The sequence below is a fragment of the Diabrotica virgifera genome, chromosome 1 (assembly GCF_917563875.1).
Source record: "Diabrotica virgifera virgifera chromosome 1, PGI_DIABVI_V3a".
Classification (NCBI taxonomy): Eukaryota; Metazoa; Arthropoda; class Insecta; order Coleoptera; family Chrysomelidae; genus Diabrotica; species Diabrotica virgifera.
In genome coordinates, this window is record NC_065443.1 from 23319570 (window position 1) to 23463748 (window position 144179).

The window sequence follows — 144179 nt, forward strand, 5'->3', positions numbered from 1 at the left end:
TACCTATGACACGATTTTGATAGGCAACCCATGCTCGAGATTTTTGTCTATGTATGAAATTTATTAAAAAAAAGTTTCATCCGGCAAACAGATGGGTACAGATCAACCTATATTAGGATCCCGTACTATAAAGGAACACGCAAAGTCTGTGGTCCAAGTATGTATAGTGAAACAAAGACAATTTCACACTACGAAACTACAATTTCACACTAAATACGAAAGCTGTGATCTACACCTTTAAAACGCAGTTTGATTTTTGTCGATAGGACAATCTGGTCAAATAATATTAAATATTTACTGTCGAGTTGATACAAATTTAATTTAGAAAAATTAATTTCTCATAAGTTCCCATTCTCAATCGCTTCAAGCGTTGATTCTGATAGAACGGTTTGTTCTACACAAAAAGTGCTAACAAACATTTTTGTTCAAAATTTTACCTCAGCTACATTTCTTATTGAAACATTTACTTCTACGGCGTACAGATTCTAGATAAATCAATACATATTTTGTTTTCCCCCTCTTCCCACGAGGTTGGGTTTTAGGGAAACCCCTGGGGTAGGCGTCTTTTTTGTGGACCCAAAAGTGACAACCTTGCCAAGTGTGTGTTCGTATAATTTTTAGAGATTCAGTAGCATTTTTGTCTCTGACAACTGGACTATATCGTTTTTACTAAAAAACTTGTCCCAGAAGACTGCTTCTGTTGAGCATTATATTTACTTTAATTTAAGTTTAAAGACGTAAATGCTTACCGCTTGATTAAACAGCAAGTACTAAAACATTTATGGACCAAGTTTAACAATAAAAACAATAATTCCTATTCTCTCGTGCATTTATATTTTTAATATGTTCATAAACATGAGCTGAAAATTTATTAAATAGATAAAATGCAGGAAGTAAAACTTGTGCATGTTATTAAAAACTTGGCAATAACTCCAAACTAATTTGAATAAATTTTAACAAAAAACTTCCACATTAAAATTCCATTCCGTTTGTCATGCCATTCAAGAGAAAAGCCCTTATACAGTCTAATAATACGGTACCATTTGAGTCAGAGACACTAGTTGTAAGCAAGCGACAAAAAAGTTGGGTTATGCTTTGCGCTGTTTCACCGTTCGGAAACCGGAAGTGCATTTAGTCGGCGTTGGATTTGTTGGATGAGTTCAAACATGGAAAGAAAAAAAAAGCGTCTAAGAGGTCAAAGCGGTTAATTAGTTGGTAATGGGAGAAAAGTTCATCTGTATTATTTGTTCTTGCATAAAGGAATTAGTTGGTGTGTTGTTGTGGAGAAAAAATACGGATAAAACTTAAAAAAATATATGAAAAAAATATTTTTATCTACTCTATGTCATATTATGTATAAGTTTTTAGTTTGTGAAAACTGTCATTATAGATAGCAGTGCGTGAAGAATTTAAAGTGTGCGGGAAGTAACAATGTATTTTAAATGGGATTTACTTTTTCGCACTGTTTTAACCTTCGCGTTGTCATGGTGACAATCCTTAACATTCGCGTAGTCATGGTGATGACAATATGAGCAATGAATTACAACAAAAGTTTTGACAGTTTTGTGGTTTCAAAGTAGTTAGAATTTTTAAATGTCAAAGTTCTAAAAGTTGTAGTATAGAAATGAATTCCAGTGACGAAGAGTTACAGCTTTTTTTATTTGTTTATCGTAGATAAAATATTGTATGAAACTGTGCGTGAAGTACTTTTTGCGAACTTACGCGATTTATAGCGCTCGCTCCGTTGTCGCTCGTGCTCTAAAAATCGCGTGCGTTCGCAAAAAGCATACTTCACGAACTGTTTCATAAATAACTACTATAAAACGCTTTTCTTTAGTTACGAGTGACTAAAATTAAACATATAAAAAAATCAGCTAAATAGTTAAAAATAAAAAAAATTGAAAAAATCTAACACATTCGTCAAAGAAAAGCGTGGCGCATCTTCATCGAATAAACGGTTTTCGCACCACGCTTTTATTTAACGAATGTGTTAGATTTTCTAAATTTTTCTTATTTTTCTTTTTGGTTGATTTTTTTATATGTTTAATTTTAGTCACTCGTAACTGAAGAAAAGCGTTTCTTAAAAATATTTTTTTCATATTTTTTATTTTTTACTTTTTAGTCTTACACTTTTCAAACATTAAAATATATCGTCATGCTTATTAAAATATGATTAATTATTTATATGGGAAATAAGCCTCAATTAAAATGAAAAAAATAATTTTATTAACGTTTCGACGCCCAAATCGGGTGCCGTTGTCAAAATACAAAATATTACTAGAATAAACAAAAGAGTTGTTGCTAAGCAAAAAAATTCTTCTAATAATTTATTTAATCTCACTCATTTATATTGGCAATTCAGACATATATTATACATTTTAAAGTAGAAGACTTTAAAATGATATTGCCAATATTTATGAGTTGCGTTCCTGGGACGACTTACTGAAAGATAGTTCATTCGATTACATGAAATCAACCCCAACTCAAGAATATCCGTCATAAAAAATTATAGCATGTGATCTGTCTTTAAAAAGACAACCAAATGCAACGACAGTAAAATTCTCGCGTTAGAGACTTCATAGTAAATCACAAGGGAAAACCAGGAAAAACCCTTTGATACTATACCGACATCGGAAGTATTTAGTCTTACATTAATTTACTCTCAAAAAATAATACCAAATTCTGACTTGTAACATGTTCAAGTTATAAATAATATTAATAATACTAGATATATAAGTAATACTAAAATATAAAATATGTACTAGCTCGATATTATTGACTTACTAATCTTGGTATTTTCTTTCTATTGACTTCCTCTTTCAGTATGGGTAACCACATTCTACTGCATTCTACCGAGGAATTTGCGACACAATTGGTTTCATTTAGCATCATTAGAGCCGCTTCTTTGATTTTTCTCTTTTTACTATCTGATTCTTTCAGGACTATACTTGAATCTCTCCACTGAACTCTGTGTTCATTATCCCATGCGTGTTGACATATTTGAGATCTCTCAAATTCTCTATTTTTAATATAAGATTGATGTTCACTTATTCTAACGTCTAATGGTCTTGATGTCTCACCTAAATAAAATTGTTCGCATTCACAAGGTATTTTATAAATGCAATTTTTTGTTCTTTCTTGATCATTGTTAGGTTTAGTTTTAGATAGAATATACCTCAATGTGTTTGTTGTTTTGAATGTTGTTGATATGTTGAATTTATTTCCTATTGTTTTAAGTTTCTCGGATAGTCCTTTTATATATGGTATTGATATGTTCCTCGTATTATTTCTGGTGAATGTTGTAGGATCCCGTTCTAAGTTGTTCTGTTCCATTCGATCCAATCTGGACAATTCCTTATTTATAAACGATAAAGGATAATCATTTTTTAATAAAACAGATGTTAACAATTGTTTTTCTGCTAAAAAGGAATTTTCGTTAGAACAAGTAATTTTGGCTCTATCATATAAGGATTTAATGATTCCCTTTTTAATTTAATTTAATTTAATAGGAAATAAATTCAACATTTCAACAACATTCAAAACAACAAACACATTGAGATCTATTCTATCTAAAACTAAACCTAACAATGATCAAGAAAGAACAAAGAATTGCATTTATAAAATACCTTGTGAATGCGAACAATTTTATTTAGGTGAGACATTAAGACCATTAGACGTTAGAATAAGTGAACATCAATCTTATATTAAAAATAGAGAATTTGAGAGACCTCAAATATGTCAACACGCGTGGGATAATGAACATAGAGTTCAGTGGAGAGATTCAAGTATAGTCCTGAAAGAATCAGATAGTAAAAAGAGAAAAATCAAAGAAGCGGCTCTAATTATGCTAAATGAAACCAATTGTGTCGCAAATTCCTCGGTAGAATGCAGTAGAATGTGGTTACCCATACTGAAAGAGGAAGTCAATAGAAAGAAAATACCAAGATTAGTAAGTCAATAATATCGAGCTAGTACATATTTTATATTTTAGTATTACTTATATATCAGTATTATAAATATTATTTATAATTTAAACATGTTAAAAGTCAGAATTTGGTATTATTTTTTGAGAGTAAATTAATGTAAGACTAAATACTTACGATGTCGGGATAGTATCACAGGGTTTTTCCTGGTTTTCCCTTGTGATTTACTATGAAGTCTCTAACGCGAGAATTTTACTGTCGTTGCATTTGGTTGTCTTTTTAAAGACAGATCACATGCTATAAGTTTTTATGACGGATATTCTTGAGTTGGGGTTGATTTCATGTAATCGAATGAACTATCTTTCAGTAAGTCGTCCCAGGAACGCAACTCATAAATATTGGCAATATCATTTTAAAGTCTTCTACTTTAAAATGTATAATATATGTCTGAATTGCCAATATAAATGAGTGAGATTAAATAAATTATTAGAAGAATTTTTTTGCTTAGCAACAACTCTTTTGTTTATTTTAGTAATATTTTGTATTTTGACAACGGCACCCGATTTGGGCGTCGAAACGTTAATAGAATTATTTTTTTCATTTTAATTGTGGCTTATTTACCATATATATAATTAATCATAAAAATGCCACAAGGAAATAGCTTCAGAACAACATTATTAAAATATGTATAAAACATATGATGTACAAACATGAAAAGTAGTCGGAATCGGCAAAAAATTTGAAACTTTATTTTTTATTTATGAAGCATAATGTAAACACGTAAAAAGTGAAATTATGTATAGTTCATATAATTAGCTACAATGTGTAAAAGTTTCAAGTTTCTTCATTGTAAAAAACCAGAGAATTTAAGCATTTTCCGTTAAAATCGTTTTTTTATTTAAACAATTAATAAACAAAAAAATGTTTATTGACTATTCGTGTATTGTTCCCGCGAATGCATATATCTGCAAATTTTTAGTCATTTGTATTGAAGAAGAGGCAGTCAAATTAACGTCTAAAGATTTGACCCAAACGATTGAACTAAAAGAAAAGCGTTTAATAAGCGCCGATGTTTATATAAACAAATATATGAACGTTCAAAATTTGAATTTTTTTTTGTTTATTTATGAAGCGTAACGTAAGCAATTAACGTAAAAAGTGAAATTATGTATAGTTCATATCATTAGCTACAATTCGTAAAAGTTTCAAGTTTCTACATTGTAAAAAAACAAGAGGATATAAGCATTTTCCAATAAAACCGTTTTTTTATTTAAACAATTAATAAACATAAAAACAATTTTTATTTACTATTCGTGTATTGTTCCCGCGAATGCATATGTCTGCAAATTTTCATTCATTTGTATTGAAGAAAAGGTAGTCAAATTAACGTCCAAAGATTTGACCCAAACGATTGAACTAAAGAAAAGCGTTTAATTAATTAATACGAAAAAACGAATTCTAATGTTAAATGTAGAAGAAAACGTCTCTACCGGTGATTTTTCTAAGACTACAATAAAAACACGAATTTTTTGAATTATTTTGTAATAATCTTATCTAATATTTTCGCACTAAATGTGAAATCACTATTTGAACCAAATAATGTACAAACGTAGTAAATTAAAACTATGTCCATAATAAAAGTTGTTTTTTCGAATAATTTTCAATAAACCTGAGCTGTCAGTTGTCATTTTTAAGGAAAAATGTTTTACCAAACAAATCGCACCCAACTTAAATCTTGTATTCATTTTTTGATATAGTATCGATTTTATCTGTTATTAAAGAATTAAAGTAGAAAGCAAATAAGGAAGTAATATATTTTCATTATTTATATATCTCAGAACCAAGCAAAAATATTTAATAAATGTCCGTAAATTACCCATACCTCGCCTAAAATCAAAAATCCGTGCATATTTGTGAGAGAGCGCAATACTCTCGGTGAGTGGTCCTTAAATCATCTCCGAAAAAATCTCCAGTTAATAAAAATGTGTTTACTGAACCGATAGCGATACCAAAAGCCCTACTCGGAGATTGGCGTGTTTACATGCCCGAGATAAATTGAAGGAATTACTTCCAAAACTTACCTCGGGATTTGTATGAAAAACCGGATGCTTCACTTTAGACCTTTTAAATATGATTAAAACTAATGGTTGCTTAACAGAGATGGAAATGATTGCGTAAACAGTTAATTTTTCGGGAATTCAATAAGAAATTCGTTGAGGTATCTGTCTCAGAAGTTGTGAATGGATATTTTCCAGAGACCCATAATGTATACATTATTATATGGAAAATAAATTTTGCGATTTTAAGGACCAGGAAAAAACAAAGAATCAGCAGTATTCTGTAATTTTGGACAAATTGAATAGAAATCGTAATTAGGTACCCGAAATCGTAATGTTGGATAATCTATTCGTCGTGGATTTGCATTCCCCGCAACTCACATAGTAATCCGTGGAACGAAAACTCCAACTCTATTTGACACGCTCAGGAGGATGTGACAACACCGCACTGCAAAGTGGATTGAGTGTTCTATGCGAATAATTCATCAAAAAAGAAGAAATTTTGGTTTGTTTTGGATGGCTTTGGTTAAGTTTGACAAATTCAACACAACAAAAATGAAACATGCCTAGTGGAACACCGATTGGTAACACGAACAACATAGAAGAAAACATCTGAACATTTAAATTACATGGTAGATTTTATCTCTGAACATAAAGTATTATTGCACGGTAAATAGTATATTGTACAACAAGTGAGAAAAAAGACATATTTCTCACGAGCGCAGAAGTTTGTTGGCTCGAGCCTAGGCACGAGACAAGTGCAGCAAATCAAGCGAGGGAGAAATATGTAATTTTCTCATGTGTTGTACACTGTACTTTTCCCATGGATGCGATTTTGACAAAAGTTCAAACATCAAAATTAAATAATTTAGGTGCTTTTAGGTATAGTATATGCATAAATTGTAATAAAATAAATATACATGTAGTCCAAGTAATGAAGCTTAAAATAGGACAAAACCTCGCAATTTTTACAGAATGGATCGATTTGCTTGAAAATTTGAAAATAAGTAGTGGATAGTTTAAGGATCAAAATCTATATGATGCCGAAAGGTGCTTTTATTATGGGGGTGGTTGCCACCCCATCTAGGGGGTGGAAATTTTTTATTATATTTTGACCGCAAAAGTTGGTAAAAACATTCATTCTAAGCAAAAAACGTTTTATACATTTTTTTCATCAAATTAATAGTTTTCGATTTATTCGCTATCGAAAGTGTTAGTTTTATATAAAAAAATCAATGTTTTTAATAAGTTTTCTGCTAATAACTCCAAAAGATTTCGTTTTATCAAAACAACTTTACTTAACAAAAATGTACCTTTTAAAAAATAAACAAAACCATTTTTTTTTATTTTCTTTAAGACCAACAGTAATCGAGATATACTTTATTATTGTTAGCTCTTCTTCGACAAATGCTAAACATTATAGTTTCAAAGTCAAAAGACGGGAAACTATGCATTTTTCGAAAATAACTTGTTGCAACTAATTTAAAGTGTTTAAAAATATTTATCTCAAGAAATAAAAAAAAGTCTCTAGCTCAAAAATTAAGTGACTTATAATGAAAGGGATGTCAGTCCCTATTTTTTTCAGCGAAAATATGATCGGAAGCAACCTCCTAATCACCAACCTAATTCAAATTAGTCATTGACCTTATTTGGTCTTCTTTATTTATGTATTAGTAATAGGTTCTAGAAGATTGATTAGCTTAGAATAATTAGTTTAAAAAAATGGAGTTAAAAGTGAATAACGAATTTTTGTAGTTTGGCAAAAAATGGCCTTTTCTTCAGAATAGAAAGATTAGTATCAGATATACAAAAAAAAATGTTTAAATATGAAATTATATCTTATTTAATTCCCAAGAACCTGGTTTGCAATAGCTATTTGTATAACAAGGGAGGAAAGTGTAACCTTTCCTCCCGAGAATGAAGTTTACTGCCCGACGCGTAGCGGAGGGCAGTAATCATTCAAGGGAGGAAAAGACACTTTACTCCCATGTTATACATATGGTTTTTCCACCTTCCTCAAATAACAAGTCATTTTTTCATTTTTACTTAATTTATTTATGTAACTAACCAACAAAATTTATTAGAACTAAAACTAACAAGTATGTACAATATAACTGTCAACTGTCAAATATAAGTCAAATTATTAATGTAAACATTGTTAAATCAAAATAACAATTTACTGTTTTTTACCATTCTGCAAAATACAGGGAGTTTTATAAATAAACGGTAAAATGTATAGATACTTCGTAATAGAAAATAGATATTGTACAGGGCGTCAATAAGTTATATTTCATGAATGAAATACCATGACGTCACTTTTACTTTTCCTCCCTAGGAGGAAAAAAAGGAGGAAAAATATTTTCCTCCCTAGGGAGGAAAAGTACAACTTTGCTCCCTATAATCAGGTCTGGAAAAGTATACTTTCGGTAGAGGTAGGTGGAAAACATTTTTTCTAGGGGAAAAATTGAGTAAGCTATTGACAATTAAAACTGGTAATGACATGCAAGAGCCACCTTTACCAACCCTTTTAAAGTCACCATTTTTGCGACTAATGATTTTAAAAAGATCTCATATTAATAGGTTTATAGATCTTATAAAAACCTACAAAATTATTTTTTACCAAACTTTCTAAGATAAAAAATAAAAAAGTTACGGTTAAAAAATCAATATATTATTTAAAAAAAAAAGGAGAAATCCAATTGGAAGTATAATAGTGTAAGTTAGCGGTGTTTTTAGTCATTGGTCTTATTCATTCTTCTTTATTTATGTATTATTAATAGATTCTAGAAGTTTGACTGGCTCAGAATGATTAGTTTTTAAAAAACTGGAGTTAAAAGCGAATAACGAATTTTTGTAGTTTGGTAAAAAATGCCATTTTCTTCAGAATAGAAAGATTATCATCAGAGATACGAAAAAATGTTTAAATATGAAATTGTAGGTTATTTAATTCCAAAGAACTTGGTTTGAAAACAATTTTTCTACGGCAAAAATTGATTGAATCGTAAATGAGTATTATCGAAAAACATTGATTTTGTCGATATAAAACTAACACTTTCGATAGCGAATAAGTCGAAAACTATTAATTTTATAAAAAAAATGTATAGAACATTTTTGACATAGAATGAATGTTTTTATCAACTTTTGTGGTCAAAATATAATAAAAAATTTCCACCCACGAGATGGGGCGGCAACCACCCCCATGGTGAAAACGCCTTTCGGCTTCATATAGATTTTAATCTTTGGGCTATCCACTACTTAATCTCAAATTTTCAAGCAAATCGATCCATTCTATAAAAATTGCGAGGTAAAAAGCTTCGGTTCCTGGACTAATGTAGGTATTTAATATTCTTAAAATTTATATACGTTATTTATTTAAAATTCTAACTACAGTTGAGTCCGCGAGTCTTTACCCGTGCGTCATTAATACCTGGCGAGATAAAACTCATACTTTTTATCTAGCATCATTCTCTTCCATGCATGAAACTCATGACAAACCAACTGCCGTTTGTTATAGGACTTTTCATCGATTGTTATTTGTTTCGAGCTTCTGTCATATTGTTGTATAATCTGTGTATTATATTAATATACACGGATTATACGAGATATGACAGAAGCTCGAAACAAATGACTGTGAATGAAAAGCCCTATTAAGTAACAACACATGTTATTTTTATGAACCATCTAGAAATCTAGACTCAGTGCATTGAAAAGAGATAGGTACAAAAAAAGACGATTCGGTATGTTTTCATATTTTAAGCACAATTTGTTTGACGTTTCTGATTTGTTTAATTTTGTGGCTGTCAGTCAGTTGAACTTTTTGCGGTTTTTGTCGAATTTTTGCGTTTTGAAGTTTCTTTATATTACACAAACAGTTGTTTTCACAACTAATTTTATATTGGGCTTTGAAATTTTAAGGTAAATAATTATATTTAGGCAATTAATATTTAAAACATACAAAGCTAACGTCATTCACACAGTAAAGAAATGACTGTGTTTAGATTTCCGTCAAAGTGAATAAAATAACAAAAATAAAATATGTTATTGGATTTTTTTATAAATTGTTTATTTATTTATTAATCAATAATAATAAAATAATTTATTAAGCTACTTCAAATGTAGCTGTAATTCTGCGCAAAAATTTTGAAGCAAAACTTACATTTGACATTCTATATATTTGATAACGTCAAATTTTATAATAAAACCCGTAATCGGAACAGTAGCCACTTTCTGTCAGTTGTTGTTGCGTGAAATAGATTTCCGACTTATTTCGTATGCTTTAAGTGATGACGCACGGGTAAAGACTCGCGGACTCAACTGTATGTAACAATTATTTTTGAACAGTTTTGAAAGGTAATTCCTGGTAAGTTTTGCTTTAACACATTTTGTTTGACAACGTTAATTGTGTTTGTATTGTGCACGTTACCATGTAAACGACGATCATATGTATGGAAAACCGTAGGACAACCCGTGAGAAAAAATATTTCTCACTGCAATGGCCGACTTTTTTCACTGCGTGAGAAATTGGTCGTTTTGAATGTATGTAAGTAGTAAGAGAAGTTGCACATTGTATAGCATCCATAGAAAAAGTATATTTTTCACTATGAAAAATTTTGGCTTTTCATTTGAAACACACTAAATACGTTCAAATCTACACATTCTACCAGTAAATTAATTAGAGTAGCTATTATTAAAATGTCTAAAGATTTCTATTAACCTTGTTGCTTTATAATTATTGGTATATAAAGTTAAATATACAATTATCTAAATAAATAACAATACTGGCTAAAATCGCTAATTCATTTATAGTGGAGCCAATGAAGGTTTTCACCTCCGATTTCGTTGAACCTCTATCGATTTTCATGAAAATTGGTAAGTATGTAGAGGATACCTCAAGAAACAAAGGTGACATGGTGCCAACTTGCGCTTTTACCCTGGGGGGGGGGGATGCCACCCCTTCTCGGGGGTGGAAATTATTTTATTAAAAATAATACCACTAATCAATAGAGGGACAAATTATAAGTAAAATTTGTTATATAAAGTTATTTCAATAAATCAATAGTTTTTGAGTTATTAAAGATCAAAAGTTTTGATTTTTCCTGAAAAAAATCCATGTTCTAAAGCAGTTTTTCATAAATAACTCAAACACCATAAGGTTCTTCAAAAAAGTTGTTATTACCAAAATCGAAGATAATATAAAAAGAAATAAGCTCCTTATTCGAAAAATCCTTTATTACATATACAAAGTGAGTTATATGCAATTGAATGTATATTTTTTTTCCGCGAGTACTCAAATCTTAGTATTCAAGCTTAAATAACAGGAAAACGATGCACTTTGTTAAATATAGATATTAAACATTTTAATAAACTACTTATAGGTAACTATCAAAAAGCTATATAAGTAGTCGAGAGCATCAAAATTAAGCAAGTTATGATGGAAATAAGAGGACCCTTTCAGATTTTTTAGGGAAGAATGAAAAATGAAACATACGTCATTTCCACAAAAATTAAAATTTATAGTAACCCATTTAAAACTTTATTTATTTTAACATGAGCAATAACTTCAACAATTTTGACGGGTTTAGAACGCATATTTTTGAAAAAAAATACGATTAAAAAAAATTAGAATTTTTCAAATTTTCGTGAATTTCATTTTCTTTTGATAATAACTCCAAAAATTCTCGATATACTTAAAAAATGGTAGAGAACAAAATTTTAGTTTTAACTTTATTTAAGCTTTTTCTTTTTTTAATATTTTTTTACGACAAAAAATAACCGAGATAAAAACATTTAAAACATAAATTTTACTGCGAGAACCATGTAACCGGGGCCCTTTCACCTTGTATTTAAAAAAAAAATAAAGGATTTAGAAAATTATGTTTAATACAGTGTTATAGAACCTTTACTTAGCTTTGTAATGGTTTTTGGATAAATCTCATATTTCAAGATTTAACGGAGTTATTTAAAAAAAAACCAATAACATTTTCTTTGAAAAAATTTTATAGCGGAGATTTTGTATGTATACAGGTTGTGGGAAGTCCAATTAGTCGTTTGTTGTAGGAGATACGAAAAAAGTTTATTTAGGTGAGATTGGGGCATAGATAATATCAGAATTTAAATACGTTTCCAAATATACAGGGCCACCCATATTGACAGGGTGAAACAAAATTATCTTTTGTTTAATGGAACACCCTGTATATTTTTACATTTTTGGATTCTCCTCTATGTTTTATTTCTTAAAATATCAGGTTTTGTGATGTTATACGAAGTAGTTTAAAAGATAATTACGTTTTTATTTTCAAATTTCATAGCAATATTCACCCCCTGTATAATTGTAGTGATTTGACATCAGAAAATCAATTTATGTTCAAGTGATTTTTAATATAATCTATTATTGTTAAAAATTATTAATCTAGCGAAACGTTTAATTTTAGCTAATACAGGGTTGGTCGAAACTGAATGAGTGTTTTCTTAAAGTTTGAGAGTATGAGTTTTCTCAAACGGAGCAGCCTGTAATGCCTGTAATGAGCATTATAATGAAATGCTATTGTATGGCACTTTATTATTTCCCACCCTGCCAGTGAGAACTGAATTTATTTTTGAAATCCCTAACTTTATTTAATTATTAATTATTTTAAATATTGTAAACGATTAAAAAACAATCAAATTAAATTGAACTGAATAACCGGTGTATATCTTCCACATTTACTTCATATTTAACGTAGCCTGTACCATAACATTGCACAGATTATTATCCCTGTATAGCAACGATATACCATGAATGTGAATTCATACTTGAGAAATGTCCTATATCCAGTCTCACAAAAAAAGGGATTCCTCAAAAATATATGCAGACAAAATCAGCCAAAGTGATTTGCGATATCTAATTAAAGGCCCTACCAAGTTGGTTTTGTTGAATATAGCATGGAAGCACGACGATACTTTAGTGATAAGCGTATTTTTCGTAGTAGCTATAGTATGTTGTTTTATATTATGTATTACCTATATTAAATTAGTTTTAGTATGTTTCGTTTATCTAAAAAAATGTAAAACAAACAAAAATTCTGTTTTTCTTGTAGTTGTTTTTTCGTATAGATATTGTTTTATATTGTAGTAAATTGAATTTAGTTTTAGTATGTTCCGTTTGTTTGTAGAATTATATTTAATTAGATTTGCTTTAATTACTAAAATAAATAAATTTTCAATTATATTTTATGTATTTGTGGAAAAGGAAACCTAGCATTAGCGGCCACATTTCTATAACGGCCAATTATTTTCTATTTTTAGTGGCCGTTATTGTCAGGTTTTACTGTACCAATAATATTTTATTAAATTATGAAATATTATTTAAATAAAAAATTTATAAACTTGATAAAAGAAAGTTTGCTTAGAATGTACTCCTCTATCTAATTATGGGGTTATTTTTAATAAAATAGTGTTCACCAATGAGAAGGGGTAACATCCACCCCCAGGATAAAAGCGCAAGTTGGTACCACATAATTTTTGTTTCTTGAGGTATCCTCTAACTACTTACCAATTTTCATGAAAATTGATGGATGTTCAACGAAATCAGGGGTGAAAACCTTCAGTGACTGCCTTTTTGGAAATATAAAAGATTAATTTTTTTCGTGATTGTCGATTTGTTAATTTTCTGACTTTTGGTTGCTATAAGGTTTAAAAAATTAATAAAAATTATAAATCATTCACATAAATGTAAAAAAATATTTATTTTACTTGATTAAACAAGATTGCTTGAGCCAGAATGCTGAAATCTGCATTTTTATCATTAAAAAAAAAAGTGGATTTCACCCCTAAAATGCAGATAGCGCAACTTGGTGCCATGTCACTTTTGTTTTTTGAAGTATCCTCTAACTCAGCGGTTCTCAATCTCTGGTACATGTACCACTGGTGGTACATTTCATTATTTGAGGTGGTACGCAAAACTCAAAACAGCCAAAATCAGCACCACCACTGGCACAATTATAGTTAATTAGATCACCTAGCTAGACAGGTGTTTTAGTTAGGTGGTACCAAAAATAATAAAAAGTATTTGGTGGTACCTGACTCAAAAAGATTGAGAACCTCTGCTCTAACTAATCAACAAATTTCATGATAATCGATGAAGGTTCAAAGAAATCGTGGGTGAAAACATTCAGTGACTACACTTTCAGAAATATAGAAGAATAAGGTTTTCGTGATTTTCGACTTGTTAATTTTCGGATTTTTGGTTGCTATAAGGTTTGAAATTTAAAAAAAAAAATGTAATTCATGCACATATATATAAAAAATATTTATTTTTCTTAATTAAACGAGATTACTTGCGCCATAATGCGGAAATCTGCATTTTTTACAATTTAAAAAGTAGGGGTGTATTACATCCCTAAAATGCAAAAGCGCAAGTTGATGCTATATATCTTTTATTACTTGAGATATCCTCTAACTACTTACCGATTTTCATGAAAATCAATGAAGATTTAACAAAATAGGAAGTGAAAACTTAAAGTGACTGCACTTTCAGGAATCTAAAAAATAATTTTTAAAAAAGGGGTGTATTTCACCCCTAAAATGCAAAAAGCGCAAGTTGGCACTATGTCACCTTTGTTCCTTGAGGTATCCTTTAATCACTCACCAATTTTTATAAAAATCGATGGAGGTTCAACGAAATCTGAGGTAATAACTCATATCCACCTTCATTGACTCCACTATTAACAAATAAACGTCAAAACAGCAATACTAATGCAAATGCGCAAGCGTCAAGGCAAATTACGATGCTGAAGTGTGATCTCAACAGAGCTTGTCTACTCGAACTCGAACTCGAAATCAATTTCTACACAACGTTCCGATAGTAGAGATCGAGATAAGTTACAGAATATCAATTCCTACAAATTCCGATCCGGCTTGTCGACATCTATTCGATTTGACTCAATTTGTACTTACAGAATAGGCCTGAATAATGGCCAAATTTTATGTAACTAGAAGCCAGTGCCAATTGTAACACCAGGTGCTAACACAAAATGAACTAAAGCCGCGTTGCCCAGAATCGGAAGAGATTTGGGTTTTTTTTTTATATTGGGATCATTCTTACTAGCTTAGAAATAGAAATAGAATTGGGGAAAACGAACAATAAGAGATAATAGCTACTAGAGCTAAACTAGAAATCGCACACCTAGTTCAATTGGACCGCGTTATGTAATAGCGGATTAAGCGCCAAAATACAGTTTTGAGATAAATCGGTTTAAAGATTTTAAATTTGTTTTTGATACCATTTCTAAAATATAGTACTGACATCTTTCATATTTAATATATTAATGCAAATGTAAATAGACTTTTACATGTGTTTAAAATTTTTTAAAAATAATTTATATTTTAAAAGTTATTCGATCAAATGTCGCTTAATTCGTTAATGATTTTTTAAGATATGCATGAGTTAAGATCCGAATACCGGATTAAGAGACATATTTGGCGCTTAATCTGATGTTACCTGACAAAGGATGTCTTTTAATTGGATATCTTAAACGTTAGTAAATATGTTATGTTTTGTAATAAAGAATTAACCGACTATTCATGGCGCTTGATTCGTTATTACAGTTACAAAGATGCGGATTTTTGTTTATGACAATGGATTGTGTACCATTATTGGCGTTTAGTTCGATATTACAAATCCTAGTGTGAGATTTGTTTTAATAAAATAAAAAATGTCGCTTAATACAGGCATTTAAAAACAGGTTTTTTTAAATTTTTTTACAAAAACATAGTTTTATACATAGATTTGTACCCTAGCTGCAAGATGGCACTATTATCTCGATTTTGGACTTTTGGCGGTTAATCCGTTATTACATAACGCGGTCCAATTGTGCCACAACTGCAAAAAATTCGAATTTTGGGTTAAGGCTGTAAAATATTGCCTATATAATGGCCCATCTAATTCAATACAGCCTGAACTAAAATATTGTTTTGGATAAGTATAAAGTAAGTTACTTCGGTTTTTCACTGTAGGGTTTTTGGAGGTTTTGAAAATGCAATATGGCCATAACTGGGAGATGTGGCGATAATATACACTGCCACAATACAACCGATGTAATTCAATACGTTCAATATGGCCACAACTGCAAAAATCAAGAGAGATGTGGCGATAATATACACTGCCACAATACAACCGATGTAATTCAATACAGCCACAACTGCAAAAATCAATTGCTTTTTTCATTATATTTCCGCCGTATCTCATAGGTATCGTTTTATAAATGACTTTCTTCACAATGCAATATCGCCATAACTATTAAAATCATAATAACGTTTTATTTTTAATAAATTGTAATAAGATCCAGCGAATAACTGTATAATATGCTACCTAAATTGCAATTTCGAAGCCACTCATTCTCAAAATAAATTATTTACAGGGCATAACGCGTTTGCTACAGAACGTTTTGCTCATTTCTCGAGAATATTGTGTTTTGCACTTGTGGCACTATTGAACTAGGTGTGTGAAATATTGGATAAACCAAACGAAGAAAACAAGTGTTTTCAAAACACAAGCGTCTTGTTTTTGTCAAAACTTCGTAAATTCTAAAATCACTATTTATTCGGCATGTGTACTATAACTGTATTTTGAAGGATAACTGGCCAATCGACTGCTTTACTATCCAAACCATTACTACTGCCAAAGGAAATTTGGCAAAGGTGAACTCAAACAATTAAACTTTACTTGTGCAGGACATCCGGCTCCACCAAAATTGCAACGGACCCATAATCGGAATTCGACTTCATTTCAGACTATAGGTGGAAAACTGGAATAAATTCATATCTCCTCCAAACATAACTCTTTTCTTCAAAACAAAACATTTCATCTCTATTACTATTGAATTCATCCAATAGAAGAAAAAATACAAGACGCAAATACAATAGAATATTTAAATAAACAAACTTCTCGATACCATTAGAAACGAATAAACAGAAGATTGACTTTTGCCTATAGTCCATTCTTTCACGGTTTTTGCTCTAAATTTTAAAGAACCGCTTGGATTGACATGAAATTTGGCATACGTATAGCTTACATGTCAAAGAAAAAAAATGATATTATGCCGATGTGTGCTTTTGCCCTGGGGGTGACTTTCACCCCCTCTTGATGGTAAAAAAATATATGTCCAAAATAAGTCCGGAAATGGGTAAACTGACTAATTTTAAGTAACTTTTGTTCTATAGAGCTTTTTCGCCAAGTCAACACTTTTCGAGTTATTTGCGAGTGAATATGGTCATTTTTCAACAAAATACCCACATTTTTAGACGGTTTTTCGCAAATAACTCAAAAAGTAAGTATTTTTTCGAAAAACGTTCCTAGTGAAAATATAGATTATAAAAAAGTAAAAAAAATGATGTACGCGTTAGGTCTCTGGATCTCGTAGAACCAGAGTTATAGCCAATGAAAAATAGATTCATATTCACCAAATTTCAAATAGAATATTTCGACGTGAAATATCCAAAAAATTAAGCACTTTTTGGGGAAAACCCATCATAACTTTTTTAAAGTGTTTAAAAAATATTTATTTCTGTTTTTACAAAAAGTTTCTAGCAATAAATTTAAGCAAGTTACGCTCAAAATAAAGTTGGTCCCTTTTGTTTTTGCAAAAAAAAATCGGGAAAACCAACCCCTAATTAGCAACTTAAATGAAATTAATCGTTACCGCTCCACAAATTATTTTACTTATGTTGTGTTTATATGATCTATAAGTTTCATCGATTCAAAGTGCTTATTTTTGAAAAAATTTGGTTTCAAAGTAAAATTTTTAAAAATTTAAATTTTGAAAAATATGCTTTTTTTCAAACTAACTTAAAAATTGTTAGAGATACCTAAAATCTCAAAAAACAAAAAAAAGTCAGATTTGCTTTTCTGAATATCATGTATGTTTTTGTTTTTGTGTTAGACAAAAATTGATTAAGATTTGGTGTTTCTAAATTTGCATACATTCGTGATCAGTGACTCGTTCAACCCCTTTTAGCTACAGTACTTTCAATAATAAGGACTTTGAACCGATGAAACTAACAGATCATATAAACAATATATACACGAGTCAAGAAACTTGTGAAGTCGTAACGATTAAGTTCATTTAAGATACTAATTAGGGAGTGATTTTCTCGATTTTTTTACCAAAACCAAAAGGGACTAACTTTATTTTGAGCGTAACTTTTTTAATTTTGATGCTAGAAATTTTTTTTATAAAACAAAAATGAAGCTTTTTTTAAACACTTTAAATAAGTTGTAATGAGTTTTCCCCGAAATGTGCTTCATTTTTGGTTATTTCACGGTAAAGTATTCCATTCGGAATTTGACGAATATGAACCTATTTTTCATTAGCTATAACTCTGCTTTTACTAGGTGTAGAGACGTGATATATACACCATTTTTTAAAAAATTTTACAGGCTATATTTTTGCTAAAAATGTTTTTTCGACAAAATATTTACTATTTGAGTTATTTGCGAAAAACTGTCTAAAAGCGTGTTTATTTTGTTGAAAAAATGAACATATTCACTGCCAAATAACCCGAAAAGTATTGACTTTTCGTCTGAGTATTGAGTGAAAAAACTCTATAGAACAAAAGTGACCTAAAATTAGCCAGTTTATGCATTTCCTGACTGTCTTTGGACGAATATTTTTTCACTCCCAAGATGGGGTGAAAACCACCCCCAGGGCAAAAGCACATATCGGCACAATATCACTTTTTTCTTTGACTTGTTAGCTATATGTATGCCAAATTTCATGTCAATCCAAGCAGTTCTTTAAAATTTTGAGATTTTGCAATATTTTACCGTTAAAGAACGGACTACTATATTCATGGAAGTAAGTATTTGCAACTGTTTTTTTGTTCGAAGTCTTTCTAAGATGTTTATAGGACAAACCTTCGTTGGAATAAATAAATCTAAGCTAATTAAAAAACTTTCCGTCAAATATTTCAATATTGAACGACTAAAGGTTTAGATTTTATAAAACAATTTACAGTCTGTAAATTGTAAAATTTTTCTAAAATAAGCTCAAACAATTTTGAGCATTCCTGCTTTCTTCTAAGGCAGTTTTCAGGTAGTTGGTGTCGTTGTATTTCCTTTTTAATTTACATTGTTAAGGTTTCTCTATTCCACCTCTTTAATATGTTTACAGAAGGTTTTATACTCTTATCTGTGAGCATTATTAGATCTGCTTCTTAAGCACGTAGTGCAATAAAATAAAATAATAGATTCATTCAGAGCTTCATACAGCTACATGAAGGAGCCACCATGTATGCCATGTCGGCATGGCCTCAGTTTTCTCTAGTGTATCATTTATTAAACGCACTTGGATAGTGTTCATTAAATGTATCACTCTGTGTGCACTTAAAGCTTAACAACTTTCGGAGAACTTCACCTGCGGGAGTTGTAAAAAAGTAAGTTTTGCCAAAGTAATGGAGTTATTACAGAAAATAAGTTCTAAGAGGATTGAAATTAGGCTACGGCATCGAGAAACGGTATTACGAATAACTTGGAACTTGTTAGTCCGTTAAGACTTTTCTATCTAGTTGTTGTCACTCGTAAGTTTTCATTGCGAGCAAAACTGACATGGAGGTGTTAAAAGTTGGAAGGATTTTACTTCTCTCAAAAACGAAATACTTTGATGTTTTATTCAATAGTATCTATGAAGATACATAGAATATCGTTAAAAATATTACAAAACATAATAAACTGCTTAACAGAATTAGAAAAACAGGTTAATGTTGTTCTGAAGCTATTTCTTTGTGGCATTTTTCTAATCAACTATTTTAATGGGAAATAAGCCACAATTTTATCTACAAAATGATTTTATTAACGTTTCGACGCCCAAATCGAGTGTCGTCAAAATACAAAATAATACTAAATTAAACAAAAATGTTGTTGCTTAGTAAAAAATTCTTCTAATAATTTATTTAATCTGACTCATTTATATTGGCAATTCAGAAATGTATTATACATTTTAAAGTAGAAGACTTTAAATTGATATTGCCAATATTGATGAGTTGCGTTCCTGGGACGACTTTACTAAAAGATAGTTCATTTGATTACATGAAATCAACCCAACTCAAGAATATCCGCCACAAAAAATCATAGCATGTGATCTGTCTTTAAAAAGACAACCAACTGCAACGGTGGAAGTAAAATTCTCGCGCTAGAGACTCCATAGTAAATCACGAGGGAAAACCAGGAAAAAACCTCGTGATATTATATATTAAATATCATACAGAACAAGTAAAAACCTCGTTTGTATAATGGTATAAAAAGTTTATTGAAAGACTATTAAAAAGTCATCCAAAAGGATTCGCAAAACGTTTTCGATCTAGATCAGATCATCTTCAGTGCCTAGAACGAAGTATTTCCACGTTAGAATGAATGCAAAAGGTTAAAATTATGACTAGTTAAAGAAAAAATGTGGATAATACTTACGTTCTGCTTAGTACATGAAACTAGCAACCTTATAGAATAGGTGACATCGAGAAATATGATTTACATTTTTAAAAGCTGATGTTAGTAGCGACTCTAAGTCGATGTTAAACGATAAATTTAAGAGTGCTCAAAGAGCAACACGATTCACTGCTCGATGGTAACGTGTGGTACTTGCCAGTTCGATGGACACAGACCAACAAGAGTATAGGAGATGACAATCTATTTATCAGACTGAAGTGACATGACAAGACAGGTAGTCAATTTTTGGTTATGAATTTAAATTTAAGTTATAAGTTAAGCTGAATGGATGTTAATAACTGTATTAAAGTGGAATTTAAATTATAATAAAATTAGATTCTATTGTAAAAGTCTAAAAGGCAACTCTCTGTTACAGAGAGAACTGTTGTTATTGTTGTGTTAATAAAAATGATATTAATAGTAAAGTCAATGACATCATTGATGACAGTTTAAAAAAGAAGAAGAAAGTTTAATTTAGTTTTGAAATAAAAAAAGAACTGAAAAAACTTGAATGTAAACAACTAATAGACGGAAAATATAATATACCTAGTAATATTGTAAAAAACTGAAAAGAGTAATGTTGGTTGCCTATGATTACGGTTGTAATGGGTAACAAAGAAAGAGAAAATTAATAAATAAATTAGTACTAGGCATAGAGTTATATATTAGCATAGAGAGAGTGTCATTCAGAGCGAAGTGACGACACCATCTTTTTTATTTGGATTAGTGCTGTTTCACTCTTACGCATAGTAAAGCTGCTACAGTTGTCCTCCTCTTCCGTGCCTATATTCACACTGAATGTCATCATAGATTTTCGATACAATGTGTTAGAAAGAGATGCTGCAAACCAGTCCATGAGATCTTGTCGTCAGGAAGCGCGGAAGGTAGGCTCCCTCTATGTTAATATATACCTCTATGGTACTAGGCACTGAATATGATTTGATCTAGATTGAAAACGTTTTGCGAATCCTTTTGGATGACTTTTTAATAGTTTTTCAATAAACTTTTTATAGCATTATACAAACGAAGTTTTTACTTGTTCTGTATGATTTTTAACATGGTGAGGCAAAATAAAGGGCCTATTAGAAATATCTCGAGAATTAAAGGCAACAGAATCATGAAAATTGGAATAAAGGGGTTTTGAAGGATGATCTATTAAATGAAAATATTTTCATCTCTTTGCAACTTCCGGTTATACCGGAAGTTGCTTATAACTTCGTTTTTTTTAATGGGACACCCTGTATATTTTTACATTTTTGGATTCTCCTCGATGTCTTCTTTCTTAAAATATAAGGTTTTGTAATATTATACAGGGTATTTTAAAAGATAATTACGTTTTTTTATTAATTTCGTAGCAAAATGAACACCCTGTAGAATTGTAGTAGTTTGACATCTAAAACTCTACTTACGTTCAAATGATTTTTAATATAATCTACTATTGTTAAGAATCATTAGTATAGCTAAATTCTTAATTTTAGTATACAGGGTTTTGGTCGAAACTCGGAATGAGTATTTTCTGAGTTTTCTTAAATGGAACACCCTGTATTTTAGTATTGTAATGAAATGATATTTTATGGTACTTTTTTATTTTTAAGCATTTCCTATACCTAACTGCTTTAATTTGTGCTTAATTGTTAATCGCACCAACAATCTTAACTACGTAGGTATTTTGATAGCTAAACCATTATTGGTAATTTTAAGGACCAGTCTGGATTAATATGTATTTATTTCTGAAAAATTATTTGGGATTGAGTATTTTCACGGCCAACCTAATAAAATTTTACGAATTTTTTGTTGCAATTAATGTTTAGCTTGAATCACCAATAACTCACAGATTAAAGCAGTTAGGTATAGGGAATGCTTAAGAAATAAAAAAGTACTATAAAATATCATTTCACTACAATACAAAAATACAGGGTATTCTATTTAAGAAAACTCAGAAAATACTCATTCCGAGTTTCGACCAACCCTGTATACTAAAATTAAAAATTTAGCTATACTAATGATTCTTAACAATAGTAGAGTATATTAAAAATCGTTTGAACCTAGGTAGAGTTTTAGATGTCAAACTACTACAATTCTACAGGGTGTGAATATTGCTACGAAATTAATAAAAAAACGTAATTATCTTTTACGTAATATTAAATTATTATTAAATTATCTGTATAATATTACAAAACCTTATATTTTTAGAAAGAAGACATCGAGGAGAATCCAAAAATGTAAAAATATACAGGGTGTCCCATTTAAAAAAACGAAGTTATAAGCAACTTCCGGTATAACCGGAAGTTGCAAAGAGATGAAAATATTTTCATTTAATAGATCATCCTTCAAACTTCAAACTTCAAACCCCTTTATTCCAATTTTCATGATTCTGTTGCCTTTAGTTCTCGAGATATTTCTAATAGGCCAGTTATCTGCCTCACCCTATATAGCCAGCTACTGGGACTTTCCCATTGATTTTATTTTATATATTATATACTAATATATACTATATAATAGTATTAGTATATATTATATACTAATGATATACTGGCCATATCATTTTAAAGTCTTCTACTTTAAAATGTATAATACTTGTCTGAATTGCCGATATAAATGAGTCAGATTAAATAAATTATTAGAATTTTTTACTAAGCAACAACATTTTTGTTTAATTTAGTATTATTTTGTATTTTGACAACGACACTCGACTTGGGCGTCGAAACGTTAATAAAATCCTTTTTTTGGTAAAATTTTGGCTTATTTCCCATTGAAAATAGTTGATTATAAAAACAGTTTACTTTAATAGAACTTAATAGAACTGAAAAAGTAGGTTTTCATCTTACATGTCTCGTTATTATACGAAGACGGCTATTCATGAATCCAGGTGATATATACTTATATTGAAACGTAGAAAAGAATTGAGGAGAAAACGTTGCTTTCTCACTTTAAACTAGTTGTATTAACTATAAAAAGATTCAACAATATTAAAATTTTACGTGTATGATGTATCTTAATGATCAATTTTAAACTGTCTTATAATTTATTTTTCACTCTAAGGCATCTTTCTAAATATCTCCAAATAGTATTTAACTGCCAAAAAAATTAAGCAATGACAGAGAGTTAATTTATAAACATTTTTTACACTCTTCTAGACATATTTTGGATACTGGACTAACATATAATATTAAAAAAATACTTGCATTTGAAAAAAAAATTATGCTTAGGAAATATTTTTAAAATTCAATTTGAAGTAATATTATCGTCCTGATGAGGTTGTACTTTGTAGCAGGGGATTTTGTCATACTTGTTTTTGCATCATGAAGAAAAGGACAAATTGCTGAGCTGAATTGAATATGAAATTGAATCTTTTGATTTTAAGTTTCTTTTCTTTTGAGAATCTTTTGACATCACATGACCAGAAGTAGCAGTCGTCAGTATGTTTTCTTTGGTTACCCTATGCCAGAGGTACAATTGATTGTAATGAAAATTACATTTTACATTAGTTTTGATGTTTCGACCACTAATGTTTTGACGTTTCGACCCTTAATAAACATAAAAAAAATTTTATTGACTATTCGTGTATTGTTCCCGCGAATTCATATGTCTGCAAATTTTCAAAATCTTCAAAATTGAAGAAAAGATAGTCAAATTAACGTCTAAAGATTTGACCCAAACGATTGAACTAAAGAAAAGCGTTTAATAATAATAAACGATAAAACTCTATTAATTAAATGCCATACAATAAAACATGTTCATTGCAGGTTCGCAAAAAAGGCTTACATTCCCTTTTCTATGAGCAATTTATCTAATGTATGTAAATTATATTATCAAACCCGATTCTGGAGATATCCAATGGGCTTAGAAATTTATTTCCGTTAGAGCTTCTAGTGAAGTGAAGTTATTAAAAATTTCATGCGACACGTCTAGTTCTGAGCGTGTCTATGAATATATTAATTTTTACAAGCTGTGGACTTCCTTAGCATCCTTTGTTTTATAGAGAAAAGAAAAGATATTAAATTGTTCACTGTGAATCGATTTTATTTCCATAATGTGACTTTTTTAATTATCTAATTATCTTGTGGGAGAATTTAGAAACAAATTTTAAAAATACATTGTTTTTTCATATAATAAAAAATAGAAGTAGCAATTAAAAAATTGAGAAAGCATAATACGATTAAAGTTCCTTGGGAAATTATGTAGTGGGCGCTCTATAAAAAAAATTCAGGGCGAAAGGGATTTGGAGTAAACACTAGAATAGTAGAGACAAGATCTTGGAAAAAAGGTGTAACAAAATCAGAAGCGTGCTGTTTTGATCTAAATAATGCCAAGTCCACAAAAACTCTTCTAGTCTGGGCTGATTATCGGAGAATAGGCCATTTTTGGGAAAAGTTATTTACCAGCAATTTTATTGCTGGAATCGAATTATTAGATCCTATATATTAATAATATAGGTATGCAAAGTCCTCAGATAGTGTGCTACTTTTCTTATAAGCAAAATGGCGTCCGAAAATCGTGTTTTTTTCAATTATTGCTCTAGAACTCCGAAGATTTTAACTTTACAACAAAAACAATCAAATAAAAATTCACCGTGATTAAATTCTACATAGAGACGTGTTTTTCACGATCTGCTCCGACGAAAATTTTCCTCGAAAAATGCGGGTTTTCCCAACAAAATCTTTAATTTTCAAATAAAGTTTTAGATAAGTAATTATTTACCAATAATTAAATAATTTGGTGACTTAAAAGCCTTCTTGGTTTAGATTATAGTTCCAGAAGCTGGTGAAAATTAAACGAATATTTTAGCAACAATTCAATTGTTAATTAATAATTTACGGTCGCAATAATAACCAAAATAATTATGATACACTGATCAAACTTTGAAATCTTATAAAGATGAGATGCCTATTTAACATTTTGTCGACAAAATATAAATTTTTTATTTTTTTGCATAATCTTTAAATGTTAAAAAAAAATAGTTATAAACAAATTAACGTTTCTCAGAAAGTTTTTATTATATTATAATTTAAAAAATAGCTAAAACGCGCATTTCAAATATCTTGAAAATGAATGCTTTAAAACTTTTTTGCAACGATTTGCAAAAAAGTTATGAAACAGCAAAATAAACATACGATTACTACGGTGTTAATAATTTTTTTTAATTCTTTCAAAGCGTAGAAGTGAGTTTAAAGTACAAGCTAATTATTTATAAACCAATATCGATTATCAGCTTAATGGTTGTATTTTAATTAAAGATTATAAATATATTTTTTTGTAATTTACACGCGCGAAAGTAGAATAATACAGTACCGTAGCTACCCGCCCACATACACAACTTGCGCGAGTTTAAGCGTGTCAGTCGCTTCGAGTGAACATTTTATCTCCCGCTCTGTATCAAGCCTACTTTCGCGCTAAAAATTACAAAAAAAAGTATTTTTAATCTTTGATTAAAATATAACCATTGCACTAATTTTTGACGTTCTTTGTGAGTAATTAGATTGTACCATAGACTTACTTTTAAGCTTTGAAACAATTAAAACAAATTATAAACAATGGAGATATCGTATATTTATTTTGCTGTTTCCTAACTTTTTTGCAAATGGTTGGAAAATTTTTTTAAAGCATTCATTTTCAAGACCTACGAAATACATTTTAAGTATTTTTTAAAATTAGAATATAATAAACAATTTCTAAGAAATGTTAATTTGTTTATAACAATTTTTTTTAAACATTTAAAGATTATGGAAAAAAATGAAAAATTTATATTTTGTTGACAAAATATTAAATAGGCATCACACCTTTATAATCTTTCTAAGTTTGATCAATGTCTCATGATTATTTTGGTTGTTATTGCGACTGTAAATTGTTAATTAACAATTGAATTGGTGCTAAAATATTCGTTTCATTTTAACCGGCTTCTGAATTTATAATCTATACCAAGAAAGCTTTTATTTCACCAAGCTATATAATTATTGATAAATAATTACTGGCCCAAAAAATTTATTTGAAAATTCGAGGTTTTGTTGGGAAAACCCACATTTTCCGAGGAAAATTTTCGTCGGAGCAAATCGGGAAAAACATGCCTCTATGTAGAATTAAATTGAGGTGAATTCTTATTTGAGTATTTTTGGTGTAAAGTTAAAATCTTCGGAGTTATAGAGCAATAATTGAAAAAAATACGATTTGTCGGCGCCATTTTGTTTATAAAAAAAGTAGCACACTATCTGTGGACTTTGTATACCTATATTAATAATATATAGGATCTTATAGTTCGATTAAAGCAATAAAATTGTTGGTAAATAACCTTTCTTTGTACTTTACTAATTAGACTACGTATTATAACTATTTTTTTTTTCAAAATTTAAAGATTATACAAAAAAAAGAAAAATTTATATTTTGTCGATAAAATATTAAACAAGCATCTCATCTTTATAATCTTTATAAGTTTTATCAATGTATCATGATTATTTTAGTTATTATTGCGATCGTAAATTGTTAATTAACAATTGAATTGTTGCTAAAATATTCGTTTAATTTTCACCGGCTTCTGGAATTACAATCTATACCAAGAAATCTTTGATGTCACTAAGTTATTTAATTATTGATTAATAATTACTACCTAAAACTTTATTTGAAAATCATAGTTTTTGTTAGGAAAACCCGCATTTTCCGAGGAAAATTTTCGTCGGAGCAAATCGTGAAAAACATATCTCCATGCAGAATTTAATTGCGGTGAATTTTTATTTGGGTGTTTTTGTTGTAAAGTTAAAATCTTCGCAGTTATAGAGCAATAATTGAAAAAAATACGATTTGTCGGCGCCATTTTGTTTATAAAAAAAGTAGCACACTATCTGCGGACTTTGCATACCTATATTATTAATATATAGGATCTTATAATTCGATTCCAGCAATAAAATTGCTGGTAAATAACTTTTCCATGAATTTTGCTAATTAGCCCAAAGTATTCGTTCACTTTGAAAACAGACTCATTCTTCTTCTTTGTCTTATATTAGGCCTTTAACTTGTTCTTAACCGATTTTGTTCTTTAACCGATTCATAGCTGTGATGTTGACTGCTAGCTATCTCGCGACCTTAAAAGGCCTTCCTATTGGTCTCTTGCCTGTTAGCTTTGAATCTCTGGCTATACGGACTATTCTCTCGCTGTCCATTCTCATCAAATGTTGATTCCACTCTCGTCTTCTCTGTCTTCCCCACCGTACGATGTCTTGTATGTTACGGAGATCTCTTATTCTGTCGTTCACATAATTGGCTTTATTTGCTTGCTTTCGGACTCTCTCTTTAACGTCTCCATAACTACATATTTCGACTCCCAGATATTCTAATCTCGAGACTTTTTCAATTAGTTCGTTGTTAATTACTATTTTGCATCTTATGGGTTCCCTTGACACTACCAGGGATTTGGTCTTAGCTGTTGATATTTTCATGCTGTAGTTCTTCGCCACTGTATTGAAAGTCTGTATCAAATCTTGAATGGGTTGCATGTGAGAGTTCATTTTAAATGAAGTAAAAGTCAGACTTACTCTCAATCTTTATTATAACTTCCGACGACCGGTTTCGCTCTTTAAACTTTGTAGAGCATCTTCAGGTCAAAGGTAACAAGTTACAAAATGCTACAAATAAAAACCAGAATTAGAACATTGTCTGGTTGTAAAAGATGCTAAAGATCGATATGATCAAGCCAATGTTGAATAACATACATAAAAGTAGCGAAATAGCATACCAATGCACATGCAAGCATTCTTGGGGGTGGTGATACAAAACTTCCCTCAAACGCGACAACATGCGCAGAAGTATGCTATACATAATCATGCAATCATAACGTGTCGTACTTACATTCGGATACAAGGTGCCATCAACTCAGTTTTCATTATCATGATGTTTCTTTTAAAGTTATGTTAACGGGATATGGTGGAATAGACGGGCGATGCAGCAAAGGTAAACAAATCTATGGGAATTAGGAGTTCTTGAGGGTGATGAGATAGTTGGTGCAAGTTAACCAGCAAATCTATGTCTGTTGTTATGTTTGTGTAAATCAAATTAGTGAATGACTTTTTACAATTTTTAATGTGTGTTGATTTTAAAGGTTTTATTTTATTTTATTTTATTTTAATTTTATCTATATTTATATGTATATTAAAGAATTCTATTTACTAGAATATATTTACTAATTCTTACATTAATAATAAACCGGTCGTCGGAAGTTATAATAAAGATTGAGAGTAAGTCTGACTTTTACTTCATTTAAAGTCTGTATCATTCGCTGTAGGTCATCCTCGTTATCGGATATTAAGATTGCGTCGTTAGCAGAACAGAGGATTTTTATTTGTCCTTCTGCCATTTTATATCATTTTCCTGTACTTTTAATGTCTTCTATGATTTTGTCCATACCTTGATTGATTTTGTTCTTTGTATTAATGTCTTAAATTATTCTTATCAGGGCTGATTTTTTCCTTTAGCAATCTGAGTAAATCTTCTACTCTTACACAATCAAAGGCTTTAATCAGATCTATAAAGCACATAAATGCAGGTATATTATATTCCAGTGCTTTCTAAGCAATTTGTCTGGCTATGAATATGGCGTCTATTGTGGACCTATTTTTCCGAAAGTTTTGTTGTTCCTCACTAATTGTGTATTCTTTATTTATTTTATTGGCAAGTATTTATGTTAAAAGTTTACGAGCTGGATTCAGCAAAGTAAACAAGGTCTGAAAACAGACTACTGAGTCTTAACTCAACTCTAAATATTTTGGAGTAGCTCTTGACAGAACTTTTGGTTTTAAAGAACACCTAAACGGAACGTCATCAAAATTAAAAACTAGAAATAATAGGTTTGTTCTAGCATCAGTTTCAAACGGTTTGAAACCATCAGCGAATAGTGGACCAGTGCGAGTAGAGGGGATAGCACTGGTGACTGTTTTATGTTCTTTCAATGACCAACTGTTTTCTGACAATTTCTGACTAGTTTGACTGTTTGCTAGAACAAACCAAGTATAATCCAGAAGCTATGTGTCACTATATATCTATACGGGGTCCCTTAATCATCCCCGTACTCAAATCATCCGCTTTCAGACTTGTATACTCGCCAGCTGAATACGTTTCCCCAGTATGGCTCAATTGCAAACACACCCAATTAAATATCTCTATACAAATATCTCTAATTAAATATCTTATACAATGAAAGTAATCTCAGGCACAATTATTCCAAAACTGAACTGTTGGATTCTCATTCTGAATTACATCTTACCGCCAAAGCTACGCCAAACCTAAATTGAGATAGCGAGTCAATCGTTTGTCAAAATGAAAAAGTTCCTATGCAGCCGGGACATAAAGATAAACTTAAGAACGAGAATATTAAGGTGCTATGTTTTCTCCCTTCTGCTGTACGGCATGGAAGCTTGGACACTGAAAAAGATAAACATCAAAAACATTGAGGCATTCGAGATGTGGTGTTACAGGAGAATGTGGAAAATACCATGGACAGAAAGAGTAACAAATCAAGATGTTTTGCTGAAGATGGGGAAGGAATGCGAAGTCATAAAAACCATACAAACGAAAAAACTGGAGTATCTAGGTCACACAATGAGACGAGAAAGGTACTCTCTGCTAAGACTCATAATCCAAGGAAAAATCTCGGGAAAGAGAAATGTGGGACGAAGGAGGATTTTCTGGTTGCGAAATTTAAGAGAGTGGTATGGGTGCAGTTCAATACAGTTGTTCAGAGCTGCAGCCAACAAAGTTAAGATTGCTGTGATGGTAGCCAACTTCCGATAGGAGACGGTACTGCAAGAAGAAGAAGCCAAACCTACGAAGAACTCATTCTCTTCTCAGAAAATATAGAAAAATTCAAGCTATCTATCAACTACCCATCCACCATGACAAGCTTGATATAGAAAGAAATAGACTACCCAGATATTTTCCATTGTTAAAAGCCAGCTTCTTGCATCACCAATGCTTGGAAAAGACAATGTGAGAGTGAGTCATCACAGAAAGTACACCAAATGACCTGTATCGATCAAAAACCGCTAGGCTTTGAACTGCCCCAATTTATGGACAACGTTGAACTGAAGACCAAGCAGCAGTATATTTGCAAGCATAGGGGAACTACGGTGGGACGTAGGCCAGTAGGAAGACCAAGGAAGGGGTGGATAGACGAAGTGAGAACCGATGCTAAAGAAATATTGAGGGTGGACAACTGGAGGAGAACAGCCAGGGACAGAAATACTAGGCAGCGATTGCTGGGAAGGGTGGGGGAGGCTAGGGCCCGACAGGTGTACCGCCATAGTAGAGAGAGAACCGTAGATTTGCTGATAGCTTACATAGATGGGAAAAGCCCTTACTTCTGAGTGTGACTGTGGTTCGAAACAACAGGCTGTCCGTCATATTGTTGAAGAATTGATGAGATTCTGAATACGTCCAAAAATGTTTTAGATTTAAAATATAGTGACACTGTATCATTAGCGTCATGGATGGACGCTATTTTGTAACATTTACACGTTAAATGCCAAAGCCTCGACGGTGGAAGCCATTTTTGTATAACAGCCCCAGCGTGGATAACAGAGGCAAAAAAAAAATAATATGAACTCGACAAATTAAACAAACATGAAAATATACTTGGTGGTACGTAACTTTACGAGTACCTCGGTAGCTCTAAGTCTTCAGAGATCTAGGGGTGTGGATTCTTAATAGATTTTAAATAAATATAATATAAACTCAAATGCTCGGGGGGCGCCATAATCAAAAGAAAATAAAAGACGAAACATACTTAAAACTTAAAAAAAAAGAATTAAAGTAACAAGTTAATAAAAATATATAGTCATTATAAAATACAAACACATTTACATAAACATAAATATATCATGACCTTACCTTAGTGTTCTCAGTTGAATATCATTTAGGAACAAGAGAAAGGGATCAAGTAATAATATTATCAAGCAAGAAACATTATTTCAAAATGAAATAAGTTTTATTAAAATTTAAAAATAAAAAAAAATGAAATGATGGATCTCTTGTAGACAATAAAAGAGATTCTGTTTACAAAAACATTAAAAAGGATTACAAACAATACCTTGTCATATAGTCCTGTCCTTATCTTCACGTTGTGGATGTCCAAAGCACGCACTTTTCACTGAATTTAGATAAAGGATAGTACAAAAATGTTTATTATTTATCAAAAGTTTCAGCAAAATTAAATAAACTTCCAAATAATTGTTCCAAAATAAACAAAATTCGAAATGAGTCTGCTCATATTGACTTTTTAAAATATGTAAATAACTTCTATTTAACTTCTTGAAGTATTGATTATTCATATTGACTGCTTTTAAAAAGAAACTTAGGTAGTGTAGTATACACTAAAATAAACTGGCTCTTTGCCTAACAGCGGCATTTGCTTCCTACACTTTTTATCGACCAATAGAAAAAAACAAAACATGTTCTAAACCCAACCTACTGGGTATGGAGTCACCCAAAATTAGTTTGCAAAGTCAGCAAAACTCACTCCGTCCTACAGTTCTAAGTAAAGATATTGCTGAGTCCACAATTAACACATGTTCTCTCTAATAATGATATGAGCACGTTTTGTGTATCCAAATTCCAAAGACTTTTGGCGCCAAAGACCATTATCTACAATGTAATTATTTTTTTACATCACAAACTGAACGGTAAAAGTTCAATTTTCGAGCGATAATATAAACACAGAAAACCGAAATTAGACATGACTGCAAAATAATATAACGTCTTTCTTTTAACCAGAGGGATAAACTCAAATTCTCATGTATTTTTTTGAAACAGAGATAAATTCAATGAATTTACTTAGCATATGAAGCAATATTTTTATGTCTACAGGGTAAGACAAAAATATGTTACGATAAATTTACAATTTGTGGTTTCTGCATAAGGCAAAATAATTGCGTTCTTTTAAACCGTTTCAACAATTAGACATTCATTTGAATATCCATTTTTCTCTATTGTTTTTAATTATGTGTACTTATCGCAATAGCCTAAATAAAATATATAAATATAATATATCTTCCAGTACGTAATAACAATGTAAATGCAATATCATTATTTTGTCAAATCATATTAATGAGACTTTTAGAATTAACGGGTACAAAAGAGCGGTGAGTGGACGAATCACAGATACAATTAAAACAAATAACTCGTATGTGTAATGTTTTAAACGATAATGAATGTTAACTTTTACAATCACGGGAAAGTTTGGAGCCGATCTGTTAATTAACCTAATTGGTTATAGTGGATCATGAATTTTATCTAAAGCTGTTGCGAGCGTATACTGTGATGTTATAAACAAAAATACAAAAATTAAAGCGAGAATAATGGTATTCACAACAGATATTGTATATTTGATATATAAAAGTTCATATAATCTAGTTATAAAAATAATTAATACGTAACAAATGACAATTGAATGTACTCTCGCTTCGTGGATTTTGACAAATACTCGGTAGGATGAAAATAATTTTCATTTATTTATTTGAGTTTGTATTTTTAATGATTAAACGTAAAAACTCGTAATTTATGATTACACTATAACATATATCATGCTTTTTAATTTGCATTTTTGCGTCAATGACAATAGTAAAGCCTGAGTTTTCTCGAAAGCGGCACCGACAAACAGCGACCGTAGCACTGCGATGAATTACGTCAGATTACGGTGAAAATTTCAAGGTTCTTCACTGGGGCAATGGAATGTGCAAGCTCAGCAAGCGGTGGCTTCCAACGCATCCTTGGAAACCAACGCTATTATTTTGCATGGTACAGTTTTTTATGATGTCATTCATCGCAGTGTTACGATCGCAGGTTTTCGGCACCGCTTTCGAGGAAACCAGCGCTTAACACAACCAGCCATGGAACGTGCAATGCTGAAGGTGAACCTTCGAGACCACATTGTCATAACAGACCAACAAATCAGACAAAGATCAGGAGTTCAAAACGTCATCGAAAGAGCTACGACGCGACGCTTAAGTGGAACTAGGCAGGTCAATTAGCTAAAACACAATATGGACGGTGGACAAGACGAATCATGGCATGAAGGCCCAGAAACTATAAAAGAAGCCGAGGACGACCACCCACTAGATGAACCGACGCACGACATAAAAATGGTAGCGAGAAACTGGCTACAAGCGTCCCAGTGTACAGAACATTGGAAAGAACTGAGGAAGCTCTATGTCCAGCAGTGGACGCGATTGGCTGACTGGTAATGATGACCAGAACACCCCACATGAAATGTTGAAAATGACACAACGCTCTCCCGGTGGAACAATGACGCAACTACAAAAGTGTAACTTTTCAGAAGAGCCAAAAATATAAAATAATTTTACTTAATACCTCATGCAATGAAGCATAATGGAGATACTGGATTAGTATTACAGTTATACTTGGCCACCGTGATATCAGGTGATATTATACTGTAAATCTACTACATATTCGAAATGAATTCTTAATTTTTCATCCCTAAATTTGGTCCCCAATTGAAATTAGGTCATTGTTGCCACAGTAATTTTGTGGCAATAACGTAATTGCAATTGGGGATCAAAAGGGATGAAAAATTAAGAATTTAGTTTTAGAAAGAAAAATTTAGAATTTAGTTTTAAAGATTATTTCATTCATAGGAGATTCTGACCAATAGAAAGCTACACAAATTTGAATTAAATCGATAATTTTTGATAATCTCCCGTCGTTAAGTATATTATGTCAGATGCCCTTCGTTGCTACGTAAAAAAACATTCAGTGACATTAATGACAATTAATGTTTAAAAAATTATAAAAGTGATGACTTTTAATCGTCAAATATTTATAAAAACTGTGTGTTTAATGGTACTTACATAAATAAATTACAATAAAATTTTGGTTTTGAACAGTTTTATTCATGAAATAATCGCAACAAATTGCACGCAACCTCTGAAATTAATATAGAATGTTTGCTCTCGTGACACTTTGACATAATTTCACTTGCCTTCGGCTCGTGAAATTAAAACTGCCAAAGTGTGACTCGGGAAAAATTCAATAATTTCAGAGCTCTTGTGCAATTACTACTGATAATATCTTTAAAAATAAATTCTAAATTTTTATATAATATTCTAAATAATTTCCACAGACATACTCATTTTGTAAAATTTTTGGTTATCTAGCTATTTTTGAAAGGTGGCGTGGAAATAAGGACAAAAAGTCATTAAAAAAGTTTATTAAAAACAAACATTTTTAATAAAAAGGAACTTAAAAATAAAATTGAAATTACTAAAAAAGTATCAACGAAAAATTGAATCGTAAAAGGCTTTACAATATCCAGGAATTTTTGAAGAGTAAGCCCTACGCAGCTGGCATTTAGTGAAAACTATTCGGACGAACTCCGACTCTTTCTTTTTAGACAAACATCAACTTTCGTCCACGTTGGTTGTTTATAACTTTCCTTATACAGGATCTTTCCTTTTATCTTTCCCTTTTAAGATTTAAAGTAACATTACTTCAGTTATCATTAAGTTAACATCAAGTTCATTTCATTGTACAGCGCTTTTACATCGTAAAACTCTGTGAAATCCATTTCTTTAACCGTTAAAGGAGCTCCTGTTTTTTTAGCATTCCTAATTAATTCCTTCTTGACTAAGAGAGCATTACCAAGTATTGGTGTTTGGGGATCTTGCTGTATATTTATGTCTGCTTCTTCTTCTGATGATGATAATATCTCAGTAGTGGAAGGATGATAGTGTTCACTGGAACATTTATCATGCATTTAAATCTAATAATATCATAAAAATAGTACTTACATAAAATGCACTTACGTCAATGTTGCCCCACAATAAGGCGAAATCCAGATAAAAAATGACACAGAATACAGTTACGTCAAGGTTTCAATAACATAAAATACAGTTGCGTCAATGTAGCATCGTAGGTACAAGCACACACGCGACTTATCGAAGCACAACTGTACATTATGTCATTGTTTCTCAGAGGTCGGCTGATTTTTCAACTATGGCGCATCTGCTTCCTGGTGGCTAAAAGCTGAACAACACGTCTGACAGTGATCTGCCGAATGGGGTAACCAAGTTTGGAGCCGGCTCAGTGACGACATAAACTCATTTTCTATAAATATGCAGTTACGTCAATGTTCCACCGGGACAGCGACAAGAAGACCACGAAGTGCTCTAAGTTATGATTTTTTTATGTGTCTTTAAAAGTTTGCCATCGTTGGCTTATTTTTTAATATTTATCCATGAGTTTTTTTTAAGATTTTTTTAATTGTACTGAATATGATTGTTTAATTGTTTAATTTGAAACAAAATAATTGTACCATAATTAAATAAAAATTCACACAAATGTGCTTGAAATTTTAATTTCAAACTATACCCACTCTTAAGCTAACAGCGAACCCTAATTTACCGTTTCGGTGCTTTATTTGGGCCAAAACTGAATAAGCATAATGGGGTCATCATCATCACTGGCTCGACAACCCTTTCTGGGTCTTGGCCTGTTCCAGGATTCTTCTCCATTCTGATCTGTTTCGTGTTTTTTTTCTCCAGTTTTTTATTTTTAAGGTTATATAATTTTCTATTTGTTCTAAATATCTCAGCTTCGGTCTTCCTCTTGTTCTTTTTCCTACTGGCATCTGTTTAAATATTTTGTTTGGTATTTCGCCTGCTTCCATTCTTTCTACATGTCCCATCCAACGCAGCCGTCCTATTTTAATGAATATTATGATATCCGGATCATGGTATATTTTGTATAGTTCAAAGTTGTACCTTCTTCGCCAAATTCAGTTTAATTTTGTGCCATTATATAGGATGTCCAGAACTCTACCGACAAACGAAGACAGGAGATTCCTCATATAATTTTAAGACAATTTAATCCAATTCACCTAGTCCGAAAATGCTTCCTAAGGGATCTAGAGCTCTTTGAAGATGGCGTCATGTAATTAGTTTTTCTTAAATACCTCCAGAACGCTTCTATTTAGAAAAACGAAAATTGGTATGCATATTTACTTTCCAAAAATGAAACGATTCCATACATTGCGAATTTATAGTACCGGTCATAGGCGTCCGTTTTGGGTAGGGCAACGGTTATTTTATCGCCTAACTTTTTTGTCTTTAATTTTTAAGTATTTTTGACACTAGATTATTCAATTATGAGATATTCGAGTACTAAGTTACATCGTTGTTTTTCAATTTTTTAAAATTTTTTTTCAAATTCCCAAAACTAAAAATTTTCAAATTGATTTTTCTAGAAAACGGTTGTCCTACCAACTTAAAGTAAGAGTACCTTTTAGTACTAGAATACCTCACAATTTAATAATCCAGTATCAAAAATGCCTAAAAGTTGAAGACAAAAAGTTATGCGATAAAACAACCGTTGCCCTACCCAAAACGGACGCCTATGACCGGTACTAGAAATTCGCCATGGATGGAATCGATTCATTTCTGGAAAGTAAATATGTACACAAATTTTCCTTTGTCTAAACAGAAGCGTTGTGGAGGTATTTAAGAAAAACTAATTACGTGGCGCAATCTTCAAAGAGCTCTAGCTCCCTGAGGAAGCATTTTCTGACTGGGTGAATTGGGTTAAATTGTCTTAAAATTATCTGAGGAATCTCCAGTCTTCGTTTGTCGATAGAGTTTCTGGACACCCTGTATATGTGTCGCAAGATTTTTCTTTCAAAGGTGGCTAGCAATGTTTCCTCTCTTTTAGTGAGTGTCCAGGTTTCTGAGCCGTATGTGAGTACCGGTCTTATTAAGGTTTTGTATATTTGGCATTTTGTTTTTCTTGCTACGTTATCTGATCTTAGTTGCCGAATTAAGCCATAGTAACTTTTATTGGCAATAAATATTCGCCTCTTCACTTCCTCCGCTACGTTATTATCAAACGTGACTAGGGATCCCAAGTATGTAAAGTTTTTTACCCCCTCAATGTTGTATTCTCCTATTGTTATATTTTGTGGCTGCCTTATTTCTGTGTTTTTACTTACCTGCATATGTTTTGTTTTGTTCTGGTTGATTTTCAGGCCACTATTTTGTGCAGCTCGTTCTATTTGATTGAATGCCTCTATCATTTCTCTTCTTGATCTTGCGATTATGTCAACATCATCTGCAAATGCTAGTATTTGCACGCTTTTATTAATGATTGTTCCAAGCATAATGGGGTACTTATGTGCTTACTTTAACGTCTATATCTAAATAGCTTTGAATATAAAGTACTAATGAAATAAAAAACAAAAAATTTCATTTTAGTTGTTTACAAATGTCACTCAAATTAAAAAAACAGTCAACAAAGCTCGCCATTGTCATTTTTCCCTTGGCAACGTTATTTATCTTATCAGTTACATTAGATAATGGCACTGAAAAAAGTATTTCGACTGTAAATAAAATAATCAGCGAAAGAGAAAAGAAAAACAAAACTTCATTATTATTTTTTCCAACTTGGCTGGAATTTAATTTACATCGTCAACATTTGGATGGTCCGCAAAAAACGAAAACGGTTGAAAAATTTTTAATACGTTTCGCTGTTGAAACAAAGATACTGCAACCTTGTTTTAATTAATAAAGTTTTTGATCAAGATTAGGGTGAGCTTATCAAAACTTTATGATTTGCATTATGTACTCTATCAAATAAGATAAAAATTCAAGCTGTAGGCAAAAATAATATTCTGTAAAAAACAAAATAAAACTGTAAAGCTTCAATGCCAGCTGATGATCCCAAACGCTTTTTTTCAGTGCGTCATTAATTCTGACGTCATATAGGATTTTAAGGATGTCGCAAATCATTACGTCAAGATATTTTAGTGAAATCTGACATTTGTGACAATATTTTTACTTATATTCATATAAATATCAATATTTATACACATATTTCACAGAATATTAATATTTAAAATATTTTAATGTAAAAATAAATAAATATAAAATAAAATTTCACTATACAATGTCCGAATATACCACATATATATCACATAAAATATTGATATTTACGCCGTTGGAAAAATACTGTCACATTTGTGAAAATACTGTCACTTTTGTGTCAAATTATCTTTATTCGCATCATTGATTGGTTTATTATACATCTTTAAGTATCAATCTTATTAATATGCAAATACCCGTAAAGGAATACATAATTTTTTAAGTTCAATGTAAAATAATCATAGAGGTACGTTTTTTTCTGCCACTTCCAACTGTAATGAGTTCGTGAGAATTCGATAATCTGTGACGAACTTAAAGAAGGATTTGAGATGATTAGTATTTCTTAGTATAGTATTCTTAGTATTAGTATTTGTTGTGTTTTGTTTCTTGTTTGCTTTTATAACCTTTTGTAAAATGTCTTATTGCTGAAACATTTCACTAATAAGTCGTTTATCAAATTTAAAAACTACAAAGTATATCCTACTATCTATCCAGAAAATTACAAAAGAAAATATTACACCGTCAAGAGAAGGGTTACCAAGCGGAAGAAAAAGAAGCTACATATGATAAAATGAACGAATGCCTGTGAAGAGACAATCACAGCTTTATGTAGCCAACCTAGACATGATAATATAGACAAATAACAAAGTGCAGTGAATACAGGAAAACACTATTATATTTTTGGTAATTTTCCTGGTCAAGGAGACGGCTTTTGACCTATTCCACTGCGACCTTTTCAGATCTATTATTCAGGGTGATTGATTAGTAGGGTAAAGCTCAATAGCTCTGCTATAGTAATAGATAGCAATAAAAGTTAATAACAAAAATTTTAGCCACCTTTGAGCTTCATATTACAAAATTAGTTAGAATGTTACAGGGTGTTCGATAATACAGTGGCAGACCTAACTTACGTTTTTTTTTTAAATGGAACACCGTATATTTTATTTTAAATTCGAAATCCTGTTAATTTCTCTATCACAAAAATATAAACGTTTGTTATGTTATACAGGGTATTTACAAAGCTATAACCAATTTTATATGAAAATCGTAACAAGTTCAACTCCCTGTATAAATTAAAATAAGCACAACAGCAATGGTTTATTAATGTCATATTTTTTTATTTATTGTCAAAATTTTTGAGAATTATTGATATTGCTAATTTTCTGTACATCAAATACAGGGTGAGTCAAAACGCAAGTACATTATTTTCTCAGTAATGTTAAATGGAACACCCTGTATTTTATATCATTATTGAAAAGTAAGATTAACGTACTTTAATTTTTATATAACATTCCCTATATTAATAATAATATGTAAGCACTACGAGCCTAGTAGGCCCATGGCTTGATGTACTATTCTTTTACACTCCCTTTTGTCGGTCGCTTTTCTTTCCCAGTTCCTTACGTTAATTCTTCTCATATCTTCTCTAACTCCATTACTCCATCGTGACCTCGGTCTTCCTCTTCGTCTTTTCCCTGCCAATGCACTAGATAATACCATTCTGGGAATTCTAGATGGAATCATCCTCTGCACATGACCCAACCATCTAAGTCTTTGTGCCTTAATTACTGCTAGTATGTTAGGATCTTGATAGAGCTCAGTTAGTTCCTTATTTTTTCTTCTTACCCATTGTCCATTTAAGTTTTTCTCACCAAAGATTTTGCGCAGTATTTTCCTCTCCCAAACTAATAACAACTCTTTATATTTTTTTTGTTGTGACCCATGTTTCAGAAGCATACGTTACTATCTGCCTTGTAAGTTCTTAGTTTTGCTCTTCGTGATATATTTTTACTTCTAAACAACCCATTAAGAGCGCGGTTGCCCGACATAATTCTCTTTTGTATTTCTTCTTCACAGTTAGGATCTCTTGTGAAGACAGTTCCTAAGTACTCAAATCTCTCAACTTCTTCGAATTTATACTGTGTTCCCTTCGCTGTTGTCATTGTTTTGTATTGCCCCCGAACGAATTGCTTATTTGTCCATTCCATATACTTTGTTTTTGCTTCATTTATATACAATTCTTTGGTTGCTGCCCTCTCCTCTAGTTTCATGACTGTTTCTATAAGTTCTATTTTGCTCCTAGCCAAGATTACCAAATCGTCTGCGAATGCCAAGCACTGATGTTTTTTGTGGTAGATCAGACCTGTTCTATTAATTTTTGCTTCCTGTATAACCTTTTCTAGTAATATGCTAAACATTATAAACGATAATGGATCACCCTGTCGCACTCCTTGTTTGACCTCAAAGTTAACATTCCCTATGCCCAAGTTTATTAGTTTTCGAGATATTTTCATTTTTCAGAGCAAATTATTTTAGGTGTTTATATTTATCTAAATTTTAAGTAAGCCATGACTGAATTGACAATTGAAGATTACCGATTATCAATCCGGTAATCAATGTAACACTGTAGCAAATAAAGAAATAAAAATAATTTATTAGTAATATAGACTGGCAAAGTAGAAGGGATTGGCAAAACATAAAGAACTAAAGAGAGCGGTGGAGTAAAGGAATACAGTGAAAACTGTGGAAATCCTTTGTATATATACAAACATAGTGATCGTATGAATTATATTTACGATCACAATACTTAATTTGTAAGTAGGTAATACTGGAAATTCTCACAAAACAGATTGAATGTATGTCGTATCAATTGTTTAACTGACACTGATTGAATACTAAGTATCAGCAACGTTATCAATTCGTATTCCTCTGGGACATCTCCGATTTTTTACGGCGGTTTTATTAGTTAAGGACGGATTCAAAACGAAACGGTTTTTTACGAGCTTTGAATGTGGTTCAAAGTAGGTTTAAAGGTTTTAGTAATAAAATTGCTGAGCGCATAAAGTGCTCGATTGATCTGGAGGTTTTTATGATAAGGATGAGGAAGTAACAAGAAGATTTGAGATTTATGAGGCGAAGGTAGTTGAAATTTTTATTGTTAAAAAACGTAAATAAGGGAAATCTTATCCCGAGTTGTAAAATGAAGGCGTCGTTGGAAAATTTATATGATAGAAATGTAAGTGGAATACTTTTTAAACCAAATTATATGACCTTTAGATTTGATTGAAGAGAACAATGAGAAAATTATTTCTTCTTCTTCTTCTTCTTATTCTTCTTCTTCTTCTTCTTTTATATAGGCAGTACTGCCTGTTTATCTTCAACGGTGCCTTTTATTCTGCCCCTAAGTTGTTATTCCATCTTTTCCTTGGGCGTCCTATACTTCTCCTGCCTAACGGTGACTTGTCCCTGACTATTCTTACTATCCTTGATTCAGACATCCTGCTTATGTGCTCATTCCACTCATCTTTTCTGTTCTTTACCCAGGTATTTATATTGTCTACTCCACATATGCGTCTAATTTCCTCACTTCTTACCCTATCCTGTAGTCCTTTTCCAGCAATCCTTCTTAAGATCTTCATTTCGTTGGTTTCCAGATGTCTTCGTGTTTTGCTTGTATCTGGCCCCTGATTCTGATTCATTTCGACAGTTGCAATTTCATTTCGACACCGCCATGACAGCCGCAGAGTATAGCGATTCTTATTCATTTCGATATTAGTTACAACTGGGGATATTAACCTTATCATGTTGACACTGCTCAGAATTTGGGTTGGCGCTCCGGTTTATTGGAATTTGTTGATAGTCTGGGAAAATTATCGAAAAAATGCCATTTTTGGGAAAAATTATTTACCAGCTATTTTATTGCTAAAATCGAATCTTAAGATTGCATATATTAGTAATATGGGGTATGACAAGTCCGCAGAAAGTGTGTTATTTTATTTATAAACAAATTAGCACTCCTAAATCTTCTTTTTTTTTCAATTAGTGCATGCTCTGTAGCTCCTAAGATTTTTCTTTTGAGCCAAAAACACTCAAATAAAAATTCACCGTAAGTTAGTTCTGCACAAAGTTATTTTTTTTTCCGATTTCCTTCAACAAAAATTTTACTCAGAAAATCCGAGGTTTCCCAAAAAATTTGCAATTTTTAATTAAAATTTTAGGGAAGTACCTAATTATTTATCATTAATTAAATAATTGATGACATGAAAGATTTATTATAGTAGATTATACAGAGGGGCTTAATTATGGAATAAATTCATTTCTTTAAAACGGACGATTTTGGAGCAAAATCCCGATAGAGGTCGATTTTTATTTTTAAATTACAATTTTTTGGCATATATTTCATACTAGTGACGTCATCCATCTGAGCGTGATGACGTAATCGATAATTTTGTTAATGGGAATAGGGGTCGTGTGGTAGGTCATTTGAAAGGGCGTTCAATTCTCTATTCAGTAATATAAACATTAATATCATTAGGTATTTATACAGGGTTGCCAAAAAATAATTTTTGAATTAAATTAATTGGCGCAAAAAGAAGAATGTATGTAATTTATTTAACTCAAAATACATTGTATTGCTGTTAGAAAATAGAAAAAAAGGTTTATTTCACAAATAAACATTTCTTTTCGCTTAAATTAAATCACAAACAGCCTCCCTCCTACCTATTGGCAGTTTGAACATTTAATTTAAGCTAAAAGCAATGTTTATTTGCAAAATAAACATTTTTTTCTATTTTCTGACAGCAATAGAATGTATTTTGAGTTAAATAAATTACATGCATTGTTCTTCTTGCGTCAATTAATTTAATTCAGAAATTTTTTTGGCCTCCCTGTATAAATAATGATATTAATGTTTATAATAGGGCTTTTCATCGATTGTCATTTGTTTCGAGCTCCTGTCATATGTTGAATAATCTGTGTATAATATTAATATTTACGGTTTATACGAAATATGACAGAAGCTCGAAATAAATGACTGTGAATGAAAAGCCCTATACTGAATAGAGAATTGAACGCCTTTGTAAATAAGCTACAACACGAACCCCTATTCCTATTTAAAAAATAATCGATTACGTCATCAGGCTCGGATGGATGACGTCACTAGTTTGAAATATATGCCCAAAAATTTTAATTTAAAAATAAAAATCGACCTGTTTCGGGATTTTTCTCTAAAATCGTCCATTTTAGAGAAAATGAATTTATTCCATAATTTAGCCCCTCTCTGTATATCAGGAGACCGGCGACAATCTAACCAATAGTTTAGCAATAATTAAAATGTTAATTAAAAAATTTCGGTCGAAATAATAACCAGAAAGATTATGATACATCAGAATAACTATGATGTATAAAAAATGACGTATAAAAAATGATGACGTATAAAAAAGCACTATACCTTACAGGATTGAAATTGGACCATTTGAGCGGTCTCAGGAATGTTATAAAGAAACATTTTTTTGGCTTATAAACAAATAGGACCCCTCAGAAAATATTAGATTAAATTAAATTAAGTTAAGGCTGTTGAAAAGGGCACGAAGAAAAAAGCACCTTTTCGAAGAAAAAAAAATTGAATTGCGAGGAGTGATTCCACGTATAACCGGTCAAATTTGACCGGCATTTGCGACAGAGTTATAAACAACAGGATTTTAATCTTTGAACCATTAGATACCTTTTAATTCCGGTCCTCTTTGTACATACAAATTTTCATATCTTCAAGACACTCATAACAAAAAAGATTTATGTCACTGTCACCAAATTATTTAATTATTGATAAATAATTACTTCTCTCAAATTTTAGTTGAAAATTAAAGATTTTGTTTGGAAAACCCGAATTTTCCGAGGAAAATTTCCGTCGAAGGAAATTGGAATAAATTATCAATGTGCAGAATTAAATTACTGTCAATTTTTATGCGAGTGTTTTGGTTTAAAGATAAAATTTTCGGAGTTATAGAGCAATAATTAAAAAAAAGATTTCGGAGCGCTAATTTGTTTATAAACAAAATAGCACACTTTCTGTGGACTTTGCACAGCTATATTACTAATATAGGAAATCTTAAGATTTGATTTCAGCATGTCCAGCAATAAAATAGCTGGTAATTAATTTTCCTTGTTTTTTACTAATTTTCCCAGATTATTACCTTACATCTTTCATTGAGTTGATGATTCGTGTTGTGGACATTCTCAATTATTATATTTCTAATTTAATACTATTCTATCTAATTCCTCAAAACAAGCAAATTTCAATTAAACCCAGCCATATTAATACCTTTTGCTTTAGTTTTCCTTGCAAGAAATAAACCAAACACATCTAAACTAAACCCAACCTCGATTTTGGCCATTCATTCATCTCCGTGTCAAATAATTTCGACATCGAAATTATAATATCAACCACTTTTTTGGAGTCGCTATTAATTTCGATAGTCGCTATTTCGTGACGTCATTTCGTTAGTTCAACTAAAATCCACAAGGCTCGCACAGTCGCATTTCGACGTCGCCATATTGAAAGCGACTTGTTTACTGTTGAAATTTGATTTAGAATCAGGGCCCTGGTCTTGCTTCGGCCGTGTAAGTCATAACTGGCCTAATAACTGACTTATATATTCGGGCCTTTGTTTCCAATCTTAGGTGTTTGTTTTTCCAAATTGTGTCGTTTAGGCATGCGGCCGTTCTACTGGCTTTAATTATTTGGTTTTTTACCTCTTCTTCGATATTGTTGTCGGCTGATAGATTAATTCCCAGATATTTGAAAGTCATTACTTGTTGTATAATTTGATTGTCTAACTCCAATTATTGGTTCTTTGGCAATTACTAAGCTTTTTGTTTTTTGGGCTGATATTTTCATATTCATTTCTTTTGCGTTAATGTTGAACTCGTGCAATAATCTTTGTAGGTCGTCTTCGCACTCTGCTACTAACACGGTGTCATCAGCCTAACAGAGTATTTTTATCTCTCTATTGCCCATTTTGTACCCTATTTTTTTCTTCACTTGTTTTATTATTGCATCCAATATTATGTTAAACAGTAGAGGGCTTAGTCAATCTCCTTGCCTGATTCCTGTGTTTGTTTCTATGGGTTCTGTTATTATTCGATTGACTTTCATTTCTATTTTATTTCTTACATATATGTTTTCTATCAGTTTTATGATATCCAGTGGTAAATTTTTCTCATATAGAAGGTGTATCACATCTTTTAATTGGATTCTATCAAACGCTTTCTCTAGGTCTATGAAACAGAAAAAGGCTGGTTTGTTATATTCTAATGATTTCTCCGCTATTTGCCTTATCACAAAAACTGCATCGTTACATGATCTTCCACTTCTAAATCCTTGTTGTTCATCCGATATATTTATGCACGCCATTATTTTCTCCATAAGTATTTTTGTTGTGAGTTTCAGTATAGTGCTCAGTAAATTTATCCCTCTATAGTTACTGGGGTCTGCCCTATCACCTTTCTTAAATAACGCTATCATTTGAGTGGTTCTCCATTCTTCTGGAATTCTTCCTGTATTTATTATTAGAGAAAATTACTTATGCAAGAAAATAAGAAATCTATGAAAATGCTTATGGGACCATATATTTTTTCAGTCATTTGCCAGTTAAAATTGTTTTTAAAAAATTATAAGACTGTCTGAAAAAACTTCTCGAAACCAAAACTCCTGCTTTAACTTTAAAACCCTTTAATGTGGTTTATTTCATAATATGTGATGATTGTAATGCTTGTTATATTGGCCAAACTTGTCCAGCTCTTAAAGATCGTCTTACTTCTCATAGAAGTGACATTAATAAGTTAAAATAGTCATATTGTCATAACGTGCTAGTGACATACGTGCTACCAACCACAAAATGGGGTTTTCTGGTATTAAGATGTTAAGTAGAAAAAACACTTCTAGGGATAATTAATTTGAGATAAAAAAAAATGAGAGAAAAAGGTAAGGTAGAAAAGGAAAAAAAAGTAAGGTAGGTTGGAGTTGGCCTTATGCGCACGACGATAGATTAACTTTTTGACAAGAATAAAAAATAGATATGCTGGGAAATCTCATTCTGAGCTTCGAGTAGTTAGGTAGTTTTATTTTATCTGCATTGTAATGTAAAGAAAATTAATTTGTGCATAACAGTTTGAATATTTTGATCAGTACATATATAGAATTTTATGCTAAGTGGCGTTTTTGGTATTTGTTTTATTATTTACTAATTTTCGACTAAATTCAGTAGCTTGGATTTGCACATTTTGTTTTGTTCGTCAATATTACTGATTATATTCAGACTTAATAAACATGTGCCTTGCTTGGTCAAATAGAGAAAGTAAAACAAGTTAATGTATACTAAGCAATAAATACTGAAACACATATCAATAGCATATCATTTTAAAAACTTCAATAGAAAATACCTACAGGGACGGGCATAAGTCAGCTGGAGTCCTCGAAAACAATGCATACGCGAATTTCACCGCTCTACCTGGTGGTCAGTGTTCGATATCTAGCAACACGGCCGGCTGGACATAAGTGGTTATGCTAGTCGACATCAAGACTAAAGCGGTAGTTTCACATAGCAGTTCACTCTTATCGCAGCGGCTTTTAGCGGTGGGGATATATCTACTGCGATGGGTTTTACTGCTACCTACTGATTCACTACCCTTATGTCAAATTGAAATAGTCAGTTTTTAAAGATGGCGCCGAATAAAAAAGGTGTAGATGGTGTAACAACTTATATATTACTATTGAAGAAAAAAATATTATGGAAAAAAGTACCCTCGGTGACGAAACGAACATACAGTAAAGAAAGATATTGGGTGAATACACCCTTATTAAACAGACCTGGCTTGACATGGAAAATAATTTATTAACAGAACCATTAAAACTATGGCACTGTTGGACAGTAAATAATCATCTGTGCGCATTCCTGTTGGTTGGCTATCATGAATTTTCTTTTTTTCTAGTAGATACGTTGCTCTTATGGATGCTATCTTCTTTTTTATGGCTTCTTTATCTATAATCTATACCCACCTTTTCCAAAATTTTTGCAATTGCATCCTTTCTCTTAAATGAATAAAAACATTTTTTTTCGTCCGAGAATGTAATGTATTTTCGCCAGATTTCGCCATTTTTATTTTATAAATAAGTTACTGCGATAGCAAACTAGAATTATTTCTACTTATCGCAGTAATTCTTATAACAATCTACTGCGATCGAAGTGGTATGATTCACAACGAAGAAAAGGTGACAGTCAAACCACGCCTACCTAACAGTCGCTGTGATAACAGTGAACTGCTATGTGAAACTGCCGCTGAAACCGAATACCAGTTTCTTCTAACGAATATCAGTTCGCGTTAAGCGTAGAGCAATGTGTAGGTTTTTTAAAACAGTTTTACTATAGTCCAGGGCTCATCTGTTTTGAGATGGACGTTGAGAGGTGACTCAAATCTTTTTGCAGAAATTGTTTAAAAATAACTCAAATAATAATATTTGAGTTATCCTCCCACTCAAAATGGTCCGGAACATTGTTTAAATAATCAAAATGTCAAAATATGAAGGAAAAATTCGATTTTTCTATTGATTTTTTCAATATAACTTTAAAACTGTTTATTTCTGAGAAAAGTTGTATCGACATAAACGTTGCATAATTAAATTTACTATAATATAGAATTGTTTAAAAATTTAAAAAATAGTCACCCTTGTTGCAAAATAGCAATACTTGCGAAAAAACCATACAAAAACAAATATTCGCATTTTACGTTTTTCAACCATTTATGCTACACTTAGGACCTTCATATTTTACCCAGAAAAACTTTATGATATAGTAAAATAACACTGTAAATTTCATTAGGATCGGTTTAATAGATTTTGCAAAATATATTTTGCAATCCAACTTTCGCAAAAAAAATTCATTTTTTAAAAATGTTGCAGGACTGTACTGTGTTTTTTTGCTTATCGAAGTGTACTGTACCTTTCATTTGCAATTTGCAAAATTAAAATCGAATAATTACCACGGCATCAGGAAATTTTTTTAATAAACATTAATTTTTGGTGCTGCGTGCAGGACAGCGGTGTTCGATTCACACAAGTTGATTTCCATCAAAATTTCTTCTAATCTTTATTTAATATATTATTTTCTTACTCTATATTTTGTTGTATTTTAATATTTTAATTCCACAAAAATCAAACTTATTTTATTATTGTTTGTAAAATATTGTTTAAACAATTGCATATGTTTAAAAATAATAAACTTTTATTCTCTAAGTTAAAATATATGAACAAAGAAATTTTTTGCTAAAAAAAGTGTTATTTCAAAGGATAGAGTATGTGTTTTTATTTTGCAATAAACAAATTTATTTATTTATATCGAAATGTAATAAAAATTAAAATGTATCAATCATTATCATAGGTCATTGAAATGCCCAATCAGAGCAAACTATCCGCTGTCCTGCGCGTAGCACCAATAATTAATGTTTATTTAAAAAAATTCCTGACGCCGTGGCAGTTAATCGATTTTAATTTTGCAAATTGCATATAAAAGGTACAGTACACTTCTATACACAAAAATAATTTCAACATGCCATCTGCTTTATTTTCAGTCCTGTAACAATTTAAAAAACGAATTTTTTTTGCGAAAGCTGGATTTCAAAATTTATTTTGCAAAATCTATTGAACCGATCTTAATGAAATTTACACTATTGTTTTACTGTATCATAAAGTTTTTCTGGGTGAAACATGAAGGTCCTAAGTGTAGCATAAATGGCCGAAAAAACGTAAAATGCGAATACTTGTTTTTGTATAGTTTTTTCGCAATTATTGCTATTTTGAAACAAGGGTGACCATTTTTTAAATTTGTAACCAATTTTATATTATAGGAAATTTAATTATGCAACTTTTATGTCAGTACAACTTTTCTGGGAAATGAATACTTTTAAAGTTATAATCAAAAAACGAAGAAAAAAATCGAATTTTTCCTTCATTTTTTGACATTTTGATTATTTAAACAATGTTCCGGACCTTTTTGAGAGGGAGGATAACTCAAATATTATTATTTGAGTTATTTTCAAGCAATTTCTGCAAAAAAATTTGAGTCACCTCTCAACGTCCAAATGTACTAATATTTTTACAGATCCGCCCTGGTCTACTATCAGAATCGCGATTATGAAGCCATCGTAGATCTTCTGAAGCATAACTCTAGGTTAATAGCAGGGCTAATAAGCACAATTGCATTTATTGCGCCAATGCTCATCCTCACGAAATCAGCGAAAAGGAAGTAAATTTTTCTAGAGTTATGGTTTGAACCGAAATTAATTATTAAGGAATTGTTAGGCCCGTTTTTTAAATTTCTATTAACTCAGAAAGGTACTTTGAGTTTATATAAGAATTTCGTGTAACTTTGGATGAATATGACATATTATTCGAAGGATCAAACATCATTTGACAGCAGGACGGCGCCGCTGCCTACTGGAAGTACGCGCTTTCCTAAACAAGCATTTTTCTGGATGGATCGCTAGAGATGAAAACAAATCACGGCCTCCAAAGTCACTAGACATTACTCCTATTAATTTTTCAATCTGGGGCATTCTTAAGAGCAGAATTTTTGTCGAATATCTCAAACATTGGATAATATTCGAGCTAGATATCATCAATGAAAATATTGAGATGCTCGCTTGCAATATTAATTCGATTGAAAAACTTTATCTGAATTATATTGAAATGACTGGTGAATAATTTGAACACTTTTGTAAATCCAGGTTTTTGTATTATAAGAAATTAAAACGAAAGTTTCGTAAATATCTTTTTCATTTTTTTTGCAAATGTAACCCCTGTATTATAATTTAGTTGTAACTTATTATCTGACGAAGCTACAGCATGGTAAGACATGGCATAATAAATACTAAAATCTATTTTTTCTACGAGCGTACAAAAATGTCTACTTTCGCGCACGCATTTTAGTTTAGAAAGTTTTACTTTTCTGCACGGGTGTTAGTTTAGATATGTTAATATGGCCTTAAAGTAATTATAATACATGCAATAAACTAATATTTAGATATTATCTACTAATTTATTTCAAATATATCTTATTGTGTTCATGTTTTAATGAAATTAACGCGAGAATTTGATGAAATAAAATAATTTTGACATAATATTCGATTCGAAGTCAAATCAGTAGACAATAACAGTGGTTTTGAATCATCGTCATGGAAACCAATATCGTCGTCATGCTAACCAATTATGCTGAAACTTTGGTTTTGACAACCTTGTCAAAGAATTAATTTGTGTATGTATTTTCATATTAATTAAATTAATTATTGATTAAGATTTGGTCATTTTTTTAAAGACTCGTAGAAAAAATATTGTTCCTAACGCTTGCAGAATGTCTCTTTTCCGCACTCGACTGCTTGCCGAACTCCCGCTTCGCGTCGTTTGGCAAACTGCAGTCGCGTGCGGAAAAGCATGACTTTCTGCACTTGTTAGGAAAATAACTATTTTCTACGAGCGTGTAAAAATGTCTACTGTCGCGCACGCATTTTAGTTTAGAAAGTTTCACTTTTCCGCACGCGTGTTACTTTTCAGCACGCGGTTTTTACTTTTCCGCACGCGTGTTAATTTAGATATGTTAATATGGCCTTAAAGTAATTATAATACATGCAATAAACTAATATTTAGATATTATTTACTAATTTATTTCAAATATATCTTATTGTGTTCCTGTTTTAATGAAATTAACGCGACAATTCGATGAAATAAAATTATTTTGACATAATATTCGAAAGTCAAATCAGTAGACAATAAGAGTCGTTTTGAATCATCGTCATGGAAACCAAGATCGTCGTCATCCTAACTAATTATATTGAAAGTTTGGTTTTAACAACCTTGTCAAAGAATTAATTTGTGTATGTATTTTCATATTAATTAAACTAATCGATTAAGATTTGGTATTTTTTTAAAGGCTCTTAGAAAAAATATTGTTCCCAGCTCTTGCAGAAAGTCTCTTTTCCGCACTCGACTGCTTGCCGAACTCCCGCTTCGCGTCGTTCGGCAAACTGCAGTCGCGTGCGGAAAAGAATGACTTTCTGCACTTGTTAGGAAAATAACTATTTTAAGTATATTGAGTTTAATTTTATTATCAATTATAATACGTCAATTGAAGATTTCCTAAATTCTATATTTTTATAACAAATATAACAGAGCTAATTATCTTCAAAACCTTCCTAAAAGAAGTTTTCAATTGACTTAAATGCACCGACGGCAACAACTTCATTTTCTAGAGACAATGGTTGAAAATTTCTTCCTTCTCCATTTATAATTTTAACGAATGGCTTGAATAAGTTATGACAGCCCTCACAGAAGAGGTCTGTAATGTTTAATACTGTACTCGGCGCTTCAAAGGCTTTACTTTCAATGAGCTGGCCTGAAAACTAATGGATGTTTTTAGTGAAAACTCAAACTAGAGGCGACAGTTTATGCACTATAATTAGCACGATATAGCGGTCATAACTAAATATTTGGAGGGACATTTAAATAGAGACAGTGTGTTCAACGTTGTTCTTAAAGAGTTTTGTTAATTATTCTTAATAGCTTTTGAAACAATATTGTTCTGTAGCTATTTTCTTGTAGCGTCTTAATGCAATTTATTATTTTAGTCGACAATAAGCCACAATTTTACTTTGAGTTTATTTGACTTTTCGATTTCCACTTTGGAAATCGTTGTCAAAATACAAAACATTAATAAATTGTGTTTTGTTACTTGGTAAAAAATTCTTCTGATAATTTAATTTTATCTAACTCATTCATATTGACAATTCAGGTATATATTATAAATTTTACTGGATCTATAAAGTACCCTGTGAATTTAATAAATTCTATGTGGGACAAACCGCAAGACCAATAAGTGTTAAGATAAACGAGCATGAAACATACATCAAAAATAGAGACTTCGATAAATCACACATATACAAACATTACTGGTACAACGAACACAGATCACAATCAAAAGATTATACTCTCTGCATCTGCATCAATAATCATGAAAATAACAGTCATGAGAAAGAGAAAAATCCAGTAAAAGAATGTAAAATTCAGTAATATTGTTTTTTTTGTCAAAGAGCGACTTACGATGTTTTGTCACATAAAATCTTACTTACGAGGTTTTTGTAGATGTCGCTAGGACCATTAAATTTAAATATTGACTTACAAGCTTTCGTAGTTTAAAAGATATGTAAAAGTATAAACCAACAACGTATTAAAGTAATAATGGGCCAAAAATAGACTTACGAGGTTTTGCAGTTTAAACGTCGATTAGCCGATTAAACATACATAATACATATATAACAGACAATTCTTCTTCTTGTGGTGCTTTCTCCTTTAGTGGAGGTTAGCGACTACACTGGCAAATCTATTGTATCCAATTCGGCTCTAAACAAAGATGTTGAATCAAGGTCGGTACAGTCTCTGATATTTCTAAGCCATGAAATCTGGTGCATACCGGGACCGCGTTTTCATTCAATCTTACCCTGTATGATCAGTTGCGCGAGGCGGTACTTTTTCCGTTTCTCATTATGTGTCCCAGGTAGCTAACTTTTCTGACTTTACTGATTTTTAGCAGTTCCCTATCTGTACCTATTCTCCTCAGAACATTTTCGTTGTTGGTGTGGGTTGACCAAGGTATTTCAAGATTCCTCTATAAAGCCAGAGTTAAAAGGCTTCTAACTTGTTCATCAGTGTTATGTTGAGTATTCAGGCCTCCGTTCCATACAAAAGTATTGACCACACATAGCAATGAGGCAAACGACATTTGAGGCTGATATTAACGCTACTGTACAAAATAAGCTTTTCATTTTGATAAACTTTTGTCGGGCTACCTCTATTCTCGCTCTTAGTTCTTGTTTATAATCAAGTTGATACAACAGATAATACATAAAGGTATAATACATAAGCACATAATAGATAAATACAATAAAATATTACATTTACACAAAATAGTCAGAATTCGGTATCTTCGGACCATTCCTTACATTTAAGGCCATGGGTACATAATTCGCAAATATTTTACGGCTATCCCTACCTTTTCATACATGGCAAATTACGTGTAGTAAAATTCACACTGGTGTGAATATGTAAATATTACTAGAATGTCATTCTATTTGACAATGTCATAACTAACTTAAAGAGGTGGCTTTTGAATGTTCTTGGATAACTGTTATTTGTTGTATAATTGCAAATTATTAATTCATTTAATAAATGTGATTATTTTTTCACTAACTATGTATTCAGTGATTGTAATAATTTATATGTACCTACAACAAAAACCTATATGTACCTTCAATCGAGAAAAGAGGAAAAGTGTTAAAGTGATTTTTTAATAATATATTGTTACTATGGAACGCTTACAATTTTTAACGTCTTTAACAACAAAATACTTGGATCACAGAATATATCTTGAGGTATTCTCTGCTTCTATCTTCCATAAATAATACACAATAAATAACTTTTTATAGAGTTCACGTCTTAAATCAATTATTTATCAAATACACTATATATCAATATTATTTAATCAACAACTCAAAATATTCCCGAGTAATGTCAAATATTTAAAATTGTCACTGATTGTCAGTGTCTGAATGACAATATGCTGACAATATTCTATTCGACGGAGTGCGTTGTATGACAAAGATAGATTTGGAAAATAGTACCACCGACATTGTGTTCATTTTTTTCGAATGCTGAAAAAACCAATAAATATTTTTGAAAAATCTAAACGCAGAATGAAAGATTAAATTATTACCGAGGGCCGAAAGTCCCTTAGAATAAATAAAAAGTTTATTTTGAATGAGATATTTGAAATTAAAAATAACACTAAATTTTTTCTTAGTTTTTCACCCCTGTAACTTATTAAAATAAACATTATAGAAGTTATCGGGGACTTTCGGCCCTCGCTAATAACGTAATCTTTCATTCTGCGTTTAAATTTTTCAAAAATACTTATTAGTTTTCTCAGGATTCGAAAAAAAGTGAATCCCCATTTGAATAGCATTGCAGCCGAAAATACGTACCGATCCTCTTAAGACGAATTTTAGTCGAAATTTGTTTTTTAATGCCAATATTACAACGACACTGAACTGCTACACAAATCTATGTTTCGAAGCTAGTCGACAAAAATGATGGCATAACAGGAATTCTCCCATTCTGGTGGAGGCATATCCACAGGCTACCCTATCCATCACAAAATTAACTTAGAAATGCCACAAGAAAACAGTTTTAGAACAGTTATAAAAATATTTATAAAGGCATCGTAGAAGTGAAATATAATTTGTGCTGCAACATCGTGAAATTTCTACGAAAATCGTCCTACAAATTTTGAAAACATAATTTAAAGGAATTGATGTAAAGTAACTAAAATTATTCGAGTTTGGTGACACTTGGTCCATAAAACGAAATGTATTATTACAGTCTATGAACACAGCCGAAAAAAAAGAGACAATGAACATCCACATTTCTGGTGCGTTGCCAGGAAGAGAAAAAACCGGGCAAGAAATTCCCAAGCTCCCGTTTACCGCTTGGGAGATTTATTTCATTTTATTAGATGTTCGGAACATCTCGGTCATTATTTTTATTGTTTCGCAAATAAAATGAAATAGAAAAATATGAATTATGAGTCATGCGATAAACGTTGTGTGTCCCGAATGAAAATTTTGTATAGATCAATATTTCCAGATCATTTGTTTTTAAAGACCTCAAAAACGGAAGCAATCGAGCGTTGTGAGCATTTCCCGATTGAAAATTGTTCGGAACAGATGGAAGTTAAATAAAAAGTTCGGTAACTATTCTAAGCTTATACATTCTATTGGATTTAAGTTCTGCGTTTTGTTTTAGAAGTATATTGTTCTTTCTTTGATAGATTCTCAAATATTGATTTTGTCATTATCTAAAAAAACGCAGTAAAAATATAATTTCAATGTTTTTCTTTCAAAGGAAAATTTGTGCAGCGGTTTATATTGAAAATTTAATATTTTGCTATATTTCAGAACGGTTGATATTCAACTCTCAATATGTGAGCATCATCTTCACATTACATCCACGTGGGTTAGAGTCCTGTGTTGCCCTGGGTAATCTCCAGGAATATTTACCACATCCATTATTGATGGATTCGACCGTTACTTGATGGAAGTTCATTTTATCTAACAATAAAACACTGAAAACGTTTGTTTTCTATACTTCCACAAAATTTATTATAACTATGTGACTACGGCTGTTTCGGCAGAGTGCTTTTCTCAAGTGATTTAGTTTACTATGGGTTTGCCTTTTTAAAGTCTTTAACTGAAGAGGTTGAGGAGTGGGGAGCTGTTTGTCTCGAGTTGGTCATTCAGAATTATATCTGTATTATTTTATTTATTAATTTCCATAGATTCTCATAAAGATAGCTTAAGGCCTTTATTTTGAATATGCAGAATTTGAAACTCTTCATTAAAAGACTGATTATGATCTAGAAGGTGAAGTGCGTATGCAGAAGTGTCTGCTTTTCTATTGTTGAAAGTCCTTTTGTGTTCTGCTATCCGTTTGTCAAAGGTTCTGCCAGTTTGACCGATGTAAGTTTTCGGACAGTCACCACAAGTTAGTTTGTAGACACCGCTCTGTAGTTGTTTTCTCTTTCGGCTCTTATTGTTCTTAATATATTTGCTTAAGTTGTTAGTTCTGAAAGCTGGTGTTATTCCTTTCTTTTTGAAGTTATACTTCTTTACGGGCGTAATGACGGTGAAATTTTATATGGGAAAACCTAGCGACCGGGCGCATGCGCATTATAACTTTGTTCTGATTGGATGTTCAAATGACATGACAAAAATTATCCAATATGGCAGCTGTGGGACTGTGGTTTGGTTATAATGTATGCTTGCTGCGTTTTAAAATTTGTAGGAAGAGAAACAACAAACAAAAAGTTAGTTAATGGTTATACTGCCTTTTTAAATAGTTTTCATATTATATTTTTGGACTTATTTACATAGAAGAGATGATTGTTGCATGCCAATGTGAAAGCTCATCAAACTGTGCCTAGTATGAGTGCCGCAGATCTCGCTTATTCAAAGCTAAAGAATCTTTCACTGGTAAGTGTTTTATAAATAGTTGATCAAATTTTGTTATGATATTTGAACATAGCCACTTTGCACGACGCAAGTGATTGCGAAATTTATTAGTCGTTATACGGGCTCCGATACCTACCTTGAACCTACCAAAATACATAAGTAGTATGTAATACTTTTTTTTACATAATTTGATTACCATCAAAATTTCTATCAATATTCACCTAATATATTGTCTTCTTACCCTATGTTTTGTTGTATTTTTTCAATTCTAAATCATTTCAATTCAAAATCAAAATAATTTGATTTACACAAGTTAAAAATGTCAAAAGGTTAATCTGTTTAGTTAGACGATCTTCGCACATAATGACAAGCTGTCTCTGTGGCGCAGTTTTAATGCGGGTGAATCCCAATACAACGCAAATACCAGCCGCGTGGTAAGTTGGTTCGAATCCCAATAGAAACTTTTATTTTTTTATTTTTTTTATACATTTTATGATTGTAAGTATATTTATTATATAATTTTATTTTCAGAAAATACGTATTTAGTTAAAAATTTTTCCGACAATTAATGTTCAGAAATCATTTGTGGCATTTTTAATGTGTTTGTGTGTGTTTTATTTTTTTATTATTTTAATTTTTGGCACTGTTTTAATAAAAATGTTTGAGAAGTATTAAGTATAAATTAATTTAATATTTAAATAAAATATAAATAAAAAGTATATTAATTTCGTTTATAATCATATAATCATATAATAGAAGTATAACTTCTTACGTGCGTACAAAGTACACACACATTCTTTTTGTTTATGTATCTGGCTATTTTTGTTGTTATCTTGCCAGTATATGTGATAGAGCAAAAGGTACTGGGTTCTTTCTGTGGTGGTGGATAGACCAATTTCAGGGCTTTCTTATGGAGTTTTTGGTTTAAAATTTTATTAATTGTTTTTTCGTTATAGCCATTGTTTACTGCTATTTGTTTAATGATGTTCAGTTCTATTTCGAAGTTATTTTTTGACATGGGAATTTCTGACAGTCTATGTATCATGCTATGGTAGGCTGTTAATTTGTGTTGTGTAGGATGGGATGATGAATTGTGTATAGTTGTGTCAGTATGGGTAGGTTTATATTATACGGAGAACTCATATTTGTTGTGTAGTCTGGTAATTGTTACATCTAGAAAGTTTATGGACTTATTCTGTTCTGTTTCTATTGTAAACTCAATATTACTATGAAGTGAATTAATGCATGATACAAATTGGTTAAGTTGCCTGTTAGTTCCAGTAAAGCATACTGGCATAGTGGTGACTGTCCGAAAACTTACATCGGTTAAACTGGCAGAACCTTTGACAAACGGATAGCAGAACACAAAAGGGCTTTCAACAATAGAAAAACAGGCACTTCTACATACGCACTTCACCTTCTACATCATAACCATTCTTTTAATGAAGAGTTTCAAATTCTGCATATTCAAAATAAAGGCATTAAGCTATCTTTATTAGAATCTATATAAATTAATAAATTAAAAAATACAGATGTAATTCTGAATGACCAACTCAAGACAAACAGCTCCCCATTCCTCAACCTCTTCAGTTAAAGACTTTAAAAAGGCAAACCCATAGTAAACTAAATCACTTGAGAAAATCACTCTGCTGAAACAGCTGTAGTCACATAGTTATAATAAATTTTGTGGAAGTATAGAAAACAAACGTTTTCAGTGTTTTATTGCTAGACATCCATTATTATTATTAACATTATGTAGTACCATTTAAGACTTTATAACATTTAAAGGTGGCTCATGTATGCATGCTTTTGGCTTTTAACACTGATGATGGATTATTTTTTAATCAGAAAACGGTTTGTTAATGTGATGTAACCCTTATTGGGGTCTTTTAAATACAGAGTGGGCTAAAGAAAACAGTCCACCTCGATATTTGGCGGTATTTATTAGATTTTAAAGAAATGACGAAACAGGTCGATTTTTGATCTAATAGGTCTGGATCCGGCGTATGAAAAAAAAGTTGATTAATAGCAAGCTGAAAATTTGTTAATAGCTTAAGGGTGTCTAGTCGGAGAAATTTTGATATATGGGAACACTGGAACAGGGGAAGTTTTAATTGTGGAACAGGTTAAAAATTTGGAACGGTCAGACCACGAAAACGGCACATGTATTTTGTCCGACAGAACAGACTTAAACTCTTCGAACAGAGATTAAACTCTCATGCAAAAATCAGACTGCTATTTATCACCAAATGGGCGTTTTAATGAGTGGAACATGTAGAATATGTCAAATGACAGGAATTATGACAGGTGATAAATAGCAGTCTGATTTTTGCATGAGAGTTTAATCTCTGTTCGGAGAGTTTAAGTCTGTTCTGTCGGACAAAATAAATGTGTCGTTTTCGTGGTGTGACCGTTCCAAATTTTTAACCTGTTCCACAATTAAAACTACCCCTGTTCTAGTGTTCCCATATATCAAAGTTTATCCGACTAGACACCCTTAAGCTATTAACAAATTTTCAGCTTGCTATTAATCAACTTTTTTTTTCATAGGCGGGATCCAGACCTATAAGGGGGACACATTTTTACGGTACATACATTTGTCATTTGTCAAGCCCCTCCCTTCCACTTTCGCCACCTCTTATTTTTAAATAGGGAATATTGGTCGTGTGCAAGCTCATTTAAAAAGTTATTCAATTCTTTATTCAGTAATATAAACATTAACATAATTATTTATGCATAAATGTCAAAGAAAAAAATAGATTAATTAAATTAATTGACACAAAAAGAAGAATGTGTGTAATTTATTTAATTTAAAATACATTCTACTGCTGTCAAAACGCAGAAAGAAATGTTTTTTGTTTTTGATAAATAAACATTGCTTTTTGCTTAATTTCAATGTTCAAGCTGGATTCAAGCAGCAATTTTATTTTCCTCGTGGATTTTTATATTTCAGTACATTTCTGGGTCTTCTCTTTAAAAGGTGTTCTCCAAAATATATCAAAATACCTTACCTTTGGAAAATGGCGAAAACCTGTTCTGGCATTGGGGATACAGCTGAACACTGTACATACTAAATTTTGCTGATAATCAGGTGGTGATTGCCCAAAATAAAGATAATCCAGATAATCTAATCTAATATATATTTGTTCCGATGGGTGGTTTGTGGAATTTAATTGAAATAAATGTAATAAAAATAAATAAATAACGAACGGTAATATTCTATTTATTGTGTGTAAACAAGCAGTGTGTTGTTGACCTACATAATATCGACGCCCGAAGGGTGTGCCTTATGCAGACGCTGGTAGAAAACTGACCGGCTCGAAGCGAACCCCCCACTGTTATGTCAAATGATCTGCGGTTTCTTAGATAAAACAGAGACAGCCATAAATCGACAAACTTTATGGATTTCAAGAATTTTTGACATTAGGAGGCTGGGACATCGTAATCAATTAAGAAGTGTTTCTTTGAAGGAAACATTAATCTTATACAATCTGTTCAACGTTTCGTTTAACATCTGCCCTGTATTTACATGTGAATTTTGTCATTTCGTTTTGCGAAAGGTTATTAAAAAATAAGAATTAAAATTAGCAGAAAATAGTAATTACAGCGTAATGCTATATACCCCCCTTCGAGTGACGAAGACGATAAATAATACATAATATATACAAATTATAATGACAATTGAAAATAGAAAAAAAAATAATGCAAAGTTTATACAAGGAGAAAGAAAAAAAAATCACTTGATTCACTTTGAACTAACACTTTCTTGGCAAGTTCCAGTAAACCGTGCTTTCCTCTTCGGTCTGTTGTTGTTTGTTTTGCTGGTCATTTCTTTTGTTTCGGGATGGGTAGAGTCGTAAAGTTCGTAGCAGGTTTCAATCTGTCTATGGAAATTGTTGATTCCTTCCCGTTTACCCGGACGACAAAAGTCTTGTCACCTCGCTTAACAACTGGAAAAGGACCGTGATATGGGTTTTCTAAGCTGCTTTTGATTGTATCACGTCGGGGTCACCAATATTCCGATGGGTGGTTTGCGGAATTTAATTGAAATAAATGTAATAAAAATAAATAAACAACGAACGGTAATATTCTATTTATTGTGTGTAAACAAGCAGTGTGTTGTTGACCTACATAATATCGACGCTCGAAGGGTGTACCTTATGCAGACGCTGGTAGAAAACTGACCGGCTCGAAGCGAACCCCCCACTGTTATGTCAAATGATCTGCGGTTTCTTAGATAAAACAGAGACAGCCATAAATCGACAAACTTTATGGATTTCAAGAATTTTTGACATTAGGAGGCTGGGACATCGTAATCAATTAAGAACTGTTTCTTTGAAGGAAACATTAATCTTATACAATCTGTTCAACGTTTCGTTTAACATCTGCCCTGTATTTACATGTGAATTTTGTCATTTCGTTTTGCGAAAAGTTATTAAAAAATAAGAATTAAAATTAGCAGAAAATAGTAATTACAGCGAAATGCTATATATTTATGACAAACCGGCTATTTCGAGAATACAAAAAGTAGGGCCTTTACATTAATATAGAAAAAAATAAAATATATGTGTATAGGAGGAGAGAAAATGAGTTACAACTAGAGGATGATACGGTTATCGAACCAAGCTCTGATTATATAATATAGTCTTGGAACAATAATCCAGCAAAGAGGAAGGACAGAATTCGAAATAGAAGAAAGAATTGTGATAGGAAAGAAAGTAATAGCAGCTTTGAACTCACTACTTTAGTCAAAAACTATTCTTCTTCTTCTTCTTGATGTGTCTGTCCGTGACGAATGTTGGCGATCATCATGGCAATCTTTATCTTATCTGCAGCAACGCGGAAAAGCTGCACAGATGTTGTGTTGAACCAGGTTCTGAGGTTTTTTAACCAGGATGTTCTTCTTCTTCCTGGACCTCGCTTTCCAAATATTCATTTCGCATATTGTGTCCAAAGTATTCCAACTTTCGAGATTTGATGGTGGTTAGTTTTTCTCGGTTCTTTCCTATTCTTCTAAGAACCTCCTCATTTGTGACCCGACCAGTCCATGGGATTTTAAGAATTCTCCGATATAGCCACATCTCAAATGCTTCCAACTTTCGGCACATATCCTCGTTCAAGGTCCATGATTCAACACCATAAAAAAGGACAGAGAAGACGTAACATCTCAGCATTCTTACTTTTATACCAAGAGAAAGGTTGTGGCTCTTGAAAAACGCCCCCATACGGTTGAAGATAACGGATCAAGATACGGATCAAAAACCATACTAAAATAAAAGAAAACACAGCTGTATAATAGCATCTTTAAAAGCGTAGTAGTGTATGGATGTAAGACCTGGCAACTGAATAAGCGAACAGAACAGAATTTGCTCTCACTGGAAAATGGACTTCTGGCGAATATTGGCCTGCATTTCGAGAGCCTCACACGTAACGAATGAACGAGTACGAGATCCACAAGGAAAAATTTCCTGTAGCTGGCTGTATACCATTAATTACAAGTAAAATTTAATAAAAAATTTTGGTCTTGGTAAAAGGTATATTATTTTAAAAAGCTCTATAGGGCTACAAACATCGAACAAAACGTTTTCGCTCTAAAAAGAGCATCATCAGTGTTGCCTAAAATAAGTATAACCATATTAATTATCAAAATGTTAAACTTAAAATGATGACCAAGGTAGAAGCAAAGTTTGGTTATACTTACAAGAACATGGTGAGCCAACCAAAAAATACGAAGGTCAAAGCCTTTCAAAAATGGACTAAAAGTCACATCAAAATGCTAACATAGCAAATTCCAAAGGATGGATATAATTCCTAAGGATACGGCCCTAGGATAACATATGACTCCCACACGTTGTAAGTGGGTCAAAGGTAACAAATTAGGTCATTATGTTACAAGAGGTGACAGGCAACTAAGATGTGAGATTTCAAAAGCGAATCTGTCTGATGTCAAGACAACAATTGTCAATGGAACTTGAAGTATCATGAAAAGTTGGTTACACAGCTACTAAATTTATAGTTGTTTATAGTACAGGCAATGATAACAGCTAACATCAGTGTGTTGGAATTATAAAAATAAAGAGTTAGTGAGAATATATTATCTAGATGTAAAATAGAATGTGGAATTTGAATACCCACAATCATCAATGAAGTGTACGTAAATTGATGAAGAAAGGTAGGCAAAACAATATACAGAGACTGTAATGTATGGTTTGTGTTTTGAAATTAGATAATTTATATTTGTGAACCAACACAAATGATGGTTGAGAGACTGGCTGAAAAATTAGAAACAAAATAGGGGTCGTGATATCAAATGCTGAAAAAGTTGTAAATGCAAAATCTTATTTATCAATTAATAAAATATAATATAGATGGGTTCATCAACACAAATTTACAAGACTGAACAGGTTGTATTAAAAGCTTAGTCCAAATTTCTTTATTATGTCCTTTTATGTTAAAAAAACATCTAGGGCAAAGAAAAATTAATAACTTGGATAAAAGTGTCTAAGCTACAACTAAAGTGGGGTCAGATGAAGATAAGTGTTGAATAAGATTATTGAGTATATGAGAAAATTAAAAATTGTGTTTATTTAATTAAATTACTAGATAAAACAGAATAAAAAGGGTGGATAGATAGATGAGTTTGTGGTATAAAAAGTAAATTTGACATCACTATTGAGACTAATGAACATTATTGAGAGACTGGGGACTCCAGAGACCAGGCAACCAAACAAACCAAATGATGAATGAAAGGTTGGCTGAATGGAATAACTACTAGATGTGTGAAACTTGAAAGATTTATTGTACAGTATTATTGGTTGATTTAGTTTAGAATGAAATAGTTATGATTGGACACTAAACGAAAAACGGTTTGAAAAAGATGATGTGGAGAGAATGGGATAGATATTGAATAGATGTAATTGTGTACAAGTTGTGACAAATGGATGTTGTAGATATAGTTGAAATTGCTTTGTTTGGGAGAAGAAAAAATTTTTTTGAAGAAAGGATTAGATGACTATCGAAAATTGAGTGAACATGTGGATGTGAATAAGAAGAGAAAAGAAAGAAATAGAAACAATATTAGTAGATGCGAATAATTAGGAGAAATAAAGGTAATATAAGAAACAGATTTATAATGTAATTTATGAGAAAAATTGACGATTTATGACGAAATTTGGGAATAAGTAGACCATGACATAACTCAGTAAAATCCCCAGAGGCGGAAACCAGAGTGGGGGACGAGGATAGTTATAAGGGGTCAAAGTATCGGTTTTTTTTTTTTTTTTGTGATGCTCATGATCGAGATAGTGCACCAAAATTTGGTAATAAGTAGGTCATGACTTAATTAAGTAAAATCTCCAGGGGCGGAATGCTGCGTGGCCGACAAAGGGGTGGGGGCAGGGGAGAATATAAAAATTATAAGGGATTTTTTGTGACGTTCGTGATCGAGATAGTGCACCAAAATTTGGTAATAAGTAGGTCATGACTTAATTAAGTAAAATCTCCAGGGGCGGAATGCTGCGTGGCCGACAAAGGGGTGGGGGCAGGGGAGAATATAAAAATTATAAGGGATTTTTTGTGACGTTCTTTATCGAGATAGTGAACCAAAATTTGGGAGTAACTAGATCATGACGTAACTCCAGGGACGGAAACCAGAGTTGGGGATGAGGGTAGTTTTAAGGGGTCAAATTCGCAGTTTGTATTTTTTTCCTGTGACGCAGTACAACATTTATTGTCCCCCTCGCAACGTTCCGCCCCTGGAGATTTTACTTAGTAATGTCATGGTCTACTTAATCCCAAATTTTGGTGCACTCGATCACGAACGGCAAAAAACCCCTTATATTTTTATACTCATCCCTGCCTACCACCCCTTTGTACACCAAGCAGCGTTCCGGCCCTGGAGATTTTACTTAACTACGTTATGACCTACTTACTCCCAAATTTTGGTGCACTATCTCCATCATGAGCGTCACAAAAAAAATAATTAAAACCGCGACTTTTACCCCTTATAACTGCCCTCGTCCCCTACTCTGGTTTCCGGCCTTTTGGTAAAGTCGTGTACACAACTAATTAAACATATCCCCGTATAGTTTTTCCATATTACTTATCACGCACAAAATCCACTCCCAGCTCTTAGACTAAAAGTAACATAAAAAACTTTTATTCAGCAATTCTGCAAGTATTAAATGGACAAATAAAAGTACGGTAATAAAAATGCTGTTATTGTCAGATTCCTTTTCTGGTTTTTTTTATCACGAATATAGTTTTTATATGTTTTATGCCAGTAAATGTCATATTCATAGTAACAGTAAAGTTCTTGCCGTCCATATATTTCATATATGCCAAATGCCAACTGTTAACACAAATTTATTTATAAAGAAATTCTGACCCTGTGTTCATAAATCAATTTTAAAGTATCTCCTTACAAAGCATTCGCTAGACATAATTTTTGACATTTTCTTTAGACGTCATCCGTCCTGGCGTGATGCAATAATCGATGATTTATTATATGAGAATAGGGGTCGTGTGCTAGCTCATCTAAAAGGTTGTTTATTTTTCTAATTAGTAATATAAACATTAACATAATTACTCACACATGCCGTATCGATTTAATCTTTTTTCATCTATATACTGCAAGGAATCTGTTTCCACACTCATTCTTCTCCTTATCTCTACATTTGGTATTCTGTCTCTTTTGGTCAGCTCACAGCATCTTTTCCATCGTCATCTATTCCCGTTCAACGACCTCGAAATCCTCTGATTAATAACTTTCGAGTGATTTGTAATAAAATGGACGCGAAACTCCAGGATCGAAGGTCCACCGTGGGCACCAGGCAGCTCGATGAGCATCGTCGTTATCATATTTTCTGTTGAGCAACCTCCAAAACCTCCGAGTAACAAAATTGATCTCATTCCTGTCAATGTCTTTCGGGTTGCAAATTTTTTATTTTCTATCCATTTTGAAATGCATTTTCCTTATGCGCAAAATCCAATTTTTATTGTGCCACCATGAATTTTGTCCACCAACTTTCCTCACACTTTTCCGAACCGATTGCAAAAAGTTGCTGAGCAATTCATCTTGCTGCAGAAAGTTGATTGGTATGCTGCTTTTTGGTTCTTCATTAAACCGCCCAGTGACGCTGGAGTGGAATTTTTTCACGCATTTCTGACGAATTCGTCTCTTCACAAGTTTAAGTAGTTAGTAGAAAATGTCAATACCCGTCTCGCAAAAGTCCTTCAGACATGAAGATTGTTTTCTGTAAATGAAGAATACAGGGGAAAAATAAGGAATGTCACTTTTTCATGAATTTTGGCTTTTCTCGTCATGTGGTAGCAAAAACTGAGTACTATCGACTAGACTATCGATTCAGAACAATAACCAGAAAGATCAGTCAATATAAATTTTCTAAGAATTTGTATCCAGGCGAAGGACCAGAATTGTCCGCACGCCACTGAACAAAAGTATGGATGTCAGCAGTTTTTTGGTGCATTATTAAATTAATAAATTGATATAGATTAATATTATACGAAGATTATATCATAAGAATTGCTATAATTCTGCTAAGGATCTCCTAAGTGGTTTTTAAATATCATAGGAATTAACCTTTATTGGTGTTTATCTCAATATGTACATATAGTCCGTCCGCTATAAGTTTTCCCATGCGGTACGATTCATTTTCAATCAAATTAAGTCAAAATAGAAAGTGAAACGTACGCCGATGTGTGTAGTATATAGTATACATTATACAAAATGTATATACACATCGACGTTCGTTTCAATTTATGTTTTGACTTAATTTGATTGAGAATTTTTTGCTCAATTAGAAATCCAATGAAATCAATTAATTTGTGGTCATCTGATTGAATACAACCAATAAAACCAACATTATACTGAAAACAGATCCCATGGGCTGTTTTCACTCAATCATGTAGCTATGGATACCTACATTTCGTTTCATTTCGATTTTGACATTTCAAATATTCAATATTTCAAAATGTCACAATTTGTTTGTAATACTGATGAGAATATTAATGAAATTATCGAATCAAATATACCAAAGAATACTGTTTACAGTAAAAAATTTGTATGGAAAGCGTTTATGGACTTTTGCAATGATAGAAAATATGAATTAGATGGAAATCGGACGGTGGAAGAATTGGCGTCGATTTTAAAGGATTGGGCTGTGAACATGAGAAGAAAATATGGTACAGAGTTTAAAGAAATAACAAAAATGATAAATTTGTGCAACGAAGACACCCCTGAAGGGCTACAACGGAAATTCTATCACATAACCGCCAAATATTAAAACGGATAGATTATTCCTAAGAACAAATCGTTACTGGAAAACCGAAAATGATCATTGGTATGATAATATGCCCATTGAAAAAAAATATGATTCAAAATTGGACAAAAACGTCTGCCGAAGCGATTGGCTTGAAAACCAAGGAAAAAAAAATTACTAATCACTCCAATAGATCGACCGCGGTCAGTTGGTTGGCCAAAAGTGGTGTTCAAGAGCAAGAGCTTATAAAAATTACGGGGCATAACAATCCCAACTTAATAAAACCGTACTTGAACATTGACGAAGAACATCATAATAAAATTATTAACAGCATGCGTAGTGGAAATACATCTTCATCAGTTATAGAAACTAACATGTCTGGATCTTCATTAAATTTTTCTAATTGTTCCTTTGTTAATTGCACATTTAAATAAATTGTTTCTGCTCTGTATTTTTTTTTCATAACCAGCAAAAAATTTTCTATCCGAATAACCCTCGAACATTGATAAATGCTCAAAAATTTTTTAACAACTTTCTCAAGCTTGTTGCTTACAGGCAACAGACCTCCGCCTACGGCGTCGGTCTGTTTCCAAGCAACAAGCTTTCGAAATCTGTTATAAAATTTTTTCGAACAATTATCAATGTCCTTGGGTTATTACTACTGAAAATGAATCGTACCGCATGGGAAAAGTTATAGCGGACGGACTATATAAAATGTGACATTCCTTGTTTTTCCCCTGTACTCTTCAAATTCTTCTTCTTCTTTATATCCCTTTTTATTATTAGTAAGATACAATACTGGTTACCACAAATATTATGACTTCGATAGAAAATTCTGCTGATATTTTGTATTTGTTTTGAATACTGTTTGCCCTTTGAAAAAAGTTAATTAAAAAATATAATTCTAACAAAATTACTGTAAATAAATTTCCGTTTTATTTTATTACCGGCTAACAAATCATGAAGAATCACCCGAAAAATAATATTTACAGTTTACTGCTGCGAAAATATATGAATTTAAATTTACTCTACAACGGTAATATTTAACACGAAAACATTCAGACTATCAAATATTTAAAGTTTGATACGGATTGGGAATCATATATCTCTGAAAGCAATATGCCGCTGACAAGTAGTTGTGAATTATCGATCAGGCCGGTATAACGTTCCAATAAATAAAATGAGTTGTAAAATTTGCGAAATTCTACAATACAAAAGTTATTCAGTGCTCTAGAAATTCGCATATATTCGAACATCTATCACTTATAAAAGATTGTCGAACAATTGGCGCATTTTATTCACTTCGCACTGGTGCAAACGCTGGCAAGGAACTACCCGCTTATTCGATTTCTTTCGCTTCATTTGGCAGCGAAGTCGATTATTAACATCAATTTGTCTGTCTATTTGGGATTTAAAGTAGCTATTAATCAATGAGAGACGACAAGTGTGGTCTTATCCTGGTTTTGGTTATAACTTCAAAAGCGACATGTATTATAGTGAGCGTTCGTGCCATTTTGTATTAAATTTATTTCAGTTTCTGTTTTATGATCTTAAAATAAGACGTTCAATGTATTGAGCCACGAATATTATCTATAATAGTCTCCCGTTTTATACCACCAACGCGGCTTTGGGATTATAGCAGGGTAGTCTGTTATATCTAGGGCCTACGGCCTACGGTATACAAGGAAGGTAACAGGGCCAGTGCTGAGCTTTAACCGCCTATTAATACCCCTGGTTTTACCCAAGGTATTCATTTTATTCAGACTGAGTCGACCTGGGGCCTATTGATATTTTAAAAAAGTCTAGATGTTCTTGCTGGCGCTGGATTTCAAACCCCGGCCTACCTGCGTGGAAGTCAAACATACTACCGCCTGAGCTATCCGGGCCCTTATTGAATATTATCTGCTTGATGATTATTGACATTCTTTCACGTAAAGTTGAGTCAGATCTATGTTTGGTAGATAATTATAATTAGTGCGGCAGATTCGTGCAAATATTATAAGAATTGCACATTTAATGATACAAGCATATAATTTGGTCCATATAGTCTGCACATATAAAGGTTCAAATTTAGATATGAGGCCATCTCAGGTTTTGCCTTTTACAAAAATGGCGGTCATTAAAAATGGGCGAATATACATATGTGACTAATAGCACGATATATTTTGAATGAAAAGTCCGATTTCAACCAAATTTGGTACATAAACTCGTAAGGTGATTTACAAGATCGATGTCGTGAACTGGAAGGATCGGTTTACCAGAAGTTGCGTTTTTCCTGGTTTTTTATGTAAAACTATTTTATGTTATGTAAATAATTTATTTTCAATTTTTTCACCCTGTATATATTAATTTTTGAAAATGGTAATACCACCATTGAATAGAGCGTACGAATGTGTTTTAGGAAATATTTTGAACTTTTTAGTTATGTTAATTACCATGTAATAAATGCATAACATATCTTGTACCTATGTGTGACAGATTCGTACAAATATTAGAAGAATTATTGTGCATTTAATGGTAAAAATATATAATTTGGACCACATATACTACACATACATAATGTATACTACACATACATAAGTTCAAATTTAGATATGAGGCCATCTCAGATTTTGCCTTTTACAAAAATGGCGAGCATTCAAATTGGCGGCTATACATGTGTGACTAATATCACAAAAACTTTTAAACGAAAAGTCCGATTTCAGCCAAATTTGGCATCAAGGTTCTTTTTTTGATGAATAAGATCGAGGTCTTGAACCGGAAGAATCGTTTTACCAGAAGTTGTGTTTTTACTGTTTTTTATGTAAAAATATGTTGTTTTTGTTTCAATTCTTTCACCCTTTATATATTAATTTTTCAAAAAGGTAATACCGCCATTGAAAAGAGTGTAAAAATACTTTTTATGAAAGATTCTGAACTTTTTAGTTATGTTAATTACCATTTAATAAATGCATAACGTATCTTCACATGTACCTATGTGCGGCAGATTCATTTTGAATGCCCGCCATTTTTGTAAAAGACAAAATCTGAGATGGCCTCATATCTAAATTTGAATCTTTATATGTGTAGTGTGTGTGGTCCAAGTTATAGGCTTTTACCATTCAATGCACAATAATTCTTATATGTACGAATATGCCGCACATAGGTTCATAGGTACATGTGAAGATACGTTATGCATTTATTAGTTGGTAATTAACATAACTAAAGAGTTCAAAATATTTCCCAAAAAATATTTTTACGCTCTTTTCAACGCCGGTATTAACTTTTTGAAAAATTAATATGTACAAAGTGAAAGAATTGATAAAAAAACAACATGCTTTTACATAAAAATCAGGAAAAACACAAATTTTGGTAAATCGATTTTTCCGGTTCAACACCTTGGTCTTACACATCAAAAAAAGAACCTATATACCAAATTTGGTTGAAATCGGACTTTTCGTTCAAAAGTTATCGTGCTATTAGTCACATATGTATAGTCGCTAATTTGAATGCCCGCCATTTTTGTAAAAGGTAAAATCTGAGATGGCCTTATATCTAAATTTGAACCTTGATGTGTTTAGTATATGTGGTCCAATGCTTCTACTATTAAATGCACAATAATTCTTATAATATTTGCACGAATCTACCACACATAGGTACATGTGAAGATACGTTATGCATTTATTAAATGGTAATTAACATAACTAAAAAGTTCAAAATATATTCTACAAAATATTTTTACGCTCTTTTCAATTGCGGTATTACCTTTTTGAAAAATTAATATATACAAAGGGAAAAAAATTGAAAAAAAACATATTTTTACATAAACAACCAGTAAAAACACAACTTCTGGTAAACCGATTCCTCTGGTCCACCACATCCACCTTGTTAATCAAAAAAAGAATCTAGATACCAAATTTGGTTGAAATCGGACTTTCTGTTCAAAAGTTATGGTACTATAAAACACATATGTATAGCAGCCATTTTGAATGCCCGCCATATTTGTAAAAGGCAAAATCTGAGATGGCCTCATATCTAAATTTGAACCTTTATATGTGTAGTATATATGGTCCAAATTATATGCTTGTATCATTAATTGTGCAATTGTTTCACATATCGGCCGCACTAAATTGTAGATAATAAGTTTCGTTAAGCTAGGCTACAGACTATGCATGATTCGCGATTCGTGATGCGCGATGCCTGATTGGTCCAATTTGTTGTAGTTCGTAGTAATTCGCGAATGAAGCATACAGACTATGCGAAGTTCTCGATTCGCAATGCGCGATGCCTGATTGATCCATGTTCATCGGTTTGTGTTGATGCGCAGCCTATAATTTTCGTTAATTTACCGCTCACAACAACGAATTACTGTGCACACACGAATCATGTTGTTTACAGATTAGAGATCCTACAAAGACCCTACAAACTATTCGTGAACTGCCCGCGAATTGCGCATCACGAATCGAGAATCAGGCGTAGTCTGTAGCGAGCTTTGCGATAGTCCGGCAAACTACCCAGCATATGGGAAAAATAGTACCGGTATAGATTGGGTTGCGTTGGCCCAGAAACTTAGGGTAAGAACAAAACAAGTGGGTCTCGGTGGAGGTGGAGGTGTAGGTCGCGGTCGATGTCGACATCCATGTAAAACAAACACATTGTACTGAATGAAAGAGAACAGAGCAGGTAAGTCGCGGTGGAGGTTTAGCGCGATGTCATTCAGGAGGCTTACATCGATGCTTTTGAAAATAAAATTAGTTTGTTTTATATGGATGTCTACTGCGCGGCCTACAAGGATGCTTTCCTGTGATTGGTCCGTTCGATGCCAAGTTGTCATTACCTGCGCTGTCTGAGTAGTTGATACTTTTTATATAATCCCTTTTTTGTATTCAGTGTATTTTTGAATTTTTAAAGTAATTAAATTCAGTAAATTTTTGAAATATGAAGGAGGATCTGATTATTTACAGATGACATTTCATCACTATCATCACTTGACTGACACACCATCGCAAAAGCACAGTCTTTTGTTATTAAAATTTCATTAAACTACTTCACTTGATGACAGACACGGCACCTAAAGAAGAAGAAGACTTCACTTGATAGTGGTTCTAGCTCGACTGACAGCGCAGGTGACCTCCTTGCTATGTGCTGTCGACATCGACCGCGACTTAACTAGTAGCATCCACCGCGACCTACACCTCCACCTCGACCTACACCTCCACCTCGACCCACTTGTTCTGTTCTTACCCTTACGCGGAGTGCTGAGTGGACAGAAATTCAGTTAGATAGCGCGGAGAACAGAAGATAACCTACTGTGTCGGGAGTAGTGGTGGTACGTGATTTCACTAATGGTGATTTGTGCACGGTGAATTAAAAATCACTGGTAAAGACCGTTCCCTAGTAACTTTAATAACGGTGTCTTGTGACCAGATATCAGATATCAACTGTGTATTCACTGTCTGGCAAAACCTGTTTATTTATATAATAAATATTATCATATTCACAGCGAACGTGACGTAACATCTGACGATTATTAGGAACCGTGAATTTTAAAGAACGATATAGTCAATACCTATCTTCTTCTTCACGTGCCATCTCCAAGACGGAGGGTGGCAATCATCATGGCTATTCTGATCTTAGATGCTGCTGCTCTAAACAGTTCGGTTGATGTGCATCCGTACCATTCCCTCAAGTTACGCAACCACGAAATTCGTCTCCTTCCTACACTTCTCTTGCCCTGGATTTTCCCCTGTATAATCAACTGAAGTATGTTGTATCTCTCATTACGCCTAACATGCCCCAGGTACTGCAGCTTTCGTGCCTTGATGGTTTCCAATATTTCCAGTCTTTTGTTGACTCTTCTCATGACTTCGTTGTTTGTTGTATGCTCGGTCCATGATATCTTCAGGATTCTTCTATACACCCACAGTTCAAATGCTTTTAACTTTTTAGTAGTCGATGCGTTAAGAGTCCATGCTTCTATCCCGTAAAGCAGAGTCGAGAAAATGTAACACCTTGCCAGCCTAACTCTCAAAGTGTAATTCTAATGTAAAGTGTAAAGTCTAATTTCAGTTCTCTTGCACAAAGTACCTTTCTCATTTTATTGAAGTTTGTTCTTGCTTTCTCTATTCGAACTTTGATTTCTTTGGAGTAATCGTTTGTGTGATTAATTATTGTGCCAAGATAGTTATAGTTTTCTACTTGTTCTAAAGTTTTACCTTTAATTGTCAGGCTTTCATCATTATTTTGGGTTTTTGATAACCTCATGAATTTAGTTTTCTTGATGTTTATTGATAATCCATATTCTTGTCCATACTCAACTATCTTGTTCATTAGCTTTTGGAGGTCTTTAAGGTTTGTCTGCTATTATGATAGTATCGTCCGCATATCTAATGTTGTTAATTGGCGTTCTATTTACCTTTAGTCCTGCTGTTTCTCCCTCAAGAGCTCTTTTCATAATTTCTTCAGAGTATGCATTGTATAGTAGTGGTGACAATACACACCCCTGTCGCACTCCTCTTTTAATTTCGAACTCTTCTGATGTGTGTTCGTTAATGCGTATATGTGCTTCTGTTTATAATATATATTTGTTATAATTCGAAGGTCATTGTATTGTATTTGTTTTGCTTTGAGGACGTCCATTAGTTGTTTGTGGCGTACTTTATCGAAAGCCTTGTTGTAATCTATGAAACAGACGTACATATCCTGGTTCACGTTATTCTGTGTGATCGCGAGTTTAACATGGGGATTTACCAACAGTGAATTTTAGGAACTGTGAAATACGATGTATTTTATGTTATCGCAGATGTATTGAATATTTTTTTCTTTCATATAAACATTCTTAATAGTACATAAAAAAATGTAATTTGATATTTTAGAGTTATTGTTAGTTTTATTTAAAGAGAAAGCGTTGTCAATAAAGTTTTGTATTGTAGTTTACAATTATTGCGAATATCTGTTAGTGTATATCACCGTTATTCCAAAATCACAGTCACTGATCACGGCATCTATCACTTATAGAAGGTTGTCGAACAATTGGCGCATTTTATTCTCTTGTGTGAAGTGTAGTCTTATCTTAGTTTCAGTTATAACTTTAAAAGCGAGATTTGTTTTAGGGAGATTTGTGTTTAAAGAGTCACTGTAACTGAATAAGAACTGAATGATAATTGATTAAAAATGAATTACTCCAACTCCTCCTCTCAACTCTTCTCCTGATGGTAACTTCGTCGATTTTCTCTTGGATCCTTTACCACAGCATCATTATCCGACCAATAAAAAAATTAAAATATACTTTTAATCACGACTCAAAAAGCGGCCATAACATTCTCAACGAATCAGAGAACTATATACAATAAGAATCATACGTTCGCCTTAACTGAATATTTCCCATGGGAATTGTTAATTCAGCTAATATGTAGGTGGACAACTGAACTCAGCTATGAAATGCGACCAAGTGTGAGAAAACCAACGGTTTTGAACAAAGTTCCTCAGATAGTCATTAAATCTGGGAAGCGATATATTTGATGCATACAGGGTCAGACGACAAGGTTCTACATGAAAATATTAAGAAATCATTGGTTTCTTGATAAGGTGGAATTGTCGTGAATTTGACACCGGTTCAGTGTTAACCATTTAATATTTGTTATCTGGAGCATCTAATAAAATCACTAATTAACCTTCTTAGAACAACAGGCGTAGTTGCGTATTTTCCACCTGACGATGCCAATAAACTGACCACGTACCCAAATGTTTAATAAGTTGGTCGTTTTGTTTGCCCAAAAATTTTAAACGTCGAAAATTAGGGATTCTACGAAAATTTGTATAAACGCGTTAGAATTTTTCGCTCGCCTCAGGGAACGTAAAAGTTTTCAGATTTAGGTTAGCCGGAACGGTAGGGAATAATCATTAATTCAATGGTGAGACGGGATAATTTCATTCTGTATCAAATATGTACTGGCAGTGATGGAGGGAAAAGTAGGTATTAAAATGAAAATTTGATGAAAACTTTTATCGAGTAACGTAAAGCGTTTCGAGAGATATTTTTCAAATCTAATGGGGAATAGAATTTAAAACAGATATTTGCCATAATGTGATTTATAAAAAAACGATTTGCAGCGTTTATGCCGGTTGTTTTTTGTTTTAAAAATATCGTTTTACGAACGCGGCTCTATTTGTTATTTGCATATTTTCCTGCCTTCGGTATTTTGTATTGACATAAATAGTAAAATAAAATTTTATATTTCGGTTATCAAATTTGAAGCATATTGGCCAGCATCCAATATTTATATCAATTGGTGCTTCTGCAAGTATCTTTCATATTTCAGACATGATTCTTTATATTTCTTTTGTTGTAATTCTGTTGAAAATAATAACAATAGAGAGCAACAGTGCTAGGACGTATACGTAGGGTTAAATAAACTTTGACAATATTCTCTATATTGCCACCGGATGCCGAAAGAACAAGATAGTTTTTTAGTAAAGAAAGTGCATTTAATAATACCTCCATGGTGTCTATACAAAGAGCACTGGCGAGAAAGAATATCAACAGCACAACATGCATTAATGTTGGTCCCACTTTAGTCTATGGCACACCTATGGTATTAGTCCATATTAACTATGGTAGGAGAGCCCAAGCGGGGATTTTTGCAGTTACTCGAGCGATTCAGATTATCATATGGGGAGAAATTTGGTACCCTGCAGATGTACCTCTACCATATAGTGGCTCTTAACACAGGGGAGTTCGTTCAGGGGAGCCCGAAAAAAAAATCTACCCTTAAAATTACTCGACCTTGTCAGATTAAGATATTAAGTACATGCATAAGAGTGTATATTTAAAAAATCTGACGATTTGAGTGCGGCGCACGGAAATGGGCGAGTCAAAAAGTTTCACAAAAAAAGCAAATATTTCGCGAATTGAACGTCAGATCGAAAAACTAAAAACTATGTGGTCAATACTTTTTCAAAAATCTATCAAAAGATACCAAACATGCCCTCCACGGAAAGGGGTGGGGGGTAAATTTAAAATTTGAAATACAAATCCCGCGATATTTCGCAAAATAAACATCGGATCGAAAAACTGCAAAATACACTTATTGAAAGTATTTTTTAAAAATCTATCGAATGGTACCAAACACGACCCCCCCACGGAGGTGGGGTGGGGGGTTACTTTAAAATCTTAAATGGAAGCCCCATTGTTTATCGCAGATTTAGATTCTTTGCATAAAAATAAGCAACTTTTATTCCAAACATTTTTTCGAATAATGGATAGATGGCGCTATAATCGGAAAAAACGATTGTTAGAAATGGAAAATTAAATTACAAAATGGGAAGTCCCCACTAAAATGGAAAATTTTACTTAACTTTTTTGGTTTTAGGACCTAATAATCACAACCCAATAGGTCCCCAAAGCGCTCGAGTGACTGCACATTTAGCATACTTTGCTCCCCTACCACTAGTGGTCCCACCAGTAAATCACAAAAATATCAGTCCGTACATCATTAAAATTTGGTTTTGGGGTCTTAATACTGAGCAATACAATACTGTCACTGCAATTGCTAAGCTGTCATATTGGTACATTTATTGTTTATAAAATACAGTCAAATGATATCTACCTCTAGAATGGAATAAACTATGGTACAAAAATTGTTTAAATAAATTAGGACCACTTTTCGCATGGGCGACCTTTTGAAACTTGTTGAGATAATAATATCACAGCATAACAATACGACGCACATAAAGAACGTCCTAACAGAGAGAGAGTGTGTTATTGCCATAGGATGCTGGTTGTAAACAAAAGGCTATGGGCTCTGAGGCTATTTACTTGTAAAAGTGGGAGAGGTTTAAACACTACGATTCAAAGGAGCTTCCACAGTTAGTACTAACGATTTATTGAAAGATTGAAAGTAGAGATACACAAATAGAGCAAGAAACAAGACTATGGGTCATTCCACGAATATACGACTCTCTTGGATTATCGCGACAACGAATATTTTAGTGTACAACATAGCAAGCACAAAAGTAAATGGCTCGCTCTAATAATTATTCGAATAAACAGCAATGTAATTTTCAATTTACTTTCATCTTTCTTATTTTACACAGCAAAATATTCGTTGTCGAGATAATCCAAGAGAGTCGTATATTCGTGGAATAGGGTATAGGAAGTCAAGAGGAACAACAACGATATGAAAAAAGTACACAACCAATAGATCTCACAAATCTAGATCGTAAAGAGAAACACAAAAAACTACTATTAGCTACAAGTACTTACGAGTTACAGTGAGTCTTTCAAAATGTCTATGCGTGTGTACACTAAAATTATCTAATTCACTGGTATTACGCTTTATTATCCTGGCTGTGGAGACGATGTGGCAACCGCGAGGTTGATTGTTCTGAAAACCTGCTACCAACGGTGATGCAACTTCTGACCACTTGTGTACATAAAGAGCGCTACAACTATGGTCTGTTCGATAAACTCAGACACAACTGGCTAGTGATTTTAGTAAGTAATTTTGCCAATTTGGTAAAATTGTTAAAAAAATAGTTAGTAATTTTGGCGAAGTGTCTGAGTTTGGCGAACCGACTATAACAAACTTTCTATTAATTGCTTGTATACCAACAATGCACAATCTCACACTTTTTAAAACTGCGAGCAAGAGGTCGACTGAGATGTCACTCCAGTTGCAACGGGATGTTGCCTGGATCTTGCTTAAGAACAAACTGTTGAGTGTAGGACGGCAACAGCGGAGATGCAACAGAGAGGTTGCTTGTTGATCTCTGAGATCACACTTGACATTACACTGAGTGATCCGACGAGATGTTGGCTGAGTCTCGGCCGAGAACACACTGTTCTGGTTCAGACGGCAACAGCGCAGGGGTGCCCTGGAGTGGCTCATGCAACTTACCTCTTGACTGTGTGAGATGGCGATGATCACTGAGTAAAAAACGGCGGGTTGGCCTCGTACTCGGAGGGTGAAATCGGGTTTTTACTTAAAGTCGTTAAGAGAATTTTTTTTTTGAAACCTTTATTCAACAATCTGTTAGTTATAGAAATTCTAACTAGTCTTTGGGGTTTGAAGTAAAAAAAAAGAATGTGTGTGTACTTTGTACGCCCGTAAGAAGATATACTTCTATTATATGATTGCAACGAAATTAATATACTTTAAACAGTTTATTTATATTTTATTTAAATATTAAACTAATTTTAATACTTACTACTTTTCAAAAATTTTTATTAACACAGTACCAAAAATTAAAAAAATAAAAGAATAAAACACACACAAACACACTAAAAAATACCACAAATGATTTCTGAACAATAATTGTCGAAAATTTTTTTAACTAAATACGTATTTTCTGAAAAAAAAATTATATAATAAATATACTTACAATCATAAAATTTATAAAAAAAAATAAAAAAAAAATAAAAGTTTCTATTGGGATTCGAACCCGCTTATGTTTGCGCAGTTAGTATTGGAATTCATTCATCTTACACTTTTACCCACGGAGGTACATGCATTATGTGGGGAGATCGACGAACTAAACGGTTTAAACTTTTGACAGTTCTGAATTTTACCAAATTAGTTTGATTTTTGTAGAATATTGAAATGTTAAAATACAACAAAACATAGAGTAATAAAACAATATATTAGGTGAATATTGACAGAAATTTTGATGGTAATGAAATTATGTAAATTAAAGCATTATATACTATTTTGGTACTTTCTAGGCGTTTTATGTACCGAACACTGCACTGAACTATCACTTCAATGATCGTAAGTACTTCTAGATCACAATACATGTCTTTGTTTGACACGAACCATGGGGCGTCTGTTATAGAGCGTAACACTTTAGATTGTAATCTTTCCATTATAGATATGTTGGATTTTGCTGCTGTACCCCATAGCTGGATCCCATAGGTCCAGACCGGTTTGAGTATTGTATTATATACCAACAGTTTGTTACGTATAGACAACTTCGATGTTCTGTCCAGTATCCAATAATGTTTACGAAGTTTTAAATTTAACTGTTGGCGCTTTTTCCATATATGTGTTCTCCATGTCAAAGTTTTGTCCACGTGCATACCAAAGTATTTAACGCTTTCAGCTTGTGGAATTGCTTTGTAATTTATTTCTATATTAGGCGATATTTTGCGACATTTTGTAAATATGATATGTTGTGATTTTGATTGATTGATCTTCATTCGCCATTTCTTTGTCCCCTTTTCAATGTTCCTAATATGCCGTTGAAGAGATTCGATAGCTGTTGCTGGATTTTCATATGTGACTAACATAGCTGTGTCGTCTGCGAATGTTGTAGTCGTAACATTTTCGTTTGTTGGTATGTTTTGTGTAAATATCAAATATAATATAGGACCCATACTCTGGGCTAATTAGCAAAATACAAGGAAAAGTTATTTACCAGCAATTTTATTGCTGGAATCGAATCCTATGATTGTATATATTAATAATATAGGTATGCAAAGTCCGCAGACAGTGTGCTACTTTTTTTATAAAGAAAATGGCGCCCGAAAATCGTGTTTTTTTCAATGTTTGCTCTACACCTCCAAAGATTTTAACTTTACACCAAAAACACTCAAATAAAAGTTCACCGTAATTAAATTCTGCATAAAGATGTGTTTTTCCTGATTTACTTCGACGAAAATTTTCCCGGAAAATGCGCGTTTTTCCAACAAAATCTTTAATTTTCAACTAAAATTTTAGATAAGTCATTGTTAATCAATAATTAAATAACTTGGTAGCTCTTTTTGTATAGATTATAATTCCAGAAGCCGATGAAAATTTAATGAACAGTTTAGCAACAATTGAATTGTTAATTAAAAATCTCCGGTCGCTATAAGAACCACAATAATTATGATACATAAAAATAACTATGATTTTTGAATAAAAAGACGCTGTACCTATGTAATGTACTTTACAGAATTGAAATTGGACTATTTAAGTATTTAAGCGGCCTCAGGAATATTTTAAAATTATAAACAATTTTTTGGCTTATAAAAAATAGAATATCTCGGAAAATATTAAATTAAATTAAATAATGAAAATGGTATTGGAAAAAAAGTGGCAGGACGCTTCTTTAAAAAAAACCTTTAACTATGATGAGTGGTTCCTGAGATACAACCAGTTGAAGTTGACCGCCAATTACGGCAAAGATATAAACAATAGGATCATAATTTTCAAACCATCACCTTTTTATTTTTATCCTCTTTCTTCACACCAATTTTCATATCTTTTAAGTAATCATAACATATATTATTATAATAAAAACTATTGATATTACGAAGCAAAATTGCCAAAAATAGCATAATTCCCATCAAAAGCCAGGTTGGAGAAAATGTAATCTCAAAGTTCAAAATCGGTATACGTTAAAAAAATGCATTTTCTCAGCTTCCCATGGAGCAATTTTCTTCATTCTTTTTTGTTCCCAAGTAACTCGAGTAGAGCCATCTAAATAACGCATTACTAAATGTCATACTTGTTTTTGTTTTGTTAAATTTATTATGATTAATGTATTTATAAGAAAAGAAAACTACATATTTTTCCAGTTGTAGACTTTTTTTATATAAACTTACTACAAGTGTACCTTTTAACGTTAAAAACACAAATATTCTCATTTGAAAGCTGTATAATTATTTAAAGAATCTTTACTTAAACAAATTAAAAATTTTGTTATAATAAATAAATTAATTTATTATGACAAAGCAAAAGCAACTTTGACACTTAATAATGCGTCAGTTAGATGGCTCTACTCGAGTTACTTGGGAACAAAAAAAGAATGAAGAAAATTGCTCCATGGGAAGCCGAGAAAATGCATTTTTTTAGCGTATACCGATTTTAAACTTTGAGATTACATTTTCTCCAACCTGATTTTTGATGAGAATTTTGCTATTTTTGGCAATTTTGATTCGTAATATCAATAGTTTTTATTATAATAATATATGTTATGATTATTTAAAAGATATGAAAATTGGTTTGGAGAAAGAGGATAATAATAAAAAGGTGATGGTTTGAAAATTATGATTCTATTGTTTATATCTTTGCCGTAAATGCCGGTAAACTTTGACCAGTTGTATCTCAGGAACCACTCATCACGATTAGATGTTTTTTCTCTTAAAAAAAGCATTCTGTGGTTTTTTTTCTAATACCGTTTTCATGATTCAATTTACTTTGATATTTCCTGAGATATTCTATTTGTTTATAAACCAAAAAATTGTTTATAACTTTAAAATATTCCTGAGGCCGCTTAAATAGTCGAATCTCAATTCTGTAAAGTACATTAGATAGGTACAGTGTCTTTTTATACAAAAATCATAGTTATTCGTATATATCATATTTATTGTGGTTATTATAGCGACCGTAAATTTTTGAATTAACAATTCAATTGTTGCTAAACTGTTTATTCAGTTTACATCGGCTTTTGGAATTATAATCTATACGAAAAGTGCTCTCACGCTACCAAGTTATTTAATAATTGATAAACAATTACTTATCTAAAATTTTAGTTGAAAATTAAAGATTTTGTTGGAAAAACCGGCATTTTCCGGGGAAAATTTTCGTCAAAGTAAATCGGAAAAAACAAATCTTTATGCAAAATTTAATTACGGTGAGTTTTTATTTGGGTGTTCTTGGTTTAAAGTTAAAATCTTTGAAGTTATAGAGCAAAGACTGCAAAAACACAATTTTCGGGCGCCATTTTGTTTATAAAAAAAGTAGCACACTATCTGCGGACTTTGCATACCTATATTAATAACATATATACCCATTTTCACCAACGATACCTAAACAGTTGCCTTATTAAGTAATTCTTATCGATAGGAACTTCCTAAGTCAATACTTTAGAACAATAGCGTTTCACAACTAAAAGAACTGCTTATCTAGGAAATTCGTCTCTAGGTATCAATGCGGGTACGTTTGAACTATTTTTGATAAATAAAAAAAGAATAAGATGAGATTACCTTACTTTTTCGATTATTTGTCATTATTGTTTGTTTAACAAGTTGGTTTTATTCAGTTTTGTACTGTTATAGTTAGTTTATTTAGTATAATAGTTAGTTATTTGTGAATGTCTTGTAATATGTTTTTTGTATATTATGTACAGTAAAATGGAAAAGAGAAAAGAGTTGTAAATTTCACATTGACGAAAAATTAAAGTTAGTTGAATTGTCAGTAATAAAATCATTTTAAAATAAATAACATGTTGAAAATTGCTTTTTATTATTAATTTTTAATGACACACTTTTAGTGATATCATGAATGGGTTTTTGAAACACAACACTAGTTTGTTAGGTAGTAGGTAGACTACGTAATTTTGTCAATAGACCTGTAAAAAACTCCAAATGATTTTCTATATTTTCCAACACATATTATATTAAAAAAGGTAATACAAAATTACCACTAATATACCTAATATTACAGAATAACAGAAAAATTAAGGTAAGAAGCAAATTATTGACAAACGTCACAAGTACAGTAGTCAAAATTGTAAAAATATAACCCGACTGTCAACGATCAGTAATACCTAAAGTTTAGGGAGATCAAAAATGGTATCCTAAGGTAAGGTAATGCTTAAGCGGTTTAGGCAATTCTTATCGTATGGTGAAATGCGTTTTAGAGTTAGGAAGTACCTAAACCCACTTAGGTAATACTTAAATATTTAGGTATCGTTGGTGAAATCGGGCAATAGAATCATAAGATTCGATTCCAATAATAAAATTGCTGGTAAATAACTTTTCCCAAAAATGGGCTTTTCTCCGATAATCTGCCCAGACTACCAGGGCCCTGATTCTAAATCAAATTTCGACCAAAAACAAGTCGCTTTCAATATGGCGACGGTTGAAATGCGATTGTGCGAGCCTTGTGGATTTTAGTTGAACTAACGAAGTGACGTCATGAAATAGCGACTATCGAAATTAATAGCGACTTTAAAAAGGATGTTGATATTATAATTTCGACTGTCGAAATTATTTGACACGGAGATGAATGAATGGCCAAAAGCGAGGTTAGGTTTAGTTTAGATGTGTTTTGTTTATTTCTCGCAAGGAAAACTAAAGCAAAAGGTATTATAATATAGCTGGGTTTAATTGAAATTTGCTTGTTTTGAGGAATTAGATAGAATAGTATTAAATTAGAAATATAATAATTGAGAATGTCCACAACATGAATCATCAACTCAATGAAAGATGTAAGGTAATAATCTGGGAAAATTAGTAAAAAACAAGGAAAATTAATTACCAGCTATTTTATTGCTGGACATGCTGAAATCAAATCTTAAGGTTTCCTATATTAGTAATATAGGCTGTGCAAAGTCCACAGAAAGTGTGCTATTTTGTTTATAAACAAATTAGCGCTCCGAAATATTTTTTTATATTATTGCTCTATAACTCCGAAAATTTTAACTTTAAACCTAAACACTCACATAAAAATTGACAGTAATTTAATTCTGCACATTGATAATTTATTCCAATTTCCTTCGACGGAAATTTTCCTCGGAATATTCGGGTTTTCCAAACAAAATCTTTAATTTTCAATTAAAATTTGAGGGAAGTAATTAATTATCAATAATTAAATAATTTGGTGACAGTGACATAAATCTTTTTTGTTATGAGTGTCTTGAAGATATGAAAATTTGTATGTACAAAGAGGAGCGGAATTAAAAGGTATCTAATGGTTCAAATATTAAAATCCTGTTGTTTATAACTCGGTCGCAAATGCCGGTCAAATTTGACCGGCTATACCTGGAATCAGTCCTCGCAATTCAATTTGTTTTTCTTCGAAAAGGACACAGAAGCCGTGTCCTTTTCAACAGCGTTAACTTAATTTAATTTAATCTAATATTTTCTGAGGGGTTCTATTTGTTTATAAGCCAAAAAATTGATTCTTTATAACATTCCTGAGACCGCTCAAATGGTCCAATTTCAATCCTGTAAGGTACGTTGAATAGGTATAGTGCTTTTTTATACGAAAATCATAGTTATTCTGGTGTATCATAATCTTGCTGGTTATTATTTCGACCGAAATTTTTTAATTAACATTTTAATTATTGCTAAACTATTGGTTAGATTGTCGCCGGTCTCCTGATATACAGAGAGGGGCTAAATTATGGAATAAATTCATTTTCTCTAAAATGGACGATTTTAGAGAAAAATCCCGAAACAGGTCGATTTTTATTTTTAAATTAAATTTCTTGGCATATATTTCAAACTAGTGACGTCATCCACCCGAGCGTGATGACGTAATCGATTATTTTTTTAAATAGGAATAGGGGTTCGTGTTGTAGCTCATTTACAAATGCGTTCAATTTTCTATTTAGTATTATAAACATTAATATCATTATTTATACAGGGAGGCCAAAAAATTTTTTGAATTAAATTAATTGGCGCAAGAAGAAGAATGCATGTAATTTATTTAACTCAAAATACATTCTATTGCTGTCAGAAAATAGAAAAAATGTTTATTTTGCAAATAAACATTGCTTTTAGCTTAAATTAAATGTTCAAACTGCCAATAGGTAGGAGGGAGGCTGTTTGTGATTTAATTTAAGCGAAAAGAAATGTTTATTTGTGAAATAAACCTTTCTTTATATTTTCTGACAGCAGTACAATGTATTTTGAGTTAAATAAATTACATACATTCTTCTTTTTGCGCCAATTAATTTAATTCAAAAAAAATTTTTTGGCAACCCTGTATAAATACCTAATGATATTAATGTTTATATTACTGAATAGAGAATTGAATGCCCTTTCAAATGACCTACCACACGACCCCTATTACCATTAACAAAATTATCGATTACGTCATCACGCTCAGATGGATGACGTCACTAGTATGAAATATATGCCAAAAAATTGTAATTTAAAAATAAAAATCGACCTCTTTCGGGATTTTGCTCCAAAATCGTCCGTTTTAAAGAAATGAATTTATTCCATAATTTAGACCCTCTGTATAATCTACTATAATAAATCTTTCATGTCATCAATTATTTAATTATTGATAAATAATTAGGTACTTCCCTAAAATTTAAATTGAAAATTGCAGATTTTTTGGGAAAACTCGGATTTTCTGAGTAAAATTTTTTTGAAGGAAATCGGAAAAAAAAATAACTTTGTGCAGAACTAAATTAGGGTGAATTTTTATTTGAGTGTTTTTGGCTCAAAGGAAAAATTTTAGGAGTTACAGACCACTAATTGAAAAAAAAAAAAAAGAAGATTTAGGAGTGCTAATTTGTTTATAAATAAAATAACACACTTTCTGCGGACTTGTCATACCCCATATTACTAATATATGCAATCTTAAGATTCGATTTTAGCAATAAAATAGCTGGTAAATAATTTTTCCCAAAAATGGCATTTTTTCGATATTTTTCCCAGACTATTCTCGTTAACAAATTCCAATAAACCGGAGCGCCAACCCAAATTCTGAGCAGTCTCAACATGATAAGGTTAATATCCCCAGTTGTAACTAATATCGAAATGAATAAGAATCGCCATACTCTGCGGCTGTCATGGCGGTGTCGAAATGAAATTGCGACTGTCGAAATGAATTAGAATCAGGCCCCAGATTAAGAGAAATACATGTCTTTTTAGGCACACACATTAAACTGATACTGTTGTCCTTACATTTTTACATTGTTGAGATTGTTGCATTTCAAAGATGGACTTAAACTAGCCTGAATTAAAAATATTTCAGTAATTTTTAAAATGTTCGAATAATAAATTATTCGAACAAACCTTACTCTGAGGTATCTCATAAAAATCTCATGGAAATATATTTTTAAACGAGCCCGAGCTTTTCGCCTTGTTTACATCCTGTATATCTTTATAATCAAACAAACATTATTTACAAATGGCTTTTATTTAAATCGAGTCATTAGGGGCAATTAAGCGTTTGTGATGTTTTAATTTTACGGGCCGGTATTTAAATTACTAAAATATGATGATTGTGTTCTTTTTTACTTTTGTTTTGTTTTGTTTTTTATTACGAATCTGATGAGGAGTGTAATTAGGTTATAATACTCGTATATTGATTTAATGAACTATTTTAAAATGTATTGTCGGTTTAATACCCAATATGTTGGGGCCAGTTTGTTGATTATTTATACTTAAACGAAAAAATAATATCCACGAGGAAAATAAACTTCATGTAGCTGGCTGTATACCATAAATCACAAAAATACTAAGTTTCTTGTAAAAGGAATATATTAAAATACCCTAAATAAGGGTCACAATACAAAACGTTTTCGGATTAAGGAATCCATCATCAGTGTTTAAAAGCCCTAAAATTAAGTATAACCTAATTAAATGAGATAAAGGTTAAAATTGACAGAGGTTTTCAAGAACAAGAGGCCATACTTACAAAATTTGCATGCCTGAGCCACCAAAATGTATAGGGTAAAAACCCTTTAAATGTAAATAATAAAGTTATTTTACATATTTATATAAAATTCATCGGATGTTATAGATAAACCTGGATGTTACCCAGGGCAACACAGGACTCTCCCCACGTGGTTGGAACTTTTTTTGGAGAAAACCTCACATATTGGATTTCAATGGCCAACTGACAAGTGAATTCAAGAGCAACCCAAAATGACATCAAGAACTGTCAATGTAACCTAGTTGTAATATTACTTCAGCCACAACGTTAAAGATTAATTTAAATGTTTTAAGATAAAAAACAGTATCAAATTTACAAATAATAAAAATAAAAGATGTTCGCAAAATATGAAACATTTTTTTCCTTTAAAATAATGCATTAATTAAGTATTCAAAATAGGGAAATGAAATGTTTACGTTACAGGAAGTTATGCAGTCAACAATACCAATAGGTGTTGTACTAGTGGTATGAAATTGTCAATACGATTAGACAAATATTATAACAAATGACAATTATCATTTAATCAATACTCTTAAAATCGTACACATATGTACACATTACATACTATTTTGTGTTCCTAGTATAAGGCCTTTACCATATTTGTCTAATCGTATTGACAATTTCATACCACTAATACAACACATATTGGTATTGTTGACTGCATAACTTCCTGTAACGTAAACATTTCATTTCCCTATTTTGAATACTTAATTAATGCATTATTTTAAAGGAAAAAATTTTTCATATTTTGCGAACATCTTTCATTTTTATTATCTGTAGATTTGATACTGTTTTTTATCTTAAAACATTTAAATTAATCTTTAACGTTGTGGCTTAAGTAATATTACAACTAGGTTACATTGACAGTTCTTGATGTCATTTTGGGTTGCTCTTGAATTCATTTGTCAGTTGGCCATTGAAATCCAATATGTGAGGTTTTCTCCAAAAAAAGTTCCAACCACGTGGGGAGAGTCCTGTGTTGCCCTGGGTAACATCCAGGTTTATCTATAACATCCGATGAATTTTATATAAATATGTAAAATAACTTTATTATTTACATTTAAAGGGTTTTTACCATATACATTTTGGTGGCTCAGGCATGCAAATTTTGTAAGTATGGCCTCTTGTTCTTGAAAACCTGTGTCAATTTTAACTTTTATCTGATTTAATTAGGTTATACTTAATTTTAGGGCTTTTAACCACTGATGATGGATTCCTTAATCCGAAAACGTTTAGTATTGTGACCCTTATTAAGGGTATTTTAATATATACCTTTTACAAGAAACTTGGTATTTTTGAAAAAATAATAATATTCTGTAAACAATATAGGCCAGGAAAAACAATGTTATCTAAAATTTTAAGTTACTCCCTTTACCACCGTTACTCCCTACTGCAGTCCAGATTGCAAGGTAAAGTCAAAGGTAAGCGCGGACCTGGTAGAAGGAGAACATCATGGCTGCGGAATTTGAGAACATGGTTTAAGAAAACCTCAACGGAACAGTTTCGAGTTGCAGCGAGCAAGATTATGATTGCCAATATTATTTTCAACATCCGAAACGGATAAGACTCAGAAGAAGAAAGTTTTAAGATGGAAAGAAGTAGTTTAATTAAACAGTTTCGAGGGTGCTTTCGACGGTAAAACAATCGATTTGGAGAGGTAAATTCTATAAGAACGTTGTATGACTGTTTCAGAAGTGGGAGTAACTTCTCTAATTTGAGCATTGGTTTGGTTGTTTTTTAATTTGTATTGGTGGACCTTAAATAAACCAAAAAAAATATGAAAATTTTGCAATACTCATTTGTATATCCTTTTAAATATTCACCTTTTAAAATTTCAGAATCCTTCATAGGAAGCAATATTCATGAGAGAAAGAGAGAACAGCTGAGAGAACAAGAGATCAGCTAAGGGAAGAGGGCAAATCCGAATATATACAAATGATTAATGAGTGCCTATCTTTAAAACTTTATATCGAGTACCCATTTATATTTTTGCCTTAAAAATATCAAATTAAAATAGTGTTAATGTTATTTATGTATTAACTATTATATCCCTACCTCCCAGTTTATATCTTAAAACTTTATTTACGTAACATTTTTTTTTTTCTGGTTAATTTGCCTTTTTTTATATCTCAGCCTGTCATAATGCAGAATGTTTAGTAATCGTGGGAACACATATAAAAGTCAATATTTTTATGCAATATTGATTAAATTTTTTGTTGCAGGTATGTAAAACATCTACTGATAGCTGATAAAAAATAATTTCGGTAAGTTCTTTGAACAATCAACTATTATTTTTAAGTTCATGGACAATTTCTAAGTCACTGCAGTTGTGACGAAAAGACGGCTAGCTTACTTACTTCCTCCGTGACGTTACAACCCTTGGTAAGTTTTAGCCAACTTCATAACATGCCTCCATTCCCCTATCTCTTGAGCAATCTCCATCCAATTTAGCGCGCCCATAGCTCTACTCCTATTATAATAGGTTTGTTCTAGCATCAGTTTCAAACTATTTGAAATTATCAGAAGCATGCGCAATTGTTTGATGGTTTCAAGCACACAAATTACTAGTTTGAACCTAGTTCTCGAGCGTTCTGATGAAAGTAAATTTTGAATTTTAAACTGGTTCGAGGTCAAAAAAGTTTGCGGATTTTGTTCGGATTTTCAGTTTGTGACTTGCGCAGTGAAATTATTTATTTATGGTTTATAAATTTTACATGAAAGTAATATGTTTTGACTATATTACTTACCATTATTTACGTTTATAACATTAATTTTCAATCTTTAGCATAAACCTTAAAAATTTCGATACCTATATACAGTATGTCCCTGTAAGTTGGAACCATATGGAAAACTTATTTGTTATTAATTTAATGAAAAAAAAAATATTCTTCATAAAAAGCTCTGCATGATCTAAAACCTAAGATTTAACCATCACATATCAAATTTTATGAATATTATACGAGGTATGTCAAAAAATATGAATTTCGCTCAAGAGTAAAGTAGCTTTATTTTTCACAATATTGAAAATTAGTATTATAAAAATTTGTTCGGAATTAAGAACTATATTATAATATGCTATTTCATCCTTCTAATTGATTTTTTTTAAATTTTCTTGGATATAAATTATGGATAACCAACATTATTTTCAGGTATTTCAATTATGATAACTCTTATTATTAATTTTACGAAAAAAGTTATTATTTATAAACAGTTCTGCATGGTCTTTAAACCAAAATACGACCCTCTTATATGAAATTTTATCAATTATATACGAGGTATGTCAAAAAAGATGAATTTACATCAAGAGTAAAGTACCTTTATAGTTCAGAATATTTCAATTAGAAGAATGTAATTACATATTGGAACATAGTTTCTAAACCACTTTTTATAATCACAATTTTCGATATTGTGAAAAATACAGGTATTTTATTTACTCTTGAGCGAATTTCACAGTTTTTGACATACCTTGTATAAAGTTGATAAAATGTGATATAAGATGGTTGCATTTTAGGTTCGAGGCCATGCAGAACATTTTATAAAGAATAATTTTTTTCGTAAAATTATTAATTAGTTATCATAATTGAAATATGTAACTGAAAATATCCATAATTTATTAAACAAAAATCAAATTTTATTTTTAATTAGAATTATGTAATTGCATTTTAGAATATAGTTCTTAATTCCAAACATTTAACTTTTCATGATCTGAACCAGTCGCGGAAGAGAAAGTTTATTTGACATTCACGTTGGTATTTACTCCGATAAAAAAGCGTTCTAGCAAAAAACAGTTTGTTACCAGTTTGTGGAATGAACATGCGCAGTAAAGCAGTAAAGTAATCTGGTGCCAAACCATACAAAATTACATGCTAGAACAAACCTTTTATCTCGCCACCGTAGTTGAGTTCGTCCACGTGGTCAACTTCCAGTCAGTTGGGATTTATTCCCATGGCAGACTTACTACTCCTTCGTCACAATGTCTTCCGTGGTGTTCTGCCCATTGGAGTCTTCTGGAGTTTATTTCTTTTATTATATTAGCGTCTTAACCCATATTGTCCTGCTGCTTCAGGAAACAAAGGCCCCAAGCAAGATCTTTCTTAGGATTTTTATTTCCCAAACACGTAGTGTCTCTTCGTATGTCTTTGTTATCGTCCACGGTTTGTTTCCATACATCACTACTTGTCGTATCATTGCCCCGTATATAATATAGTTGTATCTTTGTATCTCTTGTTAGTTTTTTCGATGTTCTGTCTGATTCTATCTCTGTTCGGTTATTGCAACTTATATACATATTATTAAATTTTGTTTTCATTGATTGTGAGCCCCATTTTCTCTTCTTGCTTCTCGAAACTGGCGAAAGACTCCTTTGTCCTTAATATGGTGTTTCCTATTAGTGAAGAAGACGAAAACCACTCTACTTATTGGATCTACTTACTAAAATTTAAAATTTTATTAGATCTTCCGAAAACTAATTTTTGATAAGTTATGTATTTACAAACAAAAATCGTCCTCATGATCAATAATCATCACCAATAAAAAATCATCAACTACAATTATTGAAGACATAAAAAAAGAATGTGTGTGTAATTTGTATGCACGTAAGAAGTTATACTTCTACTACATATTATGTGATTTTTAAGACAATACCAAAAATTTTAAAAAATAAAAGAACAAAACGCACACAAACACATTGAAAAATGCCACAAAGAAAAAATTATTTCTGAACGATAATAATTGTTGGCAAAAATTTTAAATACGCATTTTATGAAAAAAAAAATTATATAACAAATATACTTCATCTATAACAAATCTACAATCATAAAATGCATAAAAAAATAAAAAAATAAAAACTTGCATCGGGGATCGAACCCGTGAATTTCGGGGCGCTTTGATTCGTAATCGAAGCCTAGACTCACTCGTCCAATTCCACATTATTTGTCATGTGAAAAAATAGGGTAACTGAACGTTTTACTGTTTGAGAGTTGTTTTGAATATAATTAAATTATGTAGTTTAAATTTTGTAGAAGAAAATATTAAAATATAACAAAACAGTAAGAAAACAATATATTAGATGAAGATTGGTAGAACTTTTGTTGGTAATCAAATTAAGTATGTAAATCAAAGCATTACATACCTACTAGATAAATAAATCTACGCCAAAAAATCATAATTTAAAAATAAAAATCGGACCTAATTTGGGATTTCTCTCTAAAATCCCCATTCTTGAGAAAATAAATGTATGTATTCCAACCTAATCCAAATGTATAATTACAATATGAGTATAATAAAAACTACTTACCAAATTAGAATGAGTTTTCCTTGTCCAAAATAGTCCAAAACTCCAAAAATATAGGTATATGAAAACTATTTAAAAAGGCAGTATAACTATTAACTAACTTTGTTTCTTTTCCCACAAATTTCAAAACGCAACAACCATAAATAATCAAACTACGTACAGCTGTGCCACAGCCGCCATATTGAATAATTTTTGACATGTCATTTGAACATCCAATCAGAACAAAGTTATAATGCGCATGCGCCGGGATCATAGGTTTTAACATATAAAAATTCACCCTCATATCGCCGGTAAAGAAGTATAACTTCAAAAACTAATATATTATATAAAATTTTTCTATCCGTCATTTATATGCTACTAAATTTATTTCAGTTTCCGATTCGTCTATCGAAATTAAGCTAAAAGGATATTTTTACAGAATCACAAGTCCCATACATCTTGAACGTCATAACTTACACTCCAGATACCGTTCACATTAAATCATACGGACTTGAATATTTTCAGAGATTTCCTGTGCAAACATCGTCCTCTGGCCTCTATTACTTTTTTGTTATTTTTCGCCGAGAAGTCTCACAATTGAGCGTAATAGCGCTGTAACAGTGTCGAGAATTTCCCTCAAGTATTTGAATATTCGGAATATGAGCTCATTTTAGTTATTAATGGCGACCATTACAGTTTCACTGTATGTTGTGTAAGCGTTTAGAGCTGTATTATTCAAGAAGAATCCTATTGAAATGTATACGTGATATCTAACAGCAGGTTTTAACATTTTAAAGGAGAAAACTCTTAGCCGACTCGTGACTGACATTAATAAAATCTCTTTGTAACATTCTTGGAATAAATATGGTGGAAAATTCTGAATATAAATTTTACCCTTTTTCTATTTTACCCTTATAATAAAAAAAATTGTTCATCAAATCATTTTTCATGTTACTGTTCATTCAAGGGAAATAGTAAATTTTTGAAATTGTTAGTGATAATTTGTCAAGAGCTAGATAGACAATGGCCTGGATCGCGCTTTCAAAAAAAAGTTGAATAAATAAATATCTTAACGGTGTCTAATAGGACAAACTTTGATGTATGGGAACACTGGAACAGGGGACGTTTTATTTGTGCAAAAATGATTTTAATTGTAGAACGTGTCATCCTGACAAGTTTATGATTGTGAACACTAGCAGGTTGTTTTTAAGTTTATTCACAGCAAACTTTATACAGGGTGTTTCATTGGGAAACGGAAATACTTTAACGGTGAATAGAGGTCACCGAGCCGGTTCTAGATATACTACATGTTTTGTCCTACCGACTTTTATAACTGAGTTACAGGGTGTTTTATCGATTTTGCCCATTTCTTTCCTAAGCCATAACTTTAGAACCACCCTGTGTATTTTTTTGATATTTGGTACACATATGTCTCATTCAAAACCCAAACAACCGACCTACTAACCAAGAAAAATCCAGGCCCGGATTAACAAAAAATTATAAAGTAGTTGTGACTTCAAAACAACATCCTGTATATTCAAATTTTGAAAATCTGTTTGCATATTTGAAAAAAGCACACAAAATAAGTTTAATTGCTTCAATTTTTCGGCCAGACAATTTTATGACTTTAATTTTGAAATTATATTGAATTTTTTAAGAACTCTGACATTAAAAAGCAGGTATTATTAACTTTTAGTTATAAATTATTAAAGTTAATGAATAAATACTCATTTTAATAATAATTAATACTTATTTACCACATTGGAACGACCCAATTGAAGAGGTGGATTCCAAAAGGTCTTAAGTCAAAAAAGTTAATTTTTCAGAAACGAATTTTTTCTATTTTTAAGAATATAATTAAATGTTACTTTGGAATAGAATCAGTCATGTAATTTGGAGGTTCAAATTCTTGTTTCAAGACAATTTAAAGTAAGATTTGAACACAAAATCATGGCTTTTAAGAAGGTAAACATTTGGTTTTTTTTTCAAAACGACCTCAAGTGAGTGACTTAAGCACTTTTTGAAAATTCAAACTACCTTAGTCAGTGACTTAAGCACTTTTGGAAAATTCATATGGGAGACACAACTGCATAGAAAAAGCATGACTAAAGCACTTTTGGAAAACATTTTTGATTTGTAATCTGTATACTATACTTGACTTAAGCTTTTATGGCATGAATTGTTTTTCTAATGTTAGAAATGATGCTCTAGAATCAGATCCAACTAAAACATCAAAATGTGAAAAAAATGACTTAAGCCCTTTTGGAATCCACCTCTTCAATTACTAATGACAAGAAAAATCCAGGTCCGGATTAGGAAAAAAATAAATTATTGTGACCTTGAACCAACACCCTGTATAACGAAATTTTGAAAATTTGTCTGCGCATTTAAACAGAGCATAAAAAACTGTGATTAAAGGTTCATTTTAATTTTTTGCGCCGTTGATTTAATTACATCAATTTTGAAATTATATTGAAATTTTAAAGAAGTCTGAGATTAAAAACCAGGTATTATTAACTTTTAATAATTTAATGTTAATGAATCAATACTTATTTTAAAAATACTTAATACTTATTTACTACGCTTGCTTCATGGATTCTCTGGATTTGTAGCTGTATGCACATCATTAAAAATTAGAATTGCGAGAATTGAAATATTTTAATGATTTAGTAAATAATTTAACAAAACAGATATAACTAATAAAAAAATCGTTTAAACAATTCAACAATTTAACATAAATTAAAAATATTTGAACTATAACAGTTGTTCAAAATGTCGGCCATTTTGTTCGATCCATTTTCTTGCTCGTTTTAAAAGATTTCGAATCGATTTTCTAATTACATTGGGATTGTTCTTAATTTTTTCTACGAGCGTGCAAAAATGTCTACTTTCGCGCACGCATTTTAGTTTATTTAGTTTAGAAAGTTTCACTTTTCCGCACGCGTGTTACTTTTCCGCACGCGGTTTTTACTTTTCCGCACGCGTGTTAATTTAGATATCTTAATATGGCCTTAAAGTAATTATAATACATGCAATAAACTAATATTTAGATATTATTTACTAATTTATTTCAAATATATCTTATTGTGTTCCTGTTTTAATGAAATTAACGCGACAATTCGAGGAAATAAAATTATTTTGACATAATATTCGAAAGTCAAATCTGTAGACAATAACAGTCGTTTTGAATCATCATCATGGAAACCAAGATCGTCGTCATGCTAACTAATTATATTGAAAGTTTGGTTTTGACAACCTTGTCAAAGAATTAATTTGTGTATGTATTTTCATATTAATTAAATTAATTGATTAAGATTTGGTAATTTTTTTAAAGATTCTTAGAAAAAATATTGTTCCTAACTCTTGCAGAAAGTCTCTTTTTCGCACTCGACTGCTTGCCGAACTCCCGCTTCGCGTCGTTTGGCAAACTGCAGTCGCGTGCGGAAAAGAATGACTTTTTGCACTTGTTAGGAAAATAACTATTTCTGGCAGCTTCTTGTCACTTTGACAGAATTAATCAATATGATTTCAAAATTGCCGTAATTAAATTATTTGCTTCAAAATTTGACATGCACCTTTTAACGCAGTTTTTTATACTCTTTTAAAATACGCAAACAAATCTTCAATATACAGGGTGTTGTTTCAAGGTCACAATTACTTTATATTTTTATTGTTAATCCGGACCTAGATTTTTCTTGTGATTAGTAATTGGGTCCTACCAATGTGGTAAAAAGTTTTGATTATTTTTAAAATGAGTACCTATTTATTCATTAACTTTGATAATTTATAACTAAAGGTTAATATCTGCTTTGTAATATCAAATTTCTTCTCTCAATATAATTTCAAAATTAAAGTCATAAAATTGTCTGGCCGAAAAATTGATGCAAACCATTAACTTACTTTTTTGTGCTCTTTTCAAATGTGCAAACAGATTTTTATAAATTTGAATATACTGGATGTTGTTTTAAGGTTACAATTACTTTATAATTTTTTGTTAATCCGGACCTGTATTTTTCTTATGGTTAGTATGTCGGTCGTTGGGATTTTGATTGAGACATATGTGTAGCAAATATCAAAAAAATATGCAGGGTGGGTCTAAAGTTATAGCTTAGAAAAGAAATGGGCAAAATCGATAAAACACCCTGTAACTCGATTACAAAAGTCGGTAGGGCAAAAAATGCAGTATACCTAGAACCGGCTAGGTGACCTCTATTCACCATTAAAGTATTTCCGTTTCCCAATGAAACTCCCTGTATAATATATGAAAAAATGTTTGTCCGACAAATATGTTGGGCATTTTAAGTCCGACTTAATCCGAATTATACTGATGGCAATATGGATGGTTTTGCATGAGAATTTAATGAAAGGGTAACAGATCAATTGGAAGTTCAGTCCGACAAAATACATGTGACGTTTTCGTAGTCTGACGTTCGAAACCTGTAACCTGTTCCACAATTAAAACTTCCCCTGTTCCAGTGTTCCGGTACATCAAAGTGTGTCCGGCTAGACACTGTTAACCTATTAACAAATTTTCAGCTTGCTATTAATAAACTTTTTTTGGTATGCGGAATCCAGGCCTATAGGTTGCCTTAATGAAACAATAGTCGTATTTCTTACTTTTTTTGTATTATTTCATCCACGATCAGGTTGAATAATAAAGGACTCATTTTTCTTATTTAGTCCATGATCAGGTTAAATAATAAATGATTCTGGGAATCCTTTTGTCTTAGGCGGTGGTCTCCAATATACGCTGTAGGCTACGTACAACGTCACGCCATAGGAAAATTGTTTATTTTCTTTACTTCTAATAAACTTTGAAGGACAAAAACTATCTTACAAGCGAAAATAGTTAAAATAGAGTGATTCTAAAAAAATTCTAATTACGAGATGAATTGTAGTGATCTCCGACTTAGCCGGTGGTATCCAATGAACGCTGTAGGCTGCGTACATCGTGTATTGGAGACCATCGAATTATCCCATATTTATTTATTTATTAAGCGCAACAGGCCTTGTAGGCCTAGGGCTAAAATGTTTACATTTATGATTACATAAATAATAAATAACTTAATATAACTTACATAGCTTATAAATTTTATTTAATTACACTTAAGTCTTTTTATACACTCCTTCACCACCTCCCTCCATCTCCTTCTGTCCAGTGCTAGTTCTTTCCATCTCTCAATGTTACTTTGCTTCAAGTCTTCGTACACACTGTCCTTCCATCTTTTCCTTGGCCTGCCTTTCCTCCTCTTTTGTATTGGTCTTCGTGAGAGTACCATTTTTAGCATTCGTTTACTTCCCATTCTCTCGATGCGCCCCAAATATCGTATTCTCTGTGCTTCGATCGTCGTAGTGATCGTTGGTTCTTGATATAGTTCTTCCAATTCTTCATTGGATCTTCTTCTCTACGCATTCTCATTTCCACCACATGCATTCGTTGTTCCTATTTCTTTTTCACTGCCCATCATTCAGTTCCGTACATCCTAGCCGGTCTTATGGATGTTTTATAGAATCTTCCCTTCAGCTTCATTAGAATTTTTCTGTCACACAATACACCACTCGCTTCTTTCCACTTCATTCATCCAGCCCTAATTCTACTGCATGCATCTCCATCTATTTCTCCATTACTCTGTAATACCGATCCTAGGTACTTAAAATTATTGCTTTTCACAATCATTTCACCATCCAAAGATACCATTTTATTTGTATTAACTCTTTCTTTAAATGAACATTCCAAATACTCTGTTTTTGTCTTACTAAGTTTACCTTTACTTACCTTTTTCCTCCAGAGCTTGTCCGACTGCTTTACCTTTCTTTATTTTTTGAAGCGCTTGAGCCACTTCCGCGTTTGTTATTCTGGTAACCATTGCTGTTACTGTCTCCGTTAACTCCACAGGCTGTCTGTCAAATTCTTCATTTAATAAACTGTTAAAATATTTTCTCCATTTCTTTCTGACATCCTTTTCGGGAATTATTATTTTATTACTTTCATCTCGGATACATCTAATCTGATTAAAATCTATTGCTTTCTTTGCTCTCTGTTTGGATATTTTATATATCTTCGCTTCGCCTTTCCTGGTATCAAGTTGATCGTATAGGTTTGAATACGTTTCTGCTTTAGCTTTTGCTACTGCTACTTTCGCTTCCTTTTTGGCGACCATATAGTTTTGAAGATCTATGTCCGATCTGGTTTCCTGCCACTTTTTATATAATTTTCCCTTCTCTTTTATTTTTCCTTGTACTTCATTTGAGCACCACCAAGTCTCTTTATCCTCAAACGTCTTTCCTGACGTTTTCCCAAGTATTTTAATAGCCGTCTCTCTAATGTGTAGTATATAATATGTATAATATATAATAAATAATATAGTATTGTATAATCTTCAGTTGATATGTATATGGCTCTATTTAATATATTCCCGTTTCATAAAGTTTATGTATATACCGCCCCGGAATAATAAACGGTTATTTATGCGTTAAATATTTTAATAAAACAATAATGTAATACACAAACACCAGCAGGCTCCATACATTCTCTTTTATTTTTCCCTATCGACCTTACGTTAACACATATATCTCGCAGGAGCCATGCCAAACGATTATTTTATTGAGTCCTTAGAGACGTGACACGCTCTACGCCTATTGTGTTCCCAAACCGGCTATCATTTCCGCCGTCTTTTTTAATTACACCAAAATGTCTTAGAAAAGAGATCCAATAAACGGCTTCGGGGTTAATAATGCTATAATTATCGTTCATTCACTGGTAGTTATTAGTATTAGGAACAAGATCGATGGTTTTAGGTAAATTGAAGAAGAAAGAGTAACCGAAATGAAGTGGGAACAGTGAGGTCTAATACGGCTCGTACACGATCATTAATAATGACATTACCAGTAAATACATTACTTTCGAAATTCACAACATTCCATATTGTCTTTACTCTTCAACCTTACACAATCATTATTACTCTCATTACTTTTCTTGCAGTGGTGTTATTAACAGTAATTATACAAAAGCATACTACGTCTTCGCTACTTTCCAATACAATGGCAATTAGCTCAAGTTACTATGATTCCGAAACCTGGTAAACCCATAACACAAGCAAATTCATATCGCCCTATAAGCCTACTCCCAACAATGGTGAAAGTATTAGAACGACTGCTATTACATAAAATCCAGCAAGTTGTCCCCATAAACGAAATTATACCACAACACCAATTCGGATTTAGACGTGAACACTCAACCATCCAACAATGCCACAGAATAGTAAATATAATTAAAACAACTCTCGAAGAGAAAAAGTTTTGTGCTGGAGTGTTTCTCGATATACAACAGGCATTTGATAGGGTATGGCACCAAGGTCTCCTCTTTAAACTGAAATTACACCTAACAGACCAACTATACTTTATTCTAAAATCGTATCTTACTGACCGATACTTCCAAGTCAAAATTGAAGATAACTTATCAAATTACCACATCATCCAATTTGGCGTACCACAGGGTAGCGTTCTCGGCCCATTTCTGTATCTGATATTTACAGCCGACGTTTCAACCAGAAATGATACCTTCTTAGCTACTGTTGCCGATGATACGGGAATCTTAGCAGTGGATGTCGACCCTAATGTAGCATCTCAAAAAGTACAAAATCATTTAGACCAATTACAAAACTGGCTCAAGCGATGGACAATAAATGTTAATGTCAGCAAATCAGTACAAATTACTTTTATAACCAGAACATCTGCATGTCTTCAAGTTTCTATAAATAATACTCCGATTCCCATCAAACGAGTTGTCAAATACTTGGGATTGCATCTGGATGAAAAACTCATATGGAAAACGCACAATAAAACTAAACGTAAACAATTAGATCTTAAACTAAAAAATATGAACTGGCTATTTAAACAGAGGTCTCAGTTATCTCTTGAAAATAAGCTGCTTCTGCACAAATCTATACTTATACCAATTTGGTCATACGGAATAGAACTATGGGGCTGCAGTAAACCTTCAAATACGAAGATACTCCAAACATTCCAGTCCAAAATACTCCGTATGATAAGTAAAGCTCCATGGTACGTATCCAACCAGACACTTCACAATGATCTAGACATCCCAATATTCAAGGACTTAATAAAGAATCATTTAATAAAACATAAAAATCGCACCACTGACCAACGAATTGATAAATAATTTATTCACCCAACCACTTGCTGAAAGAAAACTCAAGAGAATATGGCCAGACGATTTACCACAATAATGCTCAGAGAACCGTCACTGGACGGTACCTAACTCATGTTAATTGACTTGCATACCATTTACTTATTACTTTGTATATAGAGTAGATTGCAAAATGCAGGATATCAGAAAAAAATTTACTTTTCTTATTTATCTTACTAGTCCTACTAGAAATGAAGCTTAAAATAGGACGAAATCTCGCAATTTTTACAGAATGGATCGATTTGAATGAAAATTTGGAATAAGTTCACCTTACACGCTACTTCAAAATCTATATGTGCTGACGGGCGCTTTTGATTTATTAAGGGTGAAAACTACCCCTTATTGCTGAAACCTATAAAAAAATCTTAAAAAGGGTGAAATTTATTCATAGTTCAGAGAAATAAAAAAAAATAGCCTGTTGGTGACACAACCCCCTCCAGGCCGAAACCAAATTTTTTGAGTAATATGGACATCTATATTAATAACCTATATATTTCCTGCAGCCGATTTTGATGATATACATAGTTATAAACAAATGAAGATCAAAAAACGGTAAATTTTTGCTTTTTTCGTCTATTACTAAGAAAATGGGCATTTTAAACAAATTTGAGAGTAAGAAACTCATAAACGGAATTAAAAACTTCAATATGGCGTTTGCTTAATATGTCTATCCTTATTGGTTGCTTAGAAAATTGCAAAATAAATCATAAATTTTGAGTTTTTATAAATATTTGTAACTTATGTAAAAATTAACTTATTACATGGAATGCTGAGACTTATGGTGCTTAATTCATACCCTAAATTTCGAAGAAATTGGTGAAATAGTTTAAAAGTTATTTAATTTGTTTATCCCAAATTTATTTTTTATGCAACACTGTAAGTCAGAAAATGATGAAGCTACAGTAATACTTTGGATAGTTTATGGAAGAAGGAAATTTACAGTATTAATTTAATTAAAAAAAAGATTACAAAAAATAATTATAAATATTGCAAAATTATTTTGCAAAAACATGTGAATTAAATAAATGGGGGGGCTAACTTTGTCCCTAATTGTCCTAGGTCAGTTGTTTTTCTTTCTAAATGTGTATAAAAATTCAGTCTTTCTAAATATGAAAAAATAATTTTTCTACAGGTAACGGTTAAAAAGTTATTCTAATTGTTTATAAGTAAGCAAAAATTCGACATGTTTTTTCAAAATAATTTTACACTGTTTAAAATTATTTTTTGTCATTTATTTTTAATAATGGTAATAGTATAAATGTTCTTCTTTCATAAACTGTCCGAAGTATGATTGTAGCCTCATAATTTTCTGACTTGTAGTGTTGCAAAAAAAATGAATTTGGGATAAACAAATTAAATAACTTTTAAACTATTTGACCAATTGCTTTGAAATTTAAAATATAATTTAAGTACAAGAAGTATCAGCATTCCGTGTAATAAGAAGGTTCTAAGTTAATTTTTACATAAGTTATGAATATTTTTAAAAACTAAAAATTTATGATTTATTTTGCAATTTTCTAAGCAACCAATAAGGATGGACATATTCAGCGAACGCCATATTGAAGTTTTTTATACGATTTATGAGTTTCTTACACTCAAATTTGTTTAAAGTGCTTAACTTTTTGGTAATAGACGAAAAAAGCGAAAATTTAGCGTTTTTTGATCTTCATTTGTTTATAACTTTGTATATCATCAAAATCGGCTGCAGGAAACATATAGGTTAATAATATAGATGTCCATACTACTCAAAAAATTTGGTTTCGGCCTGGAGGGGGATGTGTCACGAGAAAAATCTTATTTCTCTGGACTATCAGATGCATCACATAATGATTGTCTAATACTAAAATATATTTGTTGACTATTTCGACCCTTTACAAGTTCATTTTTAAGGGTAAAAACTACCCCTAATTGTTTAAATTTGCTCAAAATTGCTAAATAATGCTTAAGGAGGAAAAAATTTGATGCGGATGATTTATGTAATAATGGTTTGACATTTTTAATATAATTTCTGAGTATTTTAACCTTTCAAAATTTATTTTTGAAGGGTGAAAACTACCCCTTATTGCTAAAACCTGTAAAAAGGCTTAAAACGAGTGAAATTTATAAATAGATGCATTGCATAATAGTTGTCTAATACTCTAACTATATTTATTGACTATTTAGACCCTTTAAGAGTTCATTCTTAAGGGTGAAAACTACCCCTAATTGCTCAAAATTGTTTTCTATTTCTTCCATTTAGCGAGCCTATGAGTATATTGTCACCAAATTCAGCCTTCATCTTAGTTATGTCAAATAATGCCGACGCACTGTTGCCAAAGTTTCGCAGAGCTTTCGAAAAAAGGTGGGCTACTATCTCACGAAGTAATATTGATGACGCGCTGACGTTGGCTCTTAAACTATAAGACGAATCTTTGGTATTATCAAGTAAAGAAAAAACAAGATAATTTGATTTCCGAGATGAAAAAATATTGTGGTCTATTTCAATTAAATTTGGTAGGTAAAACCAAAATACCACATGCAAATAGTTTTAGAACGACATCTTTTTAGTAATTATCTGATCTGATTATCTAATATTCTGATAAAATACTAAATAATGAAACACTTTTAAGCAAACAACAGATTTCAAATTGACTTTTGCTCATTTGTGTGTTTTAATTTAAATCCTGCAGACGCTTATGAACTACGTCCGTGTATTTTGAAGTTTAAAATTTAAAAGTCTGTTTCGAAGTTGATTGATGAAATCGCCATTGTTATAATACGTTCCAAAACTCAAAGGCCTCTTTTTGCTCTGCCTGTAGACGACAGGGCATTTTCGTTTATCACTTTTGCCATACCATTTCACTGGAAAATATACTTAGTCGGAGAGGTGGCCAATGTTCTTGTCATGTTGGTTAAAATATTAGTCTAGGCGCCAAATTAAGCGTCACCGTGGCCTTTCGATAAAGTCCGCCACAAACAGCTAATGGACGTCCTCAAAGCAAAACAATTACTACACAATGACCTTCGAATTATAACAAATTTATATTATAAACAGCAGGCACACATACGTATTAATGAACACACATCAGAAGAGGTCGAAATTAAAAGAGGAGTGCGACAGAGGTGTGTATTGTCACCACTACTATTCAATGCATACTCTGAAGAAATTATGAAAAGAGCTCTTGAGGGAGAAACAGCAGGGATAAAGGTAAATGGAACGCCAATTAACATTATGTAGATATGCGGACGATACTATCATAATAGCAGATAACCTTAAATACCTCCAAAAGCTAATGAACAGGATAGTTGAGTATGGAGAAGAATATGGATTATCAATGAACATCAAGAAAACTAAATTTATGAGGATATCAAAAACCCAAAATAATGATGAAAGCCTGACAATTAAAGGTAAAACTTTAGAACAAGTTGAAAACTACAACTATCTTGGCACAATAATTAATCACACAAACGATTACTCCAAAGAAATCAAAGTTCGAATAGAGAAAGCAAGAATAAACTTCAATAAAATGAGAAAGGTACTTTGTGCAAGAGAACTGAAATTGGACTTGAGAGTTAGGTTGGCAAGGTGTTATATTTTCTCGACCCTGCTTTACGGGATAGAAGCATGGACACTTAACGCGTCGACTAATAAAAATTTGGAAACATTTGAACTGTGGTGTATAGAAGAATCCTGAAGATATCATGGACCGATCATTTAACAAACAACGAAGTCATGAGAAGAGTCACCAATAGACTGGAAATATTGGAAACCATCAAGACACGGAAGCTGCAATACCTAGGACCTAGAGCATGTTATGCGTAATGAGAGATACAACATACTTCAATTGATTATACAGGGGAAAATCCAGGGCAAGAGAAGTGAAGGAAGAAGAAGAATCTCATGGTTACGTAACTTGAGGGAATGGTACGGATGCACATCAACCGAACTATTCAGAGCAGCAGCATCTAAGATTAGAATAGCCATGATGATTGCCAACCTCAAGATGAAGGCCACAAGAAGTGGCCTTTTGAATTGTGATGAGTCCGCCCAAGTTTTTTTTAGTTATTTTTGGCAGGTTACGAATTTCGAGGGTAGATTTCGATCCGAGTGGTCAAACAATTGTTAATAAATATTTAATTGTTTATAAACTGATTATAAGACTCTACCTCGCCAACTAAAAAAAAATAAAGAAAAATGGTTTCAAATAAAATTTGTTCCCTAAATAAAAATAAAGAGAATGGCGTTTACTAAACTTTAATCCAATAATTAGAACTCGAGATATTGTAAAATTATACTAAATTTACAATCAAGATGCAGTAGAAATAAACAAACCAAGACACGTTAAATTCTACTAGTGCACTCCCGAATCATAATTTACAATGTATAAACTTTGGAAATCATGATTTGGGATTTACAATGTATATTCTGTTATGCTCTGTATTTTCTCTCTGTTAGGAGATTGATCAGCATCTTATTATTTCAATTAATTAATTAATTATTTTAATTGCTACTTATGGAAACAAAACCGTAATTTAATAAAACGTTCCAATAATAGTATATTACTTTATGAGGCGGAGAAGCATGACTTTTCTTGACGCGCCCGATATTACGCGCCGAACGAAGTGAGGCGCGTAATAGAGGGCAAGTCAAGAAAAGTCGCTTCTTTGCCGAATAAAGTATACTATTTTTTCTTCAAACGTAGCAATTTTCAACCATAAATAGTACAATTCATACTATAGCTATTTTTAATCGAAATTAACTGTGACAACTATCAAAGTCGTCTAGATGTTAGAAATTAAAATAATTAAGTCGTCGGTGGGATTTGCGTCTCCCTGGTTGCAGTTGTTTGACAGTTGTTTGCAATTATTAAAGACAGCTTATTGTTGTTGCAACCGCAAGCGCAAATTTAGTGCGAAAATGGAAAACCTAAACGAAATTGAGTCCGCGGCTAATGATGCAGTAGCACGTTTGGGGCCCTCCAAGTCCGGAATAAAGTATCGGTTAGCGTACAAGCACTTCCAAGAGTGGTGCGATACAAGAGGAGTACGGCAAGTTACCGAAGACGTTTTACTGGCATATTTTAATACAATGGAAAATGAAAATAAATGGAAATCTTCTACAATGTGGTCACGATATTCTATGATAAAATCCGAGTTAGTTATTAGAAATAATGTGGATATAAGCAAATTTTTAAAGTTACTTGCCTTTCTGAAGAAAATGCCTCATTAACTAATTGTACTTTTAATATTACTATAAATAAAAATGATGTTTAATTGTTGTTAATGACATTTGTATTGTTGCTTTGTGACATGTTTCATATTGTTGCCATGACAACATTTTTCCCTCCGCCGCAAAGAAATTGGAAAAAAACTGCTGCCGGCGGAGACATCAAACTTTGACAGGATCAAGTTAGATAAGTAATGTCATCATTATTTGACGTTTGAAGAAAAAATATATTCTCAGGGCTAATTGATTTTAATGTAACACCTTTAGTTTGTGGCTTCTAGTATTTCTCGTTGCTTACTTTATCCAGGGCAAAACAGGGAAAATAAATGTACTCAAAATCATATAAATTTTATAAATATTATTTATTTATGTACTACACCATAAATATAAGATTCAAAATATATGCTAAAACTTTATTCTCTTGTCAAAATTTCTTATCTAATAAAAATAGTATTTAATTCTACTATCTCCTTTTTATTTTAACAAATTTTCATTTAAATGATTCGGTAGACTGTTTTTATTATTATAAAAAAAAATATTCAATTTACCTTTTAAATAGATTATTTATTTTTTCTATGAATTTATGAATGAATAAATTATTGCTGTAAAACTGTTAAATTGACAAAAAACAAATATGGTATGTAATATACAAGAACTCTTTCCTTTTCACAAATAATCTGACTAACCTTTTTTATCTTCTTTACTTCTTCTCATGGATTGTGTTGTCCTCAGTTCTCCCACACGTGATCCTCAGATGCTGCTACGGTCTTTCTTTTCCAAACTGTTTCACAAAACATGGAAAACAGCACTCGCTCGGAATCTCTTATCTATTTAGTCTCAGACTCGATACAAACAATATCAATCTTTATAATTCCAAGATTTTTTTCTCTCAGCTCGATATCTTGTGCAAAATTGATACAAACCGGCTACTCGTTCCAGACAGAAACTGGAATCTATTCGGTCACGAGAAGATTGTACTTCTCGACTCGATCACGATTTCGTCTCAACAGGAATTTGCTTAAACGGGCATCAAATTCACCACTTTACACAAAATTACTAATTTTCAAACTGGACTGCTCCCTTTCTATCTTAATTACACAGTAAATCTTTTTCTTTCATCAATCTGAGACTCAACCACTCTATTCTCCCTCCATAAATCTCTTCGCCAATCACAAGCATTCTCTCTATACATTACATCCCTACTTTCATTTCTTAAGAACAAATAGTGTTGTATACAAATTTTCTGTCTTGTTAATTTCCAGGAGGTATTAAAATTACTTTTTTTCTTACATTCGAGAAAAACCCTATATTCTAAAACTAAATCAAATTGTTTACCGTCGTTTCTTTCTAGAAAACCATTTAGAAACATTCTATTGTCTACTCCAACCGCGAGGACATTTACTTTCTAATCCGACCGTATTTTAGTTCATTGTTTGAAATTGTATAAGTCCGTTCGTAGAATCTTTACCACTAAACATTTCCTCTTTCCACAAAACACTGCTTACGGCTAAATCATATTATTTACTAATTTTGGCTATATACAGGGCGATGAAAATTTACGATCTCATGGTCTTTGACATAAAATTATTTCTCTAAATTTTCCCCATAAAAATTATTTAACAATACATTCTAAATTATGATTTGGGAGTGCTTCTAGTAGCATTAAACGTGTCTTGGTTTGTTTATTTCTACTGCATCTTGATTGTTAATTTAGTAGAGTGAAAAATGTAATCTTAAATCGTAACTCAGCTTTGACACATGCAAATGATGAAATAAGTGAAAAATAATTTCGACCACGTATCAAGTAATCTGTTAAGCGAGGTACACTAGTACCAAGCGGCGCCGCTAGGAGAACACTCCAATAATGCGTCGCAGATTACTTATATGAAACGTGGTCATTTTGTACTCTAAAACCGAGTAAGGTATGACAAAAAGAAAATAATCGTTTCGTTTTGATTCAATTCGAGACTCTTGCCATCCTCTGACATCTGATGTTTCGGATTCTATTCCTTATCAAAGAGGCTTTACAAGAACACTGAATTGTACCATGACGAAACGAAGAGAAAGTGCAAATATTAAAATATTTGCCCCGGAGTATGGTTAGACGGTCCTCTAACGGGGAATGATGAAATTATATTTTAATATTTGCACTTCCTCATCGTTTCGTTATGGTACAATTCAGTGTTCTTGTAAAGCCCCTTTGACAAGGAATGGAGTCCGAAACATCAGATGTCAGAGGATGGCAAAAGACTCGAATTGAATTAAAACGAAACGATTATTTTCTTTTTGTCATACCTTACTCGGTTTTAGAGTACAAAATGACTACGTTTCATATAAGTAATCTGCGACGCACTATTGGAGTGTTCTCCTAGCGGCGCCGCCTGGTACTAGTGTACCTCGGTTAACAGATTACTTGATACGTGATCGAAATTATTTTTCACTAATTTCATCAAAAAGGTATATTTTTGGCCGAAATATCCATATTTTGATAACGCGCTCTGAGACTCAAGATCGGCTCGCACCGAAAAGGTACGATCTAAAAAGGTATGTAAAGGTAAAAAATCTGACATTTCCTGTATATCTCTGTGCATATTCATAAAAGAAAATGTTTGTGAAAATAGTATTAATAAATAAGAATAATTTGTTTGTAAGTTGTATTTTTATAATCGTAGTTTTTTATGTTTTTTCTCAGTTAGTACAAAAAATAAAAAAAGTAAATAGACTGATCAGGATCTATTCTATGATGATTTAGTTGCAAGAATTATGATGATTATGTAGTTGAAATATATTAATTACAAATTGTATCGAGCGGTTCGCACATACGAACTTTTTCATTGTGAGTCAATCTTGCGCCTCAGAGCGCGCTAGTAAAGTATCCATACCTTGGCCAAAAATAGACTGTAATAAATATGTGTATATAATGTTTTTAGGTCCAAATTATTAAAACTTATGTTGTTCAGCTATTATTATATTTACATCGAACAAGCGGTGATTCAACCATAATTGTTTACAATAACAACACATTACCTCTATACCACTACATTTGTACATCTCAAATACCTAATAATAACTACTCTCTAACTACGACATATATGAATACAACACGTTCCTAATTCACGGTCAGGTGTCATTGTCTTCGTATCGGGCTAATACCCTATATTATATTTTGATAAAGTTATTTAAAATTTAAAACATATTTTTATATAGATTGTCCCAACTATACTACACGGACATTTTGCCAAGCTCAAAATGTTCCGATCATTACTGTTAATTAAAGTATACAATTTTATTGATCTGCTTAAAACTCTTATATAATTAATTTACAATTTTTTAAAGAAATTTAAGTACTAATTCAAACGGTTATAAGTTTAATACATATAAAGGTAATTAAACTCTATAAATTAAGCTTTAAAATGATACTTTGTAAAGCTCATTTACTGACGTTAAAGCAGAGTTACGATTGATATCTTGAATTCTAATTATTGGATTAAAGTTTAGTAAACGCCATTTTCTTTGTTTTTAGTTAAGGAAAAACTATTTAAAAACAATATTTTTATCTCTTTTAGTTTACTAGCTACAGCCTTATAGTCCAGGGCTGATCTGTTTTGAGATGGACGTTGAGAGGTAACTCTAATTTTTTGTAGAAATTGCTTGAAATTAAACCATATAATAATAATAATTGAGTTATCCTCCCACTCAAGAAGGTCCGGAACATTGTTTAAATAATCAAAGTGTCAAAAAATGAAGGAAAAATTCGATTTTTTTCTTCGTTTTTTGATTATAACTTTAAAAGTATTCACTTCCGAGAAAAGTTTCACTAACATAAAAGTTGCATAATTAAATTTCCTATAATACAGGATTGGTTAAAAGTTTTAAAAATGGTCACCCTTGTTGCAAAATAGCAATAATTGCGAAAAGAACATAAAAAAGAATGTGTGTGTACTTTGTACGCACGTAAGAAGATATTCTTCTATTATATAGGTAATTTAAACGAAGTAAATATATTTAACAGGTTATCTATATTTTATTTAAAAATTAAACTAACTTTCTTATGTACCATTTTCAAATTTTTTTTATTAAAACAACCAAAAATAAAAAAAATATGAATCGCCCAGGATTCGAACCCGCGTCCTTCCAATCTCGCAGCTAACGCCCTACCAACTACTCCAGCGAGATCCTTGTAATTGACGTGTAAGTTTCGGATATAATTACACAACACGGCGACAAATAGTGTAAAAATGTTATGCCTACATAATATTTTATTATTTTACTACAGAGAAACACAAATCCAAAAACACAAGAATTATAATAAATAATACATTTACTAAAAACACTAATATATTCTTTTAATGACTTATTTACACGGTTACAGATACATACATACCTATATTGAAAGATTAATAATGAACTACATGCTGTCTGTGTGCGTAGGCGCGCAGATTTATGTACAATTTTACCCTCAATCGAATCGCCGCTAAAGAAGAATATCTTCAAAAAACATCTATTCGCATTTTACGTTTTTCAACCATTTGTACTACACTTAGGACCTTCATATTTCAACCAGAAAAACTATATGATACGTTAAAACTATACTGTAAATTTAGTTCAGATCGGTTCAATAGATTTTGCAAAATAAATTGTGCAATCCAGCTTTCGCAATAAAAATTCATTTTTTCAAAATGTTACAGGACTGAAAATAAAGCAGATAGCAAGTTAATTTTTTTTTTAAATAGAAGAATACCGTACCTTTCATTTGCAATTTGCAAAACTAAAATCGGTTAGCTACCACGGCGTCAGGAATTTTTTTAAATAAACAATAATTTTTGATGCTACGCGCAGGACAGCTGTGTTCGATTCACAAAAGTTGATTTCCACCAAAATTTCTTCCAATCTTTACCTAATATATTATTTTCTTACTCTATATTTTGTTGTATATTCATATTTTAATTCCACAAAAATCAAACTAACTTGATTATTGTTTAAAAGTAATACACTTTTATTTTCTAAGTTAAAATATATGAACAAAGAAAGTTTTTACTAAAAATGTGTTATTTCAAATGACATAGTATAATGTTTTTATTTTGCAATACACAAATTTATTTATTTATTTCGAAATGTACTAAAAATTAAAATTTATCAATCATTATCACAGGTCATTGTAATGCCCAATCAGAGCGCACGTATCCGCTGTCCTGCGCGTAGCACCAACAATTAATGTTTATTTAAAAAAATGTCTGACGCCGTAGCAGTTAACCAATTTTAATTTTGCAAATTGCAAATGAAAGGTACAGTATTATTTTATATGAAAAAAAATCAACGTGCTGTCTGCTTTATTTTCAGTGCTGCAACATTTTTAAAAAATGAATTTTTTTGCGAAAGCTGGATTGCAAAATTTATTTTGCAAAATCTATTAATCCGATCGTAATGAAATTTGCAGTATTGTTTTGCCATATCATAAAGTTTTTCTGAGTGAAATATGAGGGTCCTAAGTGTAGCATAAATGGTTGAAAAACGTAAAATGCGAATACTTGTTTTTTTATGTTTTTTTCGAAATTATTGCTATTTGGCAACAAGGGTGACAATTTTTAAAATTTTCAGTTAATCCTATATTGTAGTAAATTTAATTACGCAAGTTTTATGTCGGTGCAACTTTTCTCGAAAATGAATACTTTTAAAGTTATAATAAAAAAACCAATATAGTAATCGAAATTTTCCTTCATTTTTTTAAACAATGTTCCGGACCTTTTTGAGTGGGAGGATAACTCAAATATTATTATATGAGTTATATTCAAGCAATTTCTGCAAAAAATATGAGTGACCTCTTAACATCCAAATGTACTAATATTTTTACAGATGCGCCCGGGTCTATTATAAGCAATTAACAACTTAAATATTTTGACCAGTCGGATTGAAACTCGTAATCATCAGCCAAAAACACACAAAAAAAACTATTGTGTACCCAGCAAAACTCATAAGGCTTGGCGCCTAGACTAATAGCCACTGCTATAAAACGTTCTAAAACTCAAAGGTATCTTTTTTCTCTGCCTGTACACGACATGGCATTTTCGTTTTGGGCATTAGTTTTGCCATACCATTTCACTGGAAAATATACTTAATTCGGAGAGGTGGCCAATGTTCTTGTCATGTAGGTTAAAATATTAAGTTGCGCTGCTAGAGTCCTACTTAGGGTTATAACGTTGGCTAACGGAAATGCACGGTGTCAAGTGATAAATTTCACCTGCTTTACCTTTTACACTAAAAGGTGTTTATGACTTTCTTGATGTAATTCAGAATTATGTTATTTTCAGACGTAAATACTTTTTCAGATCAAAATAAGGAGCAGGAAAGGGCTGCGATACGACAGTGGAGTTAACAACTGTAAAATGCGATTAAACTGAAATCGGCACACAACTTACTAAATATCACAGAGCAAAAATATTTATACAGGGAGGTTTGGGACGAAGCCAAATCGATTTCACGTCTAATAAATTAGCAATTATGGAAACAATATATTGGCCAAATTAAAATTGATTTAACTACTTTGCAGATAAAACGTTGCTTCTTCTCTCTCTCTCTCTCTCTCTCTCTCTCTCTCTCTCTCTCTCTCTCTCTCCTTCTCTCTCACACTCTCTCTCTCTCTTTATCTCTCTATCTCTCTATCTCTATCTCTCTCTTCCTCTACTGGCTTCACTCGTTAGGGAGTATTGGGTGCTCTTGCATTCCTTAGCCAAAAGTAAAAAGTGGCTGAGTCCCTCCTCTACAAGGAGAGATTCTTTTTTATTCCTGGTTATTTCTCGCTCTCTATTTGAACTCTCTCCATCTCAAGCCAATTCTTTCATAGTTTTTTGTTAAAGTCCTTCTGCAGCTATTATGTGGTTTCCTCTTCTTCTTCTTCTTCTTCCGTCTGTTTGGTATTTGAGTACCTCTATGGTTATATTATTTTGGCCTTTAATTAGTATATTAGGAGAAAACGTGCAAGTAAATTAGAAGAAAACTAGGATGGTGGCATCAACACCCAGGAATAGAGCCAAAAACATCGGTCACCAGTTCACGGTTAATAACTCTACCTTTGAAGTGGTGGACAAATTCACATACTTAGCCTCTCTGATCACAAAAGAGACCGTCATGACGGAAGAAATCAAGCGAAGGATAATCCTAGCGAATAAATGCTATTTTGGACTGAGTAGACATATGAGAAGCAGAAACTTAAGCCAAAAAAGGATAATCCTAGCGAACAAATGCTATCTTGGACTGAGTAGACATATGAGGAGCAGAAACTTAAGCCAAAAAAACAAAAATAACCATATACAAAACCCTTATACAACCAGTGTTGACATATGGACCGGAGACATGGATCATCTCCAAGGCAGATGAAAACCTTCTGCTTATATTTGAACGAAGGATCCTGAGAGGAATATTCGGTGGCATCTGTGAAAAAGTTATTTGGAGGAGGAGGTACAACTATGAGGTATACTAAGATGGGCAGGACATTTAGCAAGATCACAGCATAACAATTCTCCTCGAAGAATCCTTATGTCACAACCTGTGGGAAGTAGAAATAGGGGTAGGCCAAAACTTAGATGGAAGGATGGTGTAGATGAGGATGGGAGAAAAATAGGCGCAGCAAACTGGCAACGGTTGGCAATGGATAGGACTGACAGGCGTAATAAACTTGGGAAGGTCGAGGCTCTTTCATAGGGCTATAGCACCATTGATGATGATGATGCATTAGTATATGTCCAATGCATTTTGATTCCCTTCGTTTAATCGTGGCTGTTATTCTCTTTTATATAGCTGCTTGGTTGCTTCTTACTTTATTGTGCAGCTCTGGCTTAAGCCTATTTAATATGCATCTATCCAGCCTATTCATCTGGGACATTATTTGGTATGTTGCACTCAGCAGTATTACTGCTCGCATCTACCTAGATCGTCCTTTTTTGGTATCTTAATGATTACACCCTCGATTGTCACGTCCCATTCTCGCACTCCTTACTCTTGGAAGTCTTGGCCCATATCTTGTTAAATAATTTGTGTGACATTTTTACTGATTCGTTTGTGCCGGCCTTTATTAAATATATCGATAGGATATCACTTCCAGCGGCTTTGTCATTTTTTAGTTGTTGTTTCAGTGTGTTTTGTATTTTTCTTTTTCTGTAATTTTATCTTTGCTAACGTTTAACTCCAGTATGTATTTCATTTTCTTCGTCTATATCTGGTGTTGCCTTGTGTTTAGGTATATTTCTTCGAAGTGTTCTTTCCTTTCATGTTTGTATGATTTTATGTGCTGCTTTATTTATATTTGCTTGTTTATCAATTATGCAAGTTTTTAGTGTTTTCCCTATCAAATATTGTATGATGGTGTATTGTGTTCTTAGGTCGGTTTCTTTCAAACATTTGCTTACAAACTAATAAAACAAGTGAGTACATATATTGGAAAAAGACGGTACTCAGTTAGATGACATTAACAAACAACAATGGATGTAACATTGTGAGGCTCTGTAGTCTATCTCTGTACTTTATTTCACGTTAAGAATAGAACATTGCGAAGATAGCCCCATGCATTTCTTATGAACGATAGAAGCGCGCCAATACCACGCAGTACTGATTAAAATGAATCGTATATCGGCAGTCGAGTAACCAGCCGTACCCACGAGATTTGTCAATACTGATCTCCATAAGCGTAACTTTCAATTCTTAACGTGAAATAAAGTATAGCGCTTATAAGAGGTCTAGAGGATTTAAAAGAGAGAACTGGAATTAACCATATAAATGATAAGATAACTGTATTCTAATCATCATCAAGAAACAACAAGATGTGAATAAAAACGAGATTAGAAAGATCTAGATATGAAATCCGAAGACTTTCAATCTTCAAAGAGACCTACCAATGAACACTTATAACCGAAATAAGACCAAACAAACAAAGAAAATGATTTAAATCAACTTTGGCTGTAAATCTGGCTAAATCAAAGGAAGCTAAAAAAAATAAAAAGAATTAAATATGGGGTAGCTGGAGAAAGAAAAAAGACGTAAAGTTTGTTTAGCCGTAAATGGTTTAATTCAATTAGTGCGGTCGTAAATATTATTAAATTTATCTAACTTGGCCCATTGTTAAGACCCACCCGGAGCGATAAGCAAACGAGGTAGACAGAGTTGGTCTTTTGACAATTAACACTGACTAGACGGTACTCCTATAATAAAGCAAAGGATCCACAAAATTTACAATAATTACGACGATAAAAACAAAAAAAACTGATGTAAAATATATTGCTTTGCCTTATATACCCGAAATTAATGTTTTCAAATGAGTTTTAAAATAAATTAAATCTATTTTAATTGCTAAGATTATAGAAAATCAAACATTCAAGCATATTTAAATTTTGCCTGAAACCCGGCCTTTTATACTATGTATTATCGGTTAACCCAGAATGTTTATAGTTGGTACTATTTGAAGTCAACCATTTACTGCTAAACAAACTTTACCCAATGACATAACTTAAAATAGAAAAATATTTTTTTATTTGAAATTGACTTGATTTTACACTACTTGCGTAAATATATAGAAATATAAGTAGAAGAAACTTTACAGAGTAAAATAATTACAGCCAGAGCCGCTTTGCTACAGATTTATGAATGTAATTAGACTTACAATTAAGCTAATAGATAAAGTAATTTCTGCAATAATTTTGATTGTTCTAGAGCAGATGTGCTAATAACGGTTTGTTTGAGTAGTTGGTCGGGGGTAAGTTGGAACATTCATTATTAACTTGGATTCGGAAAATTGGAAGAGCAAAGTAAACTTGAGTTCACTTCATTTATAAATAACAAAGAATCAATTGAATAAAAGCTGTTGATTGTTAACAAAATCTGGCCCTTAATACACTTATTTTGACATGTTTATGCATTTTTGGATGCATTTTATTCACTTTAAAATTTCTAACTATTTTTCTATAGTAGATTTTTTTCCTGACATTCCTGACAACTCGGATTAATCGGGACCGCGGCCGATCCGGGTTATCGAAAATCCGGGTTAGCCGGAGAGCATGGTAAAAATTAATAAAATACGGTATACTTATAGATAAAGTCCCTTATAAGCAAAATAATATGAAATATATATGCACAGTTACCTATGGTTGTATAGAGTTTAGTATAGACAATATAGAGTATTATTAATTTCTAGGTAAAAAACTCAGTTAGTTTGGTTGTGTCAATAATTTCGTCTGGTCTGCTTATGTAATTTAAGAACAGTGACTCTTTCATTGTTTAAAGGACCATTGTTTAAAAAACAATTTTTTAAAAGACAGTTGAAAATAAATAAAGTAATAACAGGTGCCTGTTGTTTGCGATAATGAATGTCGCTCTGCCGCCGCCGTGTGCATGAGTCATTTTTACTATCATATAGTTCAAATTACACAGATACCCATTATCTCCCAAATATTATATTATGATTGAAGGGAAGTTTTATCAATGAAATTCGATATTAAGAACATTATTTTTCTTATATGTATCATTCTACGTGAATGTAAAATCAAAAATCTAATGAATATACAGCAAATAAAATTTTTTATTCGTTACAAAATTTATTTTCTGGTACATCATTATTTTCGGTTATAATATGTACACATATTTGTAATTCAATTATTCGTTTTAAAATCACTCAAATTATCATCATGTGCATCAGTTTATTGATGCGTGCTGATAATTAAAATTATTTCATTATTTTCGACAGGTTCAACGTTAGCAATAATTTTGCAAACGCATCGAAAAACGACGTTGTATAAATTTTCATATTTTTGTTTAATCAAATATGTTGTAAACTTTTTCCGTTATAACAAATTTTTAGTTTGTAGTAATTTTGCAACTAGGGTATTTTTAATTTTTAGTCGTGGGTCGTAGGGTCGAGTATAAGTTAACGTTGTCGATTAACATGGCAAAACTGTCTCTGTCTCGAGCTATTCTAAATAGTTGTTCTGCTTTCTTTATTCCTGTCCACTCCCAGTTATTCTTCAACCAAGAGGCCTGTTTTCTACCAATTCCCCTGAGTCTTTCGATTTTACCCATCATAATAAGTTGAAGAATATTTTAGCGGTCTCCCCTCACGACTTGTCGAAAATAAATAAATAAATAAATCGCCTTTACCCATCATAAGAAATTGAAGAATATTATATCGGCCTCCCCTCACGACTTGCCGAAAATAAATAAATAAATAAATCTTTCTACATTTGATGTTATCAAAGAGCTCGCGAGAGGCACCTGCCCTATTAAGGACAGCCATATTTGTCAGCATGAACTTCTGTTGCCTTTGCTGGTCAACAGTTGAGAGTGAGTCGAGCGATGCAATATCTAAGCATAATGTCTGTAGTTAGGTAAGGAGTGGGGTGGAGTCAGTAGTAGGAATTATTAGTAAGGGATAGATTAAGGAATTACTTTTAGAAGCTTTATTAGACGATGTTTATTTTATACATAGTCGGTTTCAAAAGTTCCTAATCTAATCTCAAAATTGTATTGTCTTGTCTACCTATTGAATCGTAGAGAAAAACAGGTATGATTCTTAATATTCCTAGAAATTTTGAAACCACACAGAGAAAGATTTATTAACCCGCACTACAACATTGTCTTTTTTCTTCGAATCAATAATTCTAATCTATATCATCGTCATCATTATCATAATTTAGCCTATAATTTTCTACTGCTGAACGTAGGCTTCCCGTAGTTTATCCCACAAATTCCTGTCCTGAGCCGCTTGCATTAAATTTTGGCATATCCGCTTCAGGTCATCTGTCCATTTTGTTGGTGGTCGTCCTCTGCTTTAACCTTTAACTGCCCGCGCATCAAGTTAAAACATAACTACACGCTTGGCGTACTTTATACGTCACAAGAAAATACACTTAAAAACAGCAGATTTGTTTATTTATTTATTTTTTTTTTAAATACACTTAGTTGTTTGTTATAAATCTTATTCAGCATCAGTGAATTCTTGGAGTTCCTTCTCAGTAAGCCAATTGGGATTTATAACTGGAATCATGGAATAACTGGATTCCATGATAAATAAAATTACTAATAAAAAATTTTTTGAAATGTGATTTTTTACAGGAGAAAAAGTATTGTTTATAAAGAAAAATATATTTTGGCCATAATGACTAAAAAACAATTAAAATATGAACTTATATTACTACTTATATTAATATAATCGTGTCGTATATTGTCCACCACCGGAAACAACAAATACTAAACTGTAAATTACGATCTTCCCAGAACGCCGAGATTATAACGAAACTAAAACCAAATTGTAAACCATATTCCAGTGGTAGATTAGAGAGATAAACAAGGTCAAAAATTAAATTTTTAAATATATTTGCAGTAGAATTCTTATATCTGGCGTACAAAATACGCCAGCGCGTGTAGTTAAAGGTTAAAGGGCTTCCTGTCTGGGTCTCTCAGCACACATTAATTAAAGCTCTTTAAGCAGATGGGCAGAGCTAATTTGAAAACGTCTCTTAGATTTCCTTAACCCATTAGTGCATAGAGAGAAGAAAAGTAAAAATAGGTTTAAATTGCGAAAGAAATCCATAAGCACATCATTATAAATTAAACAAAAATATTACTCAGGCTCATTTTTTTTCTGAGTTTTGAAAAAAAGCAAATCTGTTTAAAAGGACTAAATAAACAAGAATATGGATATGCATAAATGTTCATCTAAGCCCCCATCTGTTCGATTATCTCAGCACACATTAATTAAAGCTCTTTAAGCAGATGGGCAGAGCTAATTTGAAAACGTCTCTTAGATTTCCTTAACCCATTAGTGCATAGAGAGAAGAAAAGTAAAAATAGGTTTAAATTGCGAAAGAAATCCATAAGCACATCATTATAAATTAAACAAAAATATTACTCAGGCTCATTTTTTTTCTGAGTTTTGAAAAAAAGCAAATCTGTTTAAAAGGACTAAATAAACAAGAATATGGATATGCATAAATGTTCATCTAAGCCCCCATCTGTTCGATTCGAGTTTTTATTCAAAGTGTCGATAATTGACCTGAGTTCGAACAACGGTTTATTCAATGTTATTAATATTATTGAGTTGTTGATGTCTTATAAGTTTTTCAAATCGATTTAGCCTCATAGAATTCTTTAGCATAATAGGAATATCATCAGAAGAATTACAAAACATACGTTTATTGGGATATTTTGCATAATATGAGCTAAGTAACATAGCACCAAATATAAGATAAAGCTCGTCTAGAGAAAAATTAAGATTTTGTATTTTTTGCATGCCCTACATCTTTGTTTGGAAAACTATATTAACCAAGATTGTTTGTTAGCAAGATAAGCAGGAAAAAATCTACTGGAGACTTAGCATACTGAGCTTCATAGGAAGGTGGTATAGTTTGGAAATCAATATCTATAATATTATTATTCAAATTTGAGTTTGTCCAATTATGTGCTTTTTTACGTCTAGCTTTGGATTGTGCATTGGATAATTTCTTTGCAATCTTATAGACAAAGGAAGTCTTATACATAGACTCGCTCAAAGAATTTCGTCTTGGTAAATTATGAGGAGGAATAGAAAGTGTACATTATTTTCCTCATTGTCATCAGTCATTTTTATGATTAATTATTTATATGGGAAATAAGCCACAATTAAAACGAAAAAATAATTTTATTAACGTTTCGACGCCCAAATCGGGTGCCGTTGTCAAAATACAAAATATTACTAAAATAAATAAAAGTGTTGTTGCTAAGCAAAAAAATTCTTCTAATAATTTATTTAATCTTACTCATTTATATTGGCAATTCAGACATATATTATACATTTTAAAGTAGAAGACTTTAAAATGATATTGCCAATATTTATGAGTTGCGTTCCTGAGACGACTTACTGAAAGATAGTTCATTCGATTACATGAAATCAACCCCAACTCAAGAATATCCGTCATAAAAAATTATAGCATGTGATCTGTCTTTAAAAAGACAACCAAATGCAACGACAGTAAAATTCTCGCGTTAGAGACTTCATAGTAAATCACAAGGGAAAACCAGGAAAAACCTTGTGATACTATCCCGACATCGTAAGTATTTGGTCTTACATTAATTTACTCTCAAAAAATAATACCAAATTCTGACTTGTAACATGTTTAAATTATAAATAATATTAATAATACTAGATATATAAGTAATACTAAAATATAAAATATGTACTAGCTCGATATTATTGACTTACTAATCTTGGTATTTTCTTTCTATTGACTTCCTCTTTCAGTATGGGTAACCACATCCTACTGCATTCTACCGAGGAATTTGCGACACAATTGGTTTCATTTAGCATAATTAGAGCCGCTTCTTTGATTTTTCTCTTTTTACTATCTGATTCTTTCAGGACTATACTTGAATCTCTCCACTGAACTCTATGTTCATTATCCCATGCGTGTTGACATATTTGAGATCTCTCAAATTCTCGATTTTTAATATAAGATTGATGTTCACTTATTCTAACGTCTAATGGTCTTGATGTCTCACCTAAATAAAATTGTTCGCATTCACAAGGTATTTTATAAATGCAATTCTTTGTTCTTTCTTGATCATTGTTAGGTTTAGTTTTAGATAGAATAGATCTCAATGTGTTTGTTGTTTTGAATGTTGTTGAAATGTTGAATTTATTTCCTATTGTTTTAAGTTTCTCGGATAGTCCTTTTATATATGGTATTGATATTTTCCTCGTATTATTTCTGGTGAATGTTGTAGGATCCCGTTCTAAGTTGTTGTGTTTCATTCGATCCAATCTTGACAATTCCTTATTTATAAACGATAAAGGATAATCATTTTTTAATAAAACAGATGTTAACAATTGTTTTTTTGCTAAAAAGGAATTTTCGTTAGAACAAGTAATTTTGGCTCTATCATATAAGGATTTAATGATTCCTTTTTTAACGTTGATGTTGTGATTTGACTTGTAATTGAGATATCTGTTGGTGTGTGTTGGTTTTCTATACACTTGAGTCTTATATCCAATATCCTTCTTTGAGATCAAAACATCGAGGAAAGGTAGGCTGTTATTGTATTCCTTTTCCATTGTAAATTTTATTGTCTCTTCTTGATCGTTTATAATATTCAGGAACGTATCCAACAATTCTGATCTATGAGGCCATATTGAAAACACATCATCTACATAGATCAGAATTGTTGGATACGTTCCTGAATATTATAAACGATCAAAAAGAGACAATAAAATTTACAATGGAAAAGGAATACAATAACAGCCTACCTTTCCTCGATGTTTTGATCTCAAAGAAGGATATTGGATATGAGACTCATGTGTATAGAAAACCAACACACACCAACAGATATCTCAATTACAAGTCAAATCACAACATCAACGTTAAAAAAGGAATCATTAAATCCTTATATGATAGAGCCAAAATTACTTGTTCTAACGAAAATTCCTTTTTAGCAGAAAAACAATTTTTAACATCTGTTTTATTAAAAAATGATTATCCTTTATCGTTTATAAATAAGGAATTGTCAAGATTGGATCGAATGGAACAGAACAACTTAGAACGGGATCCTACAACATTCACCAGAAATAATACGAGGAAAATATCAATACCATATATAAAAGGACTATCCGAGAAACTTAAAACAATAGGAAATAAATTCAACATTTCAACAACATTCAAAACAACAAACACATTGAGATCTATTCTATCTAAAACTAAACCTAACAATGATCAAGAAAGAACAAAGAATTGCATTTATAAAATACCTTGTGAATGCGAACAATTTTATTTAGGTGAGACATCAAGACCATTAGACGTTAGAATAAGTGAACATCAATCTTATATTAAAAATAGAGAATTTGAGAGATCTCAAATATGTCAACACGCATGGGATAATGAACATAGAGTTCAGTGGAGAGATTCAAGTATAGTCCTGAAAGAATCAGATAGTAAAAAAAAAGAGAAAAATCAAAGAAGCGGCTCTAATTATGCTAAATGAAACCAATTGTGTCGCAAATTCCTCGGTAGAATGCAGTAGGATGTGGTTACCCATACTGAAAGAGGAAGTCAATAGAAAGAAAATACCAAGATTAGTAAGTCAATAATATCGAGCTAGTACATATTTTATATTTTAGTATTACTTATATATTAGGGTGGGTCGAAAAACAATAATGTTTCATTGTTTAATCGCTATACCGCGGAAAACTTGCCTTTGGGGTATATAAATAAAATGCAAAGTAAAATAAAGTTATATATTACACCCCCAGCTAGCGCATCACACTTAAAATTTAGTTTTTTTCAGAAATCAAGACATTTTTCAATTATTTTTACAATCTTTAGCCAATAATATTTAAACGTGCTATAGTGAAAACTGTTTAGTTAATATTTTAAAAAATAGGAAATAAATTTGAAACAGACAATATCTTTTAATTTGCGGTATAGTCCTGTCGCCAGGGGGGGTACAACGGCCTCGTTAATTCAGATGGACTTACTCAAGTTTTTTTTATGTATTTTGACCCGTAGAACACGAATTTTTTGGGTAACAGTTGATCCGAATGTCGATAAGATTGTTATAGACCAAGAACTTGAGGAATCAAATAACAGCGATTTTTGGCAAAACAAAACAATATTTTGTATTTTTTGGGCCATTTTAAGTAAAAAATATTTCTACAAGTTTTTTCGTAGGATGCACAGTTTTCGAGATAAACGCGGTTGAACTTTAAAAAAATCGAAAAATTGCAATTTTTGAACCCGAATAACTTTTGATTAAAAAATAAAATAGCAAGTCTGCTTACCGCATTTGAAAGTTTAAGTCAAATTATATCGGTTTTGATTATTTGCATTGGTAAAAATTTATTTTTTTATTGTTTAACAAAGCTATAAACACGTAGGGTTTCCCGTGCTTTTACATGCGTTTTAACGCATGTAACGTAGAAATAGTCTTGATTGCACTAGTACCTATTCTACCTACTCGTTCGATTTTAAATGAGAAATCATAGAAACATCACTCACGCACTAGTTGTTTGTAGCTTTGTTTAACAATAACACAATAAATTTTTAGCAATGCAAATAATCAAAACCGACATAATTTGACTTGAACTTTCAAAGGCGCTAAGCAGAATTGCTATTTTATTTTTTAATCAAAAGTTATTCGGGTTTAAAAATTGCAGTTTTTCGATTTTTTCAAAGTTCAACCGCGTTTATCTCGAAAACTGTGCATCCTACTAAAAAACTTGTAGAAATATTTTTTGCTTAAAATGACCCAAAAAATACAAAATATTGTTTTGTTTTGCCAAAAATCGCTGTTATTTGATTCCTCAAGTTCTTGGTCTATAACAATCTTATCGACATCCGGATCAACTGTTACCCAAAAAATTCGTGTTCTACGGGTCAAAATACATAAAAAAAACTTGGGTAAGTCCATCTGAATTAACGAGGCCGTTGTACCCCCCCTGGCGACAGGACTAGTAGCGCGAAATACCCAAAATTGTTAAAATTCACATATTAGCACCTTAAAAGAAGGCGTGATCTAGTATGTTGTGTTGGGTGTTATTAGCACAATCCCTTTTTTGTTCTTTTACTTTACACTCCATTTAATTGGAATAGAATTATTATAGTGTGTTTAAAGTTATAAAGGATATAAATAAAACAACTTATATTTTTAATAACATGTTTAATTGAAACAAAAAAGAAACCAAATTATAGCCAAACAATGTCAACAAATTAAATAAAATTTTGAATTTAGAAAGAGTCTTTTACTTACTATTTCTGAGTGGGTACGTTGAAGCTGCGATTGCTGTCAAACTTTGGCATCGAAGCTCTGGATGCTAGGGCAGATCTAATGAAACCATCTCATTACTTAGCACCGACGACTGTTTTAGATGTTTCAGTCACTAACTTGACGCAGCGTTCCACGGCTTGAGTATAACATGGAAATTTTCCAAAGTTCCAATCCTCGGGGGTTTCACCAGCGTGATTTTAGCCCAAACTTCATCATCAGAGACTCTCCGTAACAGTGATGGTGGTGTAATTTCAGTGGTGTTCCAATCAAATAATTCAGTAGAGTCAGTCGCATGAAACGTGATTTTTGGAGGTCGAAAAACCCTAATTGTTTCTGTTTCTGTAGCTAACATCCTTGCTTTAATTATTCTTCGGAATCCTCATTCTCTTATGTGTTTCCTTTCATCCACTATCATCCTCAGTAGCAAATTTTCTGGGTGGGAAAAAATGCATTTCTTTTGATTACAGAATCAACTACTTTAATCAAATTCTCTGGTAGAAATCTGGTTGATTTGATAGTCTCAAAAACGTGTTCAGGTCCATCTGTTATGTATTTGCTGTACTTTATTTTGAACCATACAGGCATGTATGATTTAAAAATGAAGGATACTAACAATTTATATTCAACTGAAGACGTTTCCACACTTACATATAGTCTCAAAACTCTGTTAGCTGTAGTCAACCATCGAGAGTGGGAAAGTGGACCCGGTTCTCGAACAGATAAGTCCACAGGGCCTGACTTTATCGCACAACTTATGTCTAGAAGATACTATTCATCTTTAGTCAAAAGATTGCGATTAACTAGTCCTCCTAGTGGTTAGGAACGAGATGATTTCATAAGATCTGCCGTAGCATCCAGAGCTTCGATGCCAAGGTTTGACAGCAGGCGCAGCTTCAACGTCCCACTCAGAAATAATGAGTAAAACACTCTTCCTAAAGTCAAAATTTCATTTAATTTGATGACATTGTTGGCTACAATTTGGTTTCTTTTTTGTTTCAATTAAACATGTTATTAAAATTATAAGTTGTTTTATTTATATCCTTTATAACTTTAAACACACTATAATAATTCTATTCCAATTAAATGGGGTGTAAAGTTAAAGAACAAAAAATGGATTGTGCTATTAACACTCAACACAACATACTAGACCACACCTTCTTTTAAGGTGCTAATATGTGAATTTTAACAATTTTTTAGTATTTTGCGCTACCGCAAATTAAAAAATATTGTATGTTTCAAATTTATTTCCTATTTTTTAAACTATTAACTAAACAGTTTTCACTATAGCACGTTTAAATATTATTGGCTAAAGATTGTAAAAATAATTGAAAAATGTCTCGATTTCTGAAAAAAACTAAATTTTAAGTATGATGCGCTAGCTGGGGGTTTAATATATAACTTTATTTTACTTTGAATTTTATTTATATACCCCAAAGGCAAGTTTTCCGCGGTATAGCGATTAAAAAATGAAACATTATTGTTTTTCGACCCACCCTATTATATATCTAGTATTATTAATATTATTTATAATTTAAACATGTTACAAGTCAGAATTTGGTATTATTTTTTGAGAGTAAATTAATGTAAGACCAAATACTTACGATGTCGGGATAGTATCACAAGGTTTTTCCTGGTTTTCCCTTGTGATTTACTATGAAGTCTCTAACGCGAGAATTTTACTGTCGTTGCATTTGGTTGTCTTTTTAAAGACAGATCACATGCTATAATTTTTTATGACGGATATTCTTGAGTTGGGGTTGATTTCATGTAATCGAATGAACTATCTTTCAGTAAGTCGTCCCAGGAACGCAACTCATAAATATTGGCAATATCATTTTAAAGTCTTCTACTTTAAAATGTATAATATATGTCTGAATTGCCAATATAAATGAGTAAGATTAAATAAATTATTAGAAGAATTTTTTTGCTTAGCAACAACACTTTTATTTATTTTAGTAATATTTTGTATTTTGACAACGGCACCCGATTTGGGCGTCGAAACGTTAATAAAATTATTTTTTCGTTTTAATTGTGGCTTATTTCCCATATAAATAATTAATCATAAAAAATGCCACAAGGAAATAGCTTCAGAACAACAGTCATTTTTAAATGAAATTTCGCAAGGTTGGTTCAAAATAGCTGTTTAGCAAACGATTTCTGTCACCAGATTCTTGGTCGTACCCATCGATGTATTCCTCAGATTCGACCAAATGTACCCTAGAAGGCTGGATATAAATATCTGCACCATTTTTATCAGCATCGGCCACTTCTAGAAACTCTAACAACTGATATAATGATAATTTGAAAATAATGCGATCGTTGACTTCTGTGCATATAGTCCTTTTAAAAGGATTTTTTTAAAAACGCTTTGTCACAAAAAGGTAATTATTTGTAATTATGTCAATGACACTCTGAAGTAACAAAAATTACCAAAACACACCAAATACTAATATAGTCTGTCTATCAAAATTGCATATTTAGGCACCATTTGTCATGGAGTACAAAGCAGCATCCAAATTCATTGATAGTTTTCAGAATAACGAATAAACTAACACTTTAACGCCTCCAACGCTTGAGACGCACTGTCAAGAGCATTTGTAGATGTCCTCAGGGTCTCTTAGACCCACAATTTCAATATAGTGGGGGTTAAAATGCAAATGCTTTTAAACGGACTATATGCACTAATGGGTTAAGCCTTCCAAGTCAACCCTATTCTACGTATTAATTCATTGGTCTGGTTGTCTCTACTTAACGAATTTCGTGCCCCAGACATTTGTATGCTGATATTAGTTCTATACTTGTTCCAGCTATGTTGATGTTCTCACTCAGGATAAGGTTTGTCATCACTTGTGTTTTTGAGTGGTTGATCATTAAACCCCCTTGTGTAGAGGCATGGTAGAGCATTTTGCACATTTTAATGCCATGATCAATGCGATCTGTTATCAGGACTATGTCGTCCGCGAACTTGGGGTGCCTCTCCATTTATGTTCATGCCCTTTTCGTCTAGGTTTACATGCTTACACATGTATTCCAATAATGTTGTGAACAGTTTTGGCGAAATGGTGTCACCCTGGTGAACTCCACGATGAATTTTTAACTTTGGAGTTGTTTATCTTTTTGGAGTCTGATGCATGCAGTAGCAATATCGTAGATATTTTTGGTGACTGGTGTAGCGGTAATCTGTTTGGTATTCTTTTAAAGCTTCTGTCATTTTCTGATGGTTTTCAGTGTCAAAAATGCTTTCTCATCTACACTGTTTTATGAATAAACGATACATCTTTTATTTCATAAATTATGAGTACATTTTTATCAATTTACCGCTTTATTTTCATCTAAAATTGCCACCTTTTAGCTAAATGCGACGCCAATGTCGCGTAGATACATAAAAATGTGTCCTTTTGTTGGAAAAGTCTATCCTGCAGGTACTTCCTTAATTAACGACCAATACTTCCTCTAAGGAAATTGCTGAATCTTGTTAATTTTCTCGATAAATAACTGACTCCAAACTCGAAGTGACATAATCCAAAGTCTTAGAGGAACATAAATAAGTTGTAATTTTGCTTACACCATCAGTTTGATAGTTAATCCTAAGATATGGCCCAGGTTAAGAATTACTGAGAATTTGTAGTTGGCGAGCATTGGAAAAGAGAACGATATATCAAGCTCGACGGTTAAAATTGTTTTGGTTGAGATGGGTCTCTCCGGTTCAAACTCTTAGACAGATCCGCTTTATATGATATGGATTTAATTAATTGATGCACAACTAGAACAATAATATATTAGTTTAGCGTGAAGTCATTGAAATAATACAAATTTCTACGTATTTGGACTTCAGGGGCTATTTTTCTGTGAGTTTAAGTGATTTATTGTTTTGTATGTACAGCTCTCCATAAAATTAAGTGAACAATTTTGCCAGGCACAATGAACAACGCACTGGAAACAGAAAGCACTAAACAGAAGCAAATGGAGGAAACTGGGGGAAGCCTATCTTCAAAATAGGACGAATTAAAGGGCAAAAGAAGAAGAAGAATTAAAATCCAGAGTTTTAAGAATTATATGAAATTATTGTTATTTCGAGACCAATCTATTCATGTAAATTTCATGATTTCATTTGAGTGCCATTGTACATATTTCCCTTAAGATGTGTGTGGTGTCCTTTGAATATTAAAATATTAAAATTAAAATTGAATAACCATTTTCAATTTAGTTTAAATTTTTTTTATTAAAATTAGATTACTTGGAAATATCAGAGTACAGCTACAAAGAAACTGGAAAGAAGACCTTATTGCATGTGAGACAAGAATAAAGGTAGAACAGCTACGAGACTTGTCAACACGAGATCTATACCAGAGAAGACTGCAAAAAGTACTGAATGAAAACTACATAACACCGGATAAAGACATAGAAGAAAGTTGTAGGAAGATCAGAGATAATATCAAAATGGCAGCAACGGAAGCACTTGGAGAACGTAAGATAAGTGAACATATACGAAAGAAAAGGAGAACACCATGGTTCTGTGAAGAAATAAAAATAAAGTGCCAAGAAAAAAAAAAAAGAAAAAAAAATCTACCTAGAATATAAGTCCAAAAGAACGAGACAAACATATTATGTAGAATATAAAAGAGTACGAAATGAATTAAACTCAATAGTAAGAAGGAAGAAAACAGAACATTGGGAAGCATTTTCAAAAGAGATGGAGCACGACTTCTATGTGATGCAAAACGAAATGTGAAAAATGATAAGACGTCAAAGAGCAGAGATGAAGGAATTGATAGAAGTAAAACATATTGTTACAAATACATGGACAACTTACCTAAAAAACCTCTATCAAACAGCTTCTCACGAAGAACTGGAAACACCAGGATTTTGTGATAAAATGTTCTTTTCAACTAGAAAGGACATAAGTCGGGCTTTTATGAGTCTCTCAATAATTTTGGAGAGTACCGGTAGTAGTGCAATAGGTATATAATTGCAGGTATTAGATATTTCACCACCCTTATGAAGAGGAATAATGATGGCTGTCTTCAGGCACTCTGGAAATTTTCCTTTCTCAAAAGAATCATTAATTAGTGAGATGAGGACTTCTAACACATTTTCTGGAAGATTAGAAAAAATTTTTATCGATAGACCATCAGTACTACAGGAAGATTTGCTTTTGATACTATTGATTGTTTGGATCAATTCAGATTTATCGACTGGTTTTATAAAGAATGAATTCGAGACCTTTCTTGAATTAGGGAGATAGGAAATTGGATCTTGTTGTGGCAAAATAGTTGATGTAATATTTTTACTCACATTAACAAAGTATTCATTTAGTTTTTCAGGGTCTGGAAGGGAAAATGTTTGAGCAGTGTGGGTTTTATTTCGAAGATCGTTTATTATGGACTAAGTTTCTTTTGCAACACTTTTGGAGCTTCCCAGACGGTTCTGGTAGTAGACTTTTTTAGCTGATTTTATAAGTTTAAGATAGGTTGCCCTGTACTTGGTGATATATTCAGTGATAGAGACGTTGGTTGTAAATTTCTTGATATAGAGAAGAAAACGCATATTCTTGGAAGATATTCGGATACCTTTAGTAGTCCAGGGTTTGTGATGTTTTGGCTTAATTGCAATTAAAGGAAATGCTTTATTGAAGATACAGATAAGCTTATCTAAGAATTCACTGAAATTATTATCCACGTCCATGGCAGAAAAACGCCACTCAGAGGTTAAGCATAAATTTAGGAATTTACGAAAGTTCCGGGTGGAAAAAATCCTTCCTAAACGTCGGGATTTCGAGGAGGGTTTGCTGGAGATATTAAACTTCGTATAAACTGCTTCATGATCAGATAGTCCAGCATTAATAATTGTAGAGTGGACATCAAGGGGTGAGAAATCTGAGACTGTATAATCAATTATGGTAGATGAAGTTTTTGTAATCCTTGTAGGAGAATCAACGTGCATTGTTAGACCATACGATTCAAATATGTTGACCAAGGATATTTGTGTAGCACAAGCAGCAGCATAATCAATGTTAAAGTCCCCGCATAAAATTTTTCTACTTTTATGGGGCAGGTCATCTAACAAATTTAGCAGGTTCTGAAAAAATAGTTCCACGGAAGAGGCAGGTGATCTATAAATGCAAATAATATAAAGATTAAGATTCTTATTGTAAACTAAAGACAACTCAAAGGAGTCTTCACTTAACAGAAAGTCATATTTTGTTACCAAAGAAAAATCATTACTCGTAGACAGAATTAGTGTCCCCCCATAAGCTGAGCTTGAACGATCATACCTAGCAATTGTGGTGTATTTATCTACAAAAAAAGGCTCGTTGACTTCAAACCAGTGCTCTGTAACCGCAACTACCGGGGGAAACCCTAATTCCTCTAGGAACAAAAACAATTCATCAGTTTTGTATCTTATAGAACGAATATTAATCAGAACCATGCTGAAGTTGTTATCACTAAAACAATTTGAGGATTCTAGTCCCTCAGAACACGTCGTGATGTTTAAAAATTTCGTTTTGGAGAGGCAGTGGAATAGTAATTTCGGTGACATTCCCTTGATTTTTGCAGGTGTATAATTCTTTCAGAAGTGAGAAAGAACCTATAAGCATTAAGATCAGCTTCCACCTTATCTGGACCAATTCCATAGGCATTGTTGAAGTCTAGCAGAATTTGTCGTAGATGCGTAGAATGAAAGCCTATAACCCAATGATGGTATTAAAGATGAGAAATTTGACCGCGGACTTTCGGATTTAGAGTTAAGACCGAAAGTACCGTTTTAAGGTCGTAGAAATGGTATAAGCGATGTATTAATCGACGTGCCTTAGCAAGATGAGAACAAGTGTACAATTTTGGTTTTTATATCATTTCCGGTTAAAAAGTTGTAACCGGAAGTGCCATATTATAGCGTACATGTGACATATCAATCGAAGCATATTGAAAAGTTGAGCTTGAATCTTTAGTTCCGGTTTTGAAGTCATTTCCGTTTAAACAATTATGACCGAAAATTAAGTAAACATAACTTTCGGTTATACATTTGATTACTTTGGGTGAAAACTTAGGACTTACGGAAGTCCGATTACTTGTTTTTTATGAAAAAAGGATTTACTTAAAAACTATCCTTGTTCCCGATATAAGTAAGATGAGTGCATTCTGCACATAATATTAAATTAATATTTTCACGCAAAAAAATGGCAAACATTGTTTTGTGTACTACGTGAAAATAATATCTTTGCAAATTAAATTAAATTTAAAAGAACGAAAAGGCCTCACTTTTCCGAATCCAGACTTTTTCTTTCCTAATAAGGAGGGTAAACTCGCCACAAAGTCCTTGCACCCACCGCCAGTATTTTTTAAATTAAATAACTTTTTTACTGGATAATCTCGCCATAAACTTATCCTGGTATCAACGAGCCTCTCCAGAATGCCCCTTCGTCCTAATCTTTGTATTATACTCTTTCTGATCTTTCCCACCGTTAAAACTTTCATCGTTTCGCCTTACAAAAATACGGCGACGAAAAAGGGACAGGGCAATTGTTCTCTTAACTTCTTATTACATGTTTTTCTTTTAACCGCAGTTAAATATTAGATTACGCCGTGAGACCGAGCCGGGTTCCCGCGTTCGGGAAATGAATGGTCGGCGGATAGCGGATAGGATAGTTTCCCGAAAATGGAAAGTTTTGTAGGTATTTGTGTAAGTATGGACTTTCAGATTAGAAAGTGGGAATTGCCACTGGGGGAATAAATCCGGGCTAAACGGCCTTAAATATATTTTTCCACTGAAACTTATACAGGGTGTTTCATTAATAATTGTCCATATAGTAACTGGAGAAACCTTAGCACAAAATACGAAGATTTAACCTAAAACACTTAAATAAAATGTGGTTCCTTATTGAGTTACAGGGTGTTTTATCTAAAAATTTAAAAACTATTTTTGCTCAGCATTTTAAAACTATTTGACGTATCCTTTTCATACTTGGCAGAAAGTGCGACCACTAGACACCCTAGCTTTTCTAGCTACTACCAGAGGCGTACGACAGGGGATGGTGAATGGTTGACCCTTCTCAAATTCAACGCCACTGGAGAAATACTATTTTAGTGCTATTTTTAGATTCTCCAATACGTTTTACGTAAATAATATACTCTTCATTGGTAACGATCAAGTCATTAGTTTTCGAGATATTTGAAGTTTAATATGAATCGGCACAGTTATTTTGATTAATTTATGATACGATTCATATGATTAAAATTTAAAAAATATTTGTACCCAGTATGTTAAAACTATTTGGCGTATCCTTATCATACTTGGCAGAAAGTGTAGGTACTGTACACCCTACTAAATTAAGATAAATTAACGTTTCTAGCTACTACCAGAGGCGTACGACAGGGGATAGTAGCTGGTTGACCCTTCCCAAATTCTACGCCACTGACGAAATTTCTATTTTAGTGTAATTTTTTGATTTTGCAATACTTTTTATGTAAATATTATACACTTCATTCGTAAGATAAAATGATTAGTTTTCGAGATATTTGAAATTAAAAATGAAGCGACAGTATACATTAATCAAAATAACCATGTCGTTTCATTTTTAACTTCAAAGATCTCGAAAACTAATGACTTTATCGTTACGAATGAAGAGTATATTATTTTCATAGAAAGTATTGGAGAATCCAAAAATTGAACTAAAATAGAAATTTCGCCAGTGGCGTAGAATTTGGAAAGGGTCAACCATTCACTTTCCCCCGTCGTACGCCTCTGGTAATAGCCAGAAACCTTTGTTTAACATAATTTAGTAGTTTGTACAGTACCTATACTACCTGCCAAATATGAAAAGGATACGTCAAATAGTTTTAAAATGCTGAGCAAAAATAATTTTTAAATTTTTAGATAAAACACCCTGTAACTCAGTAAGGAACCACATTCTATTTAAGTGTTTTAGGTTAAATCTTCGTATTTTGTGCTAAGGTTTCTCCAGTTATTATATGGACAATTATTAATGAAACACCCTGTATTAGTGTAGGAGCCAGGGGGAGGGTTCTCTCTCTTGGACCATCACTCCTAGTGGAGTATTAGTCTAAGAGCTAGTGAACCCTCCGACTAACGGTCGTCCTGTAAGGCTAGAAATTTGTCTAGTGATAATTCATAGCACACCAAGACTAAAAACCATGACCTGGCAGGCATCAGCCGTGCACGTGTATCTTCCAGGTGAATCGAAAAGTACAAATTTAGGGGGTAAAATAATATATAGTTTTGGCTATATCTATAGGGTGTTTAATAGCTCATTTGAAAGGTAATTTAATTTTCGATTCAGTAATATAGACATTAACATAATTATTTATACAGGGTGTACAAACATTTTTTTTTATTAAATTAATTTAGACAAAGGAAGAAAAAAATTGTGTGTACACCCTGTATAAATAATTATATTAAGGTTTATATTACTGAATAGAGAATTAAATAACCTTTCAAATGAGCAATCACACAACCCCTACTCTCATTTAAAAAAACCATCGATTACGTCATCACGCCCACATGAATGACGTCATTAGTATTATATGTATGCCGAAAAGTCCTAATTTAAAAATAAAAATCGACCTGTCTGAGGATTTTTCTTCAAATTTGCCCATTCTCGAGATAATGAATTTATGCAAACTCAAACGTCCTCACTTATACTGCAGTGTCGCGCCCGCTTGATTAGCAATTAAAAAACAAAGGGGTTTTCGATATTGTATTGCAAAAAACTCTTCGGGATTTCATCAACCAATGTTTAAAGAATGTCCACCTACCTTGGCAACATTCAAATTTTCAGTTAAATATCCGATTTAAGGTTAAAAATGGCCGATTTGGCAATTTTCAAAATGTTTAATCGCTTATATAACAAAAACTATTAACCTAAGAAAAAAAACCCTAAAGACCTTTTCTGTTTGGAATGATTCAAAAAACCTAAAAAAAACTTTGTTCGATGCAAAAAAGATAATTTTAGGAAAAACCCCTAATCTTTCCCTCGCCTGGCAAGGTCTTATGCTCTTCAGAATCGCCTGTCATTGTACACATTTCTTCTGAATGACTTACTCAAACACATACTTAAATTTAAACTTTACAGGAGAAAGTTTATTTTACCCCGCAAATTTGCACTTTTCGATTCACCTGGTAGATACACGTGCACGGCTGATGCCTGCCAGGTCATGGTTTTTAGCCTTGGTGTGCTATGAATTATCACTAGACAAATTTTTAGCCTTACAGGACGACCGTTAGTCGGAGGGTTCACTAGCTCTTAGACTATATTGGGCGCACCTGCGTTTCTTGGCCGATAGTGTAAGGCCGATGCCACATTATGCGTTTTGACCGGATGCGTTTCCGCCGCATCCGGTGAAAACGCATAGTGTGACAGATTGATCCGGTTGCGTTGGAAACGGATGAATTTTGAGTCATCGGTACGCGCTTACAAACTGCACCAGACTAAACGCATAGTGTGACAGGTCGGTCCGGTTGCGTTGGAAACGGATGCGTTTTCACCGCATCCGGTCAAAACGCATAATGTGGCATCGGCCTTAGACGGCTGGTGGCCTGCTCAGCGCGTCTTCTTGTGTTTATTCTATGGTTAATCTGCTTACCAGTTCCTTCCATTCTCCTCTGTTTCTTACTTTGTTTTTCACTTCCCCCAACTTAAGCCGATTATGTTGTGTTCTCTGGTTACTGTTTTCTTCCAGGTATTATCTGGTGGTCCCCTCTTCTTGTACCCCTCTTTCTTGTCCCCTTAGGTTGATATTCGAGTGCTTGTCTTGTGATGTTACTGGGATCTTTCCTTAACGTATGGCCGATCCATTTCCATTTCTTCTGTCTGATTGTTGTTGTTATACTGGTTTTTTTCGTTCGTTTCCATGGTTCTTTATTCGTCATTTTATTAGGCCAGTAAATTTGTAGGAGCTTTCTTAAGGACCTATTTACAAAAGTCTGTAGCCTCTTTGTTGTGCTTTCGTCTTGCTTCCAAGTTTCTGCTCCGTAGAGTAATGTGCTTTTTACACAAGTATTGAATATATTGATTTTTGTTGACTCTGTTATTTCCCTTGTTTGCCAGATTTTATTTAGCGCATTGAAGGCGAATTGCGCCTTCGTTATTTTTACTTGTATGCCTTTCATACTACCTCCTTTTCTTTCCATGATTGATCCCAAATAAGTGACTTTCTCTACTTCTTCAATTTCTTTGTCTTTACTGTTTATTTTATTAATTTGCGGGTTATCATTTTTTAAGATTTTTGTTTTCTCTGTATTTATCCGGAGACCAATCATGTCAGAGTATTGCGTTAGCTTATCGACTTTTTTTTGCATCTGAGTTCTATGTTCTGTTAACAGGCAGGCGTCGTCAGCAAATTCAAGATCTTCAAGCTGATTAAAGCGGTTCTATCTAATGCATGTACGATCATCTGTTACTTTTCTCATAATCCAGTCTACCAAGATTAGGAACAAAGTAGGAGATAACATACAACCTTGCTTAACACCGCTTTCAATAGCTATTTCTTCTGTGATCACTCCCTTGTGTTCTAATCTAGCTTTATACCCATCATAAAAAAGTTTGATCCGGTTAATAATTTTTGTTGGTAGACCATACTGTCTTAAAATTTTCCACATTCGTTCCCAATTGACTCGGTCGAAAGCCTTTTCAAAGTCGATAAAACTTACATTTATGTCTTTCTGCCATTCATTAGCTTGTTCTAGGATGATTCTTAAGGTACATTGTGGTCTATAGTGGAGCGTTTAGCACGAAAGCCTGCTTGGTTACTTCTCAGTTTTTTGTCAAATTCTTCTTTCATTCTTTCGAGCATAATTTTTGTTGGCACCTTGGATGAGGCGCTTAATAGAGTTATATCACGCGAATTTTTACAGTTACTCAGATCTCCCTTCTTTGGTATTTTTATTATCAGTCCCTCTTTCCATTCTTGTGGCAGTTCTTCGTTGGTCCATATTTTATTTAGAAGTTTATGTAGCATATCTATGGCTTGTTCGGTGTCTGCTTTTATCACGTCGATAGGTACATTATCTGTTCCTGCGGATTTGCCATTATTTAATAATTTAAGTGCGTTGGCAATTTCTTCTCTTGTAATTGCCCCAGTGTTAACCTCTAATTCTTGTATTTCAATTTGATCATCCAATTCTTGGGTTCGGTTATGTTTGGCATATATTTCTTCAAAGTATTCTCTCCATCTTTGAGTTATTTCTTTCTCAGATTTAATTATTTTTCCTTGTTTATCCTTTATTTCTCTCATATTTCTTACTTGATTGCCTGTTAGGTTTCGTATAATCGTATATTGTGTTCGTAGATCTTGTGCTGCTTTTTCTGCTGATTTTAGCATTTCGTTTATGTAATTCCTTTTATCTTTTCTAGATGCCTTTTTCACTTGTGTGTTTTTTGCTTTTTATTTTGCTTCGTTTTGCGAAATCTTTCTTGATTTTCTTACTTTCTTCTATAAGCTGTAACGTGTCTTTAATTATCCATTTTTTATTTTCACTTTTTCTCAGCCTGATTGTTTCATTTGCTGCCTTCATCATGACCTCTTTGAAGTTTTTCCATATTCTTTCCACAGAATCTCCATTACAGTGGTGTATATTTCGGTTTACTGTAAGTCTGTCAGTGAATATTTACCTTGTTTCTTCTTGGTTTCTACATTGTATCTTTTTCTTCTAGTAGTTTTGCGATTATTTTCTCCGGCTAGTTTCATTCTTAATTTGGCCCTGATAAGCGTGTGGTCCGAATTCACATCTGCACCCCTTAAGGCCCTGACATCTTGCAGCCGGCTTATTCATTTTGATTCAATTAGTACGTGGTCGATTTGGTTCTTATATCTACCACCCGGTGATTTCCACGTTTCTTTGTGGATTTGATTATGTTTAAAAATACTGCCACCTATAATGAGCTAATTCTGTTCGCAGAATTCGATTAATTGATTTCCGTTATTATTTTTTGTTCCTAGACCTTCTTTTCCCATCACATATTCATATCCTATCCGTATTATCATTGCCAATCTTGGCACTGAAATATCCAGTTATCATTTTTAACTATATCTCTTTTATACTTTTTGTTTATATTATTTTACGTTGCTTGCAATGTTTCATAAAACACTTCCTTTTGTGCATCATTATTTTCATTTGTAGGAGCGTAAACGTTAATCACTAGTAGGTTATAATACTTTGCATTGAGTCTAGCCCAAATAATCCTCTTGGGGGGAGGGTTAAGCATGCACTTTTAGGTCTTCTCTGTTCCTTGTCGTTTTTTTTTGTTTTTTTTTTGGTGCGTACATTCAATTTTTCGAGGGTCTTCTTTTTCAAGTGCCCTGAACTTTGCGAACGTTAGCTATTAACATGGCAATTCTGATCTTGCTTATGCCATTTATGAATAGTTCGGCCGATATGAGTCGAATCTCTTCCGCAGATTTTGTAGCCACGAGTGTCTTCTCCTCCCTGGCCCTCGCTTACTGTCTATGTTACCCTTGATAATGAATTGCATAGACGATACTTATCGCTTCTCAATAGATGCCCTAGATATTCAAGTTTTCTTTGTTTAATTGTGCTCACGATTTCATTCTCTTTTCCGATTCTATGGATCACCTCTATGCTGGTGACATGTTCGGTCCAGGATATACGAAGAATGCGTCGGTACAATAGATATAGTAACCTGTAGATTAGGCTAGCTATGGGCCGCTCTCTGCATCGAAGTTTAACGCCGATATCAAGGACACCATTGGTCAATATTCATTTTGAGTCGTCTAGCCATCTTTGTCCGTCATACGAGCGGTATCGCTTAGTAAACAGAGATAGATAAACCACCGATCGACTGCCGCGCGTTACGCTTTTTGAAGTTATGCTTCTTTACGATCGAGGGTGAAATTTTATAATTCCCTGGCGCATGCGCAGACAGACAGTATGTAGTTCGTTGCTAACCTTTCAAATTATGTATGTATCAGCGCAAATAAGTCATTAAAAGAATATATTAGTGTTCTTAGTAAATGTATTATTTAATATAATTTTTGTGTCTTTGGATTTGTCTTCCTCGGGCGTAAGATAATAAAATATCTATTTTTATACTTCACTTTGATCTATTTGTCACCGTGATGTGCAATTATATCCGACACGTCAATAGCACGGGGCTTGATAGCTCGGTTGGTATAGCATTGGACCAGAGATCGAGAGATCGCGGGCTCAAATCCCGGACGATTCATATTAATTTTTTTTGTATTGTTAAGTTTTGTTTAATTTTTGGTAATTATTCTTAATTTTTTTGTATTGTAACTGTTAGGTATATTTATTTCGTTGAAATTATATAATAGAAGTATACCTTCTTACGTGCGTACAAAGTACACACACATTCTTTTTTTGCTCAGTATGCCTTTTCTACGGTTAACATGTCTGTGGTCGGTAAACCTACATTTCGAATGCTTTTAGTTTTTTCGTGAGCGTCTCTGTCAGCGTCCAGGCCTCCACACCATATAGTAAGATCGAAAAAATGTAGCATTTATCTTATAAACAAAATTAAGCTATATATTTTGAAAATTGAACTAATGGAAGTTGTTAAATATAGAACAACTCAAAACGAACATTTTAAGCTTTGGTAAATATTTTTTTGGTAAACTTGCCTAAAAACGGAGGGCATCTGACGGGCTACTTGACGATGACGCGAAATTATCAGTAGTAATTGCACAAGAGCTCTAAAATTCTATATTAATTTTAGAGATCGAGTGTAATTTGTAGCGATTATTTCATGAATAAAACTGTTCAAAACCAAAATTTTATTGTAATTTATTTATGTAAGTACAAATTAATACAATTAAACACACAGTTGTTATAAATATTTTATGGTTGAAAGTCAACTTTTATAATTTTTAAAACATTAATTGTCATTAGTGTCACTGAATGTATTGTTTCATAGCAACGAAGGGCATCTGACGTAATATACTTGACGACGGGAAATTATCAAAAATTATCGGGTATAATATCACAAGAGAGTGAGAATCAATTAAAATATTGCGACAGTTCTTCGAAAATTTGTTTTCTGGCAATAGACACGAGAGCCCGCAGGGCTCGAGTGGCTATTGACCAATGACAACAAATTTGAGTAAAAATGAAGCATTATTTTCTTGTTTATTCTTACTGTCGTGTGATATTCGTAAGATTATTTTTTATTACGTATATTATGGATATTTCCTTAAATGTGACAGTTGTCAAAACTAGGAAACTGGTTGCCATTAAACAGAAACAATCTACTTAAAAAAATTCTATCGGTAATTTTCTACAGTAGATAATTCTCAGTATAATTTTAATCTGATTGGACAGAATTAAACACGTGATCAAATATCTTACTATACGATTCAAAGTTAAAATCATTAAAAAATAATCAGTTTAATTTAGATTTCTTTAGCTTTCTATTGGTCAGATTCTCCTATGAATGAAATAATCAAAAAAAAAATTGCGGGCGTATGTAGGTCATCTCACGGCGCAGTTCGCTAAAATTTTTATTTTTTTAGGCCAAAATCTCTATTGGCCAAAATCTCTATGAATAAAATAATCTCAAAATAATTAAGCTATGTACCAAATTTAAAGAGTATTTTTATGTGATAATATGTATCTTATTTTCTGTGCACTCTACGCAATAATAGCCCTTAGTGGTTGATTCGGCTATATTTTGCGAATGAAAAAATTATATACACTTTAGGAAAGAAACTTAACATTGCGAGTATTATTATACGTCAAAGTGAAGCCATCAATTGTCTTATCTTTTGTCCTCATCTACTTCTAATCAAATTCTTGATAGGGCTACGTTTTTTTCGTTTACTTAATAGTATCATAGTTTTATATTACTTAAACTATAAATTATATTTTTTATGAGTTTAACATATGGAAATTGACAAATTGAGTTAGATCTATCGGAAATTCATAAAGTTATATGAAACGTTTTTACAACGCCATCATAAAAACCCTGTCATGTTTATGCAAAAATATGACCTTTGAGAAAATTGGAAGTATAAAAACATATTCAAGGAAATTTTACTCCTTAGGCCTTTACTCTGGGCAAATTAGTCACAAACAAGGAAAATTTTTGTAGCAGATATTTTGTTACTGAAATTTAATCTTAAGATTGTATAAATTGGTAATATAGGTTTACAACTTCCGCAGAAAGTGTGCCATTTTGTTTATTAACCAATTAGCGCTCCAAAACCTTGTCTTTTTTGAATCACAGATGGCATATTGTTCTGGAGCGAAATCAGAGCCGTTAAAACAGTTTATTCCACCGTCCGGTAAAAAAAAATTGTAACAAAAAATTGGAATTTGTTTAAACAAAGATTGTTTAAACAATTATACAGGTTTGAAATGAGAATGTTTGTATTTTGAACGTTAAAAGACGCACGTACGCTAAATTTTTCTAAAAACATTCTATAACATAGGAAACATATAGTATTTTTATTTTGTTATCAATTCATTAATTTATTATAACAAAACTAAAGCATATTTGGTATTTAGTAATTCATTAGTTAGGTGGCTGTACTGGAGCTACTTCTGATTACAAAAAAATTAAGAAAATTAGTCTATGGGAAGCCCAGAAAATACAGTTTTTTTTTAACTTTAAAATTCTATTATTTTCAACTTAGTTTTTTGGTATTATTGGTACTTTCCACGCGTAATACCGATCGTTTTATTCTTATAGTATAATAGGTCATGAGTATCCTAAAAATATGAAAATGTGTATTGAAAAAAGAACTGAAATAAAAAAGTAATGGAGTGAATATTACCAAACTGTTGTTTATAACTTCGTTAGAAATGCCGATCAACTTTGACCGATTGTATCTCAGAAACCACTCCTCCCAATTCAACTTTGTTTCTTTTAAAATAAGCGTCTTGGAGTCTTTTCCAACACCGTTTTCTTAATTTAATTTAAGCTAATAATTACTGAGATATTCTATTTGTTTATAAAAATTTGTTTATAACTTTAAAATATTTGTGAGCTCAAATAGTCTAATTTCAATTCTGTAAAGTATTTTAGATAAAACAAGAATTAGCTAAATTAACTTTTGGCGAAAAAGTTCATTTTGCAGCGCGCTTGCAGTATCCAGTAAATGTATTACAAAATATTTATTAATAAGAGTGTTAATAATATTGATAAAAATAATGTTAGAGAAGATATTCTTTTAAACAAAAATGAAACAGCTGAACAACAAGATTTTTTTTGCAGATTTTATTAATACGATACAAGATAAAAATGTAACATTTGGAACTGATTCATCAACACCAAAATTATTACACGAAATAATATCCCATAGGTACTAAGTCCAAAACGGCTTGGGAAAATTTTTTAAACACAGCAGGAAGTTTCTCGGTAATGCGATTTGGACACAAGGCCAATAAGAGTGTAACCAACATCAATCAGCCGAAGAAAGATGGGTGTTACTGGAGGGTCAAAAGAATTACCATTTGGACGACTACCTGAAGATGAACCTATAAAAAAACTATAAATGGCAAAGGACATTGAATTTCTTATAAATATTACATTTAAAACATTTAATTTTTTTTATTAATTATGTAAATATATTTTGTTTTATTTCCTATGGCATTGTTTTATTTTTCTTTAATTCTTTAATAATATATTAATAAATATTTTAAAATCAGTCTCTTTTTAATGGACTTTAATAAAAACTCGTCTTTTTTGGTCTACGAATATTTAACATTCCGTATATGAATAGGGCACCAAGTAACATTCCATAAATATACGTGTTTGGCACCTCGCCGCCTATTGGTTAAAATATGGCCGCGTGCCGCCAATAACCAATAGAAAAGTCCTAGGTGCCAATACATATACGGAATGCTTAGATGCCCCCGGTGTAAATATTTCAATATTTAACACCATCTTTCTTCTCGGTGAGTTTTAATTCAGTTCAGTCTTCTTGCGGAGCCTCTTTGATAAGGGGTAGACCCCGAAACACGGTGTCAGAGGATGGCAAGAGACTCGATTTGAATCAAAACGAAACCGTTTATTTTCATTTTTTTTTAAATTTATTGTTGCACTCGAGCGTTATGTGGACCTATTGGGTTGTGATTATTAGGTCCTAAAACCAAAAAAAGTTAAGTAAAATTTTCCATTTTAGTGGGGACTTTCCATTTTTTAATTTAATTGTCCCTTTCCAACAATCTTTTTTTCCGATTATAGCGCCATCTATACTTAAATCGAAAATGTTGTTCTGAAGCTATTTTCTTGTGGCATTTTTGCATTTAACTGGTTTTGATGGGAAATAAGCCATAATTTTACTAAAAAAATTATTTTATTAACGTTTCGACGTCCAAATATGGTGTCGTTGTCAAAATACAAAAAATATTAATAAAACAGTAATATTTTTTAAATATTAATATTAAATATATTAAACATTAATATTTTTTGTATTTTGACAACGACACCCGATTTGGGCGTCGGCGTCGAAACGTTAATAAAATAATTTTTTAGTAAAATTGAGGCTTATTTCCCATTAAAACTAGTTAAATAATTCGAAAAAATGTTTTGAATAAAAGTTGTTTATTTTTGCGTAAAGAATCCAAATCTGCAATAAAAATTTGGGGGTCCCATTTAAGATTTTAAAGTAACCCCACCTCTGTGGGGGGTCGTGTTTGGTACCATTCGATAGATTTTTCAAAAACATTTTGAAAGCGTATTTTGCAGTTTTTCGATCTGATGTTCATTTTGCGAAATAGCGCGGGGTTTGTATTTAAAATTTTAAATTTACCTCCCACCCCTCTTCGTAGGGAATCATGTTTAATACCATTCGATAGATTTTTGAAAAATATTGAAGGCATATTTTTTAGTTTTTCAATCTGATGTTCATTTTGCCAAATATTCGCTTTTTTTTGTGAAACTTTTTGACTCACCCATTTCCTTACGCCCCGCTCAAATCGTCAGATTTTTTAAATACATATACACTCTTTTGCATGTACTTAACTTAGCTTATTTTCGACAATTTCGAGTATTTTTAAGTAAAGATTTTTTTTTCGGGCCCCCCTTAACGAACTTCCCTGTGTTAAGAGCCAATATATGGTAGAGGTACATCTGCAGGGTACCAGGTTTCTCCCCATATGATAATCTGACGCGCTCGAGTAACTGCAAAAATCCCCGCTTGGGCTCCACTACCATAAGTTATTTAATTATTGATAAAAAATGAATGTGTGTGTATTTGTACGCACGTAAGAAGTTATACTTCTATTATATGATTTCAACGAAATAAATATACTTTTAACAGGTTATTTGTATTTAAAGAATAAACTAATCTTTACTTACTACTTTCCAAAAATTTTTACTAAAACAATACTAAAAATAAAAAAAAGTTAACACACTTAATAAAAAATAACACACGGAATTGAACCAGGGACCTCTCGATCTCTGGTCGAACGCGCTACCACCGAGCCAAATTCCCTTTGCTTTGACAGCTTACAAGATTTCTCATACATACTGACAAATTCAATAGACCCCAAGTGAGGTATAAAAATACTTTCAAATTTAAAGTAAATGTACTTACTATTATTATAAAATATATTATTCCCGAGGAAGACAAATCCTATAATAAATAATACATTTACTAAAAACACTAATATATTCTTTTAGTAACTTATTTGCGCTGATACATCCATAATTTGAAAGATTAGCAACGAACTACATACTGCCCGTCTGCGCATGCGCCAGGCAAGTATAAAATTTCACCCTCGATCGTAAAGAAGTATAACTTCAATAATTCCTTTCCAAACATTTTAGTTGAAAATAAAATATTTTGTTGGGAAAACCCGGATTTTCAGAGGAAAATTTTCTTCGTAGCAAATCGGGAAAAAATATCTCTGAACGGAATTAAATGACGGTGAATTTAAATTGGAGTGCTTTTGGTTTATCTTTGGCGTTACAGCGCAATAATCGGGAAAAAACCGATTTCGGAGAGCTAATATGTTACTAAATCAGATAGCACACTTTCTGCGGACTTTCAAACCGATATTATCAATATATGGCCAACTTTTGCAAAAAATGGTCTTTTTTCGATAATTTGCCCAGACTACTCCTCGACTTTTCGTGTGATACATAAAATCATTATTAGACTTCGTTCGAAGAACAAAATTTTTAACCTCTTGTGTTTTTTCCGCTGAAAAACGAGATCACCCTTTTTATGCCAGAATGAGTTTCAAGAGGTCGAATTCACTTTTTATGCTGTCCTATAAAAAAGTCGTAAATCTCAATCCCTTTACATGCGTTACGAGATCTCGACTTTGGTTACGTATTGTATCCAAAGAATTTTCAATAATCCCCTTTAAACACATTTCAAACGCGTCCTGTTCATTGTCCACGATTCTTTTTGTTCTGACGGTTTACGATCGTAGAATACGAAACAATGGATTTAAGATACAGAGCTATTCGAGGCGCTGCTGCCGCCCTGCCGTCGGAATGCGTCTAGTCTACTCGTTATTATTAATAAAAAATACGTAGCTGATACATAAGATTTATCTCAATCGGGTTTGTAGAAAATAGATAATAATTTGTTCTACAAATTAAATATATAATTCGACATTTTCAATATGTCGTTTTAGTTTTTCAATCATCATCATTCTCTTTGCCTTATCCCTATGCGGGATCGGCTTCCCTAATTGCATTTCTGTACACAATTCTATCTTGGGTCATATCAATATTAATCCCCTTTACCAACATGTCCGGCCTAATCGTCTCCCCCCACGTCTTCTTTGGTCTTTCTCTCTTACTCCTTCCAGGAAGCTGCACTTCAGTAGTTCTTCGTATTGGGTGACTAACGTCTCGACGTTGAACATGACCAAACCATCTTAACAACCTATGCTCTCTCATTTTGGCATCAATTGGTGCCACACCTAGACTTCCCCTAATATACTCATTTCTAATTCTATCCTTCTTTGTCACTCCACTAATCCATATAAGCATTCTCATTTCCTCCACATGCATTAGTTGTTCCTCTTTCTTTTTCACTGCCCAACATTCAGTTCCGTACATCATAGCCGGTCTTATAGCTGTTTTATAGAATTTTCCCTTCAACTTCATTGGAATTTTCCTATCACACAGCACACCATTCGCTTCTTTCCACTTCATCCATCCAGCCCTAATTCTACTGCATGCATCTCGTCTATTTCTTCATTACTCTGTAATAGCGATCCCAGGTACTTAAAAACTATTGCTTTTTACAATCAGCTCACCATCCAAAGATACCATTTTATTTGTAGTAACTCCATCTTTAAATGAACATTCCAAATACTCTGTCTTTGTCCTACTAAGTTTTAAACCTTTCTCCTCCAGAGCTTGTCTCCACTGTTCCAGTTTTTGTTCTAAGTCTCTTTCACTATTTCCTACTAACACGACATCATCAGCATACATTAAGCACCATAGAATGTTACCCTGTAGTTTCGCTGTTATCTGGTCCAAAACTAATGAGAACAAATACGGACTAAGCACCGAGCCTTGGTGCAATCCTACTTTCACATGAAATGTATCAGTCTCTCCCACACCTGTCCTAACACTAGTCGTTACTCCCTCATACATATCCCTCACAATCTTTACATATTCACCAGGGACTTCTTTCTTATTGAGTGCCCACCACAGAATTTCTCGAGGAACTCTATCATATGCTTTCTGAAGATCAATGAATTCCATATGAGCGTTTGTTTCTTTACTCCTGTATTTTTCCATCAACTGCCTTATAATGAAAGTTGCATCTGTTGTTGATCTGCTCTGCATAAAGCCAAATTGATTCTCGGATATTTCGGTCTCTTCACGTATCCGTCTATCAATAACCCTTTCCCATATTTTCATGGTGTGGCTAAGCAGTTTGATAGCCC